The 144,179-nt window shown below is 32.1% G+C and overlaps 12 protein-coding genes across 15 annotated transcripts in view; 2 read left to right on the top strand and 10 right to left on the bottom strand.

Moving 5' to 3' along the window:
• The window catches only part of LOC130962764 (uncharacterized), a 14,390-nt gene extending 2,844 nt beyond the window's left edge, over positions 1 to 11,546 (bottom strand). The window contains exons 1-14 of the mRNA XM_057888934.1: positions 11,344 to 11,546; positions 11,184 to 11,251; positions 11,003 to 11,064; positions 10,766 to 10,915; positions 10,466 to 10,642; positions 9,959 to 10,171; positions 8,065 to 9,770; positions 7,662 to 7,727; positions 7,512 to 7,581; positions 6,586 to 7,299; positions 5,999 to 6,110; positions 4,748 to 4,976; positions 681 to 1,206; positions 1 to 70 (exon numbers count right to left, since the gene is read on the bottom strand). The exon at positions 1 to 70 is cut by the window's left edge and continues 97 nt beyond it. Coding sequence (XP_057744917.1) covers positions 6,622 to 7,299; positions 7,512 to 7,581; positions 7,662 to 7,727; positions 8,065 to 9,770; positions 9,959 to 10,171; positions 10,466 to 10,642; positions 10,766 to 10,915; positions 11,003 to 11,064; positions 11,184 to 11,251; positions 11,344 to 11,546 — 3,393 coding nt within the window. The 3' untranslated portion in view covers positions 1 to 70; positions 681 to 1,206; positions 4,748 to 4,976; positions 5,999 to 6,110; positions 6,586 to 6,621. The remainder of the gene's footprint in view (positions 71 to 680; positions 1,207 to 4,747; positions 4,977 to 5,998; positions 6,111 to 6,585; positions 7,300 to 7,511; positions 7,582 to 7,661; positions 7,728 to 8,064; positions 9,771 to 9,958; positions 10,172 to 10,465; positions 10,643 to 10,765; positions 10,916 to 11,002; positions 11,065 to 11,183; positions 11,252 to 11,343) is intronic.
• Positions 11,547 to 24,423: 12,877 nt separating this feature from the next.
• On the top strand, positions 24,424 to 30,979 carry LOC130968927 (uncharacterized). Of its 2 annotated transcripts, XM_057894446.1 has the most exons (7): positions 24,424 to 24,574; positions 24,683 to 24,959; positions 26,507 to 26,593; positions 27,267 to 27,434; positions 27,568 to 27,654; positions 27,758 to 27,829; positions 28,658 to 30,979. In XM_057894446.1, the coding sequence occupies exons 2-7, from the start codon at positions 24,756 to 24,758 to the stop codon at positions 30,599 to 30,601; spliced, it is 2,562 nt and encodes an 853-aa protein (XP_057750429.1). In that variant the 5' UTR covers positions 24,424 to 24,574; positions 24,683 to 24,755; the 3' UTR covers positions 30,602 to 30,979. The 2 variants fall into 2 exon arrangements, with proteins under 2 accessions (XP_057750429.1, XP_057750420.1); XM_057894437.1 differs by having other exon boundaries at positions 24,437 to 24,959.
• Positions 30,980 to 33,349: 2,370 nt separating this feature from the next.
• Positions 33,350 to 35,817, bottom strand: LOC130963510 (36.4 kDa proline-rich protein). The gene is made up of 2 exons (XM_057889642.1): positions 35,068 to 35,817; positions 33,350 to 33,819 (listed from the first exon to the last, which is right to left on the bottom strand). The coding sequence occupies exon 1, from the start codon at positions 35,697 to 35,699 to the stop codon at positions 35,073 to 35,075; it is 627 nt and encodes a 208-aa protein (XP_057745625.1). The 5' UTR covers positions 35,700 to 35,817; the 3' UTR covers positions 33,350 to 33,819; positions 35,068 to 35,072.
• Positions 35,818 to 54,895: 19,078 nt separating this feature from the next.
• On the bottom strand, positions 54,896 to 56,683 carry LOC130932839 (protein FAR1-RELATED SEQUENCE 5-like). Its single transcript, XM_057862276.1, has one exon. The coding sequence runs from the start codon at positions 56,681 to 56,683 to the stop codon at positions 54,896 to 54,898; it is 1,788 nt and encodes a 595-aa protein (XP_057718259.1).
• Positions 56,684 to 62,700: 6,017 nt separating this feature from the next.
• Positions 62,701 to 63,612, top strand: LOC130967929 (vesicle-associated membrane protein 711-like). Its single transcript, XM_057893016.1, has 4 exons — positions 62,701 to 62,935; positions 63,014 to 63,204; positions 63,281 to 63,444; positions 63,522 to 63,612. The coding sequence occupies exons 1-4, from the start codon at positions 62,701 to 62,703 to the stop codon at positions 63,610 to 63,612; spliced, it is 681 nt and encodes a 226-aa protein (XP_057748999.1).
• A 478-nt stretch (positions 63,613 to 64,090) lies between these two features.
• Positions 64,091 to 66,972, bottom strand: LOC130980705 (uncharacterized). Of its 2 annotated transcripts, none has more exons than XM_057904380.1 (3): positions 66,309 to 66,972; positions 65,429 to 65,616; positions 64,091 to 64,873 (listed from the first exon to the last, which is right to left on the bottom strand). In XM_057904380.1, exons 1-3 carry the CDS (start codon positions 66,757 to 66,759, stop codon positions 64,352 to 64,354), a joined length of 1,161 nt encoding a protein of 386 aa, XP_057760363.1. In that variant the 5' UTR covers positions 66,760 to 66,972; the 3' UTR covers positions 64,091 to 64,351. The 2 variants fall into 2 exon arrangements, with proteins under 2 accessions (XP_057760363.1, XP_057760405.1); XM_057904422.1 differs by having other exon boundaries at positions 64,092 to 64,873; positions 65,429 to 65,613; positions 66,309 to 66,970.
• Positions 66,973 to 68,308: 1,336 nt separating this feature from the next.
• On the bottom strand, positions 68,309 to 73,107 carry LOC130968906 (putative clathrin assembly protein At5g35200). 2 transcript variants are annotated; one of them, XM_057894414.1, is made up of 16 exons: positions 72,932 to 73,107; positions 72,231 to 72,375; positions 72,067 to 72,136; positions 71,785 to 71,882; positions 71,397 to 71,538; positions 71,198 to 71,298; positions 70,872 to 70,955; positions 70,675 to 70,725; positions 70,526 to 70,591; positions 70,387 to 70,452; positions 70,203 to 70,283; positions 70,016 to 70,093; positions 69,752 to 69,925; positions 69,531 to 69,606; positions 69,191 to 69,303; positions 68,309 to 69,067 (listed from the first exon to the last, which is right to left on the bottom strand). In XM_057894414.1, exons 2-16 carry the CDS (start codon positions 72,324 to 72,326, stop codon positions 68,696 to 68,698), a joined length of 1,668 nt encoding a protein of 555 aa, XP_057750397.1. In that variant the 5' UTR covers positions 72,327 to 72,375; positions 72,932 to 73,107; the 3' UTR covers positions 68,309 to 68,695. The 2 variants fall into 2 exon arrangements, with proteins under 2 accessions (XP_057750397.1, XP_057750388.1); XM_057894405.1 differs by having other exon boundaries at positions 72,825 to 73,068.
• A 25,664-nt stretch (positions 73,108 to 98,771) lies between these two features.
• On the bottom strand, positions 98,772 to 105,465 carry LOC130945030 (uncharacterized). Its single transcript, XM_057873685.1, has 15 exons — positions 105,121 to 105,465; positions 104,705 to 104,772; positions 104,280 to 104,435; positions 103,587 to 103,754; positions 103,185 to 103,335; positions 102,627 to 102,706; positions 101,770 to 102,039; positions 101,545 to 101,688; positions 100,967 to 101,101; positions 100,755 to 100,853; positions 100,448 to 100,504; positions 100,002 to 100,206; positions 99,610 to 99,797; positions 99,348 to 99,446; positions 98,772 to 99,183 (listed from the first exon to the last, which is right to left on the bottom strand). Exons 1-15 carry the CDS (start codon positions 105,281 to 105,283, stop codon positions 98,944 to 98,946), a joined length of 2,223 nt encoding a protein of 740 aa, XP_057729668.1. The 5' UTR covers positions 105,284 to 105,465; the 3' UTR covers positions 98,772 to 98,943.
• A 1,098-nt stretch (positions 105,466 to 106,563) lies between these two features.
• On the bottom strand, positions 106,564 to 107,589 carry LOC130932820 (cuscuta receptor 1-like). Its single transcript, XM_057862237.1, has one exon. It carries the CDS (start codon positions 107,587 to 107,589, stop codon positions 106,564 to 106,566), a length of 1,026 nt encoding a protein of 341 aa, XP_057718220.1.
• Positions 107,590 to 108,309: 720 nt separating this feature from the next.
• On the bottom strand, positions 108,310 to 110,419 carry LOC130946191 (receptor like protein 21-like). Its single transcript, XM_057874868.1, has 4 exons — positions 109,945 to 110,419; positions 109,691 to 109,840; positions 109,481 to 109,585; positions 108,310 to 109,379 (listed from the first exon to the last, which is right to left on the bottom strand). The coding sequence occupies exons 1-4, from the start codon at positions 110,330 to 110,332 to the stop codon at positions 108,340 to 108,342; spliced, it is 1,683 nt and encodes a 560-aa protein (XP_057730851.1). The 5' UTR covers positions 110,333 to 110,419; the 3' UTR covers positions 108,310 to 108,339.
• A 1,859-nt stretch (positions 110,420 to 112,278) lies between these two features.
• On the bottom strand, positions 112,279 to 113,630 carry LOC130968008 (probable glycosyltransferase At5g20260). The gene is made up of 2 exons (XM_057893118.1): positions 113,276 to 113,630; positions 112,279 to 112,976 (listed from the first exon to the last, which is right to left on the bottom strand). Exons 1-2 carry the CDS (start codon positions 113,615 to 113,617, stop codon positions 112,314 to 112,316), a joined length of 1,005 nt encoding a protein of 334 aa, XP_057749101.1. The 5' UTR covers positions 113,618 to 113,630; the 3' UTR covers positions 112,279 to 112,313.
• Positions 113,631 to 139,600: 25,970 nt separating this feature from the next.
• Positions 139,601 to 142,472, bottom strand: LOC130941914 (probable glycosyltransferase At3g42180). The gene is made up of 3 exons (XM_057870558.1): positions 142,082 to 142,472; positions 140,703 to 141,066; positions 139,601 to 140,291 (listed from the first exon to the last, which is right to left on the bottom strand). Exons 1-3 carry the CDS (start codon positions 142,462 to 142,464, stop codon positions 139,626 to 139,628), a joined length of 1,413 nt encoding a protein of 470 aa, XP_057726541.1. The 5' UTR covers positions 142,465 to 142,472; the 3' UTR covers positions 139,601 to 139,625.
• Positions 142,473 to 144,179: the final 1,707 nt, after the last annotated feature.

The raw sequence follows: 144,179 nt of genomic DNA, 5'->3' as shown, positions 1-144,179 counted from the left end.
TATCCATCCACCGTTCGACACTCACAATAACTCTTCCACACAATTCCCACTTTTCCATAGATATCACCGACTAATCAACAATCGAAAATAAACAACTATAGAACAGCCATCAATCAAAGTTGCAAACATCAATTAAACATGGTGACCAAACACAAAAATAAACCATATGAAAATGTAGCACCTATCTAGCATAGTAGAAAGAAATATTATCCACACAATTCCTAATTAAGCAAATGAAATCACAATTAAACCAAAATATAACTCATGTGCAGTCATTATGAAAAACGAATAACAAATAAAATGCAAAATTAATTAACTCAAGTTATATCTGATATTGAGTAATGAAGTAGCATATATAGTATGTATTATTATAAAATTTGTTCAATATTAAAATACAATAAAATGCTTTTTTTATATATGTACATTATACATTATACACACACAATTGGAAGAAAAAATCTACTTTATATTGATAAGCCATTTTACTTTTTCTAAATTATTTATAAATTAAGATAATTAGATGAAAATGTAGCACCTATCTAGCATAGTGGAAAGAAATATAATCCACACAATTCCTAATTAAGCAAATGAAATCACAATTCTTCCAACAAAACTTATCTCTGGTAAGAACTCAACATCAAACTAAAAATATAGTTATATATTTCTACCATATAAATTACCTTGTCTACATGTTGTGTGTCATTTTTACTAAGCGATGGAACATTAACGTCGCAAGAATTATACTAATCACTATCATCATATGCTGTACCGTACGATGCGCCTTCACAAATTGCTTGTTCCATCGACATTATGTGGTCCACGTGCATTCAATGAAGACACCTGTCCCTTACCAAAGAAGGTTGAGGAGAAGAGGGTTGCGTGACGCCTTCAAATGCTCACGTTGCAGTTGCTCTTCCCTTTGGGTGAAGGCGATGTCCCCGCCGATGGATGAAATGGCGGCTTTCCGATGAGATGAAAAGCAACCCGACGGAAACCGTTACACCTTCAAATACTCACGTCGCGGTATAAGTGGCCTTCAGGTTAAGACAATTTCACCGTCGATAGATCAAATGGCGGCGATCCGGTGAGATGAAAAGCAAGCCGACGGAGATGCAACGCCGGAGAAGAATGAGGATTAGGTTTGTTTTGCGGTGTGCCTGGCTGCGTTAATAATTGGCCTCATGCTACGTTAGTTTGTTCTCACTCCTGCACAATTCAAATTGCATTATACTGGACCCACCAAATCTCTAATTGACATAATAAATTATATTAAAATTAAATTTAATTTAATTTTAATTAGTGTTGGTAATAGTTGGCAAATACAACTTTTGGTACTCTATACTTTTCCATTTAAGTAGAAAACACTATTAGTAAGATTAAATGTAAATATTGTAGTAGTTTAATATAATATAAAAATTGAACTTGCTTAATGGGTAGTCATTTAAGATGCTAGTAAAATCTTAACAATGATTCAAACAAAAGAGAAACAACGGTCATACCAAATATAGATTATTAGAAAAGAGCTACTATTTCACTTTGTTGAGAGTCAGACATTTTGAAGATTTGTGTATACCCTACAAGATTTAAAATTCTTTTTCGAACTAAATTAGCACATGACATTGGAGGTTTTTATATTTAAAAAAAATGAAATTGCAAAATTTTCTCTCAAACAAATTATGGTAAAATATGTCTAATGACTGATCCTTAGATTTTAATTCAAAATTTATTTATTTGAGATTGACATAACACTTTGTATATTTGGATTGAAAATTGCATAAAAAATATTTAATTTTGCCAAGTGACAAGCCATTCAAGAGAAGTTATAACGACAATTAAATCTTGTTTGAATAATTTGGATCGAATATTTAGTGTGACAATTGATAATGCATCGTCTAATTGTATTATAATTAAATATCTGAAACAACAATTAAATTCTTGAAATAACATTTTAAATGATGAATTTATTCACATGAGGTGTTGTACACATATTCTAAATTTAATTGTAAAAAAAAATTAGATTAGATTGATGAATCGATACTGAAGATTAGTAGTGTGGTAAAATATGTCAGATTTTCTCATCTAAAACCACTAAATTTTAAAAGTGTGTTGAACTAGAACAAAAATTCAGTATAAAAATTTGCAAAGTATGAATGTTGGAACTAGGTAAAACAATACCTTTTGAATGTTAAATGTAATTTTAAAACACCACAAAACATTAAATTATTTACATTAAAGGACAACACATATACATAAGAATTGAGAAAAAGGGAGAGGTGTGTGCTTTTAGTTTAGAAGATTCGCAAAAATAGTACAATTAACCTAACATACTCCCAATCTAAATGCAAAGACATATCTCTCTGTTTTTTCTCAATTTAAATACTTTGTAGTGCTTTAAAGTTATCTCTAACATTTGAAAGGTAAAGTTCCACCTAGTTCATATAAAGCAAACATTTGTAATAAATTTTCTTATTTCAACACACTTTTAGTGATTCTAATTGAGAAAATATGACATATTTTAACGTACTATGAATTCTCAAAACTAATTCATCAATTATTTTAACTTTTTTTTTACCATAAATTTAGAATATATGCACAACACTTCATATAAATAAATTTATTATTCAAAACAATGCTATTTCAAAAACTTAAATCGCTGTTTTAGAAATTTAATTGCAACATCATTAAACGATGTATTACCAATTGTCACACTAAATATCCAATTTAAATTCTAATTACTCAAACAAATTTTAATTGTAATTCCTATAACCTCTCCTAAATAGTTTGTCACTTGACAAAAATGAAATATTTTTTATGTAATTTTCAATCTAAATTCACAAACTGTGTTGTTAAACTCATATAAATAAAATTTTAAATTGAAATCCAAATATTAGTTGTTAAACATACTCTATCATAATTTATTGAAAAAAAATCTTGCAACTTCATCATTTCTTTAACATAAAGAACTTCAATGTCACGTGTTAATGAAATACATAAAGAAACTTTAAATGTTACTTTTAAGGCATACAAAAATCTTTAAAATTTTATACTCTCACCAAAGTAAAATGGTAATTCTTTCCCAACAAACATATCCACAAATGTCTTTCAAGCTTCATCTTAGTCAAATTTAAGAGTACTATGCTTACATCTTAAATGACTACCTATTGAGTTGGTTTCATTCCCATATTTTATTAAGTTATCATAATATTTACATTTAACTAGGGGTGTCTGCGGATCGGATCGGATTGGATATGGCCAAAAATTCGATCCGATTTACACAATTTTCATCGGATCGGATATGATATCCGCACTTTTTAGTGCCCGATCCGATCCGATCCGCAAATGTGCAGATCAGATCGGATTGAATATCGGATATATTCGCATAATTAAACTTTCTCTTTTTAATCATATTCCTATGTAAAAAAATTCAATAAAAATATTTTTTTTATACTTTTAAACTTATTTATTCCTAAAATATTTTTAATCAAACTCTTTATAAATAACAAAAATAAAATAATACAATATATGAATAATAATTACTAACTAAAACATATAAACAAATAAATATAATACCAAGCATATATATTTATTTATTTTTAATTATTATTGTGCGGATCTGCGGATCGGATACGCGGATGTAGAGCAGATATCCGCAATCCGATCTGCAAAGGATGCGGATTGGATCCTATCCGATCCGATCAATTTGTAGATCGGATAGTATCCGCAATTTGCGGATCGAATACAGATATTTACCGCTAATCTGCGGATACGATCCGATCCATGGACACCTCTACATTTAACCTTCTTTTTGGTAGTATTTTCTACTTCAAAATAATTTTAAACAACTAACTGATTGACTGATTTTACGAATATTTGACATTAAAAAAGATGGTTGAATATTATTATCAGTCATCTTGTTCTACATATTAGGAGAATATTAATAAGCTAACTTATTTCTTTTTTCAGTGTCAATTCTTTTTTTAATTTAATTAAACAAATATAATACTATAAGAAGACAATAAGTTTACTAAATAACACTCAGTATTATACAAAATAAAAAATCATCAAACTAAAAATGTGAAATGGTTTATACTTATCCACACCACTAGTGCTTGATATTAATGGTTTCAATTTTTTTTTTATATTTATCAAACCTGAGAGCCTTGCCTAATAAGAAATTATGAGAAATGCTTAAAGAAAACAATATCAAAATCACAACACAAACAAAAGTATAAAAAATTTAATGAAATCAAGATCATGGAATTAAATAAACATACAACTAATTTTAAAATTCAGTTATCCATAGTGTAAGATTTTTTAGTTTGTGTCTAATACTTAGAGTTTGGACCAATGCTTGGTCTCTTAGCATGTCTTCATTGCTTTGTAGTATTTATTAGATAGAGATAGCAGTTGCAAAGTTTAAAAGAGATACACAGTATTCTCATGGAATTAATTTATTAATAACTGATTTTCTGTTTAGAATATTGTTCTTTTTTGGTTTGGTCGTTTAGCATCTCAATTCAATTTTTCTATCACTAAGAGGAAACAAAACAATGAACAAACAGCATTGTTCTTAATTTGGAATTAGAGAGATTCCATATGAAATTAGAGTGACACAGAAAAAATATCTAGTGGGAAAGGAATTTAATGTTTTGTATAATTTCCAGAGAGTGATGAAATGTACGGTGGTGAAACATGATTATAACATTGTAGCGGAGATTTCTATTGAGATTCTGAAAGAGGCACTAACCTTGGTCCTTAAAGGCTAGAATTTGCAACGCCAAGCGGGCTTCCAGAGAGCGAGAGTCATGGTGAGGAAAGAGCAGTGAACGGCATAACAATAGACAGCAGAACAGAGCGACAGCGCAGCGATGGTCGAAAGAGGCGTACACGACAGCAGCAAGAGCAAAAACAACAGAGGAACAACCAAAAAAGCAACGTGCTTGTGGTGGTGGCGGCAACTGTCTGCTCTGCTGGGGCTGCGGCAAAAACGACACAGTTGAAGAGAGGCTGTGTAAAGTGTGAACGGGTTCAAATTAATATTTTTTTAGGGTAAAATATATTTTGTCCCTGAAATTTGGCAAAAACTTCAAAAATAATCTTAAGTTTTATTTTATTTTAATTTTGTCTCAAAAATTTTTGATTTATATCACATATATCTTTGACAGCTAAATTTTCAAAAAATTTAAGACCAATCTAACAATAATGCCTGAAAATTATGCTTGATTTGCTTGTGTTGAGGGTTGTTCTTATGAAATTGTTGTTGAATTGGTGTTAAATTTTTTGAAAAATTAGTCGTCGAGGATATATTTGATACAAATTGAAAACTATTGGAACAAAATTAAAACAAAATAAAACTTAGAGAGATATTTTTAAAACTTTTGTTAAACTTTAAAGACAAAAAATATACTTTACCCTTTTTTTATTTCGGATCTAAATCTGAAATTGTTTAAATGATTTTGATTTAAAAACCAAATTATAAAATAAATACAATTCGATTTAGACCTTTTTTATTTAAAATGGGTGTTTTTCAAAGGCTATTTTTTTTGTTATGGAAGTAAAAGTGGTGATATACTTTAAGGTAATTTTTGGTGTTTTTCAAAACTACACAAATCCCTGGCACCGATTTCTGTACTTAAATTTTTTTAATTTTTTTAACACAAATCCCTGGGACCGATTTGTATACCAACACAAATCCCTGGCACCGATTTGTGTACCCCTGGCACTGATTTGTGTACCTCTCACAAATCTCTGGCACCGATTTCTGCTTCTCTAGTTAAACGATCCCACATTTAAGTATAACACCCCCAACAATCCACATTTAAGAAAAACACCACTACCACTCCAATATTAAAAATAAAAAATTCGTTTTTCAAATGGTTTGGTTTGAATTGGATTTAAATATAGAATCTGGATTTTTTTACACAGCCCTGGTTGTTGGTGGATTTTTTTCTTTTTTTTCATTATGCTCCAAAGGCAAAAAAGGCAAAGACTTGTGTACCTTTGAAAATGACGCAGGTGGGTGCAACTGTGGACCAATCTAGAGTACTTGGATTATGAATCATCGGCGAGTGTAGTTATATAAATGATGACAATTTATTCTTGGACAGCCACTAAGGAGACATGTCAATCAGATTTGGAGCTTTAATCAATCAAAAGTTCAATATCTACTAATATACAATAAATCTATATTGGATTTTTTTGCATAATTTTAATTAAATGTCCACTTTAACAGTCTTGAAAGGTCACTTTTCACAATAGGTCTGCACATTAAAGACTAAAGAGCTTTCATTCCACTAACGGTAACGAGTCCTGAACACACTACGAATTTAGATTTGTTTTACCAGTCACTAAAAAATTAATAATTCAACCCGTCCTTGTTAAACCTAAACAAACTGATATAATTATTACCGTACGTACATTTATTTGGGGAGTTATAAGCACAATTATGACACAATTTATGTTTGATAAAGCTCCTTTCTGCCATTGATTAATATTTAGACAGTAATGGTTAACCAAGCACCAGGTGCATGTGCATTAGCTGAGATAAGTTTTACTCTTTCCAATTAGAAAGTTAGACATTCGTACCTGTTTTAGTGCCAATGCAATTCAGCACTGAGGTAACTAAATAGTTTTCCTCAACATCTGCAGTATGGCTTCTGAGTCTCTTATTTCCTGGCTTTCTTGTGATTCATCAAGCCCTTGAGAGAAATCAGCATTAGTGTAAGTTCTAATTCCAGGGCCATGTCCTCCACTATCCCTTTCCCTTCCTTGCTGCGCTCGCCTCACTTCCTTTTGATGCTCAGTCAGTTCTAATCTCCTTTTCTTAACACTCAAAGGAGATGCATCTTTTTGTGCGTCCGGCACTAACTCAATTCTCTTAGATGTCCTATTATGTGTTGCGGTGACCTGGTATCCTGGCAGAGTGCCACTGACTTCCTTAGAGGAATGACATTTTTGAAGAGGTGGTAGGCTTCTCTTCTGGAGTTTTAATTTCCCATTCCTAGATAGTCTGTCGAGGACAGAGAGCAGATTCGGTGGGAAATCCAGAATAACTTGTTGACCAAACGTGGAATTCCAAAATGTGATGGTTGGTTTTGAAATGGAGGGATATGGATGATCAAGAGTTTTTTCAAACAAGGTTTCATGAAGTCTGAGTAAAGCGGAACCAAAGTTCATTGGAGGTTGACTTCTTTTTAAACAACTTAAAATTTCATTCCACAGATGTTGGAGTTGCTCATTTGTTGTTTCATCCTGATTTACCATATTTGATAGCCATTGAAGTAGTGGACAGGAAATAATCTGCAACCAAGTATATGGTATATTATATACAAGTCAAGCAGGATGGAAAATTCAAGTAATGGTGGTGTTCTACGCAAAAGAAATCCACTTACTATATTGATTGTCAAATTTGGGGATATAAAGTTCGGGTAGGTAGTCCCTCACCTTTCCAAGTTGAGAGTCTAAGACTACACTAATGATTATACATAATAGAAAGAAGTAAAACAACAAACCTCCAGAAAAAGAAGAATATCTTGCTTCCAGTGAAGGCGGCTAACGAAATTTGCTAATGCAGAAGATACTCTGCAATTCATGTGAGAGTGAAATAAGTTAGACATCGACCAACCAAGCATACATTGAGGAGACAACTTAAATTGACTAACCTTGAGGTCCCAACAAAACCAGGCAGTGGGTCTATCACCACCGTTTTCATCAACAAATTCATATACCTGAGAAATGCCACATGAAAACGATCAATTACTAAATTATTGATGTTATCATCATAATCTCAGCATTCACAAAACAGGGCCCTGTATAATTAACAAAAGAGAATGGACAAAAATATATGAAGCTATAGAATAACTAAATCGAAGTTGAAATAGAACTTGTATAATTTAATTTCATTTAAGAATCAAAAACATAACTTTACAATTACTTCGCGGAAGAAAGACTGGAACCAGTAACAAACAAACAAATATACAACTTCTACAGAAGCACATCGTATACTCATAATAATACTGTTCTTGCACATCGTATACTCATAATAATACTGCTCTTAAGACTTACCTAGCAGCAAGTTTTAAGCAGTTCTTTATGCCACAGAGAATTTTGCTCTCACGGTCAGTGTTACTTATTTCTGTTTCTGAAACTAATTCTGAAGTCTGAATGTGGTCAAGAATGCACATCATGAAATTGCCAGATAAATGGAGGATACCAAGATCAATATCATTGCATTTCAAATGAAGTTCAATGCCGCTCTCAGCCATGTCAATGCTATCATCAAGGCACCTGCTTAACAATGTGCACAGATCTCCAGAAAAATTGGTGGTTGTTGAACATCCGAAGCCTGAAGCACTAAGAGATTCGTAAAGCGATATCCATGTTTGAATAACAAGGTCAAGCCTTGGGTTTTTTTCTAGTAATACTTTATAATTCTCTGAAGAGGCACCAGCATTTGACAAGGTCAATCTTGCAGTTTCAGTGTGTACCACAATGGGATAAATTAAAAGATGGCATATGGAAGAATATGCAGCACTATCAGACATGGCTACCCGTAGAGACCTACAGTTTGGATCACGTGCACAGCCATTCAATCCTTCAGCCAATGTTATCCATATTTTTAAGTGAATTGGTCGAACATCTTTGTACAAGAAGCCAACAAAAGTAAGTAGATTGTCTGGGGAATCACTTGAAGAAAATATGAATTTAAAATATTCAGAGCTTCTTTGCGGCTTGCAGTCTGATTGAGAAGAATTCATTGCTAACCAGTCCAGCATATGGAAGTAAACCGCTATCAAATAAACCATTGGTGAAACCTTATCCATATAAGAAACACGACTGACACTAAAATTTAGGTGTTCATTGCGATCACCTGATTGTGTGCCACCAATGTACTTTAGGTCTAAAGAAAACTTGTAGAGAGGAGATCCCAAGATCAAAGAATCTAATTCCTTTGTGACAACTTCTATAAACCGAATGGAAATGCAGTACAGATCATGCTTTTCAGTGCCATCTGTGCATAAATCCTCGCATACATTTTTTATGAATGTTAATATTGATTTCAAGCACAACATAATACCATCATAATTGGTAGATGTACTTTCCAAATCATGTTTGACTCCTTTTAAAACATATGTAAATAACTTTAAGGCAGCATCATAAACAAGACTTCTATGATCAGAAGTCACTGTTGGTCTTGATGCTTGACAAATGAGAACAGAAATCATACTAAGAAAAAAATCCAATTGACTGATATCCCATGGCAGCCATCTAATTGGGTGAAGCTTCCAAGAGCATTTGGCAGATAGAGAAGGCCCAGTTTCAGAGATTCTATCTCTGAACTGGTTAGTTGATTGGCAGAGGACATCCCTACACTTCTGTGAGATACAATCACTGAGCAGATCTAGGCCCAGCCCCCACAACCAGATGCTCTTGCTATCAGGTCCATTCTGAAATATTGCTTTTAAAATAGGCTCTAATACCATCTTTATCAATGAGGGTTCGTTGATAGAAGTTTCAAGCTTATGAAGCAAATAACACCATGTATTCAAGCACGATGAGTGGACTGATATATCACACTTACTAGACATAATGCCATTCAATGGGGTCATTATTAGTCTTATGCTCTTGGAAAAACCATTTGCTTGGACATCACAATTGTTCCTTTCTAATGAATGTTGTTTTTGAAGATGATTTTCCTTGGCTGGGGTATTTTTATTGAGATCTAACATTGTGCAGTGAACAAGAGCATCGATAAGACCTTCCCAAGCAACCTGCACAAAACACAGTTGAAAGGTCACATAAGCTATAATCAAGGAATGATGTCAATAACTAGTCTTCAAATGTCAAATTGATATCTTTAAGCCACTTTGTGTCACTTAAACAATCGGACAATCTTCATCCCACATAAACCATCCCTATGAATCATGGATGACATAATAAAGCAGCTCAAATATATTACCAGTGTAGCGATCTGAACTTGAGGATCAAGGTCTGTAAATGTACATTCAGGAATTTTCAGTGAGTCATTAACTAATTGTCTAGTCTTCAAAGCATGTGATCCAAGCATTCGGATAAACCATCCCCATGCTTGAATAACTTGAATCTTCATACCCTTATCTAACAATTTCTTCATCCCACTAAGCAAATTTAACTTCATATCTTTGACAAGAACCTGTTGAAAATGAAGAAAGCAATTAATGAGATCAAAGCCAGTACAACATCCTTGAAGATATTGGCTAATTATGAAATGTCTTGTGGCATAAACACATATAATAAATAATGATATCATTAATTTATAAAAGGGAAAAAAATTCATCACAAGTTTTCCTTCTCACAGGATATTGTGTTATAAATCACTTGCACAATGACAGCAATACGGCTTAAGTCATAACAAGCAAGAGCTTGTCATGTAACGATATTGCGGATTCACCACTTTATATTGAATATCAGATGCGGTTTTTGGTACCTTCGAGAGATCCAAGGAAGGAGGAATGACTGAAGTTTTGACCTTCAATAGACATCGTTCCAAGGCATCCCCTTCCCTCTTATCTGTGCTGAGAAGTCTTCTGTATATTGGAGGAGCCCATATGTGGGATGAGTCTCTCATTTGTTTACTTAGTTGACCACATAGCTTCATTACAGCCTGTCACGAGAAGACTCAAATATGAGTGTTCAATGAAATTTCTACACTTCCAGATAAATCTGAGATATAACATTCAAGAATCTATAAAAACATTTCTAGTTAACAGAAAGGGAACAACACTACCTGGGTAGCTTCAAATGTTGTTGACAAAGAACCCATTGGGTTGTCCAAGGCATGAACAATTGCTAGTAACAAAGAATGGAAGTGAGTAGCAAGACACGATTCTCCTAACTGTTGAACAGATATACACCATACCCCTAAATTACAAGCAGACTGTACCAGCAGCAACAAGAATAATTTAATACAGGGTTAAAATACTGAAAAAGTGTCCATAAAGAGTGAAATGGATATCAAACTAGCCTTTAATTTAGAGGTTGTAATAAGTTTGGACAGTGACTCTAATACCAAATTGACATCATCCGCTGCAAGACAACGAAAAAGATGAAAAGCAATGTTGCATGCATCATGGCATAGTACCAAAATCAGATACACTATGAATAAGATAGGTTGAACCGTTGTCGTAGAAGCAGATAATACATACGTAGAAGTGAGGACACAATGGAAGGATGATAAATCATGAAGCCCAAGCACTTCAAGGCTTGCGCAGCTCTACATCGAAATAAACAAGCAAACAAATCAAGACAACATGATAGAGAAAGTGAATTGGATGAATTGGAAGGTGGAAGATGAAGGTGACTCACATTTCTTCGTCGTGGTTGGAGATGTCGGAGATTAGGGAAGAGACGATGGAGTGAGAGGAGAGTGAGAGGGAGTGGAGGGAAAAGGGATTGAGAGTAGAATGTTCCTGGAAATGGAGGAGGCTTGAGTAGCCGGAGCACTTGATGGATTTGTCGCCAGAAGAAACCAGGAGCTGGATTTCGCCGATCTCATTCTCATTGGACATTCTTGTTCTTCCAAGGATTGCAGAATGAGACTGAATCATGAAATTGAAACCCTTAGACTGCTGCTACTTTCCCCAATTTTTCGCGCCATTGCGTTTCGCGCGCTTTTCTTTTTTCTTTTTTTTTTTTTTCCTCACACTTAGACGCTTTAAAACCTTTTTTTTTAAGTTTTAGGCTTATAAAAATTAGTAGTATTAATATTTAATATAATTTTTAAAATTAAATTATAATTTTTTTAAAAAATTATTTAAATGTTTATAAAAAAAGGTAAAAATATTTTTTTTATATAATAAAAAATTTTTTATTATATTTTTTTAAAATAAATATTTTTAGAATTAAAAAACGAAATATAAAATAATTTATTTATAAGTTACTTTTAATATAAATATTTATTGTTTAGATTATTTTTAAAAAAAACTTAATTAAGGAGAGAAAATTATCGTTTGAACTATAGTTTGTTAGCACATTTTTCTTTTTTTGAATTACACTTGTTTTCTTTTTTTTTAACAAAAAACGACTGAAATTTTCAATTATCAAATATAATAAATAATTTTTTATTAGTTTGTATAATAAATATAAAATCAAATTTGATTATTGGTTTGATAATACATTCATTGTTACAAGCTAAATTTGCTAACTACACCATGACTATTTGATTAGAAATAATTAAATAGATGAAATTGTAACTTTAAATATTGGCAAGAATATGTGGATTGGAGATAAAATTCTAAAGGAAACGTTTTCTAAGCACTTCAGTGTGTTAAATAGAGGTATTCGCAGTACGATTTGGATTGGTTTTGAGTTACAACTTCATCCGATTTAAATATTAATTTTATTTGTGGTGCAGTTTAAATTTAATGATTAAAAAAAATTCAATCCGATCCAATTCAATTTTTAAGTGGTTTAAATTGGATTGGATTTGTGATTTTGTAAATTGAAAAAATTAAACACATATAAGTATATAACAAGAATATCAAATTTTAAATAATCAACAATGACATAATAAATCTCAACAATATCTTAAAAAATCAACAATAACGTAACAATTAAAATAAAATTATAAGTTAGTTAAAATAAATAACAGTTTGAACATAAAATATTTATTAAATAATAACAATACATGAATAATATAAAAAAGATATAACAAATTAAACATGTTATAAGTATAATTATAAATATAATAATAAAATAATAATATTATAGCATATTGTGTAGTTTTGATTGGATTTGATCGGTTATAAAAAATAGATTCGAAATCCAGTCAGATCCAGAATCCAATTAAATCAAAATTAGTGCAGTTTTAATCGGTTTTCGGTTTGGATTGAATTGGATGAGCTGTTTAATTTAGATCGGTTTGAATTTGAACACCCCTAGTACTATCAAACATGAAGGGAAACATGATTTATAACTGTGGTATATGGATAGGGTCAACCTGGATGTAGAGCTTTCAATGGCAACAAAAATTGTTGAAAAAACAACACAAATTATAGAATTATAAAGTATGTTAGATGGTGTATTTCTTTGTAAAAATTAGGTGTGAACGTTTGGATCAGACAGAAAATACATCACAAAATCATTCACTGATATTGCAGTGGAAAAAATATATGGTAAGAAAACAATGAAATATGTAAGTATAATACCCACACTATGTTAGTCCCCAGATCACTCACTCATATAAATAACTTTATTATATTTTTCATCTCTCAAACTCACCAATACTCATATGAAATAACAGAAAGAAGGACTTCACATAATCATATTTTTTCATTTAAAGAAACACACATTACAAAACTATGATACCACCTATTTATAGATGTTTATAGGCGGTGATTTTATAATACACTTGTAACTAAAGCACTTTCTAACATAATAAACTATCCTAAGTGTTGGCAACAGGAAGCTTGTGGATATATCACTTGCATGCCTTCTTCAATTTGAACTCTAATTCTTTTGACTTTTTCAAACTTTTCAGCATATATATTTAGACTATTAATCATGTTGCTCTTGACTCATGTATTCTAATTGTTTCTTGATTTTTGTATCCATGCAACTCTAGCTATTTGCTTATTTAGTCATCATTCATTATAATTTCAATGGCGGTGATATATAGTGCAAGTTGATTTAATTATCAAACATTGTCTCTCTTAAATTAAGTTTGTAGAATTAATCATTCCAAGCATCTTCTTTAACTTATAAAATAACTCGATCTTCAACGACTTTGTAAATATATCTACAACTTGGTCTTCAGTGGAACAGTACTCAATCAAAACTTCTTTTTCATTCACCAACTCTCTGATTTTATGAATCCGTATATCAATATGCTTTGATCTTCCATAGAATACTGGATTTTTGCAAAGTGCAATAGCTGACTTGTTATCACAAAATATTGTTGTTGGAGTACTTTGTTTCTCATTCAATTTCTCAAGAATTCTTCTTAACCAAACTGCTTGCGTTACACAACTTGCTGCTGCTATATATTCTGCTTTTGCTGTAAAGAGTGCTACTATTGGTTATTTCTTTGACGACTATGAAATTGTACCAGAACCAAGATGAAATACAAACCCTAAAGTACTTTTTCTTGTTTCTATATCTCCGACCCAATCACTATCAATGTAGCCAACAAGGTTTATTTCATTAGTATTTTCATAATAAATTCCATCATTTATATCGAAGAATTCTTTATGCCGCTTGCAAATGGTTGGTACAAGGTTCCTCCATAAATTTGCTAAGCAAACCAACTCCAAACACAATATCTAGTCTAGTCGTGGTCAGGTACCTTAGACTTCTAATCAAGCTTTCGTAGTATGTGGGATTTATTGCTCTTCCTTTATCTTCTCTCAGCAACTAGAACTTCTCTTCGACTGGAGTAGGAACTGGCTTTGAATGTTCCATCTGAAATTTCTTCAAAATATCATTTGCATATTTTCTTTAATAAATGAAAATTCCATCATCTTTTTGAAGAACTTCGATGCCAAGAAAATAAGACATCAAGCCTATACTTGTCATTTCAAAGTGCTTTATCATAGCCTCCCTGAATTCTGTAATTATCTTCAAATTGTTGCCAGTAAATATCAAATCGTTAACATAAAGACACACGATCAAGATATCTCCAGGTTCAACGAATTTGATATAAAGAGTATGCTCAAATGGACATCTTTTGAAACCATTCTCAGTGAAATAAGAATTAATCTTCTTGTACCATGCTCTTGGTGCTTGCTTTAACCTGTACAATGTTTTTTTCAACCTGTAAACTTTATCTTCTTCTCCAAGAACTTCATATCCTGCAAGTTACTCAATATACACTTCTTCTTCTAAAGTGCCATTTAGAAATACTGATTTAACATCCATCTGATGTATCGTCCACTTATTTTGGGCCAAGAGTGAAATAATCATATGAATAGTGTCTAATCTAACAATAGGAGCAAATACTTTAAAATAGTCGATACCTAGTTTTTGTTTGTATCCTTTTTGCAACTAATCTTGCTTTGAAATGATCAACTTCACCGTTGGGTTTGTACTTAGTTTTGTAAACCCACTTTACTCAAATTGGCTTCTTATCTGCTGGTAAATCTGTCAGCTCCCATGTGTCATTATTTTCAATGGCATGAATCTCCTTATCCATTCCTTTCTTCCAATTGTTATCTCTAGAGGCTTCTTCAAGCTTCAACGGCTCACAATCTGGAAATAGAGTAAAATTTATGGTTTCTTCATCGGACGGATCGTTGTCAATGCCAACTTCATAATCTGCTAATCTAGCAGGTGGTCTTTGCTCTCTTTGTGATCTTCTAGATGATTCTGGTTGTTCGATTGTGTCAGGTTGCCTTTCTTATACTTCATCACATGTATTTGAAATTATAGTCAGCTGCTTTTCTGTCTTTGTGTTCTAGTCCCACATGTCTTTCTCGTCGAACGTCACGTCTCTGCTGATGATCACTTTCTTTGATACTGACTTATACAACTTGTATGCTTTTGAGTATGTGCTATAGCCGATAAAGATACACTTCTCGCCTTTGTCATCTAACTTCTTCCTTAATTGATATGATATGTGGGCATAAGCGATACACCCAAAGATTATGAAATGATGAATGGAAGGCCGCTTTCCACTCCAAGCTTCTTCTGGAGTTTTATCTCGAACACTCTTTGTTGGACACCTGTTTAAAATATGAATGACTGTTGTGATTGCTTCTGCCCAAAATTCTTTAGGCATTTGTTTTAACTTGAGCATGCATTTGATCATATCCATGATGGTTCTGTTATTTCTTTCAGCAATTTCATTTTATTGAGGAGTGTATCTAGTTGTTAGTTAGTGTTGAATTCTGTGTTGCTTAAAGTATTCTAAACATGCAAGATATTATGTTCCTCTATCTGTTATGAGAATTTTAATTTTATAGCCTCTTTGTTTTTCAACAACCACCTTGAATGTCTTAAAGACATCACATGCTTCTGATTTTTGCTTCAGAAAGTATACCCATGTATATCTACTAAAATCATCAATAAAAGTGATAAAGTACCTGCTACCACCATTACTTGGAACTTCTACAGAACAGAGATCTGAATGCATAATTTCAAGTAATCTTTTGGTTCTTCATGACTTTCCTATAGGGAATGGATCTCTGTGCTTCTTTCTCGGTTGACAAATCTCACAAACACAATTGGGAATATGAATCCGTGGTAGACCAGAAACAAGTCCTTTTCTTTACAGGTAGTTCAGGCCAGAAAAATGAAAATGTCCAAACCGCATATGCCACAGCCAGTTATCATCAAGTATCACAGAACTCATGCAAGAGGGATTGACATGTTGAATTTTTAATGAAAACATTCTGTTTGAAGTCATCTTTGATTTATCTACGAACCTTCTATTGTTATCAAATACAGTGCAATATCTACGATAAGTTATCATCTTATATCCCTTCTCAGATAATTGCCCCATACTTAGTGAATTGTAATCAAGTTCAGGAGCATAGAAAACATCAGAAATATAACTCAAAGAACCATCCTTCAATCTAATTGGTTACTGTCATTTTCCTTCAATAGAGATCTTTGTACTATTACCAAACTTTAATAATAGTTTAACTGAATCATCTAGTGAACAAAATAACTCTTTTCTACCAAATATATGAATACTGCAAGCATTATCCAAGTACCATATATTTTCATCTTTAGTACATGAATTACTTGTAAAAAATAAAGTCTGAGTACCCGGATTATCATCAGTATTTTGATGTTGCTTTTCTGCAACGCGTGGTTGATTGTTATTCAACATTTTGAATATGTAATCTGCTGCTTTGTGTCCATACTTTCCATAATAAAAGCAGTTGAAATTAGTTCTTTCTTGATAAAAATTGCTTCGACCGCTTCCTCAGTTGACAGGCCTTCGTTCCACCTCTTCCTTGATTAGGTGGTGTAAAATTATTATAACTTCCTTGGTTGTAATTGCCACGACCTCTACCTCTGAAACTTCTTCTGCCTCTACTTTGAAAATTAAAACCACGACCTCGTCCTTCTTGTGTACTATTTGATTCTACAACATTGTTTAAATTCACTCGACTTTTCAGGGCTTCCTCGGTTGATTTTTCGGAGTTCTCTAGTATTCTACTGATGTGGCTTTCCATAGTTTCTTGCAACTCTGCAATTGTCATGGTATCCATATCGTGGGATTCTAGTATCGTAGTCACCACATGGTCATACTTCATCGGCATGGTGTGAATAATTTTCTCCACCACTTTACTACTGGGCATATCTTCTCCATAGACTCTCATTTTATTGACAAGATCTATAACACAAGTAAAATATTGCTCAACAGTTACTGAGCTAAACATCTCTTACCTTTCATGTTATCTTCTTAAAGACTGTAGCTTTACTTTCTGAGCTTTATCTACGCCTTTGTATGACAGCTTTAACGTGTTCCATACCTCTTTTGCACTTTTGGCATTTGCTATTTTGCCAAACATCGTATAATCTACTCCTTGATGAATTTGAGATAGCGCCAATTGATCTATCCTCTGTTGGGCAACATCTGCTCCTTCTTGCAAACCCGGTTCAATGAAATTCCACAGGTTCTGAACCTTCAAATGGGTAGACATCAAAGTCTCCCAATAACTATAATCAAGTTTTCCATCTAACTTGGGACCGGACCACACAATATTAAAAGTGTTTGCCATACCGACTTTATGAATCAACAACTATGTGAGAACTCTCCCACACCTCACAAACTCTCAAATACCAGACGCTGGATTAACCAGCTCTGATACCAAATATAAGTATAAGACCCACACTATGTTGGCCCCAAGATCACTCACTCACATAAATAACACTATTATATTTTTCATCTCTCAAACTCACCAATACTCATATGAAATAATAGAAAGAAGGTCTTCACATAATCATATTTTTTTATTTCAAGGAACACACATTCAAAACTATGATAGCACCTATTTATAGATGTTTATAAGCAGTGATTTTATAATACACTTGTAACTAAAGCACTTTCTAACATAATAGCAGAAAACTTGTGGATATATCACTTGCATGCCTTCTTCAATTTGAACTCTAGTTCTTTTGACTTTTTCAAACTTTTTCAGCATATATATTTGGACTAATAATCATGTTGCTCTTGACTCATGTATTCTAGTTGTTTCTTGATTCTTGTATCATGCAACTCTAGCTATTTGCTTATTTAGTCATCATTCATGATAATTCCAATGGCTGTGATATATAGTGCAAGTTGATTTAATTATCAGATAAAATATGTGTTTGATAATATTTGGCAAGGAGTGATGCTACCAATAATGGAAGTATTGTCGTGGTTTGCGATTTCATGAGCCTTAAAAATATAAAGGACGTCTTCTTAAGGAGATGTGTCATAAAACAAGGTGATAAAACGTGTGTTGTGTGGTGATGAATCAGAGACGATGAATCATTTGTTCTTGCACTGTAAATATGTTTTGAATATGTGCGGTGACGAACTTTGTGTTAAAAAAATGTATGTTGGATATGTAGCAGGGAGATAAAGACTTGGCTTGGATGCCTCAGGATATAGATAGAAGAAAAAAAAAGATGATGGATAATTTACTTTTTCAACATTATATGGGTTGTATGGAGATGTAAAAATGTGATGATGGATGAAAATAAAACAATAATACATTAGAATAGTGCGTGAGAATATATTAAGGGATTGGTGGTGCAATGGAATAAAAAGAAAAAGAAGATTAAAATTGATAGATTGGTTTGAAAAGGGAAAGGGAGAAAACAGATATGGTGATAATATGTAAAATATATATCAAATATTAATATACATGCAATTTGAGGATAAGTAACAAATTATACAAGCCAAGTGAAATGCTTTATGAAAAACCTTGTATCTGAATATTTAAGAAGTAAAATGGTGCTTAAAGACATGTAAGAAGAAACATATTTTTTACTTGAGAAGTTTGATGCGGTAGAAAAAGAGTTGAAAATGATCGTTGATAGCAAAACTATTGTTAACTAGAATAAAGAAGAAACAAATTAGGAACAAAGATTCTTGAAGAGTAAAACAAAATGTATAGAATTTTTTATCTAAATTATTCATCTTGAATATAAGGTTGTACTTTAAAAAAAGGAGTAAGTGAGAACAAATAGCGACAGACAAAATTGAAGCGTGATAAATATAGAATAATGCAACATTGATGCATTATTTGATTTGAATTATATTAAGTGAACTTCTTAGGCCTTGAATGTGTATGTCAATATAATGTTGTAGCTGTAGGTGTATGTGAAAGAGATTGGCATATGGGCCACCGATTGTCTTTAATGGCAATGTTAAGGGAGGTTAATTAGCTATATGTTACTTTACGAACTCTTTTTTCATTTTGAGCCGAGTTTGTAACACAAATGATCGAAAAAATAAAAATTTGATAAAATTGATTTTTTTTACTAATTTATTTGTACAACTGTAGATACTTTTTCAAAAGTTATATCTAGTTACAGTTGAGTTAAGCCTCAAAGTGGTTCCTGAAGTTGCACTCGAACCTCATAATAGTCCCTGAACTTAAAAGTTACCCATATTCATCCCTGAAGTTACACTCCGAGACTCAGACTTGTTCTTCCGACACATTCCATCCATCTGGCGCTATCGAAAAGCTGAGTTGGTATTCTTCGTGACACGTGGGCAAAATAGAAACGACGCCGTATTGATTGTGGCGCCAAAATGACATGAAACAACGTCGTTTCACGCAAAAAACCTCCTTCCCTCAACGTTACACTAACGTGTTGTCTCCCCACTCTCAAAACACAACACAAACAGAGGTCTTTCTTCTCTGATACGCTCATCAATGGCGTCTGTGCGATTATATTAATCGCACTGATTTCAGTTGAAAACTTAGGCTTTGAAGCATCGATTTCATCATCTTCATCATACAGAGAGTTGTGAAAGCTGGTTTCTCTGAAACAGGTAAGCGAAAAATGAAAAAAATATGTGGTAAAGCTCTTTTTTTTATACTATTGTTAATTTAATATTCAAAAAAGTTCAGTCCATTTTTTCGAGTGTAATGTGTGGGTATGAATGCTTCTGTTTTGTGTTCTTTGCTAGGGTTTGATCAGAACTAGGTTTCTTAGTAGTTAGGCCAACAAAATTATAGACTAAATAGGTTTCTTGTGTTTTGTTGATATGAAAATTTGTTCTTTATGTGTTAGGGTTTACTGCATTTAGTTGTGGAGTTTTCAATTTGTTAATGTGTTTGAGGACAATGACTCTGATCAATCAAACTTTTTTTTTTAAATTGCAGATGAGTGATCCTTTGATTACCATCATATTTCACCATGGAGGGTCATTTATCACAGAGGCTGGTGGAAGTATGTCTTACAACGGTGGAGAGATTTTTGAGTTGCCGGACGTTGATATAGACACACTGGATGTATTTTTTTGTCCGAGACTATCACAAGAATATTGGGTATGACAAGGTTACTCAAACTTGGTGGCTGGTGCCTAATAGGCCTTCGCAAACTCGTTTAAGAGTAATAATAGATGATAAGGAGCTCATGGAGAACAAGGGGGTTATTCATGTGTACTACGAACATGGAGTTTTTGAACCTCTGTATAGTGAGGAAGCAGAACCAGTGGCATCTAAAGGCAATGAGCTGATGGTGATACAAAACATGTTTTCCACCCTAAATCCCACCACCAATGTCACAACCAAACAAATTCCCACCACAACACCATGTACTCCAACTTCTGAACAAAAAAAGCCTACTGATACAACAAAACAAAAGATCCCACCTATTTTAATTTCTGATGGTAACCCAAACTTACCAGAAAAATTTCCCACTAACACACTGCAGCTCTTAGATCTAAGCCCAATCCACCACCAAAATAACGGCCCAACCCAGTAAATCTAATCCCAAAATCCCACAAAAAATGGCCCAACCCACTGCAATTCCTAAACCATGGAACAAAGTGAAAGAAACCAAGAAGGCTGTACCAAAGAGAGGCTCTAAGAATGTAAAAACAACAGCAACATATGGAAGGAGGCCACTAACAAGAGCCGCTGCTACTGGAAATATTGCAAGAATAATTGGTAAGAGAAAACAACCCGAAATAACCTTTGTGGCTTTGTCTAGCTCTGATGAATCCTCAAACAGCCATGACAGTGATGATACTACAGAGGATGAATCATATCGGCCTGGTGGTGATGAGGTGTCCATTGAAAAAGACTTGCTTGTGGATAGATCAGCAGTACTAACTAATGTGAAACTGAGAACTAGGACAGATAAGAAACTTACAAAACAAAAGAAGACTGTTATGGTTGAAGATGATGGGCTTGTTTGTGCAGACTCAGATTCTGAGGATGGTGAAATTATTTTTGGACTGATTCATAAGTTCGGATCATCAATTGCTCCTTATCATGATGTCCAGGATGAAGCTTATAATGATTCTGATGGTGGAGACTCATGGCACTCAGAATAGATGAAGACTCCTCCAAACTCCGAGGATGAGTTGGAGGAAGTTGATTCAGATGAGGTCTTCCTTGCGTTCAGAGAATGAGGGAGGTTTGAAGAGCTTAAGCTTGAGGTTGGAATGACATTCACTACAAAAATGGAGTTCAAATAGGTTGTGCATGAATATTGTATACAGGAGGGTAGGAGGATTTGGTTTAAGAAGAATGATAACGTGAGGATGAGAGCTGTGTGTAAGGATGAGAGCTATGACTGGCTTGTGTATGCTTCTAATAATACTGAAAACAATTGCTGGCAGATCAAGACGTTCATGGATGACCACACCTGTGCAAGAGAGACCAAAGACAGACCAGCTAATAGGAAGTGACTAGCATGTAAATTGGTGAAGAAGCTAAGAAAATATCCTAATATGAGACACTCCGAGGCTGCACGATATTTTAAGACAAAATGTGATTTGGATCTAAACAAATCTTCACTTACCAAGGCATTAGGAGATGCTAGATCTGTTGTGTACGGTGATGTTGCTGTCCAATATAGTATGGTGAGGGATTATGGGCTGGCACTGCTGAAGAGCAATCCAGGCTCCACTGTGACAGTTGGTGTTATGCCTAAGTCCAACCATGATGATGATCCAATATTTGAGAAGATGTACGTTTATTCGGAGGCATGTAAAAAAGGATTTCAGGCTGGTTGCAGACCTCTTTTAAGTTCAAGGACTACTATAAAATTCGAGTGCAACTTCAAAGACCACTTTGAGACTTAATTCAATTACGGCCATGCTAAAGATGTATGGCAAAATTTAGTGTCACCAAAAGTTGAAATGTTTATTTGATTTAGTTTATTTGGTAGAATTAACATGAATGACAAACTAAATATATGGGCATTTAATTGTTGAATTTTAGTAGGCATTTAACTATATCAAATACAATAAAGTAATATTTTGATAATTGGACAACAAAATCTATTAAAAAGGAGGGGCAGAAAAAACGAATTTATTTTGATTTATTAAATTTGATCATGTTAATAATTCTAGTATGATAAAATTAGTAAAAAATTCATCTTGATTAATCAAACCAAAGATATATCCAGAATCTAACAAAAAAGCACAAAAATTATTATAAATATTCTTCAACCAATTTAATTTGTTAATCAAAAAGAGATTACATGATTATTTATACTAATAGAGAATAAATGACCTTAATAAAATCTGACAATATAAAATTAATATATAATACAATATAATAATATATGTTAAACTTAAATATTTAAATTAACAACACAAGCATAGTAAATATGCTCCTGCAGTCCTGCATAAGTTTTTTTTTTATTTTATTTTTTGAATTATTTAGCTGAAAAAAGAATGAAATAGGTGTTTAGAACAAAACATAAAAAATAGTTAAAATTATTGACAAATCATTCATGTATTATAAATAGTAGAATTGATCATTTGAATTATTGATAGTAATATTAAAAATAACAAAAATTCATATTTCTTTTAATTTTTATATTTATTCTATACTTCACCATATTGTATTGAAAACTTTTTGTTATTGTTTTTAACCAAATCTCAAAAAGAAATTCAAAAAAATCCAAAAAATAAGACATTCTATTTTGCATTTTTTTCTTTTTTTTAGTGCACTTTCTTTTTTCTTATTCTTAAACTTTTATTTTTTTTTCACCATATTTTTGTTTTCTCTTGTTCTTCTTTTTCTTTTATCTATAATTTTTCCTTCTTATTATTTTCTCTTTTTTTATGTGCATTTTATTCTCTTCTATCTTTTTTATATTTTAAATTTTTTTATTATTTTTGTATAAATAAAAATTCACACACAATTATTTTTATATAATATTAATAATTAAAAATAATTAAATAATAATTTAATAAAACATGTCAAGACATATAACAATTATCAACTATTAAATTCATATAAAAATAACTGCATATAATTTTATATTTTTTCATAACTTATATATTATATTTATAGAATTTTCTATTTTGGTTCTAAGAAATTTTTGAACTTTTTTCACATAATTTAAAAATTGATTTTATAGAATTTAATTTCACATAAATTATGTTAAGACTTAAAATATATATATATATATATATATATATATATATATATATATATATATATATATATATATATATATATATATATATATATATACACACACGTAGTGCCAATACAAATTAATGCAGAAGGAAGAAACAAATAATGCAATAGAGGAGTAGAAGAAGAGGGAAGAAAAAAACGGAACATAAAAGAAGTTGGAAAAAAAAATCAGTAGTTTTTTTTTGTAACTTTGTTAAAGAGTTAATTATAAGCATTTTTATTTTCCTAATATTTTTCAAAATATATAATTCAACAATTTGAGAGCAATGTTATCACTTTTTAATTACGAAAATATTGTTTATGTATTATAAATTATATTCAAATTACCCAATATTTTTTAAAAACATAATTAAGTAACTTATGATTGAGATTTGAGAGTAATATCATCACTTCTAATTCAAAATATAGTCCATCTATACTATATTATTTTCAAATTACATGTAATATAAATATTCTTACTATAAAAAATAAAATAACGAGAAAAGAGAACAATTTTAAATTACATAAGAAAAAATTACAATATAAAATTGAAGGTAGTGATATTACTTTATGAAAACTCAGGTGCAGATGACTTCATGTAAAATTGGTAGTTAAGAGCTGTTAGATAAAACTTTAGTCAAACCAATCAAATTATCTAATAACTCTCAATTATCAACTTCATGTAAAGTTGACTACACTTAGTTTCCACCATATTACTTTTCCTTATGATAATTAATTATTTACGCTTTCAATGTATTTAAAATTACATAAAAATCACGTAAAAAGAAAAAGTTTAAATGATGAGAAGAATTAATAATGATGAAAAAAGAAGCAAAAGAGGAAAAATGTTATTATTTTTTGCCCCGTTCTCTTTCTTGAGTCTTTTTCTTTCTATCTGAATCTGCCCCGATTCGGCGAATAGGTTTTCATTTCATCTTACTCTCTCCTCCTCTTCTGTGTCTCCACATCCAATCCAAGCAACTAAGAAAGCAGCACCACCGAGGGTTTTTTACTTCTCTCTTCTCTCTCTTCTCTCTCTCAGCCTTCGCATCTCACATCGGTTTTTTCTGAATGTGACTCAGATTCATTCACTTCTCCTCACTCAATTTTAGGGCTTTTCTTATCTCCTCCCCCAAAACCCTCACTGTCACCATTCGATTCGCTCTCCGATTCCTCGATCTCACCATGGAGGCTCGAGATTCGTCCACTTCGCCGTCCTCCACCGCCGCCAACCGTGACGCCTCCTCCGTCACAGATGCCGACGATGCCGTCTTCACTGTCACCGTCGCCCTCTCCAAGGATGCTGCCTTGCATTTTCAGTCTGGCAAGTTCGCTGACTGCGTCGACGTCTTGAACCAGCTCTTGCAGAAGAAGCAAGACGATCCCAAGGTATAGTGAATCACTCCTCTTTCCTTTTTTTTGTCCATTTCCTATGTATTATCGATGCTGATGCCGCTGAAGTGTTCTTGATTTTATCACTTCCGTGTTACCATTCTCTGTGACAAAGTCTTGGTGCTTCTAGGCGTTCATTTATTTATTTATTTTTATCGATGCTCGATTCTTGTTCTTGTTGCTATCTGTGTTCTGGATTTGATTGTAATTGCGATGCTTCAGCTGATTGATTTGTTGCTTAGATTTTTGTTTCCGTGGAGAGGTGAATCGCGGTTTTGGTACCCTCAGGGAGTGGTAGATAATAGTGAGTATTGCCTTATGTGGATGGAAATGTGAGTGTGATTTGGTTGAACTGGTTTATATGAAATTCCATGGGTGCCTTAAGTGAAGTATAGACAGTAAGCTCTCGGGATGAAAGCTTATTTGGCTGTAAATTTGAATGCAGATGGTTTGAACTGGTATTTGTGGGTTAGATGAGGTAGCCAGTATCTGAGTAGACTGGATAAGTTGCATTGAGCTGCTTTGGATGGATGCATGGCAAAATGCTGCCTTATGTGATGTAAGGAACCACTAATAAGTAAGAACATTGAACACAGGGTGAATCAACTGGTGAAGGTTCTTATATTTTCAGAGAAAAGTAGGAAACATGTGCTCTGAATTCTATATGGAACATTGAATTTTATTGAATGATTTTGCTGGAAGAGGAATTATGAGCTCATTTTCTGTACATGTATGATCTTTTTCATTCCGATTCTTTTGCTTTTTTTTTTTAGTTTCGGTTTTGCTCTAGCATAGAGTGCGACTTGTTTAACAGTGGAAAAGAGATTACTTGTCGCATGCACAACTCTAGGTCAATTTTGTAGAGTAGATTGATCAATGATACTTAAATAAACTTACACATTAATCACAGAATCTTGTGTAAGCCATTGGTTAAGGCCTTGATCACTCTGAGAGTTTTATTTTTCTGAACTGTTGAGATTGTAAAATAGTTGCAAACCTTATCATCTGTACAAGTATGTGTTCTTCAGTATCCCATGTTTCCGCCAATATCCCAGTTTTGTTCTTTGCAGTTTCATGAAACTAGATATGTTCTCTCTGAATATATATATCACTTATTCTTTTATGCATTCACCTAATGGATTGGGTATAATGTATGAACTATGATTAATTTACATGAATAATAACAGTGGAGTAAGTTATTCTGCAGAAGTGCCTTTGTGATAGAAATAAAATCATCTTTATTTTTCTTCTTTCTTTTGTAGTTTTCTAGAAAGCATGAATTTAATGGTGCTCTCCGCATAGTGCATATCAAGCCTCCCATACAAGTTTACAAATTAAAGTGCTTGATTTTATGGTAATGTTTGTATTATGATAAAATCTGTCATCATCCATGTTCAAACCTGATATGTCAAGTGGGCAAATCCTTGCAAGCTTTGTGTCCACCCACCAATCTTTGCGTCTTTATGTTGGTTGTTGGGTATTGTTGTGTAAGACAATTTTAGTACAAATCCTAATCTTCAAGATTTTGAATCCTAATATTTCAGGTACTTCATAATATTGCAATCACGGAATTCTTCCGTGATGGATGTTCAGACCCCAAAAAGTTGCTTGAAGTACTTAATGGCATCAAGGTATGCTAATCTAAAATTCATATCTCTATCTCTCTCTTAAATTTCTGCAAAATGGAAGTTTTGCATCTTTTTTTTTGTGCTTTATATTCGAGGGAAACCATTTCTTGCCTTCATTATTAGAAAATTGGAAATTGAATGCCATTGACACAGATAGAGAACCAATGGCAGGATTAAAATGCAGATAGACTTAGGTCGTTAATTGACTTTTGTAAACACTAATTGCTAAATAGGCTCTTGGCTTCAGTTACTGAACGAACTTAAAATGTCAGGAGACCAAATTTTCTTGAAAGGTTCTCATGATTTTTGATCTGTGAATTTGGATTCTTTGATTGGTATCAGAATGTCAATATGATTTCGATACCAGTAGGACATAGTATAATATAATGCATATGTTGATTCCCACTTCCACCCCGCAACTTGGTTTCCTTCTCTTGGTGCTTTTACTTACTTATTCATGATATTTACAAATGAGAAAATTATATATGAAGTGTGTGACCTGTGTGATAAGGTTGAAAGTTATGAAAAGATGGTGGAGAATGGTTGAATAGGTTTTTCTCATTTAGACATGCTGTTTATGATAATTTGAGTTGCAGCTTGAAGCTTTGGTATGTATTTATTTATGATTTCTGTTCTTATACCTTTTTTTTCCTTTTCTCTGTTGGGCTTGATTCAGAGAAAAAGTGACGAGCTTGCCCTGGCTTCTGGAGAACAAGGGGAATCAGTTAACAATGTTGGAAATAAAGTTGTTTTGGGATCCAGATCACATCAGTTTTCAGGTGCAAATAGCACCAATACAATGTATGCAGATGAATTCGACTCTTCTGTGGCAATGCTAAATATTGTATGCTCTTTTGCTCCTTGTGTCATTTTGATTTATTTCTCTCGGTTGACACTTGTTTTGTTGACGGACATATACTTATGATTTAATATCTTTGTTGATGTTTGATGTGATTTTGTTCCTTAAATCTCTCTAGGCCATGATCTGGTTCCATCTCCATGACTATGCAAAGACATTATCAGTTTTGGAACCCCTCTTTCAAAATATTGAACCCATAGATGAGGTACATCATATATCACGTATTATTTAATGTTACTTGGTTTTCAGAAGGTAGATTGATGTGTTCCTTTGTTTTACTCTGTTTCTTGTTCTCTTGCCTTAAGCAGACAACAGCTCTACATATTTGCCTTCTGCTGCTTGATGCTAGCCTTGCTTGCCATGATGCATCAAAATCAGCTGTAAGTTCTGTGATAATTTCACTAGCTGGTTTACCTTTTGATTTTTGGAAGTTTTGTTACTTAATGCATTGATGTTGACTCAATGATGGGTTTTGAATTTTCATTTATGCATGATGTATCCCCCCTCCCCCTTTTTAAGTAGTGTGTGGCCAGTTATTTCTTTGATGAATACATAAATATGGTTTCTTTTTACATAATTTGCAATTAGTTTTTAATCTGACTTTTTCTTTGATTAGTTGAACAATGAGCTCTTTTCCACTGTGATAAGTCATTGTTCTTTCCAAGCTAATGTTGGTCATGGCAGCTGAGTTTCTTGGATGATGATTTGCCAGCTTAGTCTATTTAATTACTTTTATTTGTAGAGGTGTTCTTTGTTGGGAATGGCTGAATCTTATCTTCTTTGAGTGTACTTTTTAACTGTCAGATAGAGAAATGCACTTACTGACTGCAGGTTTCCAATACTATAATGATTATATGATATACTTATTTGTTAGGATTTGGATTATCTTATCCTAGCTTCCACCCATAAACCCTTCCAATTTGTGAGAGGTTGGGCAGGCGCGGAAATTTAAACTGTAGTCTGATATACTTGTTAATGTGGTTGAAGTGAATGGTTAAGATATATAGATAGAACTTGCTTGATTTATGTTATTTTATCTGATAAATTATGCTGTAAAACTCTTGTTGTGCATATCCATGGACTCTCCTAGTATCAGCCACTCGTTATCCTAGTTTGTTAGTCGAATGTGTGTTTTCTCCCCATCCCTCCCGTTTAAGCTTCTATATGTGTACATGTGCGCTGTTCTGAACTGGGCTTCATTTGCTTAGGACGTGTTGACTTATCTGGAAAAGGCATTTGGTGTTAGCACCATGAGTCAAGGTGACAATGGGAACTCTGCACAGCAGCAATCTGCAAATACAATGACAAAGTCTACACCTGTTGCCATTAATGCACCTGCTGCTGATGCATCCAGTTCAGATTTGGGGTCAGGTGCTAATGTCTCTGAAAATCATCTATCCAGAGCTCTATCTGAAGATACACTTGATTACGAAGCCATGATGTTGGATATGGGTGGACCAAATTTATCAAGGCCGATGGGTCCAACTTCAAATGATCTTTCAAGGGCTTTGGCTGATAGGTTTTCTACTATTGATTTAAAGCTCAAGTTGCAACTTTACAAGGTTCGGTTTCTGCTGCTGACTAGGAACTTGAAGCTAGCAAAACGTGAAGTCAAGCTAGCAATGAACATTGCACGTGGAAGAGATTCATCCATGGCTCTTCTTTTGAAATCTCAACTTGAATATGCTCGTGGTAACCACCGCAAAGCAATAAAGCTATTGATGGCATCAAGTAATCGGACAGACCCAGCATTTTCTAGCATTTTCAACAACAATATTGGGTGCATATATCATCAGCTTGGCAAATATCAGACGTCCTCATTATTCTTTTCAAAGGCATTAAATAATTGTTCATCCCTGCGGAAGGACCAACCCTCAAAGCTAGCCACTTTTTCCCAGGATAATTCTCTTCTTATCATTTACAATTGCGGTGTGCAGTACTTGGTCAGCGGGAAGCCACTACTTGCTGCTCGCTGTTTCCAAAAGGCAAGTTTGGTGTTTTACAAACAGCCTCTCTTGTGGCTCCGGATCTCAGAATGCTGTCTGATGGCTTTAGAAAAAGGCCTAATTGGATCAAGTCGGGTTTCTTCAGAGAAGTTGGAAGTTGGAGTTTGTGTTGTAGGGACGGGAAAATGGAGGCAACTTATTTTGGGAGACCACTTTCCAGTTGGTGGAGATATGGGTTCATCTGAAAGGGACGATTGTCCTAGTGATGATGGACGGCTGAAGTTATCAATGACTCTTGCTCGGCAGTGCCTCTTGAATGCTCTGTACTTGCTGGACTCCAGTATTACAAATTTCGTGAAGTCTGATTTGCCATCGAATTCTTCTGTGGAGGAAACTGATACAAGTGAAGTGTTGTCTTCAAAGAATTCAAATCTTAAGAATTTACATGGCATCGATGGAAAGGCGTTTTCAGTAGCAGTAGGTATAGGTCAGGTTAATTCAAATGGGGACACAAAAGAACAAAAGGGAGGAGCTGGTCAGGAACTCGTGCAGAACTCCCTTTCCTATTATGAAGAAGTTTGTAGAAGAGAACATCAACTGGTTAAGCAAGCTGTTCTTGCTAATCTGGCGTATGTGGAGCTGGAATTGGACAACCCAGTGAAGGCACTGGCAGTTGCAAAATCTCTCCTAGAACTACCAGAATGTTCCAGAATTTATGTCTTTCTTGGGCATGTTTATGCAGCTGAGGCTCTCTGTTTGCTGAATAGACCAAAGGAAGCTGCCGAACACTTGTCATTTTATTTGTCTGGGGGAAACAATGTTGAATTACCTTTCAGTCAAGAGGACTCTGAGAAATGGCGAGTGGAGAGGACGGTTGAAATTGAAGATTTAAATGGAGGGTCCACAGCAGCGAAGAATTTGTCTGCTGAGCAGACACAAAGTATTGTTTTCCTCAAGCCAGAGGAAGCGCGGGCATCCATTTATGCAAACTTTGCAGCAATGGCTGCAATGCAGGGTGAATTTGAGAAAGCCAGTTTGTTGGTTACGCAGGCATTATCCATACTCCCAAACTCCCCAGAAGCCACACTCACTGCAGTTTATGTGGATCTCTTGCTTGGTAAGCCACAGGAAGCCCTAGCCAGATTAAAACGATGTAGCCGCATTAGGTTCCTTCCTAGTGGAATAAAATTGAATAAATCTTTTTGAGTGTTGTATGCTTGGGTTTATCATTGTGCCTTGCCCATTTGTCAACGTTAGGTAGCAGGTAGGTTAATCCTTCCATAGCATTTGTAAAATATATAAAGTTCAACTCAGAATAATTTTTTTCTTCCCTCTTTTTGAGTTCCTTTTCCTTAAAATTTTCAAATTTAGGGTTCAGTTGTAGGGTGGTGGCTGTGTTTTGATTAGTGCCAGTTTCCCACCTTTAAAACTTGAGGTGTAGATCTGATTCGGGTTGTGTTTTTAGAGGCTAATTTAGTTGATATTCAAGAATAGGGGTCATGTACTTATGTTGAGAAAAACTGAAAAGGTGATAATTATTTCGAAATTCCATTTTTAATTCGAGGGGCTGATCTTTCTAATTCTAACTCTCACTATGGGTTCTATCAACTTCGTTTCTTATTCTTACTATCTATTGAACCTTGTGTACGGTACGTGACGCAAATTTTCATTTTTTCCCTAAAGAAAACCATCAGAGAGGCCCCGCTTGCTTCTTCTGTCAGAAAATAAATCTAATGGTGATAGATTCGTCGCTCTTGTGATTGAGCACATCACGAAGCAAACGATAAACGTGATTCTTACTTTACATATCCCATTATATTATCAACCTATAAAGTTTATAACTTTCATATAAGCTTTCATCACTCATTCTGAGTATATAAACTTGGAGAGGGAGAGAATAATCACCGCTGCAACGATTAAACATAACAGAAAAGTAAAAGTCTGAAACTGAATCTAACCAACTAAACTAACCTCGAGATAAACTTGGCTTTTATAATTAAAAGGAATTAATTTGTTTGATATTACAAAAGAATGAGTGGAGACGAAATTAGTTTGACGTAGGGATTGGTATGTGTCTTGGGGCGGGGCCGGCAAGGGTTGCAGTGATGAGCTTCAGGAATCACGATCAATCAATATCAATGCTTTATAGGCCTCCATCCTTTTTTCCTTTTTTTCCTCATAAGTTCACGGGTTTCCCACTATACAATGGGGTCACAGGAATCAAAGCTGCTCCATATCTAAGGTGAAGTTCCAAACCTTCCTCTAACTATGAGCCAGAGGAAACAACAAACCCAAAACAACATAATGTAGAGAACACGAATCAACCATTTTTGCACAAGATCTGCTTATGTCTGTTGACTTTTTAATCCATCTCCAATGCAAGTTAGTGTTTATTTGAGACAATCAGACAATTCGTATGCCTATGAGTGGACAAAATTCATGCTGTTACGTTGAGCACTTGATACCCCCCTCACTATCGCTATCGCCATCGCTATTTTAATTTTGATATTCATAACAACATGATCAACAAAATGTACTACTAACTTTTGTGCTCTAGTAATTAATAATCTATCATTAGGAATTAACTATTATTAGATAAAAAATGGTTTGGATTTGTCCGAAATTAAGCGTTAGAATCCCTCTTCATTATTACGAGACTTTAGAGTTACGCTACGAGAGAAAATTCCAATTAGGGTGGGGCTAAGATGTTGCTTTCCAACGTGGCCTACTATTACCTGTGATAAAGGATAACTTTTGTACCCATTAAGTGATAATCTTTTCTATTACTACTTTAGACAACAAGTTGGTGCATACATCAACACAATATTATTATTATTATATTAATAACCAATAATTAATCTAGCTTCTTCGTTTTATAGCGTAATTAACGAATTTTAACTGTTTTAATTAATTAACTACTACTTACAATATATAGTGTGTAACTAAATCAAAACTAGAACATCTCCTAATAATGGAGTTACAGGTTTCTCCGTGAAAGAGAAGGAGGGATAGGGATCTTACATGCATACAGTTAATTGATTGTGATACGAATCCTTACACAGTACTATAGTACTGTTATTTATACACATATAGACAACCTATATAATTTCGAATAACAAAAATGACATGTATAAATAAAAAAAATTAGTTATCGAATTAGACATTATATATTTACGTATAAATATGTGTTATTTTATATTTTTATATAAATAATTGATTTAATAATTAAATTTTTGTTTATTAAATAAAATTTACTTGTGGTTTAAGCTTAAGGAGTACATGTAAAATGGAAAAATAAAGGGGAGGTTTCAGGAACCATAAAGAAGTGAAAAACAATCAAATGATGGGAAATTAAAGGTATGGAAAATTTTTAAATATATCAGTGTTTCAGTAATTTTTATAAACTGTTGGTATTAATTATTTATATTATATATTTTTTATAATTAAAATTAACAATTAAAAATGACTGAAACACCAATGTAACAGTATCATTGAAAGTTTTTCTATATGTATTAGTCTTCTGTTTTAATTATAATTCGCAGGCCTACAATTCATTCATTGCTGTTTTGTGAAACTGGTACAAAATTAAACGTAACAGTGTAACAGTTCATTCTCATAGACAAAGATAATTCTATGATAAAAAAAAAATTATAGGAAGAAAATGAAAAAAAAATGTATAAATTTATTTTAAAAAATTAATAAAAATAAAATTATATTTCTAAATAAATATTTAAAATTTATAAGAATAATTTTTTATCTCTTCTATCATTTTTTCTTTCTCTTTCACTATAGCATGCACCTATAGGCTATAGACAAAGGTGGAAACAACCCCAGCACATTGAAAACCAAAACCAGGGATGTTGTACTCTCGCTTTTCTAGGTGGAAGGGTACATCATATCAAATTTCATGTCCTAAATTTACCCGCTGAATTATGACAAGTAAGTCACGACTCATAAGATTTACATATCCTTTTCTGGTAAACAGTTCAACACTTCAAATTGTGTTTGATCAAGTACAAGTACGGAGGAAGCTACACATATATATAATATATTGATTAATTATCCCCAATTTAAATTAAACCAAGTAGTGTTACAATAATGAAATTGGACAAAGCACAAACCATCATGTAAATAAATATCTTAATTAAAATGTCACATAGCATCACCTTTTATGCTAATAATGCCACTTTAATTTACTCGCCTAGTAGCTAGCTAAGGATTAAACATAGATGCAACAGTAATCTCAATATAAAAACAAATGGTTATTTTAACAAATAATAACCAAACATGAAACAACAATAGCAACAACAACAACAATTCCAATAATCTCTAGAGTGCGTGGGCGACATCATCATCATCATAATCATCTCATGTCAATTTCAACCATACATACATGCCATGCCCCAAATATGATCTCCATTGACCTGAAAATTAATGGCATATATGCCGTGACATAGAATGAGACAAAGGTTAAAGTTCACGGGCAGAATCAGAAGGATATAATAATATAGTTTATTGTATGATAGGAAATAATTTAATAAAAATAAAATGACACATCAATAATTCCAAGGTATATCTGCTCAGTGTGACAGGCAATTTTCATAATCATAGAAACAGTGTAATTGAAAAAGGAAAATGGAAAACAGTAAGTTATGGAATATTGTAAATTCCATCCAATAATTGCTAGTTATTTGGTTGGTAGGTAGGAAAGTAACAATGTAATTGTCTCTGGACTAAACTTCCCAATGACCTAGTTTCTAATAATCTAATCTCTTTTATTTACTCCCTAATCTCAGGGCATAATATAATAATTAAGCCTGTCCTATTCTATGATTACGATCATGATATCAATAGAAATAATAGTTTACAAGCACATATAGTGAAATGCACAAGTCACTATCTTCTTTGGGAAATTGGGAGGAAATAAAAGAAGAGAAAAAGCAGAACAACAAACAGACAATGATAAGGTCATAATACACAGTCAAAATTTCTGTGTAAAAACTTCTCGTTGAGAATGATTAAAACTGAAAAAGAAATAGTGATGGAATTATTAAAGTAAGAGAGCTCCTCGAACGAAGATATCAAAAATATTTTTTATAAAGATAATTTATTTATTTAATCATATTTTAAATAAAAATAACATTTTAATAATATATTAAAATCTAACTCTACAACTCATTTTCTAAAAGTCAACAAAAAAAAAAAATATTTCATATTGGAGTATCCACCTTAAAGTAATGACGATGAAACCATTCCTTCAGGTGATATCTACACAAACAATACTAAACTATTATAAGACTAAGAGAAGATATAGTAAGAAGGTTCAAAGAAAACAAACAGATGCTGGTTATTATTAGCCAAAATAAAATTATATAAATTAAAGTCATGTGCATGTGATTTAGATAATCTTGGCCAATGATTAGCAGAGGTTTATATCAGCTAGCCTAGATTCTAACTAATTAGGTATGAGGTTGTTTGTAAAAAAGAATGAAAACTCAGGTACAATTAATTTCATTTCATTATACAGATGAAAATAGCTAAATGAGTTGATAGGATTGATGAACTTCACATGAAATTTCACCAAAAGAAAACTATATATGATATCGTTAATATGCGAAATCAGAAAATGGGTTAAAAGAGAAGTAGGGTTTTAGAGAAGAAGGGTTACTTACTGGAATTACAAGGAGCAGGTGTAACCAGGAGGAGGAGTCTTGCCGCATGCAACAAGAAGCTGAAGAGCGAGAGGCACGTATATGTTGAGATTCAGAAGCTTCACCTTTAGCGTCGTGCAGAGGCACGCCGCCGCTTCAAGCTCTACCAGCCCTTGAAGCACCGGGCAGCACTGGTTCACCGCCGGGTCTCCCACTCCAACGTGCACCAACCCTCCCAGCAGATCCACGCACGCCCCCAGCTTCAGCGTGTCTATCGGACACGTTGCCTGCGCCGGCGTCTTCGGCGACGGGCACGGCTGCTTCTTCCCTCCTCCTCCTCCTGTGCTCGGCGGGTTTGTCACTCCCGGAACGGTCACCGGAGGAACAGTGACAGGAGGAACTGTGACGGGCGGAACGGTGACCGGTGGATTGACTATTGGTGGAACAATACCGGGAGGAAGGATACCGGGAGGAAGAATGCCGCCGGGTGGTGTGACAATGACGGGTGTCTTGGGCTTCTTATTAGGGTTGTGCTTCTTGGGGGGATTATTACCGCAGTAGCCACATGCGAGGGTGGGAGTGAGGGAAGAGATGAAGAGAATACAAATGAAGAAGGAAGCATAGATCTTAGAAGCTGAAGAAGAAGACTCCATTGGAGCTTAATGAATTGGTGGTAGAAGAGAGTGAGAGTGTGTAAGTATAAGTAGGAATGGAATGAGAAGAAGAAAACAAATGAGTGTAGAGTGTTTCACGTGAACATGGGGCTACCACATACACTCTCTCACACTCAAAACTAATTACCAACTTCATTATTTCTATATGCTAGCTGGCATTATACATCTACTTACTACTTGCATTAACAAATGTATAGCGTGCGTAATGTATGTAAACCAACCGTAATAAATACTCTGCATCCCTATCTAATTTAATGTACAATGATTATAAAGAATATATACTTGTAATCGTATGTGATGGACGGCATATATCATAGAAACTAGAAAGGGTCCCCATCCACTTTCTCTCTGTCACTTTCCCATTAGTTCTCCTTTGGCAAAAGAATAGTAATTATTGTATATATCATGTACACTATTCACACAAGAGGAGAATTTGTGGTATGTGTAATTCTCTCTCTATATTAGGGCTTCCTACGTTATTTCATTTTTACCAAGTACAATATAGTAATTATTTTTAATCTTGTAAAACTATCTTCCAAATGATGAATGATCAGAATGCTGTATATGGTCACCAATGATACATCACCAATTGGAAGTATATAGAGTAGTCAGAAATTTTTATTCAGATACATGATATTATTTTAATCAGGAAAAAGTACGTGGGATGATCATTTTTTAGGGGAAAATTAAAAAAAAAAAAACTTTAGATGTTTCTGTGGAATTATTTATCATAATGTATTAATGTAATCATATGTTAATTTTGGATCGGAGGAGATTTGGTATCCTATAATTGGGTATGGCAGGATTTGTTGACACAATCTAATTTCTTAATGTAAACAAACAACTAATCCTACAAATTAAATAAAGTATCTGGTTCTATGGACTCTTTCTAAATACATCTATTATTATTTTGAGACCTAAGTAACCAAAACAGCTGTCAAAGACGATAAACTAAAGGTAGAAATAGGCCAAAGGACTATTAAGTCTACAACCTAATTTATATTCAGTTTAGTCTGGTATATATGATTTATGAGAAATTTTAGGGTAATTAATTTTTAGTAATGTTGGTCTATTAAATTGTTATTTATGTGTTTAAATTTTAAAAATATATATATACAAATTATATTAATTTATATGTGTAAATTCTGATAAATATAAGTATAAATTATATATTTTTTATATGCAAATACATGTAAATATGAGTACAAAATTATTGATCAAATAATGAAAAAAATAATAAATTTTGATGGTCAAGTAGCAAGTAGGGTTGTTCATTATTTATCACAAAATAGACATTTTAAAATTTAAATTTGTTAATAGCTCAAGTTTAGTAGTTTTACAAATTAGTTTAATTAATATATAAACTTGTTTGACTTTATTAAAATATTATGAATATATAAATAGTTTTTTATAATTAAAAAGTATTAAATTATTTAAACTTCTATATTTTATTATAAATTATTTTCAATATTTTTTAAATATTTTAAAAGTTTAAATATCATGGTAAACTTTAAATTTAGTATATTATAATATTATTATTATATATAGGCAGTTTTTATATAAAAACTTTTTTTTTAATTATTTTCAAAAAATATTAAGTTTTTTAATTTTCTTCACACAAGATCAAACTCAACGACAAATCATATTTAATATTTGAAAGAAAAAGCTAAGACAGACTAAATTTAGGCTAATTAACTAGATTACAACGTTATCTTGTTATTAAAGATAAAGGAAAATACCAAATTGCACCCCCTAACAGTTAGAGTAACTAACTGATGTAGCTAACTAGATTAACTGACAGTTATATTAATTATTATTGGGTAAGGAAACGAGCTAGGGACCTACACCCCATCTAATTATTCTCATCGAAGCACGCACATGTATGTCATTTGAGTTATAGTTCGCATGTTGAATAGAATAACATAAATTTGAAGTAGAAGGATGATGAGTGCATGCATGTATGTATGTATGTGATGGTATGGAGTTGGTAGATCCGTAGATGCATATAGGAAACAGTACAGTTGGCAAGCATGTGAGAAGGATGGTTGATCTATCCACCGGAGAGAGAGAGAGAGATAGAGAAGAATGAAAATGATGATTCATTCATTGATGCGGAAGCAAAGAAAGAAAGAAAGAGAGCGAGTGCAGTGAGTGAGCATGTCTGTGATAAAGATAGATGTGATCTATTATATCCCTGTCCCTCTTGCTTTCAAACTCTTTTTTGTAACCTTCTGCATCCGTGATTCTACGCCTTTTCCATCCTCTCCATTCTTCCATTTACCTTCCATGTGCTTCATCATATATACATCTACAGAGTTTACATGCATGTGCTCTATGCCTTGCTTTTGTTTTAGCATGTCAAGGGTTTATATATAATTATAAAAAATTAAAAACTCAATTTCATACGAAGCTAATAACTCATAATGATTAGTTGATAATTTAACCAAATCTATTAAATTATTTAATAATTTTTAATTATTAATTTTATATAAAATAATTTGAGTAAACTATCATTTTTATTTATAAAAATTAAAAATACTGATATATCTATTCATAGAAGATAAAAATTATCATTTAAAAATGTTGACATATTTACTCACTTACTATCTGCATCACCCTCCCCTTTTCACATTCTCTCTCTCTCTTCCTTTTTCTTTATCTTCTTCAATTGTCTGTCTCTCTTTTTCTCCTCTCTCTTGGCACTTTTCTCATTATTTTTTTTCCTATTGATGTCTCTCTCTTCTTTGTCGTTCTTCTCTCTCCTCCGTGCATTAATGGTGGTTCCTCCTTTTGCTGTCGCAAGCTCCATCTTCTTCTTCTTCTTCTTCGAAAGGTTTTTGGCTTCAGGAAGTAGCAATTTTGAGTCCTCTATTTTCTGTAACCACAACTTCTTCAATGTTGAGTTCCTTCCTTTTTCAAATGTCACATTTTCGTCTTCTCCTTCTCTCGTTGTCGCTGCTCTCTTTTCCTCCTAGCGATGCGTTCTCGTCATCTCCTCCCAGCGTCACCAAAATCAAATTAATGTTCTGTGTTATTTGTAACGAAAATAGTAATCTTGAATCTGAAAAATTGATAATTTTTGGTGAAGGGTTTAAGAAATTAAGGATTTATTTTGAACATATGCATGTTCTATTCTTCAATTTGATCTGAGTTTGTTCTATTTTGTGATTTTGAAGAGGATGGTGCTTAGACTATGTTGATGTTCAAGAGGTGAGAGAGAAAAAGTGAGTGAGTAAAAGAGAAAGAGAGAGAGAGAAAGACAGAGTAGGAAGGAAGATGATGCTATGGCAGTCGTGGTTTAGGTGCTGCAGATAGTGAGTGAGAGTGGGTGGGTGCGTGAGAGAAGAGAATGGAGTAGTTTGAAAATTTTATGTAATTATTTAGGGTTTGGGTAATTTTACTTGTAAAAATTAATGTTTATGGGTATAAATAGTAATTTTTATCTTCTATAAATAAATATGTCAGCATTTTCAATTTTTATGAATAAAAATGATAATTTACTCAAATAACTTAGTACCTGAATTTTCACCTCATACAAATATACACAAGAAGATCAAAGAAAACAAAGTAGTTTTTTTATTTAATTTTTGTTTAACTTAATTTAGATATGTTGAAATAATAATAATATATATAGGAAGAATTTCAAGTATACTAAAAATACCCATGTTTTAATTATTTTTATCGTTAATTTAAATTATAAAAAATATATATAATATATATTAATTAAAATTAATAGTTAAAATAATTAGAACATTGGTATTTTTAGTGCACTTGAAATTTTTTCATATATATATATATATATATATATATATATAATTTTAAGTGTACTAAAAACACCAATTTTTCAGTAATTTCAGTTAATTTTAATTAATATATATTATATGTATTTTTTTATAATTTAGATCAATAGTTAAAATAACTAGAATACCGATATTTTCCGTACACTTAAAATTCTTCCAATATATAATAATAGTTCTCCGATTCTGGTTATAGGTAGGTACACGTTAAAATTTGGAAGGTTGCTAGCTATCTCTATTGCGTTGTACTTGTCAGAGAGCAGAGATGCAGAGTGAAATTCTCTCAGACCCTAAACCTAATATAGCAGCTAGGTAAATTAATTTTCACCGCATGCAAAGAATGGTGGTGAGGGACAAAACACATAGACCTAGGTAAATTAATCCGCATTTGTCGTGTGCGGTGTCTTCCAAATTAAACAGTATAGTTTTAATTACATTGGAACGTATGCATGGTTTTCCAGTAACAACTAACTAATGGTTGAGGTTTCTTTTCCTAAAGTGATGCAGTGGCTGTGATTCATCAACGTACATCTGGCTGGATAATTAGATCTTCTTTGTTTTTTCACCAAATGTTGGATATTCTAACAAGATATAATCACACATGGCATGCACGTTCTTTTTTGACCGACCCCATGCACTGAAGTGAGACATGGATGTATTTGGCATATAGTATGGATGATGTGTGGTTGAATAAGCCCCAGTCTATCGAGAAATTGAAGGTTTTTATATGGGGCAGACAAGATTATTAGATGGGATCTTGTGATTGGGGTGTCAAATAAATTAAAGGAGACGTAATATTGATCCCTTACCAGATGTTTTTAACCCTTAATATTAGATAGCTGAAAAAAAAAAAAAAACAGATACGACTATATGTTTTTAACCGATAATTATGGGTGTACATGATTCGATTCGATTTGGACTCAAATATTTTATGAACTAATCTAGTATAATTTTATCGAATTTAGAGCAGAGTCTAGATCTAAAAAATATACTCATTATTTTGGATCGGATTTGAGTCAAGACAGATCTGAATCAAGACGAATTTGATTTCACCCGATTTATGTGCACCTTAAAAAAAAAACTAAAAAAAAATATATGTTTTAAATTAATTCTAATATTATGTTATATTAATTATAAGTTTATTGTTTTATTTTTAATCACACTTGTTGAATTAGAAAATAGATAAAAAATATTAAATTATAATTTATGGACAAATTCAAGCTCAAATATAAATATCAATCTCTTAATAACAAGTTTCTTTTTTATAAACAAATGCATCATAAATAAGTTTTTATAAATATAAGTTTTTTTATAAATTATTGTTATAGCTTTAAAGGCCCGATTTTCACTCGATTTGGACTCAGTATATGTAGCCCAAAAATATTTAAGTTTTATTAAATTTAGGATTGGATTAGGGTTTAAAAAATAGATTCGATGTATATTTGGAACTGGATATAGATTAAGACAAATCGAATTTTACCCAACCTATATACACTCCTACTGATAATAAATAGATAAAAAAAATTAATAAAATTTACTTTATTTAATATTTATTAATTATTATAAAAATTAATAAATAATAAATAAGATAAATTTTGAGTAATTTTAACTAATTTTTTTTATTATAAAACATTTCTGGTTTTTAACCGGTGGGATTTTGTGTTTGCATGTAGAGGATTAAGAAAAGAAATGTTACTTAATTAAGCTTGTTGATTGCATTGGCGCTAGTGTAGTACAAGACTACAAGTGCCTAATGGTGCTCTCATCCCATCTCATCTTTCTTTCTTTAATCTTAAGCGAGCCAACGGACCCCTTCACCCTTTTTATGTAGATATATGATAGGTCATACATACATCATACATTTATGGAAATCTACATGGAATCATTATTTTATTAGTTAATATAGATTAATTTTTTTATTTTTCCGTTATCCTATTTTAGAAGATTTAAAAGTTGAGATATAAAATTTAGAATTTGAAAATAAAAAAAATGTAAATATATTAGAGTAATTATCGCATTTAATCCTTGAGATTTTTAAAATGAACAATATTAAAAGGTCATCAAAATTTATTGTTTTTGGTCATCATTTAGCTATCAACTCAATTCTTTTAATATAATTCTTTTAGTTTAATAATCTAACAACATATTTTATCCCATACTTTTATATATTGATGACTAATTGATTGTCAAAAATAATAAATTATGATCGTTCGATCTAGTATTCTTTTAAAATCGAATATTTTAGTCTCTCAACTTTTAAAACACATAAAACAGTTCAAATATTTATTTCTGTTAAACAATACAGTTCTCTCCAATTTGATTCGAAAGTGAAATACACAATAATGATTGAAGTGTTTACAAAATTTCAAAATATTTTTGCAAAATTTTAAAATAGTCATTTTAATTAAATAGATTAAATTAAAAAAATTATATTATCTAACAGAGATAAACGGTAGAGACTATTTTATTATATATTTAAAAATTTAAGAAATTAAAATGTTTAATGTTAAAAATTTCAAAAATTAATTTAGATAATAAATCTGATAAAAAAAAGTAATTTTAAAAATATTGGCTAAAATTAATAAAGTTAGTTGATGAAAAATTAATTTACTAAGAAAAAGTATAAGGAACCAAAAGTTTATCAGCCAAAAATTAAACAAAATTACATTAATTTATATTAATAATTAATTAATTTTAATTTTTTAAATTCAAAATTTAAAAAAATTTTAAATTGATTAAGTAAACCTAATTAAAACCTATAAAAACTTTTTTCTTTTCTCTCACATTAACTTATCCACTTCTAACAATCACAAATTCAAAAAATATATAAAAGAACATCTATTTAATATGAAAAAGAAACATTCTAATACTTAGTAGAAGAAACATCCATATATATTAACTCGTAAAGATTTTGAATTCATCCAAAGGTATTTAGCTGGGTTTTGGTTGATATGCTTTTGGTTTTCTAGCTTTACTCATTTACTAATGAATATGTTCATTAGACATAACTTTAGGTTATACATACTAACTTTTATTTTTTCTTCTTATATGTCCTCAAACTTTCATTCAGACGAAATATATAATAGTCCTTATATCTATTAAATAATTATTATCAGAAATGTTTGGTAAAATATTTAGCTAAAATATATGTGTAGAATAAAACACTTGTTAAATTGAGTTATTTTTTTTTTAACTTTAAAGAACGAAAGTTAAAACAACGATGGCCGTGGCAAGAATCTTACCTCATAGCAGAATAAGAGGAAGCGTTGATTTCTCGTTTCTTTTACACTAGACATAGGTTTCGCTAGGTGGACAATTAAAAAAATTTAAACAGCAGATTAATTTTTTGATTCACCAAAAATTAAAAAAGAAAGCCATCTAAATCAAATAACAAATTTTTTTTTTATCTTATCTTTTTAAATTTTAATCCTTCGCCTTCGCTTTTATTTCTTCTGAAAATTCTATCAGCGCTATTATTTTCTAATCAGTCTTCACCCATCATTGTTCTCTTTTCACCGGATATCATCATCTCTCCCGGCTTCTTAGCGTCATTGCTGTGTCTGTAACCAACTTCCGCACATGTGTCGCTCTCTTCTCAGCTGAACATCATCGTCGCCTCTAAGTTCGTGAGCACCATCGCTGCTTCGTCAACCATCTCCCACCAACGTTGCTCTTTTTCTCACCGGACACCAAGCTCGCTGCCAAGTTTTTTAGTGCCTTCGCTGGTCGCTACTCCGAAAGGTTAGTTGATGGCTAGGAGTTTAATTCATAACCATCCATGTACTTAGTAAATGAACATCCAGCAAATTTTATTATATTTACTTAAATCCAATCCAAATTAAATGAATATTTCTTTAGAATAAAAATAATCATTCACATACTTATTAAAATAAATATCCATATCCGAAAAAGGAGAAAATTAAAGAAGAGAAGGAGGAGGAGGAGAACCACAACGGCGAATAGAGGACGGCGACGAGACAGTCGCAGTGGCGTATGGAAAATGCGCGCGGCGCGATGGCATCACTCGCGCAGCAGCGACACCACAACAACTCCACGAGAGGGTGGCGCGACATGTAACAATGCCGCCAGAAAAGAGAGGTGGAAAAATTGTAAGACAACAACTGCGGCGGCGACGCTCCTATACACGTGAATGGGAGAGACTAGGGATGTCAATGGGGTGGGGTGGGGGCGGGGGATGCTTCCCTACTCCCCGTCCCCGCCCCCAGAATTAATTCCCGTCCCCGCCCCATTCCCCGTCATGGGGGGATAATTGTCCCCATCCCCGTTTCCCGTATTCCCCGCGTTCCCCGCGGGGCCCCATTCCCCATCTCCCTATGTTTAACATTCATATGAAAATTATAGTAAAAAATATCAAAAAAATAAAAAAACAAACTAAAAAATATTATTACAAACACACAAACATATCTTATCTAAGATTATAAGTCCAGAAATACAACATAGCAAATCATAGTCCATAAAATAAAATCTTAAAATGAAACTTCCATTATAAAGAAAGCAATAAAACAAAGTCTTTAACATCAAATATTCTTTCATTGTCGGCATAAAACTTCTAACAAACATCTCCATGTTCTCTGTTAAAACAATAGAGACAAATATGTTAACATACAGTGACGAGAATGGAAGCAAACACGCAGACGCAGAAGTGGAGAGGAGAAGGACGCCGTACCTGAGGAGAGAACGACGCGTGAAGCTGCTAGGGTGACGGCGCAAGAGTGGCCGGTGGCTAGCTGTGAGGGTTTTGAAGTTTGAACAAAGTGGAGAGTGCTAGAGAGTTAGAAAGGGCGCAGCAACAAATGTGAGAAGGGAATATAGGGTTAAGGTTTTTTAATTGGTGAAATTACTAAAATACCCCCTATGGTTAGAAATTACTAAAATACCCCCTATGTTAGAAATAAAGTAAGAGTATTTAAGTAAGTTTAACAATTCGGAGAATTATCGGGGATGGGGCGGGGATCCCCGCTCGGGTCCCCGCGCCTGTCTCGGCGGAATTTTGCTCCCCATCCCCATCCCCACGGAGAAAATTCCCCACTATCGAGGCCCCATTTGGGGCGGTCCCCACGGGGATCCCCGTCTGTTGGGAATTTTTGACACCCCTAGGAGAGACGGAAGCAACACGAGAAGGTGACGGAAACGGACGAATGTGACTGCACTACATCAGTCTACGGGGAGGGAGGGACAGCGGTGTTCCAGAATTTTGTCACTGTGAGGAATGACCTTTGGTCTGTGTTACAGAACTGTGTTGCTTCGGCCATTGTCTAAGTCATTTTTTGAATCATGATTGTCCCGTAAATTAAGAACAAATAATAATGTAAATAAAAAAAATTAAAATAATGATTTAATTTAATAAATTCAAAATTTAAATTTAAAATTTGATATTAATTAATTAATTAATTAAGAATTTAAATTTTAAAATTAAATTTTTTTATTCTATTATTTGCATGGTTTATTATATGTGTTGTTTATGTATATTTTCTCAAAGCATTGTGATTGATATTTGGTTCCCATTTTTTGACTGTCAAGTCCGTCTTATTACAATAAGGATACTTCACATTTGGAAGCTAGCAGTTAATTGACTTTTATCTGAATAATTTAATAAAAGTTAACTACCTTAATTAGGGACATAACATTCCCATATGTAGCGGGCAACATTTGACACCCTATCTACTCGTATAGCATTAAGAATTCTATGGAATCTGTAACGGATATTGTTGTCCGAGGTATAACTTGTTGAAGACGAGAGCAAGGTACACTTTGAGTGATAAAAGTATTTCAATGCTCACGTCAGACAAAATTTTTTTTGTATGGTGTGTGTATAATATATTTCGAAAAAAAAAATCTTACTATTTCTTTGTGCTTGCTCTCTATTTTATATTTTTTTTTCTAGGTCACTGCAAAGAATTTTCAATTATTGAGTTATAGAAAAAAATGTTTAGAATTTGTTTGGATTCTATTTTTTAAATTTTTTTTTAAAAGATTTTTTATAAAGTAAAAGTAATTTTATGTTTGGATATTTTATATAAAAAATATTTTTATTTATCAATTATATTTAAGTAAAATAAGATAAAAGTATTTTTTTGTTCATGTATTATGTAAAAAATATATTTTTTAAGAAAAAAATCTTTAAAAAAAAATAAATTATAAATTCTCAAAAAAATTATTTTTTTATTTTTTTAGTAATTTTACTTTTACTATTAAAAATTTGGCAAACACACTAAAAAAAAAAAGATATTTTTTTATTAAAAAAATATTTTTTTATCGATTTAATGACGTCTAAACAAATATTAATAAATACATCTATTATAAAAGAGAAACGAACCTGCACTATAACTGAAAATTAAAATTGACCATTTTAACCAAATTATAGTTCGAAATTAAGACGAATTATGATATTTTGATCAAAAACTATTTTCTACCTTCTTTAGAAATAAGATTCCACTGGAAAACTAATTAAAAGCAAGCTAACTTAAGTCAATTAATTAAAAAATAGATTTATTAAAATAATTTCTATTATTTTAATTTTTTAAATTTTAATATCAAAAATAAAAAATTAATTTAATTAATTCATATTATAATTATCTCCTAAATTTAATGAGAGACCTTATATAATAGGACTGTGTTGAAATTTAGAGTTAATTAAGGTTTAGTGGTGGTATTATTTATTATCCATGAGACCATGGGTTCCCAATGGCAATGATGTAGACTAGTGACTCGGACATTGAGATTCATAATGACCAATAAACCAAAAATGGACCTGCAGGTCATTCATCATATAATTGAGCCCATTTTGTTTCCTACTATTAGAAAACGATGTGCTCTTAGCTGTTCTACTATACCTTTTGATTTTCCAAGCTAGCAGCTAAGAGAAGAAAGTTGCATTGCATGCATTATGTTGCTGAAACTTACAATTGCCCATAATATTATTAGTAGTAGTAATATTCATGTAGAAGGAAAAATACAAAACTATACATATCACACCAGATCATACCCCATAAATTCGGTGTAATAATGCTACACTTCTGATACAAAATAGGACACTCTCTTGTATTTTCTCTATTAATTATATATTATTAGTTTCGTTACACATTTAAATTTTTTAATAATTAAGTTTAATCAAATTAATCCAAACTAACAAAATTAGTCAAATTAGTCAAATTATTTAATAGTTCTCAATTATCAACTTCAGGTGAATGTAACTGCACCTAAGTTTTCACCTTAAAATAATCTTTATAAAATTTTTCAACTTCTTCAAGTATACTAAAAATCATCCCAACTTTTAGCATAAACTGTTTCTCTATATCACACAAAAACTACAAAAATACGAAAAAATTATAAGCACGATATCATTGTAAATTGACAACAATACCGAAATTGTTTATATTCGTAATCAAAGAATTTTATTGGTTCATTGCTAAATAGAAATCGATCACATAAAAGTAAAAATGGAAAAAAAAAAGCTAACTAATTTTAGTTAGTATCGAATATATAACATAAGAACCAAGAATATCAAAGTAATTACAACAAAATATATAGCATTGAAATTAATTTTACCTTGCACCAAATTATGTTTTAAACAACACCAAAATTATGGTTAAAATGTAACAAAAATAGATTGATCGAAAAAATAATTTAAAACTCCTAAATTCCATTCAAATTCAAATTCTTAATTATTAATACTGATTTTCACAAAAAAACAAAAAACAAAAAACAAAATTATTCAACTTATATACAAAATCATTATACAAACATTACCTACTTACGAACTATAATAATCAAAGAAATTAATCAAACCGTATCAAGTCATTGATTCGATTTAAAATAATGATCCAATTTGTCTTGGTTAAACTGATATAAACTTACACTATCCATTGTTTTTAAAAAACGAAGCTGTTATACGATTTTAATTTTATTGCTTAATTTAAAAAAAATTAAAAATACCATAAAATAACTAAAAATTTAATCGAAAATAAATTCAAATAAAACAATATTGATTGTAAAAAAATTGTAGAAAAAATTTTATAAAAAAATAAAAAAGAAAATGAAAACACAATAAAAGAAGTCATTTACGTTAAAGTAAAAAATAAGTTAATTGAATGATTAATATAAAATATAATTTTAAAATATTTGTTGATTTATTGTTGATTAAACTTTTATTAATTATCTAACGAGAACGTATATATTTTTTTGTGATTACTCTAATAAAAATTTTATAATTATTATTATGTAAAATTATTTAATTTTGACTATTAAATAATAAATTGTAAAACTTAATTTTTATATGTTATAAATATATTATCTTTATTTAAAATATGACTAAATAAATAAATTATATTTTTTAAATAAAAATCATCATAAAAAAATATTTTTGATATTTTGATTAAAATAATTCCATATATATTTATCCCCATTTCAGTTGGGTGGTGTCTTTATTAAGACCTCATTATGATCGCTAACTGAATGCAAATTGGAATTTGGAGTGGGTCCATTTAGAAGCTTTCTCTAAAGTTAAGTCAGCTGGAGCCAGCCGTGATGATGCATGAACTCAACTTCTGAAATACATATAAGAAAAGCGGGCTCAGGATTCGGTGGTCCAGGTAACTTTGGACTACTTAGTGGTCCAAGTAGAAAACATGTTTTTTAAGATTTTTTAATAACTGCTATGTAATCCTTGAACTATTTTTAATTGCAAATTAACCCCTTATATTTTATTTAATTATAGAAACAATTTTTTATTTTATAAATTATTTATTTATCATAAATCTATCATGTTCATTAACAATCATTTGCAAAAACAATAACAATTATATCCTCAATGGATCCCAATTGATTAAAATATTACATTCGATCCGAGACGTTCCTGAGGAGTCATGAAATCGTGTTTCGCTGAAATTCAATCGATTGGACTATCGAACCAATCGATTGAAATTTAACCCAATCGATTGGATTTCAGTTTATCACTAAACAATCGATTGTATATTCATGGTAAGCATGGTTTTGCATAAATCAATCAATTGGTCAAAGTAACCAATCGATTGAACAATGAATTAAATGTGAAATTTATGTAATTCAATCGATTGTTTATGATTTTCAATCGATTGAATTCTTACAAACAATCGATTGGTTTCAATATTCAATCGATTGGTTCCTGCTAAAAATCGATTGAACTTTGCACGTAACTTCTAATTCAATCGATTGGTTTGAAACTTCAATCGATTGGGAAGTGTCCTAAATGTGTTTTTTTCAGCATTCAATCGATTGTGTTGTTATAGTAATCGATTGGAGTCGATTTAGTTACTGCTTCAATCGATTGTTTTCTAAGTGCAATCGATTGAAGTATCATCTTTTATTATTTCAATCGATTGGTGGCCTATCTACCAGTTTTGAATCTTGTTTTATTTAGTTATTAATCTAATGCGTCTATTATTATTATTATTATTATTTATCTACTTAAAAATAATTATAGATAAGATATAATTATATGAATTCTTCAAATTTAATTTCTTAAATTGGAAATAGAAATTAATTTAAAATTTGAAATGTATTTGTTTTTAATTAAAAGATAAGATATCTTAAAGAGTTTTAAGATTATTCTGCTGATTTAAAAATTTTTAAAAAGATAGAATTAAAATTTTGTTATCTTTTTTGGGTATATATATGTGTTCAAGCCGACTAAATTTTTATACGTTGACAAATTATTTTAAATATTTGCCTTTTAATTAAGTCTACTCGTAATATATTCTTCCGTTGATAATAATTATGGATATTCCTTCTAAAGAAGATATAGTAGGGGTCTCCAATGATGCATGTAATACACAGAATATGTCACTGGACTGTGATGTTATCAAAGTTGATTTTGGTGACCAACTTGGAACTACAATTCCTAGTGCTAAGGTAAGACTTATTTGGTTTTTAATTTCTAGTATAATGTATTACGAGTAATTTAAAATTTTATGTTTTTTATTGTCTACAGGATGACCAAGTTATTTTTGACGATGTTATTCAAAGCGAGAATCTAAATAAAGTTCAAGAATTGTCTAGTAAAGTGGACAATGTCCTCTCTAGCATGGAGGTAATTTGATGTGACAAACAGTAATTAATATATATGATGTTAAATAAGTTATATATTATAACCTTTTTTACCATTCTTTTTTGCAGTCAATGAGAGTTGTAAACATTGCTCGGGACGTAATAATTGATAAAATCCTTGAATCTGTAAGCCGCATTGAGACAATGATATCACAACTCAGTCTGAATAATGATTCCGAGACTCCGACCAAGCTCTCTGTACAAAACACACATCCAATCTCAAGATTGAAGGCTAAGAGTTCAGCTATTGATATTGATACGGCTATATCAGACGATGAGGATGATCTTACTGTACTGGATCATATGTCTTTCACCCACGATGATCCGTTCCACATCAAGATCAATATGGACAAACCAGTATCTCCAACTATAAGATCCGCACCAAAAAAGAAAAATATGTCAAAGGTATATGCATGTATAGTAAAATTTCATAACTCTTATTATTTGATATTCTTAACATGATAATAAGAATATACTGAAACTGTTTTTTTTCTTAGGGTAAGAGCATTATGGGGACGCAGAAAAAATTACCGTTCACTCACCCAGGCGGAATTAGAAAGCCAAAGATTGAGCCCAAATCTGTCAATAAATCGAAGGCGTCTTATGCACTGAGCCAACCCACAAAAGACTATAGAAGAGCTGTTTATTTCTTTTCCATTACCAACGTAATTACCACTTAAATTATATAGTTTCTTATGGGCACTGCTAATTATTACATTTAGTGATGAATTGCTAATACTTTTGTATTAAAATTTGTAGGCAATGCAGTGTCAATTTATGCCAACTCCAACCATGCGTCTTTTGGAAGATCAGATAAAAGCCTGTGCATATATATTTTCAGCATCGCTAGATCCATCGTAAGTTACTTTGATATTATCTTTGTTGTCGATGAATGAGGGCCAATCTAATGTGTTTCGGTTTTTAATGGATGCAGTGAAGAACTTGTCGTAACAAATACAATCAGAGCAACTAGATCAGACTTTGCACATTTCATACCTGACAGACCCATTACTGATAAGGTACAGAAGTAATCTATTAGTTAATCTACGTTCGGTTCTGGGCATGATCTCCTAATATATATTTGGATTGTGATCCAGATTCTTGAATTAGCGGCATTGAAATGCACTGATGATCAATCTGATGTAAGTTTCAAGACAACATGGCAACTTCTACCGAGATTTGTGGTATGTTCTATAACCCTGAAAAGATAAGTTCATTTATCTTTAGTTACAAATGTAATGCTGATATAGAACTATACTTCTTTATCATGTACTAAAGACTATATTGGTTTGCATTAATGAACTAGGTGGATGTCTTCAACAAGAAAGATTTAAAGAAGAAGATGGAAGACTACATTTATAAATTTATGCAACCTACTGCTGATTTAAAATTTGTAAGAATTTTTTCTTAAGATTCATTGTTGGATACAGTTTTCCATTATCAGCATACATAACCGAGGGGCAAATTTTTATGGTTTAGATATACGTTCCTATTCAAGAGGATGACCACTGGTATCTAATGATAATATCGGTTTGCGAGCATACAATTTATCACATGGACACCCATTTTAATGATGACAGAATTCGCTATCGTGAACGTGTTATGAAGACACTAGTAAGTCCGTGGAAAAATTTACATAAGCTTATCAGATCTTATTCTGTTTTTATTATTTAACCAGTGAAATGAAATCAGGCACACGTACTGGAGCAAGTCATCACGTCGAATTTTTACAAGGATGATGGCATTCAAGAGTATAATAAACAATTTCATGACTACAAAATTGAAAGACCAGAAGATATACCTCAATGTTCCTCAAGCTTGAACTCTGCAACTTGGGTGATGAAGTGGATGGATATGACTTATGAATTTAAGCCATATGGTAACAATAAGGTGAGCATTTATAAAACAAATCTCTAATATTTAATCCCTATTTTTTGGTACTAATTCATAATGTATAATTTCTAGCTTGATGATCACGATATTCGCATGATAACCGCGGTGCATATACTCCGGAGTCGGATCAACTATAAGAAGCCACAGATTATAGCATCGGTCGAGGAGTTTTGGAATATGCACAGTTCTTATAATTAATCTAGATAGAGTGTTTTACTTTGGTTAGTGCGTATTTATTTGTTAGAGTTAGTGGATGTACTTCTTGCGAATTTCTTTAAATGACTTCTTAAATAGAAATGTATTGCTTCGTTACTTTTCTCAATTTTACTCTATTTCTATGCACCGTATGGAGTTTTAGTTTAATTTATTTTAAAAACACATATTTATAATGTCATTCCCATTGATTATTTCAACAACCATATCATACAAACATTATTTCAACAACCATCCCATACAAAGATTATTTCAACAAAATAAATGATAAATTTGTAAATAAATAAAGCAAAATTAAACCATGACGATGTTCTCTTACTTATTAAGAAAATAATATTATTTTGTTACTTCTTGTTTCTAAAATTATGAAAAGAAATTAAAGTAGAAAAAATGAAAACACATTTTTGTTCTACTCCAACCTTAAATTGATCCATTTTAATCGTGTTTATGAAAATAAATTCCTGTAATCGTTATTTATATTTGTGACTGATTATTTTTAAAACCCGAATCTTAGTTCGTTACAACCGAATTATAACCGAATTATTTTCATACTTAGCTACTTCAATTTAATGAACGTTAGTGGATTATAATTGAAATGGAAAAACTAACGAAGCTAGCTACATACTAATAGCTAGAATGTCATTAATTGTAAGCAACCAATTGCTAATCCCACCAAGAAAGCAAATTGATCTTGTCATATAAGTAGAATGATTAATTCAAGTATATTATTTTTGTGAAATATTGTGAAATATGTATGTATAGTATTAAAAATGCCCTCTCCCTTAATAACTACCTCAGAAAGTGGCTGATTCCAAGCATAAAAAAAACATGCATAAATATAATGCTCTCGAGTGTTGTTATCACTTGAAACACTTGAAAAGTACCAAATGTATATGTATTACTTAGAAAAACATGCATTATCCGGTAAATTATAACAATGTTTCACTAGCCTTAATTCTATGAAGTTTCTCATGAACTAGATGTTTAGCACATAAAGTAAGATCAGAAATGTGACTACAAGTGCAGAAACAGAATATAACATTAGGCGGGGTAGATCTTCATAGATAGGACAGATAATTTCAAAGGCATATAATATATAGGACACACAGTATGAAGACGAATGGGTTTGTCTCCTCTTAGGGCAGCCTTTGGCAAGTTGCACTTTAGAGCATAAAGTACATCATCTAAAAGATAGAAGAACTACTGATATAACTACCTTAAAATAAGTAATTTTGCAGTTGCAATCTTCCCTCTAAATTGTAGGAGCAGCTCCACCATTCCAGCATCAGATACAAGGCATGCCAAGTGAAGCACACTTCATCCAGCAACAAATATTATAAAACAAGCATAAAGTAACCACACTAAACCTGAAATCAATAAAGATGATCAACTATAAAAAAATTTCAATAATGATTTGATTTCTAATTTTTGCAACAGACCATGAGCAAATATGAACAAAAAAATTAGGAGCCATCTGCAACTGGTGAACCAGTAAAACACTATCAGAGCCATTGAGCAATTAGAAAACACTAAAACAGAATAAAAGAGTAAGTATTAGGTGTTCTGGTTGATACAAATGATATAACAGAGTAAGTTTATTTTAATACACATGATTTAACAGAGTAACAGAGCAATCAGAAGTTCAAAACCATATACAAATTTGCAAATTTGTAAATTTTCAACCATCAGCAACCAGCAAATTCAAGAGTACAAGACAAATCTATCAACAACAGGAAATTACTATTTACAAAACATTCAGGACCAAACTTCAAACCAAGACCGAAGAAGAAGAATTGAAGAAAAATGGAACAAAAATTGAAGAAGAATACCGACGAAGAAGACCGAAGAACAACAATTTCGGAACTTCAAACCAAGAAGACCGAGCCCTCAGTGAAGATGAAGAGGAGAAGCCACTAACCTGGGTTCCATGCCGAGAAGCCAGTGAAGATGAAGAGGACATGCCGAGCAACTGGGTTCTGGACACGGGGAAGAGGAAGAAGCAGCGGCGCTGAGGACCTGGGGACGGCGGCGGCGTTGACGACCTGGGACCGACGGCGGCGAAGAAGGGCTAGGGTTCACTTTGCTTCAGAGTTCATCGTTCTCCAATCCAGGGTGTGAGTGAGTGACGAATGAATTGGGGGAATAAGGGTTGGTTCACACTTCACGGATCTGTTTCGTTTTTTTTTTACAAATAGAAAACGGCGTCGCTTTATTCGAACCGGTCGGTTACCGGTCCGGTCCAACCGACCGGTTCTCGGCCGGTTAGACGGTTTTTGTACGGTTTTTCTTCTAAAGGTTTTGGATAGTGGACCGGAACGTTTATAGTGTCGGATCCCGGTTAAACCGGTTTGACTGGCCGGTCCGGTCTGGTTTTCAGAAGATTGATAAGTAGCCAGCACGGCAACACTAAACAACAGTTGAATACTAATTACGATAATTCTAAATAGACAAAAAATATTAATAAAATCTCATTACACCTAGAAAGCATAAGCACGACTATTGGAAGAATGTATAAAATCTCATCAATATAGTAAAAAAGAAAAAATACAGTTACGGAACTGATTTTCTATCCAAAAACATTAAAGTTTATGGAGGTTGCTAACTATCACTATCTAACTCAGCCGTCGCTTCGGTACACATGTCTCCATCGTCCGAACCGATTGCTTCATTTTCTATAACGTTGTTGTCAATGTCCTTTTGCCAAGGACATGTTGTCTTCTTATGTCCTTCCATTTGACAAACACTACAACGTTGCCGCTTCTTCTTCTTAGATGGCTGTCCTGAGCCTCCAGTGGTTGGATGCACATACGGATTGCTACTTCTAGCTACACCTGAGTGAGGTTGATTATCTCCTTCGTCTGCAGCCTTGTAAGATGAGTACAATCCCATAATTAAATCACGTGTCTCTTCATATCTCTCTGGTACTTTAGCAGCAACAGCAGCCAGTTGTTTAGAAAATTCCACCAAAGCACTTTGACGACTAATAACAACAGCATCCCTGGTGAACCCACTTGGATCATTGAGTGCTGATTTAACCTTTTTTGTCCATCTATCCAATACCAATGACCGGGGAATCTCACGGATGTCTCTGTCAACCAGAACTTTCACAATATGTTCGCAGGGAATACCAAATGACTCCATTCGTAAACAGGTACACATGAAGATCATTTATTCTTGACGAAAATCAACGGTCCACGTAAAATCGGGCCTCCCATGCTTACACACAATGTACTTTATGCAATCATCGGTATTATCTATGTTCAGAACCCGCATTGATCCAGCTCTGGAGAGAAATGGCCGAAAGAAAAGAAATATCTCATGAGTGTATAACTCAGCAGCATATCTCTCTAGCAGCTCTATACAAGTTTGCATGACGGGCACCCCACGTGTAGATTCATAATCAGCATTAAATTCGTTAAAGCGCATGTGTGCTACACACCTTTGAAAATGCTCTACAAAACTTGTCAAATCATACCGCGACCCCACATACCTTCCCACAACTGAGTGTAAACCTTCACATCTTGATGTAGTTCTAAAGCCAGCAAAGAATTTTCCTCTTAGATATGCAGTAGCCCACATATGCTTCTCTTCGTACATGTTGATCACCCAGGGCTTATCCTCAATGCCAAATTCTTCAATAAGCTGATCCCACTTACGCTTAAACACGGGAATCTCGTAGTCTGCTGTCATAATTTTTCTAAATTTAGATGTAAATGATGGATTTCCAACATTGCTAGTTGCATTTCGAATAAGGTGCCAAGCGCATAATCTATGTCTGACTTCGGGAAATACATCTCTCACTGCATTCCTAATCGCCATGGCCCCATCAGTTATGATTGAGGTCGGGGTCTTGCCCCTCATTGCAAACATGAGCTGACGCAGGAGCCAAACATATGTATCAGTAGTTTCGTCCGCAATTAACGCAGCAGCAAAAACAATTGTTTGGTTGTGGTGGTTAACCCCGCTGAATATTACTAATGGACAACTATACTTGTTCTTCTTGTACGTAGCATCAAAAGCTATAACATCCCCGAAGAGTCGGTAGTCTAGTTGGCTAATCCCATCAGACCAGAACAAATTACGTAACAAACCTCTTGAATCGTGACATGCCTTGAAATATAATTGGGGATCCTTCAACCGCATATCCTCCAACTTCTTCAACACTCGTGCTGCATCTCCAGGAATTTGACGCCTTTGCCGAGCAATCTCATTGTACATATCTCTGGGACCATAGCCAACAAATTCGTACCCGCCTGCCTGACTAGCTAGAAGACCAAATATTTGTGAGGTGCTGATCCCTGACTTTAGCATGTTCATCATTTGCATAATATCTGCCTCTGACATTTTTCTGTGGGCAGGCAACATAGCACTGAATTGTGTATCCAATAGATCATGGTTGTGTTGGTCAGAGAAATAAAAGATATGCCACCTTCCACTTTCTGGTACAAACTTAACATCCATTCGGGCTTTACATCCAGTTCTTGTTTCCAATCTAGGCTCCTTCTTCCTTTTTTCCATCGTGTAATATTTCTCCATCCTGAATCCTTGCCTATGGCATACAAACATTTGTCTGTAAATCTGGCAACTACTATTTTTGAAGGTCTTGCTCTTCCTTGCACTAAAGCCCTTCGACTTTGAGTACTTCATATAAAAATCAAATGCAAGCTGCAAATTAGAAAAGTGGTATTTGCCAATTTCCTCCGCAAAATTCTCACTAAATTTCAAAGATGTAATGTCTTGCACGGAGTCAACCGCATAAGCGGCTTCAACAATATAATCTGACATATCAGATTCAGAAAAAAACGCTCCCTCTGTAAATTCATCTCTGAAATCTTGTTCGAATTCATTCTGTTCATCCATCATATCTTGGTCACTTACTAGCTCTTCTTGTTGGTTAAAGTCATCGTCCTCCTGGTATTGCTCATTCATCTCAGTGTCCGTAAATATACCTGACATCTTAAAATGTCCAATGAAAAAAAAATCAGTACACTCCATCTTATAACATTACATACAATAGATAGATTCGTATATTGCTAGCAGGGACGGATCCAGAGATTTTAATATTGAGGTGCCAATTTTTATATAACTTTTTTTAATCTATAAAAATAATTAACATATAGTTATTGGAGTTAGTTTTTTAATAGATTTATTAAGATACATATAATTATAATTTTTTCCAACAATTTTAGTTTTAATATGATAATTACATAAATAAAATATAACTTTAACAATTGTACATTACAAATTTATAAAATACCATATAATTTATAACGGGATTTGCTAACTTATTAATTAAAATTCATTCTTTCAAAAGTTTTAAAAAAATTTGAAAATAATATCTACAGTACATAATGTGATTACCAAAACATAACTACTTAAGTTATTATTAATATAAAAATATGAATGTTAAATATATTAATACTAAAAAACAAATAATTTTCCAAAAAATAAATATAGAAATTATTATATAAAAACTAATTGGAAAGGTACAAAGACTTGAGGGTATGATATTAAATTAGTTAGGTAAAAATATTAGTGAACTAACAATTAAGACATAAATCTATTACATAGTGAAAAATAATACATATAAACCTATTAAATTACCTAATATTTGTTTTTATTTTTTAAACACAAATTTTATATATAAGTATAATTTCTTAAAATTTTGGGGGGTTCAGTCCACTACTCGCCCCCTCTAGGTCCGTCCCTGATTGCTAGCTAATTAGTAATAAAAAATAAAAACATCTATTCACTTTTTAGTAATTCTCAATGTCTTGTCAGTTAATAAAAGATAAAAAAAAATTTTCATTACACAATCAATTTTTACGAATAAAGTATCGAAACGAATAATTGGAAAATTAGAGATTCTATCCACTTACCTCGATTTTGTAATCAAAACTATGGATTGTTTTCTGAACACTACAATGAAAAAAATTGATTGGACCTTTGCTGATTGCTGCAACGGTGATTGTCAATTAACGATGAAGACGGATAAAATATAAAAAAAAAGGATATTCAGTAGATGGATGGATGTTCGAAAGAAAAACAATGAAATTTTTTATAAAGAGAATGATACACGATTTTAATGGTGGGATTGAATAATTGGTGATGGATTATTCACCAATTTATAATGTTAATATTATGGAAAAGATAAGATTAGAGTATCTAAATCAAAATAAAACCTTAAAAAAGGAAGATAGAATCTTAAAGATAAGATAGATGAATAAGATGATAATGTTTAAAAACGAAAACAAGACTGACATAGGCGTAATACATCGCGTTCCAATCGATTGAATGATCATTTCAATCGATTGAATTTGAATTCACACACACTACAATCGATTAAAATTGGCAAATTGATATTGTTTGGGTAAATTCAATCGATTGAGTCACAAAAGCAATCGATTGAATTTGGTGAGACCTAGGTTGTTTTGAAGCATTCAATCGATTGGAAATTCTAAACAATCGATTGAATTACAAAAATCCAATTTTTTTTCATCATTCAATCGATTGGATCGTATGACCAATCGACTGAGTTATGCGAAAATCATGCTTTTGGCAAATAATAATAATAATAATCGATTGGTTTTATATGCAATCGATTGAATTTGAAATTGATGATAATTCAATCGATTGCACTTAGAAAACAATCGATTGATACAGTAATTAAGTGCACTCCAATCGATTAAAATAACAAAACAATCGATTGGAACAGTGTTTAAGTGTACTTCAATCGATTGCACTATCAAAACAATCGATTGAATCCATACAAACACATTGTTTTCAAGACCTGATTGCATCTTAAGCATATAGATAAACTAAAAAAAGCTGACTAAATTGATTCCATCATCCAAGAAGGTCTTACAATTCAAACAAACCTAGTACCTTTAAGAACTCTATATATGAATTGTAAAAATCAAAGCTGTACAAGAATATTGCTATAAAACAATTTCTTCATGGTCCAGGCCTTGGGATGATGCCCCTTGGGTTTGTAATGCCCAGATTAGTGCATAGATAGTCAATTGCTTCTCCCTGACGATTGATAGCTTCCGTTTGCCTGTCTTGACGCTGCCTCATATCAGCAAATTGCTCCTCCATATATACTCTCATGCTTCGCAATTCATCCATCAAATCTTGCATTGTTGGCGAAGGAGGGGGTGGTGGTGGGGGTGGCTCTGTTTGTGCTTGCACCTGGTCTTGTGGTTGCCCTTGAGCCTGAGGTTGTTGGGCATCCGGATCTCTTCCCATCTGTCTTAGAGTGCTGTCATCAATCTTGGCTACATTAGTCAAGACAACACTTTTCTCTTCAGTCAAGTCAATTCCAAGCCATTTGAAAATCTTGGTCCAATGGCAAGCATATCCTAAACCAACACTTGATTTTTCTTTCTTCATTTCAAGCATATGATGAACCATAAAATAGGGCCAGTTTATCTCCTTTCCAGTCACCATAGCCCAAAGCACTAAAATATCTTCGTTAAACAAGATTCCATGATTATGTTTTCTTGGAATCAACATGTATGAAAACAAATACATCAATATACGCTGCTCAATCCCCAACCCACTGCAACTTATATTACCTCTAGCATCCATTTGTGGATTCTCATATTGTAAACTCTGCAAACCAACTAATCTGTTGTATTCACCCCATTCCTCATCTGCGGCAATACCACCAGTAAATTTTGCCCCATGATAAACTAGACTCCATTGTTCAGCTAGTTCTTGCAAAGTAACTCTATAATGCTGTTTCCCTAAATCAAACTCAATCAGCGGCATTACCTCACCCTCTTCATCAGGTTCAGGAACAACATAATTCAAAGTACTATAAACAGCCCTAACCAAGTGCGGATAATACTCATCCCTAGTTTGTACAAAATCAACTAAGTGCTGTGTTTGCAATGCATTCAACACCACATTAAAACGTCTATCCTGAAGGAACTGGGCTGTTATGTACCTGGGAGGAACAATTGGCCTTGACTCAAACTTCTCCACATAGTTTTTCAGTGCCCTTTGAGACGGCAGCCACCTTGCCATGTAATGTGATGAAGCAACCAGTCTGGCGGAAGCAGAGCTTTCTCCCTCAACCCTAGCTCTTTTGGTGTTCTTAGTTCTGGCCATTTTGGGGATATTGATTTGGTGGGTTTTGTAAGGAATTGGTTGAGTTTAATAATATGTATGTAGGGCGGAGTGGATGTTGGAATTGATTGGAGAAGAAGAGAGAAGAAGATGAAGCTTTCTGGTTCGATGAGAGAAGAGAGCGGTGCAGAAATGGGGGTAATGGGGGTTGTTATCTTTTAAAACGTTACAATCTAATTCAATACGCATGGTTTGGGTTTAATATATAGCGATTTTGAAATTTCAATCGATTGGATTACAATACCAATCGATTGAAAGCTGAAAAAAACACATTTAGGACACTTCCCAATCGATTGACGTTTCAAACCAATCGATTGAATTAGAAGTTACGTGCAAAGTTCAATCGATTTTTAGCCGTAACCAATCGATTGAATATTGAGACCAATCGATTGTTTGGAAGAATTCAATCGATTGAAGATCATAAACAATCGATTGAAGTACATGAACTTCACATTTAATTCATTGTTCAATCGATTGGTTACTAAGACCAACCGATTGATTTATGCAAAACCATGCTTACCAGCAATATACAATCGATTGTTTAGTGATAAACTGAAATCCAATCGATTGGGTTAAATTTCAATCGATTGGTTTGATAGTCCAATCCATTGGATTTCAGCAAAACACGATTTCATGACTCCTCAGGAACGTCTCGGATCGAATGTAATATTTTAAGAAAATTGGGATCCATGGAGGATACAATTGTTGTTGTTTTTGTATTTAATTGTTAATGAACATGATAGATTCATGATAAATTAATTATTTTTAAAATATAAAATCGTTTTTATAATTATATAAAATATATAGGGTCAATTTATAATTAAAAATAGTTCAAGGATTACATAGCAGTTATTAAAAAATCTTAAAAAACATGTTTTCTACTTGGACCACTAAGTAGTCCAAAGTTACCTGGACCACCGAATCCTGAGCCAGAAAAGCGTAAAGAGTAAATTATAATATAAGTAAATTTAAATTAATTTTTTTGTATTTTTAATTTTAAAATAAAATTTTTTTTTTATAACAAACTACCTATTTTTTAATTAACTAGTTTTAATCGGTTATTCTCTTAATTAGTACCCTAACGCAACCGATACATATATATAAAGTAATTAATTTATACATAAATATTCTTGTGAAGTGTTACAAGATTGGTACAAACTCAGTCTAATTGTTTGTCAGATCGAAACACCATCTTTGATCCAGGTCCAATTTATCTAAGAGAACTCAACAAGGTCGGTTCTCGAATACTCGACCCGGCCGACGTACGGCCGTAACACCACGGCCCAAACCCCACGCCTAGCAAGAATGGTCGGGTGGGATTCACCGAAGCGGGATCCGAATTTTTGACCCGGTGTTTAGAACGACTAGCTCCTCCCCACGTGCGCGGGAACAGCGCAAGCATTCTGGCCAGTGGGTCAGGTCACTTTTAGGCCCACCCAACACAGTATATAAAGGGAGAGAACAGCACTCCTCCCAAGGTACACATCATCTTACCTAATTTGACTACCAACTTGTACAGACACTGATTTATTCGTCCGAATGTCTTTGCAGGTGGCCACCCCCACGTTCCACACTACCTCCGACGTCATCAACATGTGTCTGTCCTCGCTCTATGTCAACTCAGGGTCCCGCATGCATGTTCCCCTTCTAACAATCACCCGACCCGCCAAAAATCCGAGGTCTCTAGGTAACGAACATAAAGGTAATAAATAAAATAATAATTACTCAATTTAATTTTTAAAAAAAGTTAAATAGAATTTTTTAGATTTTAATAAACTTTTATTAATTAGAAATCTTTTAAAATTATTTGTGTCGAACATATTAGTTATTCCATTATTTTTAATTAAATTTTAATATATATATTGAATAAATAAATTTTTAACAGTATAATTTTATTATAAGATAATTAAATTAAAAAATATCAATATAAAATAAATTAATCTCATTTAAAATAATAAAAAAAATCTATTTGACAAAAATAATTTTTTAAAATTTATAGAATATAATTTATTGAGAAGCATAGTAGTGTCTAATTTAAAACTTTTTAAAGATCAATATAAATATTTATTCTAAACAAAATATGAGCACATGAAATTATTTAATAATTATGTCTTAATTATTATTTTTATATAAAAATATCTTTAATTACATAACATTAAATATTCCCATTATAAATAAAAATAATAAGGAAACACACTCGCATGCTATCCTAATTCCTATCCTTATTAAAAGTTTAAAACCAACCTGTACAAGTCCATGATTGCATGCACGTTTGTGTTTCTCTCTTGATTTCAAAAACGTCATCTATGTTCCCTCATTGCTCAGCTTTATGTATATATATGCGACCCTACCGACAACTAGATCTTAAAATTAGCAATCAAAATATATCTTGTCATTTATTAAAACAATTTCATTTTAACACTTATCCAATTTCTATGTATATATGTTGACATTTAAATAAGGTTAATCTATAACAATCATCATAAAAAAAAGCCTTTAAATAAAATTCATTTAGTAACTAACAAGAAATTGTTATAACTATGAAGTGTGACATGGTAGCCACATACGAAGAGTAGTAGAGCTAGTTTAGCGCCAAATTGGTGGGCCTCAAAACTCGACATGAAAAAAGATGAGCAGAGAGCTTCTTTTGCCCCTCCATTTTTGGACATGAAATTAATAATTAACAAATTAAACCAATCAAAATAATGGGAACCTTTGTTATTAGCGTCTTCTTTATTTCTCGTAATTCCCCATTCCCTCTTTGTGTTGTGGACGGTGCTGCCTCCACGAACCCAACCTCCCTCCTCGCTCGCTCGATCCAAAGAAAGAATCATCAATAAATGGGGATACTATATGCGATGGTGGCGAGGGGGGAGGTGGTTCTGTCGGAGTTCAGCGCCACTCCCACGAATGCAAATGCCGTAGCCAAGCAGATACTCAACAAGATCAACAACCAACAAGGCGCCACCATCAACTGCGACAGCAACGTCTCTTTCTCCCACGATCGCTATGTCTTTCACGTCAAGAGGACCGACGGCCTCACTGTTCTTTGCATGGCCGACGATGCTTTCGGAAGTAAATTCAATCATTCTCATCGAATTCAAGTATTATTATTCAACGTACTAAAAGTTTGTTACGTTGCGTTGCATGCAGGGAGGATCCCGTTTGAATTTCTTGAAGACATTCATCAGAGATTCGTGAAGACATACGCGAGAGCGATTCTGTCAGCTCCGGCGTATGCCATGAACGATGAATTCTCGAGGGTGTTGAGCCAACAGATGGATTATTACTCCACTGACCCTAACGCTGACAGGTTGAACCGTCTCAAAGGTGAAATGTCTCAGGCAAGTACCTTCCAATAATTCATGCATGCATGCATTCATTGGAGCCATTGATAACTGTTAAAGATTGATGATATAGGTTCGAACGGTAATGATTAACAACATTGAGAAAGTGTTGGAGAGAGGTGGCAGATTGGAAGTGTTGGTTGAGAAGACATCAGCAATGAACAACAATACTGTTCGTTTCAGAAGACAATCCCGCCGTTACCAGAATAATCTCTGGTGGAGTAATCTTAGGCTCAGGTAATAATACAATACCATAAATTTGCTTGCATGCATTCCAATTATTCATCTAATTTGTTTTATATCGTTTTATTCAGGGTTACATTTATTATGATTTTCTTCATCGTCATTTACATTGTACTGGCGTTTTTCTGCCACGGTCCATTGTTGATGTCATGCTGGAGATAAGATCTCAACTCTCAAGCCTAGCTTATTACTCTTCATTCTTATATATAGTTGCCTACCTCATTGTACTGCTGTCTAATGTGTATTGGGGTCTGGGGATGCAGTCATTTCCAGCCAACATGTTACCATTATTATATACATATAGGTTTGGGCATCTTTTTGAACCACCTTTCGAGTATTGCGGGTCGCTTTGTATGTTAACGTCACTGACACAAGGCTCTGGAGGAACATTTTTGTATGTAATTCATACCCAAGCATTTCAATATGCCAATTCAATTTCTTTGCTTTTGCATTTTAGTTCCATTGTTGAAATAATCAGAGATGATATACAAGAATGCAAAAGGGAAACTAATTCTAACAGGAAAACTCTTATCATTATTGTAACTACTCTAACTCAAGAAGCTTGGAGTGAGTACTCTATACTTTTTTTTTGTTCCGAAGATTACTATTAACATGATCTGAGTTATTTGAAACCAGAGGGAGAACAAATCAAATACTAGAAACCTTGTTGTTATAATAACATAAATCCTTGATTTTGTTTAAATTGTACACTTTTCAACACGATGAATGATGTCTACCCAGTGTCCAAAAGCAACCTTGGACAAACAAGGAATATGTACACAGATTATGCAAAGAATTATTTTAATTTATATGATAGTATATTGTAATCCCTAAATACAGAACCGTCGAAACGAAATAATATAGAACCTTTACAATAAGGTGAATCGAGAGAAAGTGCTATCTAATTGAACTCATCAACGGTGAGCCAATCATTTGATTCATCTTCCGAATCCTTACCTTTTGAATGAATGGCCTTGTGCCAGCCACCACCTCTCGAAGAACCTTCATGCAGCTGAACCCAGTCACTTGAACCATCAGGGGATGAACCCCTTCTATCTTGTGCCTCCCTATGCCCTGATATTCTATCAGAGCTATAACTTTTATCATCGTCTAGGTCACTGAACGAGACATCTTCTTCATGTTGAAGTTTTGCATGAGAAGAAGCCAACGAAGTAACATCGATGTCTTTGTCTTCCAACCAGTTTTCAGTAGTACTACTGATCTCATCAACTTCTAAAACCTTTTCTGCATTTGTAAACTCGGTCACTATCTCACTTGGCTCAGATGAAATAGTCTCTCTTACAATGCCATCCCTACCATCTTCATTTGTATCTGATGCAGTCCTTTGTTTTTCACACACTCCAGCCGCCGAATCTTTCTTCTCTTCAAGTTTCAGCAATAGGACATCTCTTGCTTCAACAATCTGAACAAAAGAATTGGAATAAACAGAGATGATATAGCAGACACAGAGAAATGTTGCCACCCAAACAAGTAAACCTAGAGTAGAAGAGAGAATATCTTCAAATTTAACATCAATCACTTCAAAGTTGGGTGCAACAGACCAAATAATCTAGAAATCTTTGCCATAAAGGAAACAAAATGGCACACACTGAAATAAAAGAAGAAAATTGTTGTTATCTTCTACGGTAAACTGGTAATTTATAAAAAAAAGATAACCAGATGATGCAGAGACTGGCAACATATACAGGTTTGGAATTCACCCATATATTATATAAAACAAAAGCTGCTGTAAAGAATTGAAAAAGAAAAAGATGTACCAAAAGAAGGAGAAGAAGCGTAGGATTACTCCAATTAAGCAGGTTAAGATAATAATAAAGAACAAATCCAACTAATTAGCATGCACCAATAAAATTCACATCAATACTAGATTCATGTAACTATGACATTTTGGCCAAAGTAGACGTAGATTCATGCGAATCAATTGAATGTAAGAACATGTTCAATAAACATGACTTGCCTTGGGGGTTGATAGGAGCTCAAAATCATGCTGGTTTAATCTCGGAAGTATTAACAAAAAATAGATCATCCAAAACTTTTCCACATTCATGTAACTGCAGAGGTTCACTCTAAGTGCAACAAATTCGGGCACCAACTGTTCTATAGCCAAAGCATGTTCTCTCTGAGAAATGGACATGCTGAAATCTGCTGAGACAAGTCAAATTTCCATATATTAGTGTCAGCCAATCACATTATATAGTGAAATCAAAATAAAGAGAGACATTTTGGGTTCATTTACTAATGCCATCAAGAATCAAATGACACTGCAGAGATTCAAACTAGAGATTGAAGATATGCTAGAAGGACACGATTAGGTGACCACTTTAGGGTGTCAACTAGTTTTACAACATGGAATAACGTCTTTGCAAAAAGTATCGCAGCAATTACTCCTAGAGTTTCCCCCAGTCATAATTCTAAGGTAAGTTGATTACAAATATTACAACAATATACAACAGTGGAGCTTTAATATTCGGTTTCAGTACAAAGAACAGCAAATTCTGTCATGAAGGAGCAGCAACAGCATGAAGGTAAACTAGGTTATATACGCTTACCACATAAGAAACATAAAGGTGCAAAATATATAGGTTTTCCATGATATATGACAAAATGAGTGATATGAAGCGATTTCTCTCTGCTCAATTCAACTTGATCAGGATTCAGAACTCATTTAATTGTGAAACTTCGAAGTACGTGAAACTAACATGTATCTTCTGGAACAGATTAAAACGTCAATTAATAGGACAAGCGAACAATTAATCCATCAAGCAATTACAATTCACAATCAGAAAGAGAGATAGAGAATCATGATCTTAGCAAGGAAGGGAAGTTTGAAGTATTACCGTGATGGAATGGCAAGGGGAATTCAGTCCAACAATCAGGTCGCGTGGAAATTTCCTTGACGAAACGAACAACCTCCTCCGTCGTACCAGGCACCGCATCGCCATCGCCGTCATCGTCACCTTGCCGTTTGTGGTCGGGCTCCAGCTGCAACAGCTGAGAGGCGAGTTTGGAGATCCCCGTGACGGCTCTGTTGGACGAGAGAAGCGATAGAGAGTTCTTGAAGCTACCGCTGATCTCCTCCAGGTCGTTCCGGATTCCGGTGAGAGCCTGCGACGGTGGCGAAGACGAGGAATCAGCGGCGGAAGAGGAGGAAGAGGAAGACGGCGGTGGAGCAAGGAAGTTAGCAACGCCGCGAAAAATAAGGGAGATATCGTCCTTGACGGCGGAGGCGCTTCCGCCGTGGCTGTGAATTTCAGGATCAGGTGGATTGGACTTGAACAACCAAGACATTATTATTAATTATTACTAATATTTTTGTTTTATTTAATCGCTAATATAATTCCCTTCAATTGCTACCTAATTGTGCGGAACAGCTTTGGGACTCAAAGGGAGTGGAATGGTTTGAAGTTCATTAGAAGAGAAGAGAAGAGAACAGAAAAGATTGGAAGCTTGGCTTTCTCTGTTTTATTTATCTTCAGCTGTGGCTTCTAATGTCATCATATTAATGTGGAAGGAATATTCACCCCAAATTGAAGTTAAAAAATAAACTAATTAAAGTATTAAACTCTGACTCCTTTTTTGGTTCTACTTGTGTCACTTTACTAATAATTATATAATTTTCTTTTCATTTTTAATTATTTTGTTAAGCGTACATAAAAAAATGAAAATATTAAACAAATATAAATATGTGTAAATATATATAATTGATTAGACTACTAATTTTTGTGTTCGCATGATATATTTTTGTTTTTCTTATTACTTAGTTCTTACTTCCTAAACAAAATTAAGAAAAATGATAATATTTTATCTTATTTAAAAATTAGAAGAATACGTTTTAAAAAATAGTGTTTAAATATAACTATATCCATTTTATCCATAAATTTGAAATTTTAATATCTTTTTAAATTAGTATATCTAGTCACACAAATAATAATAATAATAATAATAATAATAATAATAATAATAATAGTGTGTATCTTAATACAATCCTATGTTAAAATACGTTAATTCAAAGATTAAACTATAATGCGTAATCTTCACTATTGAACTAATGCGTAATGTTTTCTTTGATTGATTAGACTATAATGCGTAATCTTTAGTTCTTCACCTTCGTGAAAATATACAATGAATTGTTGCTTTTCTTTATTATTGTTATTATTATTTAATTTTATTTGTGGGGTTTGATAGTTGATACACATCATTATTGAATTTAATCGCAGTTCACAGTCACAGTCACTTTCACTTGGAGCAAAAGCGTTTCCATAAGGGTAAACTTGAAAACTACACAATTGTCTCTTCCCGTTACACCTAAAACACCAGCATATTAATATCCACTACTAATCTCTGATGATAGTTCAAGCTCCAATTACTTAAATTTCAATTCAAAAATGAATAATCTTGCGAGTCATAAGGCTATAATTTCATTTGGTGAACATAATAAAATAAAATGAAATGAAAAGAAAAATAAAAAGGAGTATTTATTATTAGTTGGTATAGTTAAAGCTTATTACTCATTAGTCATTAATAAGGATAAGCCACTGGAATTGAATAATTGAATTAGTGATGAAGAATTTAATTAGTATATATATAAAAGCTGCTAAGTTTAAATTTCGTTACATAAATAAATAAACAAAAAAAAAAACTAAAAACCCAAACAAACAAACAGTTATAGTTATGCCTGTTCGCATACCATTAGCATTAGTTAGTTAGAACTTAGACCTCACTTGATGTAATAAAAATTGTTCCCATATGATATGCAATGAACACAAAATTAATCTCATGTTTTTCATTCCATTAATACAATAAATAAACAAAAAAATTGACACAGAAAAACGAGAAAGACACGGCCTCAAACATGACTTATTTTTATTGGATAAACGTTGCATCAACAAATCACATAATGAATATACTTCCCACCTTATACAGAGAATGGCAACCGAACTCAACTTACCATGATCAATCAGGGACAAAACAAATTTCAAGTGGTCTGAACTCTGAACTGAAAGCTGATTAATTACCCTTGTACATAAAAAATTATATAACCAAAACCCTCCCTCCCTTTGCTAATTATTTAAAAAGAATTTTCACTCTAGCTATATCTATGGCACACGGGACATATAATACAAATCTGTCTATTTTTCATGTCACCCCAATTTCAGAATTGAAAAATCGAGTATCCATATTTCTTCTTCTTGAGCTTTAAGGATTGTGTTCCAGAAGAAAATGTCTAGATGAGGCCTGTATTATATGGATTGTATGATTGAACAGGCATACCTGCGCCGTAGGGATGCACGGCGGCGGCTCCATAGGGATTTCCGAAAGGATTTCCAGAAGGCTGTTGTTGGGGCATCATCATCATTTGCTGCTGCTGCAGCTGCTGTTGATACATGTAAGCCTGGTGTTGGTTCGACATAGCTGCCATCTGAACTGAAGGTGGAGCAGCAACTGTATTCGATGCGTAGAACGGATCGTGCATCGTTGGTTGCATCATGGCTCCTGCCGGTGCCTGTTCCCATGGGTTATAACTGACATTCTGATTGTTTCTCCGGAGTGCATCGTCATATAGGCTGTCTAGTGTAAGCTTGTCTAATCCTCCAGCCTGATTAGGCCATAGGGTCATAATTAGTTAGCAGAGTAACAAAAGCAGAGTGCAAGCAAAAGGTTTTGTCTGTGTTTTCAGAGGTTCATACAAATGTCAAGAAAAGTAGACAAAAAAACATACCAGTTTGCTAGTTGCTGTAGCACTTTCGTTTGAACTAGGAGTCGTAACAAGTGCCAATTCCCATCCTGTAGTTCCATTTGCTTGATTTGGAACAGCAGATGTTGTTTGATCAGCTGAAATCACCATTTGTAAAGACATCATCCAATTAACACCAAGATATTTAAGGTTTTCTTTTCAAATAATGCAAAACATCACTATGATTGAAAAGAAAACCAGTTCAGTTCACTTCCTCTATGAATCTATCATTATTTATTTTCAAGGTTCACAAATGCATATCAACAAGATTTTGTCCAAAAATGTGTTTTTTTTTTTTTTTGTGGTGGGGAGTAGGAAAAATTACCAACGGGAACAATGGCTAAGGCCAAAGCATTTTTGTCTTCCAGCTCTGCAGCTGCTGGAACTGGATCATCCAAACTCTAGACAGTAGGCAAAAAGGAGAGAAATTTGTTAATGTAGCCAAGGAATCATTATAAATAAGCATTTACCATAAGATATATCCGCAATCTAAGTTAAACGAAAGAAAGGGAAAAGACACCAAAAGAGAAATCCCAAAGTAATTACCAACAAATCAGGTGGTGGTTGTACTGGCGCTGGATGTGCCGGAGGTTCTTCCTCTTTCACAGGCTCAGAAGGTGGAGCTGCAGGGGGTGTAGGTGGACTTTCCTCCTGCGTTTCTGGTGTCTTTTTGTATTCGATAGCCAAAACTTCTTTTGGAGACGCAGTTTTATCATTAGCCTGCATTTAATAAACATGGAAACCTGATTGGTCAAATATATTTACAGAAAGAACTAATTTAAAGCAGACCTCTTGATGTTTTATCCATACCTGATCCTTGCGAACCACGATCCCCTGTGGAGCATCTTTGACATACTCTTCCATGGCTTGCAGAAATGATGTAGGGGGCTTCATATCAAAAACTAGTTTACTTAGTATCATATTTTGTAAAAATTATTGAAAACACCCAGCTAAAGGGCAAATGGCAAAACCATGCACGATGCAAGATCAAACTAACCAGCTCAACTTTAATAAACTTCTCTCCACGTCCGATATCAAGATTACGGCATATTTCATAAAACTCTGACAGTCTCTCAGCCTGAATTCATATAAAGAATGTTAAAATATGAATGACTGTCATGATATACAATTTTAAGGGGAAAAAAGAAAGAAGAAAAGTTATCCATAAGTCTAAGAGATACCTGCTGCCCAACCCTCCGATATATATCAAGTGCTTTCACAGCATCACTGCGTGGCATCTCAAAGAACTGCCAGAATAGTCTATTAAATACATAGGTAGTTAAACATCAAGCTCCAAATCCAATGAAGAAAACAACATACCTTATCAAGCATATTGACTGTGCCATCACTAATAGCTTGATAAATTTTCATGCTTTCCGAAGCCACCTATTAGCAATATAAAATATGTTCAGAAAAATGTGAAAGGAAAAACTACTGATGAATGCAGTAAGATTAGAAAGTTGATCTACCATTGAGAGTGCTAACTGGATGACAAAGTTATTCACCGCTGCTCCTTGTGGCTGCACAACACAGAAGTCAAAACAAGTTGTGCCATTATAATGCTACCAACATTGTAAACTTTTGTTAATTCAAATCAAATCCACTAGTTGTGACATGTTTGGGTTGAAACCCCATCTGATGTGGTCTTCATGGATCAAAAGTCTACCTGGCAACCAAGAACCCGAAAGAGGAGTTGTTGTAAAGCTGGCAACTGCACTAGCAATTCAGCAGTATCCAAATCTTTGGTCCTCTGACAAAATTTACAAATGGTAATTTTCTTTAAGTCTGTGTTTATATCAAAGTCAGAAGCATGTACTAAAGTATGAGATGAGATAGCAACCACAAATTATATCATCTTGTAGCATGTTGTTATTGAATAATATTCTTTAAAAAACAGCATTCAGATTATGCAACAACACATGTTACCAATCTAATCTTGTAAACAATAAGTTAGAAAACAAAATAACAAAGTAATAAAGCCTTTTCACTTACAGGACGCTCTGCCTCAATATCATACTTCAATACACGGAAACATTCCAACCTTTCCTCCAAAAATAATGCATAAGTGCGGACCCATCCAGAATAATCCCAGGCTGAGCAGTGAAACACAAATTGACAGCTAAAATGTCAATAATCGTAATTACAAGAATTAGTTAAAAACAATGACGGAGAGAAAGGCAAGCAAACGCACCGTTTGGACTTGAATCATCTTTAAAATGTGACATGTTGAGCATATGGCTCCTACTTCTTCCATAGTTAATGAGTTCTTCATGAAATGTTGGATCCACTTCTCTTAGAGCACGGTGAATAACAATTAAAGTTTTCAATGCAACCTAAAGATGAAGAACTTGTCAATCAGCCAAACAGAAAAGTGATAAAATGCACACCCCCATGTTCGACAGTGAATAAAACGAGTTTGTGAACAAAAAATGATGAATAAGCAAACAGATAACAAGTTCATAATGGCTTCATCACACATTCCCAGAGATATTTAAACATGACAAGTTTATTAGACAACAAAAAGATTTAATCAATCATATCTTGTAAAGGTTCCACAACTTTATGACCGATTCACATACCGCCCAGTTATGTGTCCTTGATAATCGCCTGGCAAGAGCATGGATGCAATAGGCAACATCGGCACGAGGCCTAGTAGCTGAGATCGCGGAGAATATAGCTGCAAAGGAAAGCACAGAAATACAAGAATAAAAAACTTAACTAAGCAAACTAATATTCCTTTTACAAACTCAGATTATGCAACAGATGGTATACACATATATAAGTGGCAAACAGACCAAGGTAATTGTTTCTATTAAAAAAATTGAGACTTTTCAAAGCAGTCATAGCAAGAGAGAACAAACCTCTAATATGTTTCTCTTTAGATGGGCGTTCAACATGATTGGTGGCCCTAACTATAGCAATGTCCAATTCCTGCAAAATACAACAAACCAATTTAGAACACAGACAAAAACATGTGATCGGATGGAGAACATCTCATCCAACAAACTATTCCATTGATTTCTACCTTGTAATCACTGTTGACTTTAGCCAAGGAAACTGTGGTGGTATCCTTAAGGGCTCCAAGTGCTTTCCTAATACTGTTCTGCGTGCCACCAGACATTCTCAGATTCTCTCCCTTCTTCAGTTACAAAAAAATCCCAGCTACAGCTCTGAAATTGAACAAGGTTTTTGAGTCATTCCCAAATCTAACTCCTTCAGTCGAGAAAAAAAAAATGAAATATACAAACATAATAAAATTATTTTTTTCCAAAACTGAAAGAAAGAGCAAAAGAAAATGAAGCACCGAATTGGAAGAATATAAATATAAATATAATGATGAACATGTGTCAAAATTGAAGTAGAGAAGCTAGGTGTTAAAACTCAAAGTAATGGTTTCAGATCCAAGTAAGGAAGGAAACAATGATGAGAATATAACTCCCAAACTAAGAAATGATAAACGTAGCTACGAAAATTGAGAAAACGATAACCGAACAAAGATTGTGAATAAAACGACGAACATGAACAAAAAAGCTAAACCATCACAGCAAGTTATCTATATCTATCTATATTTTTCTTAAAAGAGAAGGAAAGAAGGCATTGTTGAGCTGAGTGAATTTACGTGATGATACGGCGTAGGAAAACGAAGAAGAAGTGCAGAAGATGAGATGAGTTGAGAAGCAGAGAAAGGAGGAGGATGGATCTAACGGAGAAGAGGTGTCGATTTACCTGAACAGTGAAGCTGAATCCACAAGAAGAAGAAGAAGAGAAAAAAAATGGAGGAGAGAAAGTGTGAAGAGAGAGAAAGAGAGGACTGTTGTGAGACCAGAAGAGAGAGAGAGAGAGAGAGAGAGAAGTCGACAGGCAATATGAGCTTGGTTTGGTTGGTCGTCGGCGTCTCTGACGCTAATTTTAGTTGTTTTTTTATTTTGGAAGTATAATATTATAAAACAGAAAAAATCAAATAAAATATTTCAAATAAGGAACGCAAAATATAGAGTAAGGTGATAAATAATTATTTGAGAATTTATATTTTTGATAAATTCATTTTTAAAAAATTATTAATAAAATTTTTAAAATAATAGATGTAAACACATTATTTTTAAATTAGTTTCTGTAACTAAAATAAAATATTTTAATTTAAATTAACTTATTTTTGTGTGAATAAAATGACTTACATACATATTTATAAAAATCAAAAGAATAATAATTTTGTAAGAAAATGTAAAAATATGAAATATATAAATTTAGTGATTAATTTTTTTAGTACATAATATATTTATAGTTAAAGATATTAAAAATATAACTCTTAACTTAATATTTTTACTTCTATCTTATTAATGAATGCTTTTAACACATTTGTTAACAGAAAGGGTTAGGTTAGTTTAGTAATAATAGCAGTAGAAGGACAAAAATTTGCGTGTTATTAATATTAAAAATAGTACAGGTATGGGCGATGTATCTAAATGTGTGTCAGGGAAATACGGCAATGTAAGATGGTGTACTAGTTTGTTTGGTTTGGGTGTTTGGGTTGGGTTGGGTTAACTTGGGATTTGATCCCCCACAATTCCCTCATTCTACCTTTGTCTTTACATTCTCCTTCTTTTTCTTTTTCTTTTTCTTATTTTTGTTTTCGTCTCTTCTATGCCCACCTCACATTCTATTCAATTTTTTGTAGGTACATGGTTCGGTCTAGGTACATGGTTCGGTCTTCTCGTAAAATAATGAGTCACTTGTTTTTTCTCGAGTGGAAAGTAAAATAATGAGCAAAACTTACATTTGCTTAAATATATATTGATGATTAATCCATGTGTATATTGTAAAAAATGTTAAATTGACTCATTTTATTTTGAATAATTATTCAAATCGGATATGTCTAAAATGAGCACGATAATTATGTATTTATTAGGTATGCTGCATTTATATAGACCATTAGATTATATTAGATGAAAATTAAAAATAATATAAAAGAAGAGTATTGATGGACTCTAATAAATACAGAATATTCTAGTACAAAATTAAATGCTTTAAATGATAATATTTTAATACACAATATTTTAAATAGCAACATAATCTTTTATTTTTAAATAATTAAATATAAAATATATAAATACAAAATATATGAGTATTATTTATTTATTAAAATTAATTATTATGCAAAAAAAATATAATATCAAAAAATTATATTAAAATAATATTTTATATTATAACATAAAAATATAAAATAATTAAAATTTTATTTTATATTACTTGACAAATAATTATATTATTATATTCAAAATTTATTAACTAACTACTTTTATTAAAGATATTATTATATAATATAATTTTTTATCAAAATATTTTAAAAATATAATTTATTTAAATTATTATATATAATATATGAAAATATTAACTTTTCATTTTTTCAGTTTTTTTAAGAAAAACGGAATAAATAATATAATTCTAAATACATGCCTATCACATTATATATTTACTTATATTAATAAGATCTAAACTAATCAAACTTACAAAATTAAAAATATAAAAGATATAAATATTTTTTATTTATTAAAATTAATTATTATACAAAAAATTTGTCTATAATATTAAAAAATTATATTAAAATGATATTTTAAATTGCAATATAAAATATAAAATAATTAAATTTTATTTTATATTACTTGATAAATAATAGATTATTATATTCAATACTTAACTAACTATTTTTGTAAAAAATATTATTATATAATATAATTTTTTATCAAATATTTGTCTAAATATAGTTTATTTAAAATAGTATATATAATATACAAAAATATTTTTTTTATTTTTTTAGAAAAATTAAATAAATAATATGTATCAACTATGTATATTTATCATATGTATGTATATAATAGTGACTGATATAGAATTGATATATATTTTTTTATTTTTTAGACTCTCTAATATATATGTCATCTCATAATTTTCTCCTCTAGTCATTCTTATTCATATTTATTTGTTGTAATATTAAATATATAATAATTTAAAATTATTTTTAAAATTTAACATTTATAATTTTATATATATATATATATAATATTTATAATTATATATTTATAATAAGATCATTTTTTATTTTTTATTATTTTCAAATATTTTTTATTTTTTTAATTAAATTTTTTATTCTTTAACTCGACAAGACTTTTATATATATATATATATATATATATATATATATATATATATATATATATATATATAAGAATTGTACAATTTTTCACCAAATATTTTTCATCATATATAATTTATTAAAAATATATTTTGTTAAATCCAAAAGTAAAATATATAATTTTTTTATTTTTAATGTAACAAATTTAATATGTTATTTGATTTCAATGTTATTATATTATTATAATTATTTAATATATAAAATATATATATATTAAAAAGATTATCACATATTTTATTATATAAAGATAGAAGTTTTTTGTTCCAAAAAATATAAAATAAATAAATACAAAAAATATAAGTATTTTTTATTCATTTGGATTAATTATTATGCAAAAAAAATTTTATAATGTTAAAAAATTATATTAAAATAATATTTTAAACTACAACATAAAAATATAAAATAATTAAAATTTATTTTATATTACTTGACAAATAATTAAATTATTATATTTAAAATTTATTAACTAATTATTTTTTTAAATATATTATTATATAATATCATTTTTTATCAAAATATTTGTAAATTTTTTTTAAATATTATATATAATTCATGAATTTTTTTTGTTTTTTTTTTAATTTTTATCGTAATATTACACGTTTATTGTTTTATGTTAATTGTGATATATAATACATAAAAATATGGGTAAAGTATGTTTTTTATCCTTAAAGTTTGACAAAAGTTTTAAAAATATCCCTAAATTTTATTTTATTTTAATTTTGTCCCATAAATTTTCAATTTGCATTAAATATATCCCTGATGACTAATTTTTAAAAAAATTTAAGATCGATTCAACAACAATTTCATAAGAACAACCCCTCAACACAAGCAAATCAAACATAATTTTTATGCATTATTATTATATTGGTCTTAAATTTTTGAAAATTTAGCCTCTGAGGGTATATTTGATGTAAATCGAAAACTTCTGGGACAAAATTGAAAGAAAATAAAACTTATGGATATTTTTAAAACTTTTACCAAACTTCAAGGATAAAAAATATACTTTATCCTAAAAATATTATACGTTTAATATTTCCAAAATTAATTTTGTCAAAATATTTTTTAAATTATATATAATACATGAAAATATTACACGCTTTTTCAAATATTATATAATAATTAAATTTATTAAAATAATATTATATATACTATTTTGAATAAAATTTATGTTTACAAATATTTGAATAAAAAAATATATTATATAATAATATATTTTTAATAAATTTAACTATTAATAAATATTTTTAATGAATAATTTAATTTTTTAATAATATAAAATAATTTAATTATTTTCAAGTAATATAAAATAATTTAATTTTTTATATTATGTAATTAAAAATAGTACTGTATAATATTTAATCTTAATGAATAAAAAATATTTTTGTATATATTTATATGTTTTATATTTATTTTAAAGTAAAACATTATATTTGTTATTTTTATTTTTTAAAATATTCTGTATTAAAAGTATTTATGTATGTATATACTAATATATTCTATATTTATAAAGTCTATCAATACCCCTCTTTCATAACATTTTTTAATTTTCATTTAATAAAATATAATGGTTCATAAAAAATGGCGCATCTAATGCACAAAAAATAGTTTGACTGATTTTAGACATATCCATCCAAATCAACCTTTAAAATTTTAAAAATGAATATTTTAGTTTTTTAAATTTTAAATACACAAAAGCAGTTTCTAACGTTTATTTTTGTTAGACCGGCTATGCAACGTGTATACTAAAATCAGCTACAAAAATCAATTATCAGTATAAAATACATATTGATATAAATAGACATTAAAAATAAAATAAATCACATATATATTTATACATAACTATATTAGTGACTGATTTTAGTGGCTAATTTTAGTATACAGATAATATTTTTGTTGTTAGATAATATAGTTTCTTTCTAATTTGATTTAAAGAGTAAACTACAAAATAATTTTTAAATAATTTAAAAAATCTCAAAACAATCCCTAAATTTTTTATTTTAAAATAATTATTTTGATTTAACCGATCAAATTAAAAAGGAATTAGATTGTCAACGAAAATAAATGTTAATAATTATTTTGTGTATTTTAAAATCTAAAAAATCAAAATGTCCGATATTAAAAATATCATGGATTTATTTGAATAATTACTCTTTCATTTTTTATTACTTTTCAAATAGACCAATTCACTTCATGTAAGGCTGCACACACATCAGGATCGAATATGGCCAAAAAAATTATCCAATCTGCACTCTGTTCATTGGTTAAATACAATATTTACATTTTTTAGCGTCGAATATCGGATATATCCGATCAGCAAAAAATGTTTAAAAGTCTTTTTATAAAAATTGTCAATAAAATCTTTTTTTTTATTTTTTTAAACTTATTTACTCTTAAAATATTATAATCAAATTTCTCTTAAATAACAAAAAAAAAAAAAACACAAGATCTAAGAATAATTGTAGGTTAAATTATAACATAAATTAAAAACAACCAAAGATAATTTTTTCTTCCCATTGCTGATTCTTCTGGCAGCATCACTTGTGTTGTTACTAAGTACTTGCTTATCATCCATTTTAATTTTCAAACAATCCTACAATTACATAAACCATATCAGTTTACACATAAGTAATATTTTTCATTCTTAATATACCACTCTCTCTAATTCATATTAATTCAAGATTTACTTCAAAGTTATTCTCTTTGCTCTTTTGTAATTCTGTTCATCATTGTTTATCATTGATCTCAAAATATTACCTAATGAAAAATTAAAATAAAAATAACTAATTAATATCAAATTGTTAAATTTAAATTATTCGATGAAGATGATGGAGATGATAAAGGAATCAAAGAGACGTGGTCTGTGCATTTGGCAGAGCCGATTGAGGAAATGTGGTCTAATGGAGCCGACGGAGAGGACAACAGACACAATGAAAGAAACGAACGCAATGGAGGAGATGTTGAACTCGCCGACAGAGGAAGAGAAGAATCCATCGCGAAGGAGACGACAACAGTATGACGTGACGATAGAGGAGACGAAGCACCCACCTACGAAAGAGACGATGACATGACGAGGAAGTAGACGTGCCTCTCTGAGGATACGATATTGGAGACGCGACAATGATCAAACCTCCAGTAACGGAAGTGAGCTCTGAGTCAATGAGTCTGAGAGAAGAAGAGAAGCGAACCTGGGAGAGAAAGAGGGAAAAGGGAACAACGTCGTTTAGAGGAATAAGGTTACTAGATCAGGATTTCTTAACTATCATATTTATATTTTAAGTTTTATGTTTATTTATTAAAGGTGAGGATCAGCAGATTTGCGGATCAGAACTGTGGGTATCAGCACAATATCCACTATTTGATCCTATCAGAAACATAATACAACTTATTTTTTTTTCCAAAATTGACTATTTTATTTTGAATAATTATCCAAATTAACCTTTAAAATTTTAAAATTGAATATTTTAGGTTTTTAAATTTTAAATACACAAAGCAGTCTCTAAAGTTTATTTTCATTAGACCGGCTATATATGTTACATGTACATTATAATTAACTATAAAATCAGCCACAAATATAAAATACATGTTGAAATATAAATACACATTAAAAATAAATTAAAGCATACATATATTCATACATAAATATATTGGTGGCTGATTTTAGTAACTAATTTTAGTGTGCAAATAGCATTTTTATTGTTAGATAATACACTATCCTTCCAATTTGATTTAAAGAGTGAAATACAAAATAATTTTAAAATAATTTAAAAAATCTCAAAATAATCTCTGAATTTTTTTTATTTTAAAATAATTATTTTGATTGATCAAATCAAATTGAAAAGGAACTGGATTGTCAATGAAAATAAACGTTAAGAATTATTTTGTGTATTTTTAAATCTGAAAAATCAAAATGTCCGATATTAAAAATTTCATGGATTTATTTGAATAATCACTCTTTCATTTTTTATTACTTTTTGAATAGACCAATTCACTTCATTTAAGGCTGCGCACGAATCAAATCGAATATGGCCAAAAAACCTATTTGATTTGCATTTTGTCCATTGGATCAAATACGATATTCGTGTTTTTCAGCATCGGATATCGAATATATCCGTTCATCAGAAAATGTTAAAACCCTTTTTATAAAAAATTTATCAATAAAATAATTTTTTTACCTTTTTAAACATATTTACTCCTAAAATATTATAATTAAAGTTCTCTTGAATAACAAAACAAAAATAATAACACAGGAACTAAGAATAATTGTAGGTTGAATTACAACATAAAAAAATTAAAAACAACCAAAAATAATTTTCTCCTCCCATTGTTTATTCTTCTGGTGTAGTTCCAGTATCACTAAGTACTTGTTTATCATCCATTTCAATTTTCAAACAATCCTACAATTACATAAACTATATCAGTTTACACATTAGTAATATTTTTCATTCTCAATATATCACTCTCTCTAATTCAGACTAATTCAAGATTTACTTTAAAGTTATTCTCTTTGGTCTTTTGTAATTCTGTTTATCATTGATCTCAAAATATTATCTAATGAATAATTAAAGTAAAAATAACTAATTAATATCAAATTGTTAAATTTAAATTACCCGGTGAAGACGATGGAGATGATGAAGAAGTTAAGGAGACGTGGTCTGTGCGTCTGGCAGAGATGATGGAGGAGATGTGGTCTAACAGAGCCGATGAAGAGGACAACGAATGCAATGGAAGAAACGAACGTGACGGAGGAGACGCTGAACTTACCGACAAAGGAAGAGAAGAATCCACTGCAGAGGAGACGACAACAGCATGACATGACGATAGAGGAGACGAAGCACCCACCTACGGTAGAGATGATGACGCGACGAGGAAGTAGCGTGCCTAGAAGAGGGAGAGAGGCGAAAGGGGAACAACGTCATTTAGAGGAATAAGGTTACTAAATTAGGGTTTCTTAACTATCATATTTATATTTTCAGTTATATGTTTATTTATTAAAGGTGCACATCTATGGATTAGAACTGCGGGTATTAGCACAATATCGTTGTTCAATCTTATTAGAGTGCGGATCGGATAATATCCGCAAAATGCATATTGAATATAGATAATTATCGCGGATATGTAAATATTATCTGATCCATGTGCAACCCTAACTTTATGTAGAACCTATGCACAATCACTCAAGAGGGGGGGTGAATTGAGTAAACCAACAACAATGAATCTTTTTGCTGAAATTAAAGATAATATGCAAAAGTGTTATTGTACTAGTATTTTTCCAAGAGCTTAACTCAATTGCTAAGCATTTATAAGGAGCTTTTACTTTCCAATAGACACCAACTCAAATAAATTGATCAAGTTTTTCACCAATCGGACTAAGCCACCTTAAGTACTTACGAGGCTACTTTACGATCACAATTTATTTGCTTAACGGAAAAGACAATAATATTGAAAAGATGAGTTTGGGAGAGATGCAAACGCTATTTAGAGTGGTTCGGCACAATTCTTGTCCTACGTCCACTTTCTTTCTCAATCGCAATTGAGAAGTTCCACTATTGCCAAGCTTCAAGGTGCTCGCGCAAAACCTTTTACAATCCGAGTCCTTAGTTTCTAACACCTCACGGTATATGATCACCACTCGTATACTAACCCACTCCACTTAGAGATACCTTCTCTAAGATTTGCCTTGAGTACTAGTATACCTCTTTGGTATCCTCACCGACTATAGTGTTTGTAACTCTTGACTCAACCTTGGAGATCACACTCCAATTTACAATGTGTACAAGAAAACAATTCTCAAAGAATTGTTGAGATGAAAAGATTGCTCTCTAGAAGAGTGTGTGATTACAAGTTTTGCACTATTGAACCAACTGATATTACTCTCTCAAAATGTGTATTATATCACTTGAAAAATGTGTAGAATGTAAGAATATGAATGAGGTTTTTCTAAATCAAAAACTTGTGAAATAAGGCTTCAATCCATCCATTATAGATTTCCCAATCCTTAAAACGTTGGGAATTAATGGGATGGAGCATTTATGTCAAAACTAGCCGTTTTTTATGTTTTTGAATTATTTGCATCGATGCATAACACTTTGCATCGATGCAAATGTGTCTTTGATGCTGAAATTTGAATTTTCAGCTAGGTTGCATCGATGTAAGCATCTTTGCATCGATGCAACAAGTCGTTGCATGCTTTGCATCGATGCAAGATGAGTGTGCATCGATGCAAACCTCAAAGAATGGTTTAAAAACACTTCAAAATGCTTAGGATTGATCTCAAAGTTGTTGGAGTCAATTCCTATGCTTTTGTACCTTTGAAAACAAGTTTTTAAAACCTTTTGGCTAGCATTGAATTGCAAGATGTGCATCAAAACATTTTGTGAGTGTGTGTTGAGAGATTTAACAATTGGTTCTTAACAAGAAGTTACCTAAGTCCTAAGACTCTATACTTGTCTTCAAAAAAAGTTGTGGACTTGAGTTTCTTGTTGTTGTTGTGTTTGCTTTCAACTCTTCATGTTTGTTCATTCAAGTTGTTTGTTGGTTTGTCTTTTTCATGTCGTTTGTTGGTTTGTCATTCATCAAAACCTACGAATACAAACTTCGCATACAAGCAACATGATTTACAATTTCCCCCTTTTTGATAATGACAAACCAATTTTGAGGATATGTATTTGTAAATGATTTTGAAGGCAACGATAATGCACTTAGTTTTATAGAAAACTTTGGAGAAGACCTTTTGAAAAAAAAGAAGAAAAACTTTTGCAAGAGTTCCCCCTAAATATGTGCATTTGTTCCTTTAAAAGGGTGTTTATCAAAGGAAGATGATTTTGATATCAAAGTTTTTGCTTTAGCGGAAGTCCTTTTTTGAAATCATTGTTTTGCAAACCTTTTTCCTTCTTTTCAAATCCTCAAACTTCTCTCCCTTTTTAAATCTTCAAATATCCTCAAATCATTTCTTCCCCCTTTTGACATTATCAAAAAGAAGAGAGTTTGATATCCTCTTTTTATATATGATAAACATGCATATTTCCCCCTAAAGAAGTGGAATATATCAAAGCATGCATATTAACTTAAAATAGGGGTACCAAGCCTATTTTGAGTCATTTACAAAAAAAAAAAAACATTCAAGCATTTAATCATTAAACAGATATCAAAGTATTAAACCATAACAGAAATCCTTAGCTTACTAGGAGTTAGTTCAACAGTTCATATACTCAATTAAACATAAAGCAATAAGAAATGACTTGATGAAGAGGAGATAATCAATCTTGGTCTTCATTATCATCACTATCCTCTTCATATGGTAGGTGGATGCCGAAATGCTCATATAAGTCATCAATACGACGATCCAAGCGACCCGTGCGATGATCTACACGAGACACACGACGATTAAGTGCTTCAAGTTGCCTACCATGCTCTACTTCAATCCTGTGGATGTTTTGGTTGATGGATTGCAATTCTCTCATTACATCAACCAAGGAGGGTGGTTCTTGAGCTTGAGGTGCTTGTGGAGGAGCTTGCTCTTGAGGATCTTGCTCATCAACATTTCTTCTTCCCATTTTATTGAGAAGATGAGTGTTGATACAAGATTGGGGTGGTACTTCCTTGGCAATCTCATTTGATACATCAATACCAACATAATCGAAGACTTTAGACCATAGGCAAAGGAATCCTAATCCACCATTCCTATCTTTCATCTTGAGCCTAATCATATGTTGTAATATAAAGTATGGCCAATTAATCTTAATCCCATTTATCATAGCCCACATGACAATCAAATCTTCATCAGTTACATTCGCATGCCCGGATATTCTAGGTTGCAATACATAGGTGACTAGATATAACAAAGTTCTATGTTCCGCACTCATTGAATTGCAACTAATTTTGGAGTGAGCTCCTTGTACAAGGTTGAACAGATGCATGGCATTTTCCTTAGAATAACCCCATTCATCAATTGGGGTTTTACCACCTTGAAACAAGTCATCTTGATTTGGCAACTCCCAAATGGTGGCTAACTCATCATCATCTAGCCTATAATCCTTTTTTCCTATCTTGAAGAACAATGTGAAATTTGATTCATCTCCCTCAACAATCTCAATCATGAGTGTACTATAGGCTATGGCAACTAAATCCAGATAATATTTACTCTTAATTTGAACAAAATCCATGAGACCTTGATGAACTAGAATAGCCTTAAGAGTATCAAATTTATGATTGACAAGAAGGGTCGGATCCAAATACCTCGGAGGAATCTCCTTTCTTCCGGCGAGCTTCTCCTCATAGAATTGAAGATCTTCATTAGAAGCAAAGTACCTTGCCAAAGGATGATTACTTGGAGGTGGAACCACACTTGAAGAACCTTTTGACTTCTTCATGGTTCTCTTGATTCTAGGCATTGTTGATGATGTTGTTTTATGGGTTTTGTAGAGGAGAATGTGGGGACTTCAAATATGTAGTTTGTTTGTAGTGGGTATCAAGGTTTTGTGAGTTGTATGAAGGTATGTGTGAGCTTGTTTTGGAGGTTATGGAGGTTTGAAAGTGGGGATATGAGTTGTGAGGTTGAAGATGATGAAAAAGGGGGTTTAGTTTTTCAAAAAAATGCCAAATTCACGTGTTTTTGTGTAATTTGGGCGAGTTTGTATCGATGCAATAGACTTTGCATCGATGCACATAGCACGTCGTGTGCTTTGCATCGATGCAAAGGGCTTTGCATCGATGCACATAGCACGTCGTGTGCTTTGCATCGATGCAGAGCTTGGTTGCATCGATGCAACATGCATCATTTGCCCAAAATCACCAAAATTTCATCCTTTGGGAGTCTTTTCTTCAAACCTTTGAGTTCCATCATGTATATACTCACTTAAACCATTATAAACTTCAATTTGTTGATCCTCTATTGTTTATAATCTTCAAATTCTTCAATCTACCTCAAGATTGATCACTCATTCATCAACTCATAGACCTACAAAACAAAGGCTAATTGGATATCTCCAATGCTTAAGTTAGTAAGAGATACAAAAAATAGCAACATGAATACAATGAATTCAAACAACTCATATTAGATTAGAATCCAAGATACCAAGTTCATTTCGGATGTTAAAAAAACTTTCTTTACATAAAGGTTTAGTGAAAATGTCCGCTAGTTGTTTACTAGTTTCAACAAATTCAATAACCACATCACCATTTTCAACATGGTCTCTTATGAAGTGATGTCTAATCTCAATATGCTTGGTTCTTGAATGTTGAACCGGATTCTTGGTTAAGTTTATTGCACTAGTATTATCACATTTGATAGGAATGTGGTCAAGCATGAGTCCATAATCCACAAGTTGTTGTTTCATCCATAAAATTTGGGCGCAACAACTACCGGCGACTATATACTCGGCTTCGGCGGTAGACAAGGCTACACTTACTTGTTTCTTACTATACCATGAAACAAGAGAGTTTCCTAGCAAGTGACAAGTGCCGCTAGTGCTTTTCCTATCCAATTTGCAACCGGCAAAATCGGAATCGGAATAACCAATCAAATCACAGGTGGATCCTTTCGGATACCACAATCCAACATTTAAAGTTCCTATAAGATACTTCATAATCCTTTTTACCGCACTTAAGTGAGATTCCTTAGGATTAGCTTGGTATCTCGCACACATGCATACACTAAACATGATATCCGGTCTACTTGCCGTTAGATAAAGTAATGATCCTATCATGCCTCTATACTTCTTTACATCTATGCTTTTACCTTGTTCATCTTTGTCAAGGTAGCAAGTAGTGCTCATTGGTGTGTCCATTGCCTTAGCATTGTCCATTCCAAATCTTTTGAGCAATTCCTTGCAATATTTGGTTTGGCTAACGAAAGTTCCTTCTTTTCCTTGTTTGATTTGAAGACCAAGGAAGAAGTTGAGTTCGCCCATCATGGACATTTCAAATTCACTTTGCATGAGGTTGGAGAAAAACTTGCAAAGTGATTCGTTAGTTGAACCAAATATTATGTCATCGACGTAAACTTGTATCAAAAGAATATTTTTGTTTTCAATCAAGATAAATAAAGTTGTATCAACCTTCCCTCTTCTAAAACCCTTTTCTATTAAAAACTTGCTCAAACGTTCATACCAAGCTCTTGGAGCTTGTTTAAGACCATAAAGAGCTTTCTTAAGTTTAAAAACATGATTAGGATTTTCATAATCCTCAAAACCGGGAGGTTGTTCAACATATACTTCTTCTTTAATGAAACCATTAAGAAAGGCACTCTTAACATCCATTTGATAAAGTTTGAAGTTATAAGAGGATGCAAAAGCAAGTAACATCCTAATAGCTTCTAATCTAGCTACGGGAGCATAAGTTTCGTCATAATCAATGCCTTCCTCTTGATTATAACCTTTAGCTACTAATCTAGCTTTGTTTCTAACAATTGTACCATTTTCATCGAGTTTATTTCTAAAAACCCATTTTGTTCCTACAATTGTTTGATTACTTGGTCTAGGCACCAATTCCCAAACGTCATTTCGTTTGAATTGGTTAAGCTCCTCTTGCATTGCCATAGCCCAATGTTCATCATCAATTGCGGACTTGATGGTAGATGGTTCAATTTGAGAAACAAAAGCACTATATGCAAATAAATTTCTAAAAGTGGATCGAGTTGTTACCCCTTTCGAAACACCACCAATGACGTTGTCTAGAGGATGATCCTTTGAAGTACGCCAATCCTTTGGAAGTGCATTTATTTGTGCTTGTGATGGTTCAATTTCTTTAACTTGAACACTATCCTTTGTTGAGCTTGTAGAGGCTTCATTTAAATCCTTTTCTTTGTCTTCACCATTCAAATTTAGTGAACCAAGGTTTTCTACATTTTTGTCAAAATCTTTTCTAGCACAACAATGGTTAGTTTCATCAAAAGCGACATGAATACTTTCTTCTATAGTCATGATGCGTTTATTATATACTCTAAAAGCTTTGCTAGTTAAAGAGTAGCCTAAGAAGATTCCTTCATCAGCCTTAGCATCAAATTTGCCTAAGTTATCTTTTCCATTATTTAGAATAAAGCATTTACAACCAAAGACGTGAAGGTGGGAAATATTTGGCTTTCTTCCTTTACAATTCGTACGGTGTTTTCTTAAGAATAGGTCGAATGATAATCCTATTCATAACATAACACGCGGTACTAACCGCATCCGCCCAAAAGTACTTAGGAATATTAGCCTCATTGAGCATAGTTCTCGCCATTTCTTCTAAATGACGATTTTTCCTTTCAACCACACCATTTTGTTGTGGTGTTCTAGGAGAGGAAAAATTATGCTCAATGCCATTTTCTTCACAAAAGGTTTCAAAGAGATTGTTTTCAAATTCTCCACCATGATCACTTCTAATAGATGATATATGCAAATTCTTTTCATTTTGAATAACTTTGGCTAATCTTTTGAATGCTCGAAATGCATCACTCTTGTTTGCTAGGAACAAGGTCCATGTAAATCGAGAGTAGTCATCAACAATAACTAAAGCATAGTAATTGCCACCGAAGCTCATAGTTCTAGAAGGACCAAATAAATCCATGTGCAAAAGTTGTAATGGCCTTGTTGTTGAAACAATGTTTTTGGATTTAAAAGATGCCTTTGCTTGTTTTCCCTTTTGACATGCGTCGCAAAGGACGTCTTTTTCAAAACGTAGCTTTGGTAAGCCAATTACTAACTCTTTAGAGACCAATTTGTTAAGATGGTCCATGTTAGCATGAGCTACTCTACGATGCCATAACCAAGTTTCATCATTTTTGCTAACAAGGCATTTCACATCATTTGAGGAAACTTCATTTAGGTTAATCATGTATACATTGTCAACACGGTGCCCAATTAGCACAATTTCATTTGTGTCTTGCCTTTTTATCAAACAACATTTTGAATCAAAGGTGACTAAGTTTCCTTTGTCACAAAGTTGGCTAACACTAATGAGATTATGTTGAGACCTTTGACAAGTATAACATTATCTATGGAAGTGGAAGGATTTTTACCAACTTTTCCAACGCCGATTACTTTGCCGGTGTTATTGTCTCCATAGATCACGTTTCCTCCGTTTGTAGGCTCTATTGCGGTGAACTTTGATTCATCGCCGGTCATGTGTTTGGAGCATCCACTATCAACATACCAATTTGTATTCTTAGCTCCAACACGTACCTTTTCTTCGCTTGCCATTAAGCAAAGATTTGCAACCTCGTTGTCATCGGAGTCGGATTCATCATCGTTCTCCCATGATATGTATGCTTTCTCCTTCTTCTTAAATTTCTTGTTTTTGTCCTCCTTTTGAAGTTTTGGACAATTGGGTTGATGTGTCCAACTTCTCCACACTCATAGCATTTTGGTACCTTTGTTTTGCTCTTGAAGTTTTTCTTCATTGCAAACTTATTGAATCTTTTTAATAAGAGTGCAAATTCTTCATCTCCTTCTTCTTCATTATCATCACTTTCTTCTTGCAGTGATGTTGTTTTGAGGGCGAGACTTTTCTTCTTGCTTTCTTCACCTTTTTGTCTATTTAGCATAGTCATTTCATAGGTGAGAAGATTTCCTCGCAGTTGATCAAAAGTAAGTTGATCATAGAGCCTTCCTTTCACAATGGCGTTCACTTTGGAGTTCCATTTGGTGTAAGGCTTGTAAGCACCTTGGTCACAATTTGTTTATCATTGTATTTTGTACCAAGCATGCTTAGATTGTTGAAGATCTTGGAGAGTCTTTCAAGGGCTTCTTCAATGCTCTCTTCATCTTTCATTTTGAAGTTTTCCCATTCATGAACCAACATAAATACCTTTGATTCTTTAACGTGGTCGGTTCCTTCGTAAGTGATTTGGAGTTTATCCCAAATCTCTTTAGCGGTTTCACATGTAGAGATCTTCATATAGTCATGCTCGTTAAGTGCACAATGAATGAAGTTGATGGCTTTATCATTCATTGCCACTTTCTTCCAATCATCGTCACTATATTCATCTTCTCCTTTTGGTACTTGCTTTAAGACGGAGACTCCTTCTTCTTTAGCGCTTGTTGTCTTTGTTGGAATGTGATTTCCATTCTCAATTACTTTCCAAATTCTCACATCTTGAGAACGGATCCAAATTCTCATCTTATTTTTCCAATAAGAGTAATTTGTTCCGCTAAAAAGAGGAGGTCTAGCGGTTGAGTTACCTTCGCTAGTGTTGTTGTTGTTAAAGCCTGTGCTTGCCATGATCTTTTCCCTTAAACGGTTAAGTCTTTCAAAGGGTTAAGCTCTGATACCACTTGTAGAACCTATGCACAATTACTCAAGAGGGGGGGGGGTGAATTGAGTAAACCAACAACAATGAATCTTTTTGCTGAAATTAAAGATAATATGCAAAAGTGTTATTGTACTAGTATTTTTCCAAGAGCTTAACTCAATTGCTAAGCATTTATAAGGAGCTTTTACTTTCCAATAGACACCAACTCAAATAAATTGATCAAGTTTTTCACCAATCGGACTTAAGCCACTCCTTAAGTACTTACGAGGCTACTTTACGATCACAATTTATTTGCTTAACGGTAAAAGACAATAATATTGAAAAGATGAGTTTGGAGAGATGCAAACGCTATTTAGAGTGGTTCGGCACAATTCTTGTCCTACGTCCACTTTCTTTCTCAATCGCAATTGAGAAGTTCCACTATTGCCAAGCTTCAAGGTGCTCGCGCAAAACCTTTTACAATCCGAGTCCTTAGTTTCTAACACCTCACGGTATATGATCACCACTCGTATACTAACCCACTCCACTTAGAGATACCTTCTCTAAGATTTGCCTTGAGTACTTAGTATACCTCTTTGGTATCCTCACCGACTATAGTGTTTGTAACTCTTGACTCAACCTTAGAGATCACACTCCAATTTACAATGTGTACAAGAAAACAATTCTCAAAGAATTGTTGAGATGAAAAGATTGCTCTCTAGAAGAGTGTGTGATTACAAGTTTGCACTATTGAACCAACTGATATTACTCTCTCAAAATGTGTATTATATCACTTGAAAAATGTGTAGAATGTAAGAATATGAATGAGGTATTTTTCTAAATCAAAAACTTGTGAAATAAGGCTTCAATCCATCCATTTATAGATTTCCCAATCCTTAGAAACGTTGGGGAATTAATGGGATGGAGCATTTATGTCAAAACTAGCCGTTTTTTATGTTTTTGAATTATTTGCATCGATGCATAACACTTTGCATCGATGCAAATGTGTCTTTGATGCTGAAATTTGAATTTTCAGCTAGGTTGCATCGATGCAAGCATCTTTGCATCGATGCAACAAGTCGTTGCATGCTTTGCATCGATGCAAGATGAGTGTGCATCGATGCAAACCTCAAAGAATGGTTTAAAAACACTTCAAAATGCTTAGGATTGATCTCAAACTTGTTGGAGTCAATTCCTATGCTTTTGTACCTTTGAAAACAAGTTTTTAAAACCTTTTGGCTAGCATTGAATTGCAAGATGTGCATCAAAATATTTTGTGAGTGTGTGTTGAGAGATTTAACAATTGGTTCTTAACAAGAAGTTACCTAAGTCCTAAGACTCTATACTTGTCTTCAAAAAAAGTTGTGGACTTGAGTTTCTTGTTGTTGTTGTGTTTGCTTTCAACTCTTCATGTTTGTTCATTCAAGTTGTTTGTTGGTTTGTCTTTTTCATGTCGTTTGTTGGTTTGTCATTCATCAAAACCTACGAATACAAACTTCGCATACAAGCAACATGATTTACACTTTATACTATCGATGCTTCCTGTAACTGTTGAGGCGAGGCTTGAAAGAAGAACTGGAATGGTGGAGGCTAAGACAATCCATTGTCCAAGAATAAATTTGTGATTGTCTTTTGATCATCCCAATTACTCTTTTTATTTTCTTGTGCTAAAACATCTCTAGCACAAATTTAGATTTGATGAGAAAAAATTGGAACAATAGAAAGATATAAGTTAAGTTGAAAGTGATTGATCTATTTGAAAAAAAAATAAAAATTATATTCACAAAAAATTAGTTACTAAATTAATTATTATATATTGGTATATAAATATATTTGTTGTTTATTTTATTTTCAATATATAATTTATATTTTAATATATATTTTATATAAGTGACTTATTCGATCACTTATTTTTGCTATACATGTAAATATATATTTTACAATTAATTCGCAAAGGAACGCTCACTCGCATAAACATCCCAATAGTAATACAACATAATCTCAATATAATTTTTCTAAACAATAACATAACATTATACTATAAAAAAGAATAACACTACAACAATAATATATATCTCTATTCTCTATTAACTCTCCTAATACAAAAGAAATGAATATTTTTAATATAATTCCATGTTACTCTTGAACTTCACTTAAATTAGGAGTGACAATAAATAAGGTAGATTAAGATAAATTTGAACCCAATCTTATTTTAATCCTACCCTCATATTTTAACAAATATGTAATATTATTATATAACCTAATGAGCATATAAATTAAAAATTCAATACAAACAATACAATCATTTCATAAATAATACAATCGTCTCATAAACAATATAACAATCAAATGTTCAATTCTACATAAAATTTTTTGTTTAAATTAATAACACAAACACAAATAAAATGTTGTATTTATATATCACTAAAATAAAATTACTTTTTATCCATTGATAATCTTGGCTCAGTAGCAAAGATCTTAAGTGAGAGCTCCTTGGCGCGCACACACGTTCGGGTTGGTCGGGTAGGGTTGACATACACACACGCACACATATATATATATATATATATATATATACATATATATATATATATATATATATATACATATATATATATATATATGTGGTGCGGGTTAGTCGGATAGGATTGAGACATACACACATACATATATGATGCGGATTGGTCGGATAGAGTTGAGACTCAATCCGCACTCTCGACTTACGCTCAAACACGCTCCACACTCAATCATACACACAGCGGATCAGATTGACAATCTTCCTCAATTGATAATGGTGCTAGTTAGTTGGGTAGGATTAAGTCTCAACCCGCACCCTATTTGATCTGCGCTCAAATTCACTCCACACTCAATCATATTCACAGCGGATCAGATTGACAATCCTACTCAAATAAATTGAGTAAAGTTGGATACCCACGAATAAGATACATGCTACTATTCCTAACTTAGTAACTTAAATGATACCATTGCATGTAATGTTTATTTATAAACTTAAATATGTTAATTTTTTTAATCATTAAGCCATTTCTAATCAAATCTAACTAATTATTTCTACAAACTAACATAATAAATTGGCAAATATGTTTTATTATTTGATAAACATGCCAATATATGATGTAATTATAATATTTTTTAACTATAACTTTTGATTCTTCTTTTTGTAATTTGATCAATAATTTTGACTTATCAAACTATATATCTTCTATAATTTTCTTAATCTTATCAATATTAATAAATTTAATTTGTTCTTCTATTTGATATTTGGATATGAGTGATCATATTTAGAGCTTCTATAAATTTTTAACGACTTGATCAATAATAACAAACTTATTTACATATTATAATTCATCCGACATGGTTGGTAAACAAATTTTCAATGGACTTATTTAAAATCTCAAAAATATAAATATAGACCAATCATAAGTGTACACCTAAGCAAATGTAAATGACTTGCCATTTTGTAGGAGGATCATAACATTCGACATTTTTTTAAGAATTTAACTAAATTATATTTTTAGGGGCATATTTAAAAAATATAATAGTAAAATTTCAGCTTTTAATATATTGAAATTATCAAAATTTAAATTTTTTTAATAATTGTTAATAAAATGTTTTTTTATGATATTTTAAAAATATGTCTTTAAAACATACATTAATAATTTCTTTTTCTAAATAATATTATTATAGGATGGTAACATTGTCATTTTCACCAGACATTACCTTTTTACATACATTGCATGTTTGTATAAACATATAAAAAAAGTGACATTATATATATTCTTTGCAGAACGACTGTTTTGAGAAGTTAAGATTTTTAATATTTTTTAAGATAAATTATATTATATCCTTTAACAAGTATTTTGGTTAATTTTGTTTTTGTTCGATCTTTTTAACAATGCAAAGGTACTTATTTATTTAAAGCTATATCTACCTACTTATATTAGGTTTTTAATTTTTTTTTTATTTTTCTATGTGTATTTATTTATAAGAAAATTAATTATATTTTTTCCAATCATACATGATATATGTATTTACATTTGAAACTTCAAACTTCGGTAAAAACCATATATAAAATTTATTTAAATAAAATTTAGGATAATTTATATAGATAAATTAAATAAAAAAATTATATAAATATCTTAAATTAAATTTCGTTATATGTATATTTTGTTTGATTTTTTATGTAAATTAAATTAAATTATTTTTTAATATAATTAAATTTAATAAATTTGATTTACAATTTTTCAATATAAATTCTACGGGTTGAAAATTCAAGTGCAGTCGACTTCACGTGAAGTTGATACTTGAGAACTGTTAGATGATTTGACTGATTTGACTAAATTTTTATGTAATGGCTCTTAAATATCAATTTCACGTGAAATCGACTTCACCTGAATTTTCATCCTTCTACGAAGAGGCCAACTCTTTGTATTTTTTCATTCTCAATATACGTTGAAAACGTATTTTACTTGTCTCGATTAAAATTCACCGACACAATAAGCCGATCAAATTTGCCACTAATATTCTTTTGCCGCACATATGAACCCAAGCTGGAATAATAAATTAATTCCGGACATTCATCAGAGACAAATCTATCCTTCATTTTATTTAGTAATATCTTAATCCTATAAAATATATATTAAGAAGGGCAAAACTATTCTTCATTTAATATATATCTTAATCCTATAAAATAATCTATTAAAAGGGGCCGGAAATAAGTTCCCCAAAAAAATACTCATTTTGTGTATTTGTTCATTTCATTATAAAAAACCTTTCTTTTATGCGATTTGTTGAAAAAAAAAAAAAGACTCTTTAAAAATCTTAGTCCTACGTTATAGTTTTTATTAGCATAACATGATATCGAAATTGATTTATTTAATGAAATAAAATATTAAAATTAATTTGGTAATTAAAATTCTTAAATACTAAAATATTAAGCCAACATTTTTCTTAACTATTAATTTAGATTATTAAAAAAATAAAATGTTGCTTGCATCAATGAGTTAAAATGTTGTTTGAACAATTGAGAAAGAGAGAGAGAGAGAGAGAGAGAGAATACTTCATTTCTAATTTTCTATTAGTAAATTAATAGTACCTATCGGCGTAATAATGATATAATACTTAAAACGGTAACAAGTTTAAAATAAAAAAAAAGAGTAAATATGATTTTTTGATTTATTTAAAAAACATAACTTCTAAATCAATTAAATAAGGTGCATGTTGAGTAACACATTATTGATTATACTAAATGGTTAGTAACACGTAGTAATTAATTCATAATGCATTGAACATTAATCTATGACAAAATGATAGGAAAAAAAATTAAGTAAACACAATGCAATTTTTAATGACAAAATGGTTAGTAAAATTATTAATGGAGACTTACTAAGTAATGAAATGTAATTTTGAATATCAATCTCTATACATGTCTAGGTGGTATATGTTTTTCATATAATTAGGGAATAAAAAAATTGAAGTTGTAAATTTTAAAATAAATAAAAAGTTACAAGGAAGAAAGAGACAAGGAACAAACAATGATTATTTACTTATTAAAAGAGTAAAGAATCAAAATCATAAACCACATAACAATGAAAAAAAAAACTAAAACCAATGAAGAACACTCATAGTTAAAGTGCCGCTGATGAGTTGCGTAAATTTACATCTCAACTGTGTTAAATATGAATTTAATTTTGATATACGGTGTAAAATAATTTTATACATGCATTCAATTACGTAACGTCATATCAGTAAATATAATTATCTTTTATATTAACGATATAAATAGTCATAAAAAAACAGATATGATTATATAATTGTGTAAATATTTTACACTATCAGTGTATCAAAATTAAACACGTTAAATATTTGTATATATAAAATTTAAATTAAATAAAAACTTTAATAATTCTTAAAACATAAGAAATATGGTTAATTAAAAAAATAAAAAAATATATAATAAAATAATTAAATTTAGAAACTGGATCAAAGTAAAACATATTTGCTTATCAGATGAATTGTGATTACTAAACCTTCTTGTCATTTCAATTAATCATATTAATATATCACATTAACTAAATTAGGTTAGTTTGGTAATTAATTTATTAGTTCGTTAAAGCAAGTGTCTGGTAGAATTTGAATTCTGTTTTATTCATGCAACAATTTAGAGATAAATATGATTTTGGTCTCTAACGTAGAGGTTAAAAATTTATTTCGTTCCCAATCTTTTTTTCTCTCCTTCCGAAACAACATCCCCTCCCGCTTCTCTTTCTCCCCTCCCCCCGCGTCCCTTTTTTTTATTTTATTTTATTTTATTTTATAATTTTTTTAGTTAGGGGTAATTTGGTAATAAAAATAAAAAATTTAATAAAAAAAAGACGATTTTAAAATAAACTGAAACTTTGAGAATTATTTTATAGTAAAAAAAAGTCAAAACAAAATAAATTTTTAACCTCTATGTTAGGGACCAAAATCGTACTTATCCCAACAATTTATTAGCTAACTCTAAACATTTTGATGAAATTTCGATCTGCAGCGGATTAAAATATTAGTATATCGCGCTGGTGATAGTGATATAGTTTGTGAAATTGTTGGGCAGATTGGAGCTGTTATAAATATAAATATCTCAGCAATATGTAGCTTTGGGACTACTCTATATGGCGACAAATTAAATTAAATTCCTTGTCTATGAAATAATTAGAATATAATGCGAGAGAGATGAAAGAGAAAGTTGCTTAGAAACAAAAAAACCTCTTGGATTAATTGTGCCAGCTTCCATCCTGATTAACTCCAAAAAGTGAGTTACACATTAATGTACTAATAATGTATTGTACTATTAATTATTGATTAGATATTATAGATCAGAAATGACATTAATTATTTTTTTGTTAAGGAAAAAAAAAAAAGAGAAGAGAAAACTTTTCATAACTTAATTGGGGATATAATTGGTAGGGCCTTGGCACGCACTTAGTCAATGATTGCCACCATGCATTCACTAAGTTTAATGGTTTTTTAAACATAAAGTTTGGACCAAAAGATGGTTGTGGTCTTTTCTTAATTAAATTCCAGATGTGAGCATGATTGGCTGCTTTAAAAAGTCAGGTAAAAAAAGTAATCACTCTTCAAGCTTTTCGATTTCGGATTATTAAATTGATATAGTTATAGCATTACACGACCTTAATGTATTGCTAAACATGTATACTATATTTGGTAATTAAAGAACAAACCTCGTTGATCAGATTATGCCGAAATTTTATGATACATTTTTTAAGGTTTGTCACGATTTTAGTGGATAATTAAGTTTACCTTCTTTCCAATATTTTTTTTTTAAGGAAAAATAAAACTTGTGAAGTGATTTTGTAATTTCTATGTAAAGGTGCTTTTATCTACAATATGCAAAATTAGCATATTATTTAAAAAAATAAATAAAACACACATATAATTAGATTAACACAATAAACTTCCAAAATTAAAAGAGAGAAATAATCCTCTCAGGTTTCAACTCCAACAAGATCATGACATTATATATAGTTGAGAAACAATTTAAATTGCTTAAAGAATATGTAAAGTGAACCTAAAAGATTATTATTTATAAGATGGAAGTATAAAATATGGAAATATTCGTTATCATATTATTATATTTTGTACGCTATGTCATTTTGAAGCATCAAATTTACCGCACTGGTCTTTGTTTGTTTTTATATTTTATTTGTTAGGATATTCCTATCAGTTTTCTTTTTGGGTCCGGAATTTTAAATAACTTGTGTGATTTGATCTGAACATCCAACCACAATGTTCTGTTGGTCGAGGCTAACACACATCCATGCCACGTTGCAAAGGACATTTAAGATTCCTTTTCCCATTAACAATGGAAAAGACAATTAAGGGCATCCTTATATGTGCTTAAGATAGTCTGAAATAAAATAATAGTACATTGGGAGTAAATATTATTATTTTTAGTTAATAATAATTTATATTTATATTTATAGAAATTTTATACATAATAAATATATAGTTTGTATTTATATTTATTAAAATTTTATATATATAAATTAATATAATTTGTATTTATATATTTTTTAAAATTTATACATATAAATAAATTTATTAAAATAATTTAATATTTGACAAAAATATTAAAAATTACTATCCTAAAAATTTTCTAATGAAATATATATTACATCTTATTTCATTCACTATATGTTTAAAACATGCTACATATAGCATTTTTTTATAATTTAATTTCTGTTGGTTCTTATAGTTTTACTAAAATTTTAATTTGGTGTCTATATTTTTTTAATTAGTTCTTACATTGTTTTAATTTTGTAATTAAGTCTTTTTTAGTGTAAAAAATATTAGAATTAACTGAATATTTTTTTACAAATTAAAGATATTTATAAATAAAAATTCAATTAAATTTTTGACTACATGTATTTTGGTAAAAATATTATATTAATTTAAACATTTTTAATATAAAAAAGATGTAATTACAAAATTAAAAGCAGTGTAGAGACTCAATTAAAAGAAAAAAATATAAAAATCTAATTAAAAATTTAGTAAAACTACAAGGATCAATAGAATAATTAAACATTTTTTTATTGGTACGCTTATCGTACAATTTACCATTATTCTTAAATATTAAGTTTCTAATCCTTTGTATTTAGGATTATGCTACGGGTACATCAAAATCAACTACTAAAATTAGTTATTAGTATAAAATATATGTTAAAATATAAATATACATTAAAAATAAATTAAATTACATAAATATATTAGTAGATGATTTTGGGGTATAAATTGTATTTTTTGTTGTATTTAATAATTTTAACCGGACACTCAAACCAAATGAAGCAGATGGAAAAAATGATATAACTTTTCTAATTTAATCACTCGAATATGAAAGATCCGAAACAAAATAATTTAGACAAGCATGTGTTTAAGAATCCGAATTAGCAACAAATATTGTGTTTAATGCAAAATATGTAGTCGGTGGGGTGTGCAAGCTATTATGTGTTGGATGCAAGGGGGCATTTGGTTGTTCATTTGTCAACTCAACAATTAGCCACGTCAACAACCATGGTCAATTTAACTATCTTGCACCACACCTTAACCATGCCAATTAAAACCGTAATCACGCATTGTATAGCCTTTCATGATCATCCGTAATATATACTTTTTAAAAGAAAAATGACAATATAAAATTCTTAAGAAAACGAAATAATAAAACTATTTCTCGTAAGTCATAATACGATAAGTGCTTCTGGAATTTCAACGGTCAAAGGAAAAGAAAATGGAATGTGAGTGTGAGAACGTGGTTAATATTTAATTTGGTTCATAAAAATTGGTGGCTATGACTAACAAGTCTCCTCTGACTGGAAGAAGAAAACAATTATCGTTTATCCAAATAAGGTTTATCTATAGATATAGGATTAGTATAATTTATTATTTTTGATTTGTAATTAATTAGTAGTATTTAAAAATTTTAACCAAAAAAATAGTATTAACTATTAAATTCGACTTTTTTTTTATATGGAAGTAAAAGTAGTGATATATCTTAACATTGTAATTTTTGGTGTTTTTCAAAAGTGTGAAAGATACACAAATCGGAGGATCCAATTTCTATACTTTAAATTTTTTAATTTTTTTAACAAAAATCCCTCAGCCCGATTTCTGTTCTCTCACAAATCTCTTGGTCCGATTTCTGTTCTCTCACAAATCTTTCGGTTCGATTTCACAAATCTTTCGTTCCGATTTCTGTGTCCGATTGATGGTCCGATTTTGTTACTTCTCACAAATCGGACGGTCCGATTTTTTTATTTAATTAAACGGTTCCACATTTGAGAATAACACCCCATCAACCCACATTTTGAAAAAACACAATTGCTACTCCAATATCAAAAACAAAATATGATTAAATTCTATCTCTAAATTCAATTTTAAGTTGTGATATTATAAAGGCCAAAAAGAAATTCAGAATATTTATGAGGACCAAAGATTGAAGCTTTTTATTTTTTGTATAAACAAAATACATATATATAAATTAATATTCATATAATAATCAAAACCAAAACTTATAATAACAAGGATTAGAGATGAAACAAAAAGGAGAATAAAAATAATCTTAATTTTATAAAGACAAAAAAGTTTCTGTAATTTTCTTCTTTTTTTTTATTATTTGTTCCTCTAAAAAAATTACAATTTGTCAATTTCAATCTAATATATAAACCACAAATCAGTTTGAACAAATAGTATTACAACTGTTAATGCCACAGAGAACATTTGCTCCTAACACCCTACAACATGCTTCAAAATTGGTTGAATCAACCATTAAGATCTCTTCACAATGGCCGTGGCAAAGAAAGGATGATGAGTGAAGGTGAAAGAAATTTTCAAAGATGGTTCAAGAACTCCAACTCTGCTAATGACATTTAAGGCAATGTTGTTGTGTTCTGCAACTTGCTCAATTCTACGAATTTCAGCCATCATGTCGGCATCATGTGCGAAACTACTCTTCACATCTTTTGCAATCCTATGAGCTTCTTTGAAGTGATCTGACAAAACTTGAGTCTGAAGAAGGAACAATCAAACATATGAAAATAGTGCAAATGTAAACCAAACAGACTCAGATTCAAACTCATTGTTTTCAAGAGAATACATAAGGAGAAGTTAGACATATGAAAATGATGCAAATGCAAACCAAACAGACTCATTGTTTTCAAGAGAATACATACAGAGAAGTCAGCGTGGATAGTGGACTCTTTGAATGTCACATACGAGACGCGATCAGGAAGGCAAGCTTTTTGTAAAAGCTCAAACTGCTGCATGAATACCTAGAGAAAAGTCTCGCAATGTCAATAAGGTTTTAAGTAAAATCTCGTAGTGTGAAATACTTTAAGCTATACTAGATATTAGATAACAAAGCAAATCCCTAGAGCTGATCCGAAGAATTTTAGTGCTGAAGACAAGAATGTAACAGAAATTCATATAATTTACCTCACGTTCAGTATTGAAAGGGCTTTGTGGTGGAACTAATTTGTGCTCATTTCTCAATGCAGCAAGCATCATGCTTAGACCTTCAGCTAGATATATTTGGCTTTGAAGAAACAAAACTGCTGCAGGAATCTGATAATCTGTTCTTGCATCTTTCAAATAATCTCTTTTCTTCTTTGTCTTCTTTTTAGCTGATACATAAAGAACATATGTAAACATTGAGTAACAGACACCATAAGCTAGTGTAATAATATTTTACAAATGCAGAGTTACATTAAAACTTAATGATGTTATGATAGTTATCAATTGTCACATAAACAAAAAATAAAATAATCCCTCGACATAATTTTTTTTTCTCAAATAAGAACTTTGATAGTAATTATAATCACACGTACCTGTACCACTGCTCATTGCCATCCTAATATGTTTCTTCTCCGCAAGCTTAGTCAACACAGCATAAATATACCAATATACCATGCAATAATCATGTACAGAGTAAAGTTCCAATTCAAATCCTAAAATCAGAAATCGATAAGCTATCCAATAAGTTTGCTCTTCAACCCAGGGAAGAATTTGTTGAAATATTGTGATGTTTATATGCTGCCAAAACACATGTATTAGCAAAAGTTTACAATTCCATAATAAAATGATTCATCAACCCATGTTTTTCCACAAAAAAGCATGTATGCTAAGTAACTCATGAGAAAAATTCACACTTCACATGAATTTAATAATTAATATTGCATTTAAAAAGTTTGTGACAGTGTTCCAGAGAGCAGCACTTTCATGCAGATAAGTGGAAAGTTACAGGTTACTTCTTTCATTTGGTAAAGAAACAAACCTTGTTGTCAGAGATGTCTGAAGTTTCTCCAAACTCCTTTTCGAAAGCTAACTCCAACTATACAGCAGACAGTAGAGTGCAAGATTAGATTACAATAGTTTTGCTTTTAATGAATTTGTGATAATCATAATATATACATATATAGTTCAACGTACATAAATTGGCAAGATCATAGCCCTTTAATAAAAGAAGAAAGGACGAGGAAATTCATAGTAGTCTCAATTGTACAAGCAGATCATATAGTAGTTTAAATAGGAAGGAAGAAAGGAAGTTCAAAGCATACTTTGCAAAAGAAGCAAACGCATACCTGCACATAGGTGACACGCCAGTCTTGTAACATTTTACCTAGCTTACGCCTTTGCCATGCAGCATTTGTACAAAGAATTTTGAGCAAATTTATCACTAACTGCATGCATAATATTGCACAGGTTTAAATTATTCTTAAAAAAGAAAAAAAGGAAGTAAAGAGTAGGGGTTATGTAGACTGCCAATCATATAGCATACCAAACGACTCATTACCTGTCCTAGTTGCACCATAAATTCATTTTCCTGAATGACATGACTCTTTGTGAATTCAGGTAATCCAGCGGCTCTAATGACCACAGAAAATATAGGTTCTCGACCATAGAGTTTCCCTCCTTGGACGAGCAAAATCTGATAACAAGTTGTAAAGGGTTAACTAGGAAGCAAAGGTTCAAACCAATAATGGTAAGTAAAATTCTATTAATTTGCATTTAGAACATGTCTTTACTGGCAAGTGGATTAACAAATCAAGAAGACATGTATCAACATGCTACTTAGAAGCGTGGAGATTTGATGTGTTAGCTTATGTGTCTAGCATCCAATAACAGGTTTTCAAGAGTGAAGTATTACAACAAATCTGGTACAGTGGTACTTAGCTATGCATAATAAACCTTTAATACTTTATTCATAGATGTAAGCCTCGTCAATGATAGCAACCACCTTGTGTGTATGAGTTTTTTTTTTTTCGGTTTCTTGTGTGTATGAGTTGATAATTTGACAAATATTTAAACGATTAAATTGTTGGTTTACAAAAAATATTCACTAAAAATAGCTAAAAGCACTTGACGATCCACCTGAAGATGAGCTCTAGAAACCAAATCAGGTTGAGATTTCTGGAAGTTAACTACAAAGAGCAAAGCAGCCTCCAATGATGGGTCCAACGTATAGGAACATATATGGTCTAAATCTTGAAGAAGTTTTACAAAATAGTCAAGTGCCTGGCAAAGATAAATGGAAATATTATAATGTAGGAAGTATGTTTGTTTGTTGGAACAAAAAATAACTCTGTAAACACTTACCTTCTCCCAAGAAAGAATTTCAATTGCCCGTGGTGGTGTTGGGGCTGCTAATCTACAGTTTATACTAGCATCAAAGCCAATTGGCTGATTGCCAGATGCAGTTGTATTGCTTCTATTTTGTCCAAAAATTTCCTGAGCCCTAGCTCTAAGAAACACTGACGATTTCCGAATGGAATCAATCTCTGCAATGCATGAAGCTATGTGCTTTCTTCCCAACTCTAAACCTCTTCCTTGGGGCCGTCTCATAGATATTAAGAGATGGTAAAAGTGCTGAAAGATAATTCATACTGTGTGAGACTCTAGACAAAGAAAACATGATTTCTCAACAAAGAGACCCAAAACTGAAATAAGAGGTAAATTATTACATGATGGAAGCAAAATATACTAAACAATAATAAAATTATTGCAAGGGAAATCTCTAGGATTAGGTGAATCATTTTTTGGCTTGGGTAGTTTACATGAGGTCATTCTTTGATTTCTTTCATACCTCCAAGTCATGCTGCCATCATGACTAAACAAAAATAAGGGGAAAAGACACTAATGTATATAGGGTACAGAAGGTTCCAGTAACTAGTATCCAAGTGTAAAAACCAGATGGCAAACAGTGGATATGGGCCTCTGGAATAGGACACCCTCAAGTTCCTAGTTTGAGCTTAAAAACTATACTAATCAAGGAAAGTGGAAAAGCTACATGCTAATTTTACAATTTTTATCATCCTATTGTTGACATGAGTAGATTGATTTAGGTATGTTTATTAATGAATAGACACAACTTATGCTTAACACGTAAACTGAGCATGATTATATGATTCTGCATGATTTACATAACTTAAAAGAGAACAAACATAGGATAAAACCTTACGAAAGCGTAATCGACATAACAATGCTTTGCAGTAGCCTTCTTCCAGATCAGGATTATTTTGAAGGGGCTCTATATCTGCAACCAAATAGCCCGCAATTCAATTATAAGCATAAAGATAAGCCATACCCTTTATTTAGTTTAGGCAACCACACAATCATGTTGGGTTTGACGGTTAAAGGTTCAAAGATCATAACAGTAGCACAACACCAGATGTTATGAGCAGCAAATGGAAAACAATTAACAGCGGAATTGCCTATGTTTGAACTCAGAACTTAATGATCACCCATTTAACTACAAAGTTGTACACATTTCAAATATGTAAAATTATTATAATAGAGCGTTGAGCTTGCCACAACAGGTATTCAGTACAATTTTAAACAAAAGAATATCACCAATCATCAAGGGTGATAACTTCAAAGTTTAATAATTTCAGCTAGACATAACCACCTAGAGGCCCTCCCATTCCCTTCTGCAAAACTATTTGAACTTATGTCACTGTTATAATACCTAATTTAATTAAGAAATCAAAATTAGTGTTCAGGTTTCAATTTACCTTCTGAAACTCTTTTTTTGGACGATGAGGCTTTACAAGCACGTAATTGGCGCGACACTGTTTCTTCAACAGCATTTAGCATTGATAAACACTTCTCATCTCCGTTTCCACCAAGAGGAAGGCCATATGACATGGTAAAAAGATCCTCTTCCTAACACAAAAATATCCAATTATAAATAGCAAAAAGGGAAAATGTATGAATCTGATTCCATAATAGAAAAACAAAGACCCTAACTTTCAATTCCATTTAGTGACAGCAAGACAATAATAATCACATTCTTCCAAAACAATAAAACTATAAGATCAATCCAGGGAAGACTAAAATTTTTTGGACAAACAGCAAAACCCCAAAAAATGTTGACATATAATAAAGACAGATATAGAGCTGTTGGAATACTTTACTTCATGTGTGCGTGCGTCCGATACAACTGAAAGAACTTCTTTGCAAGTTTCCTGGATGACTTTACAGTAAGAGTGCAACAGGGCATGTGATGATGTTCTTTCAGTCTGCAGGAGATAGAGGCAAGAATAGACAGTTTGTGCCAATGAATGACCCTTGTGCCATGTAGCCTGCATGTCAAATGATAACTAAGGTAAAGATGGGAAAATATATCATTTTTAGATAAATTTAGCAGTAGTAAAGATATTGAATTAAAAAATTCTACTATTTGAATATCTTTAAAAATTCTTATTTATTTGATAAATGTTTCACGATTTCCTTAGAGGGGAAAGAAAGCGAGTCCATTTATTGAACAAAGACAGAGTTTGATAAACTAATAAAGTAGAGAAAATAGATATCATTATCTTTAACCAAGTGGCCAATGTCCTAGCTTTGAGAATGGAGAAAACCCTCACTAGGAGATCTATAACCATTCAGAACCTCAAAAGCATTGGCCCTTGTAATGGGAGATGTACATTGGTCAGCCTTTCGTGGAATGTGCATGCATTATGCCCACCTACATACTTGTTTTAGAGAGAGATGTCTCACTCCTTGAAGACAATTGACCATTCTACTAAACCAAAGACATGCTTAGACCATACAATTATAAGGTAAACTATACGAAAAGTACAAGCAAGGAAACATATCGAAAAGACCTCGCAGGCTAGTAAATGGTCCATGATGTCAATTGTGCAGCGAACATCCGTAGTTTTATCAACACTAATAGGAATTGGGGCAGCACCATCCTCGATGGCCTCCTCGAGAGAGTAATATTTACAAGCAATGCCTGAATCCATCTTTGGATCCATTATCTGACAGAAACGGCAAATAAGAAAGTAACCAAGTCAGGCATACAATACAATCACAAAATACTCAAGAACATTAACTCTGGAAAATGGCTTCTCTCCATGCATCTCTAGATATTTCTTACGCAACAAGCGAAGCTGATTATCAAATTTCCAAAAGCTTAATTATTGACAAGAAAATGGATAATCATGCCAAATGCAGCTTAAGATATATAAAAATAAAGACACATAAATCCCCCCACACCGAAAGGGTACTAAGCAACACGAAACAATACCTCCAAAGCAGACATGGCAGCATAAAGATTGAAATTATCGCCATGAATGAGCTCTCCCTCTTTAAGATCTGTATCCACCAGGGCAAATTGGTTAAAGAGAACGAAAAATGCTCCTCTTATAAGAGTTTTGCTATAAAGTGAGAGAGAATAGAATCATCTACTATCAGATCACTAAATGTTTATGACTACCCCCTAGAAAAGTATCAGTACATCAACATCCCCTATGCTTAGTTCATTAGATAGAACCTTTGGAATAACAATAAAAAGAAGGGAGTTTATGCTATGATCAGCGTAAGCAGCAGCAGCATTAGAGGAGCAAGAGAGTAAATTTATGAAGCTGCGGAACTGTAATCAAAATTCAAAACCCTTCAGCAGAGAACTGAGTGTGTAAAATCGAGGTAGGAGAAAGAGGGTACCTTGGCATGCGGCATGGAGGAGTGGGGAGGCATCAGCCCAAACAGAGTTATCACCGGAGTGAATAGCGGAGCGTGGAGGAGGCACGGTGGCGTTTCCATCCGTGCGATCGTTAGAAGCCATAGCAAAAGCTTCCGAAGCTTGAAACTTGGTATCACCCATCATAAGATGAATTTAAGAAGAGTGTGGGTTCTGTATTGGTTGGGAATTTTAGAAAGCAGCTAAGCGAAAAAAGCGTGCGCTTGACGAAGGGTTTAGGGTATCATACATTCATACCATTACCATGCTATGCTATCTCATCAATCCCATCAATGCCACTCTCCTCTATTTACTTTCAGGATTCTCACTATTTCTCTCACATTTACAATTTGTTAATACAATATTATATTATATTGAAGGGTTTTGTTGACTAATAGTATTTTAAGACCATTTTTTAAAAATTCAAATTTTTTTTAATAAAATTGAACAAAATGCCAGATATAAACTAGAGGTCTCCACTTTGTGTCTCACTTCTAACTTTAAAAAAAAAATAAAGCTTATAAAATTAGTTATATTAAAAAAAATATAGGTAGATAATAAAAATATTAAACAATATAAACAATAAATATATCGGATGTTCAATTCACTAGGTGTGTGAATGGTTATTCTAATATTTAAATTTAGATAAATATTTTGGAGTGTAGTGTGTTTTACTTTAATTGGGCCCTTATTTATGTTGTTCAAAAAAATCATTGGTTACTTAATATAACCCTTTTATGATTAGAATTTAATTTTGTTGTTGTTATTGTTGACCCAAATAATTATGTTTCTATATATATTTGACAAAATATTCTTTTTAAAAAATAGATAAAATTATATACAAAAGAGTATATAAGAAACAAAAATACACCCAAAAAATAAGAAAATAATGTGCTATGTTCTAAAGTTTCTTTTATAAATAAAAAATGACCTTGTAATTGAATATACACTTGTGCAGAGTGATAGACCAAGAAACAAATACAAACTTGAGTATTGTAATATTATTTAGGAAGGAGAAAAATAGTAAAAAGAGAGTATTTAGGTGAGAGAAAAAGTCAAGTAAGCAATTAGTGTTAATAAATCAAACTACAAATTACCTATATATTTTAAGTTGACTATATAAAAGGAGAATGGATATTTTGTCCAAAATAAAATATGGTTTACTAATTTTCACATGCACTTGGTTAGTTAGTTTAGAGTGAATATCTTTTTTAAACTCTTGATTATTATTTTTTCTGGGAAAGTACTCTCTCTAATTATCCCCAAATATTATGATGGTCTCATCTATTAAAGAAATTAGACCAATAAACTCCTGCAACTGATTGCAAAACGATAACCGATGTCTAACATGAAAATAATTTATTATTTGATAAGAAGGCTATAGCTCATTGTAGTTTATTGTGCATCTTCATGCAGTTAAGTTCAGTTCATGCATGAAAATTTCTTGATACAAAGTAAGGGTTGAAGTAGACAATGACTATGACACTTAAAAATGAAACAACAAAAGTTGCTGCAAAACTCCACATGAAGTTGTCTCTGAACTCATTTTCCTCTGCATGAAGATCTGAATGCATTACCGATTCTCCACCAGAGATTGAAGTACAACTATGCTGCAATGGAGGTCCACAAAGAAGAGGGTTCCCTTCATAACTACTCTCTCCAAAAGTTGCAAACTGGTATTTGGTCTCCGGTGTTGTTCCAGACAGATTATTGTAAGCCACAGAGAATATTGACAAGCTATATAGCTCTACTAATTTTGAAGGAATGTGACCAACCAATTTGTTATGTGAAAGATCCAAGCTTTCTACTTGCTTGAGGTTAGAAAATGTTTCTGGGATAGGACCACTTAAATGGTTATTTGACAAGTTTAAGGTATGAATGCTACTAAGGTTTCCAATTTGATGAGGAATTGCACCTGTTAACATGTTACAAGAGAGGTCTATTCCTGACATATAGTACAATATGTTTCCCTTGTATGATTCTAACCTACTCTTTGACATGAATTCCACTTCTTGTTCCTCGTCCGAGACGAGACCTTGGATATCGATGCCATTATCTACATGAAGTAGATTTTCAGATATGTACTTGGTGAATTTGATGGGGAACATTATGAAATACTCACCAAATATGATATTGTCTAATGGATCCAAGAGTCCTGAAGATGCATCATTCAAGCATGAAGGTATCTCCCCAGAGAATGTATTGTGTGAAAGGTCTAATATGCTTATGTGCCTTAGTTGACACATCACAGTGGGAATGGAACCTTCAAGGTTGTTACCCTTTAGAAGGAGAATTCTCAAGTTTGAAAAAGTGCCAATCCAACTCGGAATTTCACCTGAGAATTTGTTGTTCATCAAGTCCAATGTCAATAGCAAGGAAGAGTTGGCCATAGCATTAGGAATGGGTCCTGAGAACTGATTTCCCTGCAGATTTAAGTACCTCAACTTTGACATGTCAAAACAACTTGGCAAAGTTCCATTGAAATTGTTCTTAGACAGGTCTAAATATGTAAGCCTGTTTAGTTTGCAAAGTTCTTGAGGTATAACACCCTGCAAATTATTCTGGACAACAGTAGAGAACTCAATTGTTGAAAGCTTCCAATCCAACCTGGTAGCTCTCCATTGAGATGATTGTAGCTCATGTCTAGTATTCTTAGCAGAGAACTAAGAAGCACGGACACACCAAATTACTGCCGTGTCCACGTGTCGGATACGCGGTGGACACGGACACGCGGTGGACACGCGGTGGACACGTGTCCGACACACCTGAGCACGTGTCGCAAAAAAAAAATTTTTTTTTTACTCGGACACGCCATGACATGGCACTAGACACACGAGGACACGGCACTAGACACACGAGGACCCGGCATTGGACACACCAGGACACGATTGGCATGTAAAAATTGCAGAAATTTTTTTAAAAAAAAATTACCTTTAACCCAAAAAAAATCTTGGACCCCATAAGCACAAGGAGTCTCTCACACATTTTAAATAACTCATAAAAAAACAACCCTCATTTTTTACACGACCCCATATTTTTTTGGAAAGGATATGGAAATAGGAAGTAGTGAAGTTCAAAAGATAGTTAAAGAATACTCCATGTGTTTTTTTTTTTGAGGGGTTAGGAAGTGATTATAAGTTCAATTGTAAATTTTGACTTTATATTATATATATGATATATATTATGACTTTTGATTTTTTTTCTTAAAATTTAATATATATATGCCGTGTCCGTGTCCGGTAAAATTTTAATTTTGGTGTGTCTCCGTGTCCGTGTCCGTGTCGTGTCCCGTGTCCGTGTCCGTGTCTGTGCTTCTTAGGCAGAGAACTATTCATGAACATATCTGAGATCTCTCCGGTAAAGTGATTATTGTCCAGGCGCAAAACACGCAATTGGCCTAACTCGGCTTTAGAAGACAATATTGGACCAAACAGGTCATTCTTAGATAACTTCAGAAACTCCAATGACTTCACACCTTTCAAGAACTCAGCCGGCAATAGGCCAGACAAACTGTTTGATGACAAATATAATATCATAAGCAGGGCCATATTTCCCATTGAAGCTGGAATGACACCATGCAATTCAGATTTGGACATGTTCAAGACTCTTAAATTCTGAAAGATGGCGCCAACACAACTGGGAATTTCGCTTTTGATAGGATTGTGTGAAATATCCAAAGTATTCATATCTTGATATCTTGAAGTACAATTGAGCTCAAGGGGTCCAGTCAAGAAATTGTTACCAAGATCAAGAACTTCTAGTCTTGTGTTATTTATCAGTATCCAGTGGGGGAACCTTCCTATGATGCTGTTATAGCTAAGATCAATCACTCTTAAGTCACTTTGGTATGAAAGAAAGCTAGGAATGCCCTTGGTGTGTTCATTGAGCGTGCAATTCGATAAGCGCAAGACCTTTAATTGAAACAAAGGGATGAAAGGAGGATTCTCAGTTTCAACCTTCAATTGAGAATTGTAGCTAAACAGATCAAAGACTTCAAGGTTAGAGTGATTGGCAAGTGAACTGAAGCTAAAGGAGCCTCGGAAAAAGTTATTAGATAGAGAAACATATGATAGTGATTTGAGACTAGATATGAACAAAGAAGGGAAAACTCCTTGAAACTGATTATGTGCAACATCAAATACATGGAGAGATGTTAGGTTGCTAAAACATAGTGGAATCTGTCCTACAAACTGGTTGTGGCTAAGGTCCAAGTGCTGAAGATTCTTGAGCTTACATAAGCCTCCTGCATAAAGGGAAATTTGTGATCTTGCAGTAATTTTGTGCATGGTTAAGACTAATAGCAAGAGTTCTTAAAAGTTAAATTATATATGTGAATAAACTCACCTTGAGTTGGTAAAGAGCCAATGTTTCCAATTGATCCTGGTAGGCTTCCAGATAGTAAATTATTCCCAAGATCCAGGACCTCCAACTTGCTTAAAGTAGAAATTTCTTTAATCAGGCCCCCAAAAAAAAAAAAAACACTTTTGAGTATCCAAAAGGTTCACAAGAAATCATCAAATCACACAATAAATGCAATCTTGCTCCAAGTGTTACCTTGCAGAAAATGAAAATTGGTGAGACCTGTGAAAGATAGATCTAACATCTGAACCACTGGCAATTCATCCAAAGATGGAACTTGAGTTAAAGGGTTCCCCTTTAAACTAAGAACTTGCAAGTTGTTTAATCTGATAACACCATTTACACCTGCCCCAGAGCTATTGAAAGTTACAAATATGAAGAAACAAAACCAGCCATAAGACCATAACCAAATTCAATACAATCATATCATAGGTATATACAAATAATACCTGTCAAATAGTTCCAGGACAAGTCTAACACTTGAAGTTCAGAGAAGGGAAGCAGATAAGAAGCATTTAAGGACCAATATGCATTATTAGTGAGTTCAAAATCTCTTATCTTATCAAGAACAAGTTGTGTTACTACTGGCCTTGGGTTTGTAGTGGTGTTGTCACATATGACCCTCTCCCAATCACAGCAATCATTGTTGTTGTGGCTATCCCATGTAGGTAAGGCAGTTCCATTAGTATCATTGATAGCATCTTTTAACTTCAAAAGTGCAATCCTCTCTCCCTCACTGCATGCATGCCCTATATTCCTATCATTCACTATAACAACCATCATGCAAACCACTAGTCCCAAAGCCCACCTCAACAATAATGTTATACAAAGATCCATGCTTCGGATATAATTAATCTACTAGTTTAAAGTTTAAACCTTACTTTAAATTTGTATATAGTTGCTATTGATGGATGTGCTGTTAGTTGTTACTTATCTTTGTCCAAATTAAAAGTGGGGAAGACTAAATATTCATGGCTAGACTTGAGTCTTGACTTTTGACTAGCACAGTGGGTCATTGCCCTGTGAAAGTGGAACGTGGATGATATTTTATTTGTTCTGAAACTTTGAAATCAATGGAATTGCTCACATTCCGTTGTTTGGTACCACACACGTAACTGTCCTAATTCTACCCCTTCCTGTACGATAGATACGCCTTGTCATGCTCTAGAAACCTCGGGAAAAAACACTAGGAAAAATAAATTGATGTGCAATATCAGTTCGCTACACATTTAAGTGTTTTGGCAACCAAATTCAACCAAGTTGGCTAAAACTCAACAAAAACTACTCTCATGGTACCATGTACACATGCGCATTTCAATAACGCAAAACACGACTTTGCGTTCTTTCTTTTTCGCATTCTTCCTTCTTCTTCTTCGCTTTCCTCCTTCTCCATCTTCGCATTCCTTCTTCTTCTTCATTACGTTCTTCCTTCTTCACCTTCATCCTCCTTCTTCTTCGCGTGTTTTCTCTCGATAGTCATTCTTTTATTGTTGCTATTATTGTTACATTTTTTATTTTCCTCATTTTAATTGAGGTTCATTTGGATTCAAAAATGAATTCGATGTGTTTTTGTTGATGATAGAGTCTTTTTGATTGTTTGTTTAAAATTGAACTAATTTTGATTCATTTGTAAATTAAGTGAAGTTCACTTGATGCTGCAATGATCCTCAATTAGCATACAAATGAACTGAAATTAGTTCAAATTTAAACAAATAATAAAAAAACTCAATCATTAACAAAAACACATCAAATTTATTTTTGAATCCAAATAAACCTCAATTAAACTAAGAAATGAAACAAAATTACTTAGGAAATAAAAAATTTGGTCAATACATCAACAAGTGAATCTCAATTAATACACAAATGAATTTAAATAAATTAAGAAATAAATCGAAATTATTTAATGATAGTATAAAAGAAAATCAGAACAAAATGTTGACGAGAATGAAAAGAAAAAGAAAAAGAATACACAACATTGGAAGAAGAATAACCCGCATGCGCGAATTTGGAAAAAGAAAAAAGAGAAGGAGGAGGAAAAAGAAATGTATGATTTAAAAAGTTGTTATAACAAATTGGTTAGACTTAATTAAGTATTTTCTTTGGATATAGAATTTTATTGCTGAGCAATTATAGACCCGACACATTTTTATCCAAAATATTAAAACATAAATTTATAGTGTTATGAAAACACTTCTTAAATAAGAGTATATCTTTAATATACTCTTTTAAATAATTTTTTTTTTGAGTTTGAATAAATTTTAGGGCAATTTACTTAAATAAATAGAATTGGAGATTTCTTTACCCAAATGTGCAAAATTGTTAGCTGTTTCGTGTATGTGCAAAACTCCATTTATATGTAATCCGTGGCAACCCACCACGGTTTCTAAACATGCATAAACCGTGGCAGGTCCCAGCGGATTAGGAGCAAAATTTTGTGAGTGTAAACCGTGGTGACCTACCACGGTTTACACTCACAAAATTTTGCTCCTAATCCGCTGGGACCTGCCAAATAGTTTTGCACATTTGGGTAAACAAATCTCCAATTCTATTTATTTAAGTAAATTGTCCTAAATTTTATATAGGTGTTTTTTTTCTTATGATGAAATTTTTTTTTGTCATAGAAATTATGATATTACTATATAAAGCAATATTTTTAAAAAATTTAAACGAATACAAAAAGATACAAACATGCAGATCTCTGTATTTTATAGCGTTTGATTAATTTTAACTAATGTAAAAGTTGTACATTGAACCTTGAAACTCAAGTAATGTTATTGGTGCTACTAAGGTGAAGTATACAGTGTACACAATGTTCATCTCAATTGAATAGCCTGATGTTGAGCCTTCTGAGCCATATAGAGTGAAGAATCATATGCAACACATCGAACGGCTTAGCCGGTCGATTCAACTGAAAATGTCTCTGCACTTGTAACACCCTCCTTTGCATCTTGGAGTACTTGTTGTACGACACACCTTTCAATATGTTCTTCATCTCAGGTATCTTCTCCGATGGAACATGCAGCGAGAACTTGCTCCAATCAAGAACATCACTGAACGGAAGCTCATAGTAATCCGAAACAATCACAGGAACACACCCTGCGTTAATGGACTCCACGATTCTAGGACTTGCAACTTCGTAGCCACTCGGACAGAGACAGAACATGCTCTGTCCCATGAGAGCGTTGTAGTCAGCGCCACGTGGAAGGTACTCGTGGACTTGGACCTCTTTGTCTTTGTCCTTCCAGTGATCTAGGAGCCGCTTCCTTATGCTACCGTGAGACCCTCCGGCGAAAAAAGCGAGTATTGTTTTGTGGTGGTTGTTTATTGGGTGCAGTTGGGAAAGGTGGTAAGGCACTTTGATTTCGGGAATTGAGACATCTTTGCTGGGATTGAATTCTTCTGAGTTGTTAGCATTGCATAGAACTCTTATTATGTTCTTGAATAACTTTCTCCCTAATTTCTTTCTTGAGATTTCTGGTGCCTGCAACAATCAACACACATGCATGCATGCATTCATTCCAAAAATTGTTGCTTGCATCATTTGAATCAGTCAAAAGTGATTATTGAGATTTGTCACGTGCACTAAAATATTTTTTGAAATCTTAATTACATCAATTATATTTTTAAAATTAATAAAAATACTTTCTTTTAATCTATTAATCTTTCTCGTCAGAAGCAAATATAGACTAATTTAATACATTTTACCAATTTTAAAAATATAATTAATGTAATTAAAATTTTAGAAACTATTGAGACTTAACTCGAAGTAAAAATAAGTACCCAGTCATGGCAAGAGGCTATGAAATGGTCAGCGCCGTTGGTCCGATTCCAGTAAGGGTGTTTGCGGACTATGGTTTGGGTGTAATCAATGACCACTCTCATCAGTGGGCCGCGAGAGTAGCTTACCAGAGGACGGTAAAGGTAATGTACGATCTGAGCCACGCTTACGGGCATCATGAACGCGTGGGCCTCCTCTGGCCTATGGGCCCAGAATGGGCTTGAATCATTTTCTAGTTCGGACATCAACTGTCCCTCAATCCCGTAAATGTCTTTCATGGGCCATTCATGGAAGAATGGTGGTTCTCCTTCTCTGTAAGTCCACACTTTGAATCTCTTCACCATCTCTATGTGACTCCTGAAGGTAAAAATCAACGCAAAATTTCAAAACAAAATAAAAATATCAATTAATACCAAATATATAACAATATTTTTTAAAATGTCTCAATCATTAAAATTTAGATTTTATTCATTTATTTTTTTAAAGAAAGAAACCGTACGTATCTCGCCATGCCGTATACAGGTATACTTAATCATAATTGGTAGAGTATATACTAATTTAATTGCAGAAAAAAAATATAAAATTAATGTTTATGATTGATTACCTTTTATTATGAATTTATATTTATATATTTCCTTTCGGTTCAAGATCTAGATGATCAAACTTCACAGAGGTAATCGTGTGACCTAATCGTATTCCCATATATATATAGCTCCAAGGGATTGCTTGGAAGGGAGCAAATGGAATAATGCCAGTGAATATTATTGATGTTCTTTAAATTGTGTTAATGTTCATACCAAAAAGTAAATAAATACAGATACCATCACAAAAGAAAACATTTTAATAACACACTAATAACTAATAAGGCCAAGGCATGCACATATAATAAAGAACCCAATCTTAAATCTTTGAACGCGTTACAATACTTAATTATAGGTAATTTATTCTTTATTTGAGAGAAGATTGGATATAATTCACTTAAAATTAATCATTATATATATAATTTAATTTATTTTTAATATATATTTTATAATAATAATTAATTTTTGCGAATGATTTTAGTATCTTAGTTTACATTTGTTCCAATAATAATAACTTATATTATATCATCATATTATTATAAAGAAAAATAAATACTCTCATAATGATATTTCCATATAAAAATAGTATTATAGACTATATGTTTAACTAAATATATTTAATTAATTATTTAAAATTTTACAATATCATTTTCATATGAAAATCTCATCATGAGTATTACCCATAAAGATATAGTAAATTAAAATTGTATAATAGTGATGAGTGATATAGTTTACTTAACTGATGAAAAGCATAAGGGTTTCTGTAAACGGGTCCAATGGGGACAAAATTCTCTTCCTTCTCCGATATGAACTTCCGCATCCGTATCGCTCTCAGAATTGCTCCTCTTGCTTCAGCCAAATCTTTTTCAATTCTCACCAAAATATTATTATTCCTTTTCTTCCGCTATATATTATTATACACGACCATCAATTAATATTTTCAGTCAAATTAAAATAATTAAATTCTCCACAATAATCACCATGAAGAAAATAATTAAATTATGCTGATGATATTTTTTATATTCAAACATAATAATTATTGTTAAAAAATGAAAAGGGAGATAAGAAAAAAATACACACGTACTATTATTCCACTATTGGAATCATGAGAAGCATCATGACTAGGGGATGAAGGTGGCATCAATGGTGGAATACTATGTTGTTGTTGTTGTTGTAGCACATTATTAGGAGCATGTTTGGAATGAAGAGTAGTTTTGAGAGGCAAAAGGAGACCTAATTCAATTCGACTATTATACGCACATATGGCCAAGAAGAAGAGAATGATGAACATCATGGTTACACTGAATACCAGCCTTGAATTTGTTGTTAGCAAGGTTGATGGTGATGATGATGCCATGGCTATCTATTCTCTATCTATCTATTATTATTGTTCTCACACAAATTGTGATAATCAATATGTATGTATGTATGTATGTATGTATGTGTAGTAGTAGCTATATATCTATAAGCTATAAGCTATGTTAATTAGTAGAAAAGGAAGAAGCTATAAGGGATGGGAAGAAGATGGACATAGACATAGCATGAGGGGTGATTGTGGAGGAAAAAATTAAAATGTTATAGAGAAGTTGACCAAACAGTAAGGTAACTAGAGAGAAGATAGATTCATTTGTTGTGGTTGGTTCATAATAGTTGGTCATGGAATTCATGAAACTTTTCTTGAACCATAGAGCAAGCGCACTAACTATATATGGAGCCAATTACACACACTTATTATTAGGTGTAATGGTCTAATTATGATTTAGACATGAACCTGCTGCAATAGCTAGCTTAGAATATAATGTTTTTTGGTGGTATAAATGCGCTCCATATACATATATAGCAGTTTTGCAAACATATTAATGGTCAGTGATTTCATTCTTTGGGGTAACAACAGTTGTCAATTACAATTAGGATTCATAACTTACCAATTTGGAGTAACGCCGAGGAAACTAGTATTATTATTATTATTACTACTTTAGATTTAATTATTTTGGATTAAACTAAACTTATTATTTGAAGGGCTATGAATGTTTGTGAATTTTGCATAACCAAACTCACCTTCAATATATTGTTATTAGAGTTGGATCGGAGGAAATAGCAAATCCTAATTGATCGGGTTTATAAGAGACGAAGCAGCCATACGCGCGTGTTTATAGTAATGATAATGCATGTAGCAACATTTTAGTTCTGATGAATTTTATTTATGATTTAGGGTAATTTATCGGAATAGAATGAATGAGGCTCAAAATGATAAGATATTCTAAACACAATTTAATTGCACGTTGTCCTATTTATATTTTTATGTGATTCGAATTAACTTAACTTGATTTATATAAAACGGGCCTGCTATACATACAAGCAAAAAAGTCCTACAAGTTTTATAAGTTTTCAGCCCACACTTCATTGACACGCGCACTCACTCACTTTGAATGGAGCGTAAATTACACGCGCTCCACTCAACGGTTGCTCTCCGCGAATAGCGCTCCTTAATGGCGCACTTTTCCACTTCTCCAAGCCCTTCTAAGAAAACACAAACCGTCCATTTTCGAGCAACATTCCAAACTGCAGAGATAGGACTCGTCGCGAAGATTAGAACTCTCCATCAACACAACATAGAACTCTCCATCAACAATCTCCACAAAAAACGAAGTTATAATACTCAAGGTACGTTACGTTACTATTTTACTCATCTTGTATATTTTCGACATTTTGAAATCGAAGAACTAGGTTTTACTGTTCTTCTACGTTCTTCTAGGTTTTACTGTTCTTCTTGTTCTAGGTCTCATTTTACAGTTTTTAATGTTCTACTTGTTCTAGGTTTTACTGTTATTCTTGGTTCTAGGTTATACTGTTCTTCTTAGTTGTTCTAGGTGTTACTGTTGTTGTTCTAGTTCTTCTGGTAACTGATTTTTGAGAGTATATTGCGTAATTTGGTGGGTGTATATGGAGTAATTTGTTGGGTGTATATGGCATAATTTGTTAGGTGTATATTTTTGAATTGATATACTGTAATATAGTCAACAGTTGCAACTGTTCTAATATTTGCTTGTCAATGGGTGTACATTGCTTGACCTTGTAATGTTGCTTGACCTTGTATATTAATGCATGTTTGAATGATATCTGACTGATATATATGGGTGTATCCGACTCATATCTATGGGTGTATCTTACTGATATCTATGGGTGTATTTTTCATTTTAGAAAAAATGGCAGGTAGAAACCAAGCTGCAAAAAATGTAAGAACAAAAATATTTCTTAGATGAAATCAGATTTATATAATAGAAATATATCTGACTATAATTTTGCTTTGTTTACAGCAAACCAAAGACCTTAAGTGTGCAATACGTAAGTGAAAAATTCAGAAACATAAGCGAGGAAAAGAAAACAATTGTTAGGGATTTGGGATTTGGTGGCTTGATGCACATCCATCCGCTAAGGGTGCATCACCAAATATTAAGGGAGTTGGCTAACTCCTTCAAATTAGGGGAAAACAGACTGGAAACTGGCTACGGTTCTTTTAAAGTAAGACAAAAAATAATAGGGGTTGCGCTTAGCATCAACGCGTCAGGTAACTCGCTAAAAATTATAGGTGTATATGAGCCATATTCAGTTGTATTTCAATTGATGCTTGGGTGTATTTGAACTGATTTTCATAATATGTTGTTTTCCTTTTTGTAGGAGATCTATTTCCTCCGAAAGTCAATTATAAGGATCTTTCTGAAGATGACAAACAAATTTTTAGAAGATTCCAGGGTAAGACCCTAAAAAATCTGACAGATGAGATAATGGCTATTGCCGTTGATAATGAACAGGATCCCCTCATGTTCAGGAGGATTTTCGTCCTCTATATACAGATGGCGTTCCTGTTACCAACGACAATAAACAAAATCTCACCTGTGCACCTGGCCCCAATTTTCAAGATGGACACAATAATAGAGCGAAACTGGTGAGGACATGTTTTGAGTTTTATCATCAAGGGCATAACAGATTACAAGGTGAAAAAGAAAAAGGCAATTGATGGCTGCCTCTTTGCCCTGATGATAATTTACTTTCATCTATTAAAAAATAAAGACAAGAAGAGGGCAGAAAGACCTCCAAAACCTCGGATTGCCAACTGGACTAAGGAGCAGTTGGTTGAAAGAATGAGGGCATAAATGGAGGATCATATGGTAAGTGAACAAAATATCTTGGGTGTATTTTATTTACCTGAATGCTGCTAACTAACATTTCTAATGTTTTAGGGGATTGTAAAGATGGCCGACACAAAGGAAAAAAATGAAAGAAATAAAGAAAAAAGAAAAAAAAAGGAAGAAACCAAAAACCAAAAAAAGGAAGGCAAGTTCAACATCATCATCTGAGACTGAAACAACTGAAAGTGACCATTCTACCTCTGAGTCTGAGACTGAAGAAGACTAAGAGGATTCAACAAGAAAACAACCCAAACGAAAAGCCAAAAAGTGAGTAACATACTTGGGTGTATTTTGTTTATCCATTTGGGTGTATTTTCTTTATCAAGTTGGGTGTATTTTGTTTATCTAGTTGGGTGTATTTTATTCATTCATTTGGGTGTATCTTGTACATTGATTTTGGTTTATTTTATCCCTTTTATTATGTTTTTAAATAATTTTTGTTTGCCTTCCAGAATGGAGTCCAAAAAAAAAAAGAAGATTTAAGAGGATTCTGATTCAGAATCTGAATCAACTGATGAGTAATGTTCTGAAATTATTACTCCTTTCCTTTGGGTTTATTATCAAGATTTCATGTATTAACAAAGTGTCTCTTATTAACTTATAGAAGCAAAGAATCATCACTAGTAGAGAAACAAAAAACAAAGAAAAAACTTAGAGAACACCAAAAAATAAGCACTTCTTTGGATAGTATTTTGTAATCAAATTAATTTTGTATTTCTGATTCATACTTGTTTTTCCCCAAGGACACAATGCAAAAAGAAAAAGGTCGTTGTTGAGGATTCATCTCCTGAGCAAGCTCAATCCTATCATGGGTACAGTACTTTGTAAGCTATATTACCGTCTATCATCAAAATTATATTTGTTAACATGTTCTTTTATGCATGTACTGTCAGATCTGAAATTGGAACTGAATATTTAGATGAATTCTTAAGGAAAAACAATGAAAAATCTCCTGCAGAGGGGTATGTCTTGTTGGGGTGTATATTTCAGATTTTAGCGTGTTTACTTTGCTAATAATTGTTTCTTGTTTCGAGGGAGAAGGAAGTTGATCTGCGATCAACGGAAGGTCATTATGTCTCATCTGAAATGTAAGAAGCTTTATTTGATAAAATCTTGTTATCATGATTTAACAGTATGGTATTTTTTGTGAATAACATGTACTCTATTATGTTTAGAATACCAGACGTAAACTTGGGAAGTGATGATCCTTCCTCTCAAGGACACACAGAACAAAGTAGCGTAAACAAACCGACAGAGAGCATGTAATTTCTCTTTCAAATAACTGTTACTTTTATTCTTTTATTACCTTCTACTTCTAATTTTGTATATATTTTTTTAGAAAAAAAAGTCCTTTATTATTTTATTCAAGAAAAAAAAAGGCAGAAAAAAAAGCAAAAACTGCAAGTATGTAAGTTCTCAAAAAATAAAGTCTGTCTTTCTTTTGAATTGTTCGGGTGTATTTTTGACTTTCTTAGGGTGTATTTTAGGTTGGGTCTGTTTGAAGATAATATGATGGTTGTGAGGGAAGAGACACAATCAGAAGGGCTTGCAATGTGAGTTTTTCAAAAATATTTCAACCTTATAACATTTTTATTTTCAAAGAAATTGTTAACCTTTTATTTTTCTTCTTGTTTAGAGTTCCGATTCAAGTTTGTCTACCACTGTCCCAAACAACCTCTATGCCGGAAAATGAACAAACACCTGAGACAGAAAATGAACCAACCCCTCTGCTACAAATTGAAGGAAGTACAAAAAGGTAATAAATAATGTTGGGTGTATATTTGGTTATAGTTTGGGTGTATATTGCCTCTGTTGGGGTGTATATTTTCACGATTGATCCAGGACTAATTTTTTTACATCATGATTAATTTTATGTACCGTGCAGCACTCCTGAACCCCCCAACAACTTGAAAAAAGCAAACCCATTTGTCTACCCACGCTTCTAAAATGTAAGTTCATCAGAGTAAAATCAATGTTTGGTTATCATCCGTATATTTTTATTCTTATAATACGTTATACATGATCACGCAGTAATCCAGCTCCAGAATATGCTGTTGCGCTGATGATGATGGCACAGACAACATCGTATGTTCCTAAAGCAGATCCATTGCCATCATTCAGCCTTGGCTTGACTGATTCAAGCCAAGAAGAAGCAACAACGCAAGAGGGGGCGTCAACGCAAGAAGGAGGGAGGGAAAAAATTCCAGAAACCCCAAAACTGCTATAACAATTAGGGGATCTGGTACACACAATTGCAAGTGGTAGGGTGACAACAAAAGAAAAAAGTATGCAGATTCCAATGAAGAGTGGCGGAGAGAGTTTCGAGAAGTTTGAAACTCCTGCGAGGACGAATAAACTTACTTCTGACATGAAAGAGAAATGCTACCTCTGGGCCATACGAGTGAAGAAATACGCCAATGGACTAACTAATGAGTTTGACACTGTGTGCACACTCCAAGCCCAAGATAAATACATTTTGTCAAAAGTCCACCTTGCACCACTCGTAGTTGAAACACATATAGAAGCTGAGGTAATATTACAATAACATAAATATTTTTATCACCAAAATTAACTGCAATGCTGATTGATGTAAATTGATTTTGGCATCTTTTTCTAGATTGTCTCTGCCATGTGCTTCATCCTAAACCAGCAAAAGATTAAAAGTTTTCAAGAAGAAGTATACTGTCTCCCCCCTGATATTGTGGTAAGGGTTGGTTACACAAATTTTGGGTCTATTTTCTGCATTCCTTATGATGTATTTTCTTCCTTACATTGGGTGTATTTTATGTGTTTATTTGGGTGTATTTTCTGTGTTCAATTGGGTGTAAGTTGTGTATTCATTTGGGTTTATTTTTTGCATTCGTTTAGGTGTATTTTGGTATTTATTTGGGTGTTCACTATTTTTGCAGAACATGGCTATTGTAAATCATCCAAAAGGGGTATTCTTAAACGCTAAAACCAATAGGCCATTCAGGATGGACGACTACCCAATGTTTATACCCTTCTTGGATCTTAAAAAATAGCATCACATCGTTATGTAAGTTTTCATTTCAAAAACTTCTTATTACCATTTTTTACATATGTGGCAAATAAATTAAAACAGTGTTCAATCTGAACATATTTAAGATTTTTGCACCCGTTTGCCATTCAGACCATTGGTGGTTATGGTTGGCTGATACAAGAAAGCAGAAATTTTATATAGTCGACCCATATCACACGAAATCTCCGTCCGATAAAAGAACAGCCCTAAATACATTCATTGTAAGTTGGTTCTGTGTTTTCTATTTTAATATTTGGGTGTATTTCTATTCAAAATAAGTTTTAAGTTTGTGCTCCTTTGAGTGTATTTATCCATGTATTACTAATTTGTTTTGTGTTTTAAGGGATATGTAATTTCACGAATTAGAGTATATGCTGGAGGGCCACCTCTGAAGACAAGGGACAAGGACAGGGAAATTGAACCGCCATACATTAACATCTCAGGCCAAAAAACATGGTATAAAATCTTTAACTTTGAAAATTAAACTTTCCTATATGTAATTTGTAATTTATTTTCTTGGTTTTCAGCTATGACTGTGCTATTTACGTAATGAAGTGGCTTGAGATATTTCAGCCCGAAAACACTAAAAGGTTGAAGTATGAGTGGGAAAACTGGACCCAGGTAAATGTGCTTAAAACAAAATAACTCTGTATTACTTTACTCAATTAACATGGTTCATTAAACACAATATTCCTTTTAACTGTAGGACGAGGTGAACCACTTTAGAGTAGAATATGCTTCCCGGATTCTATTCCATGAAATGAATCAAAACAAAGCCAAATCCATTCGAGGAGGTAATGCAATAAGACTGTCCAAGCCATCATCGTTGTTATTGAGTCCGTATTGCCAGATAGATTCTAATGATATTGAAACTGATTAATGTAACTGTTAGGTAGTCTTGCAAATAGAACACATGCTGTAAAAATTTACATTTATAAACAACTTCTATTCAATGAAATTATTTTGCATAGTAAAACTGTCTGTGCTGTTAAACTGTTTGTGCTATATTCAAAAGTTCTGTATTACAGGTGGTAAAGTATAAAGGAAAACATATAACTAAATATAAACCCAAAACATAAAATTCTACACCCAAAAAAAGTTGAATATACACCCAAACTACTAAAACCCTAAAACCTAACCCCTAAACCCTAAAAACCAAAACCCTAAACCCTAAACCTTAAAATCCTAAATCCTAACCCCTAAACCCTAAAAACCAAAATCCTAAACCCTAAACCCTAAAAACCAAAACCCTAAACCATAAACACTAAACCCTAAAACCCTAAACCCTAAAACCCTAAAATCCTAAACCATAAACCCTAGACCCTAAAATCCTAAAACCCTGAACCATAAATCCTAAACCCTAAAACACTAAACCCTAAAACCCTAAACCTTAAGACCCTAAACCCTAAAATCCTAAACCCCTTAAACCGTGGTAAAAAAAACAAACAATATTTTATAACATAAACAGCAGATTGTGAAGTATATATATTTATATATATATGTAAAATGCAAAACACAAGAAAATTCAGAAAATACACCCAAAAGAACAGTGTTTTTACACCCATATTCTGTAACTATACACCCAAAGACATATCCGCTGCTGTTGGTACCCTGAACTGATAATTCATAACACGCCCTTGATATTGGCTAGAATTTGAATGCACCACTGATCCGGCATCAAAGAGGTTTAAGTGAATATAACAAACTCACATATTAGCTAAACTATTAACGATAAAATTAAACTTAATTACCACATATTTAAAAAACATCACTTTTACCTCGTTTAAAGCTTTCGTTTTCTTCTTCTTTGAGGCATTTGCAATCTGTTTGTCCAACTTTAAACCTAGCCTATTTTTTTGATGTTCTCTTGTTCGAATCCTTGGAGGGCTTTGAAGCTCGTTAACGGATTCCAAGTTGGCATCTTCGTGAGATAAAGAAGATATCTCCTTCCTTTTGGCTTTCAATTCTTCCATCTCAACCATGACGGTATCATACGCACGGTACAGAATTGCAGTAAGCTCCTCCGATTCTGATGCAAATTTGCAAATATTTTGCGAACGAAAAACCAATTCGTCAAACCTCTTGCTTATTGGCTCCAACAGTGGCTCGTCGTGGCTGCTCTTGATGTGTGTGTATCGCCTCTTTACCTTCTTGCTCCATTGTTCCAGTATATATCTAGGTGACACTTGGCTTACTTGTTCAAAGCTTAACACACTTAGTGCGTGACGGTACAATATCCCTCTTGACTCGAATAATAAGCATTGACATTTTACCTCGGCTGCTACTGAGTCGTAAGTAACCACAAACTTATTGAATATTGAGCTGGAAACTTGTTCTCTAACTTCGTATACTGAATAGCCTAGAGTAGAATTCGTTAATCTAGTGAAGCAATTCGCCTTTCCTCTGAATTTTGCTTGGACTTCCCTAAACTTTTGATGAGTGTACACATCTTAAAATTGAGCTTCAATGGAGGATTTAGTTGCACACGGTATCACCGTATAAAAATCTGCAACATCTTATTCTCTCTCTGCTTGCTCCCTGATTCCGAGGCAATTATCGTATTGTTTGACAAATTGAATAAGCGAGCTGTTCTGGGTAATAAACTTGTTAAAAAATGAATGCATGCTCTCGCTCCTTTGTGTGCTTCTCATCCTTGCCCAGAAGTGGTGATCCAGATAGATTGGAACCCATATATGACGGTCTTCATAGAGATCTGCAGAAAACACCCAAAAATAGACTATAAATACACTCGACATAAATTTAAATTACATCTCTGCTGCAGATTTTAAACAAACATTACCTGAAAGCCACTTGTTGTCCACAAGACCAAAATTCAACAGAAAATCATTCCAATTCCTATCAAATGAGTCTTTACTATGAGAGTTCCAAACAACTTGGCTCATTTCTTGTTTAATTTCTGCATGTCCCTTGTACTCGTTTAATTTGCTTGGAATCTTCTTCATGATGTGCCAAATACACCAACGGTGAATTGTTGTTGGCATACAGGCCTCTAAAGCCCTTTTCATTGATGCACATTGATCGATGAGAAACCCTTTTGGAGCATTTCCTCCCATGCAACGAAGCCAACATTGAAATAACATTTGAATGATTCAATTTCTTCGTTTTTCATCAAAGAGCATCCAAGAAGTGTTGACTGACCGTGGTGATACACCCCGACAAAAGAACCACAAACCAAATTATACCTGAAATAAATTACCATAGTGCAGAATGGAAAATCATTAGGTGCACCCAACAAATACTTTGTATACACCCAAAAACACCTAATATACACCTCTGCCGCGGATTCATAAGATTACATTAATTTAGCATCATAAACAGGGACAGTTTGTTACCTGTTTGTATTGTAGATGATGTCAAATGAAATAACATCTCCGAAATACTCAAAGGCAGCTCTACTTCTTGCATCAACCCAAAAAGCCAGCTTAATCGATTGATCCTCCTCGAGTTCAAGCTCAAAAAAGAAATTCTGATTATTCTCTTTCATTCTTAACAAATATTTCCCAAATTCCTTTGCATCTTCTTGTTCAGAAACATTACACACTTCTCTCGTAACGTAATTCCTCACATCCTTTTCAATAAAATTTAACTCGCGGTGACCCCCGGCAGCCGCAACAAATGATTAGTAAGTTTTGCTTGGTCTAATACCAGCCTCCTCGTTATTCTCTATTGTACGACGAATGGACATGCTTAGTTCCCTGTGCTGTTTAAGCATCTATGCTTTACTTGGACAGCAAGGGTGTGAATGATCCAGCACAACCTTTGAAATGATCCAAGCACCAACATCCTTCAATGAGTGTATATAAATTCTTGCAGGACAGTTTAAACTGGCTGTCGGATTCGTCTTCTCGGTTGGAGATATTTTAGATTTCCATTTTCCCTCTCTGCTACATGTAATCAATTGATTCTTAATCTCGTTTCCCTTCCTATTTGTGCTCCGAACTCTTGTAGAAAATTCTGCAGCCTTGGCGTAGTTCCTATAAAATTTTCTAGCATCTTCAAGGGTGGTAAATGTCATTCCAACCTTGGGAATAAACTGGTCATCAACAACAGAGAGAGGCTGCAGAATACACCATGTCAGAAACAAAAAATACACCCAATCATGTCTGATTTAATACACCCGAATGACAACAACTCAACTAAAATAGGAAGAAACTGGTCATCAAAAACAGAGAGAGGCTGCAGAATACACCAAGTTAAAAACAAAAAATACACCCAATCATGTCTGATATAATACACCCGAACGACAACAACTCAACTAAAATAACAAAAAAAGCCATAAACTGTAAATACACCCACACTTCCCCCAAAAATACACCCAAAAAATTCTGATATACACCCGAGCGTCTGCTATAAATTGCAGATAATTAATCAAAACTAATACATTACATTCAATCCACAGATTTATGTTCACGTGTTAGTTTCACAGTCAATGTTCACAAATTATTCAGCTACACAATGCTATACAAATAACTGCAACAAAATTCAGAGTAATCGTATGTAAATCAAACCTCAAAAACTTCGTTAGATTCAAATTCATAATCCACTTTGCCCTAATTCAGCTAACAATTTGAGGTTGAATCATTTATTATCTTCAAAACGAGTTCAAACTTTTATTTCAGAAAACAAAAAATCGAATAGAAAACGAAGTTGGAGTTACAGAGAGAGGAACTAACGTCAATGACGAAGAACAAACCAGTGAGAAATGAGGAGAAAAGAACGATCGAAAAACCAGGGGAAGACGCACGAGAAAAAGAACGAGCAAATTTGGAAAGAAGGAGAACAAAGAAGGAAACAAATCTTTTAAATTTGGTAGTTATATATACGCGGGATCTTTATATAGCGCGTGTAAGGGACGTAGCAGTTGCAGCGCGTTTTGGGAGGTTAGGGGTTAATTGACTTGTAATACTTACAAGCCCTAATCACTTGTATACAGAGATTTTCCGTATACAAAATACATGTAAATTAAATTAATTTTATTCTATTTATTACTAATACAATATATACATATAAATCTGATTTAATTTACTATTTGTACATAGTTAGTTATGTATTTATTTTTTTATTAATTTTAAGATATAAATATTAATAAAAAATATTTTTTATTTAAATTTAAATAAAATATAAAAAAATTAATAATAAAAATTTAAATTTTATTCTTTAGTTTAAATTCTAAAATTTACATTTTTATAAATTTATAAATTTAAAAGTCAAAACAAAAACTAAATCATTTCAACAATTTATCATAAATTATTCTTTAACTTATTAATATATAAAGAATTATTATCAAAATTTTTATATTAAAAAAATTAATATAAAATATATCCATCCAAAATAGCATAGGAGAGCTATTTTGAAATTTTGATTCCATCAGTGGAATAATTCTTTAATTTAACGGCGCAAAAAATTAAAGCACTCAAATTGAAGTTGGAGTAAACATATCACATGATGATACAACAAAAGTTTACATTAACTTTTTCTAACATAAAAACTCCCAATAATAATTTTAAATACTAATAAGTTAAAAAAAATTAAAAATTATTTATTATTTTATTTTAAATTCATAAATTTGTAAAGATATAATTTTTTTAAAATTAAATTAAAATACAAATTTAAATTTTTATTTATTTTAATTTTTTAATATTTTATTTAAATATAAATATAGAATATTTTTTATTGATATTTATATTTTAAAATTAATAAAAAATAATATATAATTAACTTAAAAAATAAAAAATACCAATAATTTGTACAAATAATAAATCGAATTAAATTTATTTAATTTACTATATATATACATGGTATAGTAATAACATGTTATATTAATATTGAATCGAATCAGATATATATGTTGTATTAATAATTGATTTGATATTTACATATATTTAGTATAAATCGAGTTAAATTAATTCGATTTATATAGAGATATAAATAAAATAGAGGGTAAAACACTATAATAAGCCAAGGAGAATGAAATTTTACACAAATAAGCCAAATGAAAAATTGGTTCATAAATCCACCAACGCACATTACTATACATTACTATATAGTTCGAATCAGGTTCATTCGAACTCTATTCACACATAATTCGAATCATGTTGATTCGAATTATGCACAAACGCGCACACACACTAATTCGAATCATGTTACATTCACACACGCTGCACATAGTAATTCGAATTGAACAGATTCGAATTACTCATAATTTAATTATGTCCATTTTTTATTAAAAATTTAATAATTGATTAAAAAAAATTAATAATTTAAAAATTAAAAAATATATATTTTATTTCATGCATTAAAAAAAAGCTAACAAAATATTTTATTACGAGACTTCTTTAAAATATTAGTGAGTTATCAATTCAAATTTCATACAATACTCTTTTGCGCATTTTTAATAGCTCGTGAATATTTTTTTATAATTTTTTTAAATAAATTTATTTAAATTATACCACAAAAAAATATTTTATTCTATACAAAATAATTTTAAAAATGGCTTAAAAGATTTTAGGAGTACTATAAAAATTTGTAATGTCCTAATGACTTAGGACATTAAAGAAATACTCTACATAGTCAATAATAATTTAGAAATTAAAAAAAATATAGTTATAACCAGTATTTACCTAAATTAGTAGAATATTACAAACTTTCATAGTACTCCTAACATTTTTTAAGCAATTTTTTAAATTATTTTGCATAGAAAATGGCTTAAAAATGCCCTTTATTCTAGGCAAAACAATTTAAAAAAATGGCTTAAAAAAATGTTAGGAGTACTATAAAAATTTGTAATGTCCTAGTAATTTAGGTAAATATTGGTTGTAACTATATTTTTTTTAATTTCTAAATTAGTATTGACTATGTAGAGTATTTCTTTAATGTCCTAAGTCATTAGGACATTAAAATTTTTTATAGTACTCATAACATTTTTTTAAGTCATTTTTTAAATTATTTTGCCTAGAATAAAGTGCATTTTAAGCCATTTTAAGCCATTTTCTATACAAAACAATTTAAAAAATGGCTTAAAAAATGTTAGGAGTACTATAAAAGTTTGTAATATTCTAGTAATTTAGGTAAATACTGGTTATAACTATATTTTTTTAATTTCTAAATTATTATTGACTATGTAGAGTATTTCTTTAATGTCCTAAGTTATTAGGACATTACAAATTTTTATAATACTCCTAATATCTTTTAAGCCATTTTTTAAAATTATTTTGTATAGAGTAAAATGTTTTGTTAGCTTTTTTTAATGCATGAAATAAAAAATATATTTTTTTAATTTTTTAATTATTAATTTTTTAATCAATTATTAATTTTTTAATAAAAAATGGGCAGAATTAAATTATAAGTAATTCGAATCTGTCAAATTCGAATGACTATGTGCAGCGTTTGTGAGTGTAATTCGAATCAACATGATTCAAATTAGTGTATGTGCATTTGTGTATAATTCGAACCAATATGATTCGAATTATGTGTGAATAGAGTTCGAATGAACCTAATTCGAACTATATAGTAATATGCGGTGGTGGATTCATGAACCAATTTTCTATTTGGCTTATTTGTGTAAAATTTTATTCTCCTTGCCTTATTATAGTGTTTTACCCTAAAATAGATGTGTAATTAATAAATTGTATTTAGAACATCTTTATAATTTTGAGCCTTATTTATTTGATTCGTAAAAATGATTCTATATATGATTTATTAACTATTGTATATTGCAAACAAAATATATATAGATTTTATATGTAATATACAATAGTTGGTTGACGTTTAGTTAAGGGTAAAAATATATTCTAAAAAATTATATTTTAAAAATACTATATTTTTTTAAAAATATTATATATTTAGTGTTATAAATGATTGAAATTATTTTCAATATTCTCAATAATACGTAAAACTCTTTGACAAAAAATCATAATAATTGAGATAGAATAATAATTACATATCCTAATTTTTATTCTTTTGATAACATGAAAATATCAAATATCCACTTTATGGACGATAAATTTTCTATTTTAAGACAGAAAAAATTCCAAAATAAGATTTGTTTTAGTCATTTATTCCAAAATATACATTTTGCATTATCTTGTAGCCGACGTTTATCTTTGAAATATGAGGAAAATATCACTTCCAATATTATTTACCAATTTTGCTATTTGGAATTAATAAATTAGCAATGCTATATGATGAATAAAAATTAGAATTATTCTCCACATACAAGCGTTTTTGCTATACAAGTCTTACAAATTCATATACTCACTTACAGTTAAAACGCACCTCTTCTGGCACGTTTGATCCACGCGCTTCTTAACAAATTTTTCAATTAACGCGTGAATATATAACTTCTTTTTTCAAAAGGATTTTTTTTCCTTTTTCGAATTTCTTCTGCATTTTCTTGCCTTCTCTCTGCGATCTCTTTCATGCGTTTTTCTCTGCGTTCTCCTTTGGCGTTTACGTACATTTCTCTCTGCGTTTTCTTTGTTCGTTTTTCTCGATTTCCATTGTTTCTGAAATCAAGCTCTGAAATCGTTTTGAAATCAAGTTCTACTCTGAAATTGTTTTAAAATCAAACTCTGAAATCGTTTTGAAGACAATGAATGATTCAACTTCAGATTGTCAACTGAATCAGAACGAAGTGGATTTTGAATTTGAATCCAATGAAGTTTCTGAGGTGTGGTTTAATTTCAGTTAATATTTTTGTTAGTAGTTTATGATTGTGGAACTGAATAATGTTACAAACCTTGCCTGTGAAATTTGCTATTCCTGAGGGTGAATTGTCTTATTGTTTTAGTTGAATTAGTTTAGTTTCTGTTTGATGATGATTCATGAATTTGATTTTTGTTACTTTTTATGATGGTTTTATATTTGTATTTGCATTCTATAGTTTATGCTTGTTTTAATATGGTGTATTATGGACTATTTTGGGTGTATTTTGCAGTTCCTCTGTGATGTTGATGAGTAGTTTGTTCCCAAAGTTGGGATGACTTTTAACATCCTTGAAGATACTGCAAAATTCTATAAGGATTATTCAAAAGTTGCAGGTTTTTCTACAAGAGTTCAGAGCACAAATAGGAAGGAAAACGAAATTAAGAATCAATTGATTATATGTAGTAGAGAGGAAAAATAGAAATAAAAAATATCTCCGACGGAGAAGACAAACCCCTCAACAGGATTAAATTGTCCTGCAAGAATTTATATACACATATTGAAGGACATCGGTATTTGGATCATTTTCAAAGTCGTGTTGCATCATTCACATCTTTGCTGTGCAAATCATGCAGAGATGCTTAAACAGGACAGGGAACTAAGCATGCCCGTGCGTCGTACAATAGAGAATAACGAGGAAGTCGGAATCAGACCAAGCAAAACTTACTAATCATTTGTGACAGCAGCCGGGGGTCCCCACGAGTTAAATTTTATCGAAAAACATGTGAGAAATTACATCACGAGAGAAGTGCAGAATGTTTCGGAACTAGAGGATGCAAAAGAATTCGAGAAATACTTATAAAGAATATAAGAGAAGAATCAGAATTTCTTTTTCGAGCTCAAACTCGAGGAAGATCAGTCAATTAAGCTTGTTTTTTGGGCGGACGCAAGGAGCAGGACTGTCTGTGAGTATTTAAAAGATGTTATTTCATTCGACACCACCTACAATATAAACAGGTAATATGCTGTTTTGGTTTATGATGTTGAATTAATGTTATTTTATAAATCTGCAGCAAAGGTGTATATTGGATGTTTTTGGGAGTAGACATTGATTATTTGGGTGTATTTAACGACTTCAATTCTATTTTGTCGTAATCTATTTCAGGTATAATCTGATTTTTGGTTCTTTTGTCGGGGTAAATCACCACGATCAATCAACACTTCTGGGATGCGCTTTGATGAAAAACAAAGATATTCAATCTTTCAAATGGTTATTTGAATATTGGCTTCGTTGCATGGGAGGAAATGCTCCGAAAGGGATTCTCACCGATCAATGCGCATCGATGCAAAAGGCTATCGAGGCTTGTATGCCCACAACAATTCACCATTGGTGTATTTGGCACATCATGAAGAAGATTCCAAACAAATTAAACGCCTACAAGAGACATCTTGAAATCGAACAAGACATGAGCCATGTTGTTTGGAACTCTCATACCAAAGAATCATTGGATAGGAATTGGAATAATTTTCTGATGAAATATGGTTTTGTGGACAACAAGTGGCTTTCAGGTAATGTCTTTTAAAATCTGTAGCAGTGGTGTAAATTGCATGTTTTTGGGTGTATTATAGTTCTGATTTAGGTATTTTTTGTAAAGCTTTACGAAGACCGTCATATATGGATTACAATTTATCTCGATCACCACTTTTGGACCAGAATGAGAAGCACAAAATGGAGCGAGAGCATGCATGCCTTTTTTAACAAGTTCATTACGCGGAACAACTCACTTATCCAATTCATCAAACAATACAATAATTGCCGCGGAAGCAAGGAGCAAAGAGAGAGAGAATCGGATGCTGCAAATTTTCACACCATCATACTGTGTGTAACAAAATCCTCAATAGAAGCTCAGTTTCAACAGGTGTACACTCACTAGAAGTTTAAGGAAGTACAAGCACAATTCAGAGGGAAAGTGAATTGCATCACAAGATCAACGAACACCGCTCTAGGCTATTTGGTATACGAAGTTGTACAACAAGTTTCCAACTCAACATTCAACAGGTTTGCGGTTACATACGACTCGGTAGCAGCCTAAGTGAAATGTCAGTGCTTATTATTCGAGTCAATAGGGATATTGTGCCGTCACGTCCTAAGCGTGTTAAGCTTTGAATGAGTAAACAAAGTCTCACCAAGATACATATTGGAATGATGGAGCAAGAATATAAAGAGGAGACACACACATCAAGAGCAGCCACGATGAGCCGTTGTTGGAGCCAAGAAGCAAGAGGTTTGACAAATTGGTGTTTCGTTTGCAAAATATATGTGAATTTGTATCAGAATCTGAAGAGCTCATTGCCATTCTGTACTGCGCCTATGATAACGTCGTGGTTGAGATGCAAGAACTGAAAGCTAAAAGGAAGGAGACATGTTCGTTATCTCACGAAGATGCTAACTTAGAATTCGTTAACAGCTTCAAAGCCCTCCAAGGGTGAGAATAAGAGGACGTCCCAAAAATAGTCTAGGTTCAAAGTTGGACAAACAAATTGCAAATGCCTCAAAGAAAAAGAAAACGAAAGCTCTAAGCAAGGTAAAAGTGTTGTTCTTTAAACAGGAGGTAATTGAGTTTATTTTTTTAATAGTTTTGCTAATATGTAAGTTTATTTTTTCCAGTTGAACATTTTTTATGGCGCATCAGTGGTGCAACCAAATTCTAGCCAATATCATAGACATGTTATGAATTATCAGTTCAGAGATCCAGCAGCAGTGGATAGATTTTTGGGTATATAGTGACAGTGTTTGGGTGTAACCGATGAATTTTTAGGTGTATTTTTGCATTCTCTTGTTTTTGACATTTTTTTTATATTTTTTGAGATGCTGCTGTTTATGTTGGAAATTAGTATCTTGTTTATATCTGTTTGTTTTAAATTTGTAATACATATATAATTCAATTCTTAAAGAGGTTAAGAATTCAAATTTTTGAATTCCCATAACTCTTGGTTGGTTTTTTCATGAAAATATGTAAGCACTCAATATGGGTGTATTTTGGTTATTTTTTGGTGTATTATAAAAGTAATTCAGCGTATTAGTATGTTTGGTATTGTTTTCTTTGATTTTTTTGAACCTGTAATTGACTGCTTTTGAATACAGTACAGACAGTTTATTTATGCAAAAAAAAATTATAATAATATTGGATTAAATATTTACAAATTTAACAAAAAGTGTTTGAATTATTTCGAGACTACACAACACTCAAACTAATCACTATCAATATCATCTGAATCTATTTGACAACATGGACTCAACAACACTACAGATGACTTGGACAATCTTTTTGCTTCACTTTTCTTAATGGCTGTAGCTCTGTCTTGATTCATCTCATAAAACAGAATCCATAAAACGTATTCAACTCTAAAGTGATCCACCTCCGCCTATAGTTTAAAGAATATTCTTTTATTGAATTCTGTTAATTTATTAAAGTAATAGGGAGTTGTATACTTTTAAACATAATTACCTGTGTCCAATTTTTTCAGTTATATTTTTTCCTTTTTAATGTTTTGAGACTCGATTATTTTAAGTCATTTCATTACATAAACTGCACAATCATAGTTGAAAACCAAAAATAAATTAGCAAATTAAAATAGGACACCAAGAGAAAATACATAATTTTTAGAGAGAAAGATTTATACTCCATTTTTGTCCTGCAATGTTGATGTATGACGGTTCAATTTCATGATCGTCTTTTCTGAAGGTGCTCCTGGCATATACCCTAATTCTGGAAATCACATATCCCTAAAAACAAAAAACAAAGCAAAATATAAGAAAGACTAAATTTAATACCTGATTACACCCAAAGTATCCCATAATACACCTTATTTTGAACAAAACTACACCCAAATATTAAAATACAAACAACAGAATCAACTTACAACAAATTTATTAAACTTCAATCTGTCTGGGAAGGGACACTTCTTGTGATACGGGTCAATGATACAAAAAATTTTTTTTCTAACATCAGCAAACCTTATCCACCAATGCTCCCCATAGCAAACAGGTGCAAATATCTGAAGTATGACCACATTGAACAGTGTTTTAGCTTAATTGGCACATAACGAAAGAATTGTGATAAGAAGTTTTAAAAATGAAACTTTACATATGGATGGGATGCCAATTTTTTCAGGTCCAAAAAAGGTATAAACATTTTATAGTCTTGAATGTCAAACGACTTTTTATTTTTTGTGTGTAAGAACTCGCCGCCGTTATGATTTCCAATTGCCATGTTCTACAACATTTGTGTAACGCCGAAAGAAATAGTTACTACACCCAATACGTTACATAAATACGTCCAAAATTGAGTTCAATACACTTTACCACAATAGTAGGGGGAGACAGTAAATTTGTTCTTCAAATCTTTTAATATTTTGTTTGTTCAGAATCAGACGCATACCTGTGACAATCTAGAAAAACAAAAAACCTAAATTAATTACATCAATTAACATTGCAGTCACAGCTCATAATAAAATCATTAATCTTATTCTAATATTACCTCGGTTTTGATATATGTACTAGCTTTTAGAGACATGAAGTGGATTTTTGATAATCACATCAGTTGTTAGGCATTGAGGATGCACGTTAGCTCCCACTCATTAGTACCTCCATCCTCGTAGGTCTTTACATGTGTGGCCCAAAGGTAGCACTTTTCTTTCAGGTCAACCGACATTCCGTCCTACTTGCAAGAGTTTCAAACTTTTTAAAAAATTGGTCGGCAGGCTGCTTTTCGAGCGGGGGAATTTTATCTTCTGCAAAATTCAATGCTGCTACAACTCCAATGTTTGCAATTTGCTCCACCAACTCTAAGGATGGCAATACCACCCGAACTCTCGGGTACCCACCCCGCCCCTACCCGCTCGGGACGGGTAATTACCCATCCCGCACCGAGGCGGGTTTTTAGCAGGGCAGATTCTTGGGAGGGGCGGGGTGGGGTCGGGTTTAGGTAATACTAGCCCCCACCCGCCCCGCTATATATATAATATATGTAAAATAATTAGTAAATAATTAATAATATTGTATCATATTTAAATTTTTACTTTAATTTATGTTATGTATGTGATGATGGTTATATAAATTTTGAAAATTAATTTTATTTATTAGATTTTAATAATTATAGGGGCGGGGCGGGTACCCGCAGGAGCGGGTTAGGGTTCAACGTTTTACTATCCGCGGGTAGAAGCGGGGCGGGTTCTAATTCTTTAATTAGTATTGGTGTCTCAGGACTTTTTCCTTTCTCAGATCCCGGACACCCCTCCTGAGTCAACGTTTCTTCCTGACTCAAATCAGTGAAGCCAAGGCTAAATGATGGCGCCGAAAATTGTTTTAGTACATAGGATGTTGTGTTGGCGATCATCATCAATGCAGCAGTGGCTTCAGGGGGTGGATTATTGCATGATGACATATAAGATATTATAAGAATAAGAATAGACAAATGATATTGAAAGAGAGTTATATTGTGTAGAACTTACATTTTAAAATGAGTTGCTAGCATTGTGGGTGTGATTTCAGCAGGTTGCTGGGGTTGTGGAGTGCTGCAGGGTTAGAGAAAAAGATTTAAATTATAAAAAAACTAATTACAGCTCAATTCAGATGAGATACACCCAAATAAGGAAAAAATATACTCAAATAATAACCAAATACACCTGAATATTATTCCTTACCCCTTAATTGTTTCTTCGCTAATGTGCTTGCTCGGAGACTTTAGGGGGATGGTTCAATTTGCATAGGGCTTGCTGCTATTGTCTACGATGGAGGCATGCATACTTGAATCAGAACTCTAAACAAGACAAAAATAAAAAGTTAAAAAACTCCCTTAAAATAGATGATTAGAAGGTTGAAATTTAGTTATAAAACTCACACATATCAAGCGGTTTAGATTGTGAATGTGTCTCCATCCGAACAATGATCATCTTCTGTTGAGCTGGGTCACTGACTAATTCTTCTTCCAAACCCAACCTGAAATCCACCAAAATAATGTCAAAATACACCTAAAGCATTAAAAAGAAACATTGATAACTTACGTAGTTGCATATTTTTCTTTTTTTATGCCTTTTTTTCTTTAATAAAATATTAAAGGGATTTTTTTCGAAAAAAATATATATACAAAATTAGAAGTAGATGGTAGCAAAAGAATTAAGCAAATGGCATTAGAAACAGAAATTACATGCTATTCGCGGGTTTGTTTACGCTGTTTTGATCCGTTTGTGTTTGAAACACAGGATCATTTTCGCTTCCTAAGTTCACATCCGGCATTCTAAGCACGGAATAAACATCATTCAATAAAAATACTATTTAATTAAATCAGGATCTCGAAATTCTATCAAATAAAGGATCTTACGTTTCGGATGAATCATAGTGAGCTTCCATCGATGGGAGCCCAGCTTCATCCTGGAAAAGCAAAAACAATTATCAGCAACAAAAAGTCCCTTAAATTTGATAATATACACCCAAATTCAACATACCCTTGTATAGCCTTTTCACTGGTTTTTTTTCTTTTTTGATTCTCTGAAGAATTTTTTTATTTCTTCAGTTCTTACATTAGTTCTGACAGTACATACAAAAGAATATGTTAACAAATAAAATTTTGAAGATAAAGGACAAGATAGCTTTACAATGTATCTTACACATCATAGGATTCAATTTGTTGTTCAGAAGATGAATCCTCAACAATGTATTTCTTTTTTTGGATTACGTCTTAGAAATAAAAAAAAATATGAATCAGACAAATACAACAAAACTGATGATAAAATACTTCCGAAAGCAGTGCATACTTTTTGGGTGGTGTCTGAATTTTTTTTCTTGGATTTTTGTTTTATTATTGGTGACGATTCTTCGCTTCTGAAATTAAATAAGAAACGTTCTGTTAATACATCAAATTTTGATAATAAATAGAAAAGAAAGCAATGCAATGACAATTTGAGAATCTTACTCATCATCAGATTCACTTTCACTTTTTGAAGAGGAATCCTCCACAATCTGTTTCCTTTTTCTGGATACCATTCTGGAGAGCAAACAATCATTAGCAAAAAATACTCTAAAAATGACAAAATACACTAAAAAAGCAAATTTACTCTTTCATGAATCACTCTCGGATGAACTTACCTTCTTCTTTTTTGTCGTTTTCTTTTTTTCTTTCTTTTCTTTCTCTTTCATTTTCTTCAATTTCTTTTTCACTTCCGCCTTCTTGACGATGCCCTGAAACAGTTGAAATGTTAGTTTACACCATTTACATAAAAAAATATTCCCAAATTAGAGAAAGTATTATGTTCAGTTACCATATGACCATCAATTTCTACTCTGATCCTCGCTACCATTAGCTTCCTATTCCAATGGCTAACCCAGGGCAGTCCAGGGATTGCTTCTCCTTTCTTGTGTGTGTGTATTCTGTTAGATGAAAATATACTATCATCAAGGTATAGAGGCAGCCATCAATCAATTTTTTCTTTTTCAAACGGTAATTGGTTATGCCTTTGATGATGGATGCCCCAGTTGCACTCTGTTATGTTGTCCAGTAAAAAAATTGGAGCCATGTGGTCAGGAGATACTTTGTTTATGGTAGTTGGCAACAAGAATGCCATTTGAATATAGTGGATGAAAATCCTTTTGAAAATTATGTGATCTTGATTGTTGTCAACACCGATATTCATTATCTGATTGGTCATATTCTTTAATGTTTTTTCCTGGAACCTTCTAAAAATTTATTTGTTCTCCTCAGAAAGATCTTTACAAGTTCTTTTTTTGGGAAATAGGTCTCCTATAAAAAATAAAACCAATTACACTCAAAATCACTTGAAATACATCCAAATACCAGCATATACACCTAAATTTGTTTTTTGATTACATGATATCAGAATAATATATTACAAATAATAGATTACAAAAAATGCAAGTATAAAGGTTTTCTGTAATCAGTTACCTGATGCATTGAGACCAAGGGCAGCTCCTATTTTTTTAGGTTTAATTTTCAACGAACCGTGCCTTTTTGTCCAATTTATTTTTGTCCAAATTAAAGGAATTAGCCAACTCCTTCAACAGTTTGTGTGGCACATTCATCAGCGGGATGTGCATCAGACCACCAAATCCTAATTTCCGAACGATGGCCTTCTTTGCCTCACTTATTTTTTTAAACTTTTCATTCAATAGTCGCGTGGAGCATCTCAAATCCTTGGTTAGCTGTAAACAAAGCAAAATGAGTCATTTAAATAAGCTATATTTATACTAGAAAAAATTGACTTGGTATAAGATATATATGTGTGTGTGTGCTTATATTGTATTTTTTTCCACCTTCGCTCTTGCTTGTCATTTTTACTATAAGGAATAAAAAGTATTGTTAATAGATAAAATACTAGCCAAATAACAGTCACATACACCCAAATATCAGCCATATATATGCAAATACCAGCAATATGTGCCCAAATAACTACTAGATACACCCAAATAACAGCTCAAGCCCACGTACAACAGCACCAGTTACACTACAAGCTCAAGCACAAGTACAACAGCACCAGTCAACCAAACATGCATACAATGACACTACAAGCTCAAGCACAAGTTATACTTGAATACTCTTGATATATATACCAGACACATACACCTGTATTTTTTTTGGATTACATGATATTGTATGAGTTCAAAAAGATATTTAGGTTCAAAATGTCACTAGAAGCAGCAGTCACATTCGAATTTGATTGATATACACTAAAAAATTGGCCATATACACCCAAATATGAGTTCACTTAAAATATAGTACAAAGTTTATATGTATACAAACTCACTTCAAAACATACAAACATGCACAAAAATAGATGAAAAAATACGTTAAAACATTCACTAAAAGTACGTAAAACAGTATAATCGACTTGAACAGTTTCACCAAAAGAGTAATATCTACTTTAAACTAAGAATATATAATGAATCTACTTAATAAAAGAGAAATACGACGATATAATGCTTCGCCTTCGAAATCAGAAAGAGAAACCTGAAAAACCTAGAAGATTAGTGAAACAGTACCTTAAATAATATTTCTTCTTTCTTTTCGGTGTTTTTTTATGGCGATTTTGATGTTTGCTTGTTGATTTCGTCGAGTGTTGGCGAGGAGTTTGAAAGTTTTTTCAGAGTTTTCGAATGTGTCTTGAGTCTCGACGGTTATTGATTTGATCGAAGAAGAAGAGTCGTTCATAAAAGTGAGTAGCGCGCTTTGAAAACAGTTGAGTAATGCGCGTGTTTAACACGCTTGAGTTGGGTGAGAGTAGTTTTTGTTAGGTTTGTCCAACTTATAAGACAAAAAGGCTTGTATGTGTAGCATAACTGTAAAAATTATTATTTTTGTCCAATATTTAGTCAATAATAATTTATACCCATGTTTACAAAAATTTTATACACAAAAAGTATATAGTTTATACTTATATTAACTAGAATTTTATATACATAAATTAATACAGTTTGCATTTAGAATTTACATACATAAATTAATAAAATTTATTTATTAAAAGTAATTTATTATTTATGCTGATTAAATAATGACAAAAAATACTAAAAATTGCTTTGTGAAGCATTTTTCTTGATAAATTTTCAAAACTAATAAGTAAAACATTTGGCAGTTACCACCTGTATCTCTTACCAATTATTTTTTATATCTTTTTCTTCGAAAATGTATAACGTTTTCTCTTAAAATTTATATATACAGTAACTAAATATCAAAAGTATTTAAAATTAACATATTCAATACACACAAATATTCAATTATTATTAATTTTTTTATTAATTTTTCAAAGACAACACCAAAAAATATATATTTTAAAGAAAGAAAGAGACTATGTAGAAATCAGCTTATTATGAAGTTACTAGCCGAAAATTTAGCCTTCTTAACCATATTGAGTGAAGTATCATATGAATCAAATCAAATGGCCTTGCAGGCCTATTTATCACAAAATGCTTTCTAACCCTCCTCACACTAAAATACAACTCCATATACTTATCCTGTGTTACATTTTGCAAAATAGTCTTAATTTCCGGTATTCTCCCAACTTCAATTTGCATGGAGAATTTATTCCAATTAAGGACATCACTGAAGGGCAGAGAGTAATTATCACAAATTATAACTGGAACACACCCTGCATAAATTGCTTCCACAACCCTAGGACTTGCAACTTCATATCCACTAGGGCACAAGCAAAACTTGCTTAGGCCCATCAACTTTGTGTAGTCTTGGCCCTTTTCAAGGTACTCATGGACTTGGACTTCTTTGTCCTTGTTCTTCCAACGCTTGAGCAATTTTTTTCTAATGAAACCGTGCGCCCCACCTGCGAAAAAGGCTAGTATTGTCCTTTTAGCGGGGTGTTGGGCCGTGTTTGGTGGGCCTAGCTTTCCAACTGGCAGGTACACTTCGGGGATGGACACGTCTCTGTTGGGTAGAAAGCCTTCTGAGGTGTTGGCATTGCATAATACCCTCATGAAGTTCTTGAAGAGTTGGGGATTCGCATACGAAATTCTGGGACCCTGTTCCATGAATACAAGTTAAAATTTCATATAAAGTTATCTTTATACGAAGATAATATTTAAATTGGCTAATTTTTTTATTATGAAAGTAGAAACGGTGGAAAAAACATAAATGGAAAGATTCTATGTCTGTATTTAAATTTTTTAATACAAATCGGATAATTTGACTTTTGTACATTAAATTTTTTATTTATTTTTAACACAAATCGAACAGTCTGATTTCTGTACCTTTAATAAATCAATTTCTACTTCTCTAATTAAACGATTCCACATTTGAATATAATACCCAACAATCCACATTTTAAAAAAATGACACTACTACTCTAATAATAAAAACAAAAAATTCGTTTAAAAACGGTATGAAAACAAATTAACTGCACATGAGTCTTTTCTATAAAAGAAGATACGCACCCAATCATGGCATGAAATGAGAAAGTGGTCAGCACCTGTGCTTCTGTTCCAAAAAGGGTACTTGGTTGCAACAACAGAAATGTAATCCTCCACCAGACGCTGTAGGCGCTCAGGGTCATAGTCATATCTCGACCTTCTTGGCTTGTAAACATACCGAATCACCTTTGATATGCTCAACGGAATTAAGAACACATGGGCATGTTCTGGATTGTTAGCAATGAAGTGGCTCTTCTTGTTCTCTATTTCATCAATGAATTGTCCCTCAATCGCGTATTTGTTGTTAACAGGTCCATCATGCACCAATGGTTGTTCTCCTTCCTTGTACACCCACACTTTGAACCTCTTCTTCATCTCATTCTGACTCCTGTTCCATTCTTACATTACATTAGTTATGTGATTATACCAACACAGTTGTTAGTCAATTAGTTATGTTGGGTACACAAAAAAATTAACTACTAAATCTGACATTTGTACAAAGTATAAGGTTTTTTTGGGTGAGCTTTTAGAAAAGAGATTTTTTTTTTGAGTTATTCTTTTTTAAAATGATCTTATAGAAAAGTAAAAATAATTTTATGTTTGAGTATCTCATATAAAAAGATCTTTTCATTTATCAATTATGTTTAGATATAACAATATAAAAGTATCTTTTTTATTTATTTATTATATATAAAATATTTTTTTAAGGAAAAAAATATTTAAAAAAATATAAATTACAGCTTTTTAATTTTTTTTATTTTTTATTAAAAAAAATCTTTTTTTATTAAGATAATGACGTCCAAATAAGTATATATATTGAAATATAAAAGTACGGCTAATTTTTTTAGATATTATCAAAGCATAAGTGTAATATGGGGATATTATGCTAATTTAGTGTAATGCATTGTTGATATGGAAATTGAGAAAATACAACAAGAAATCATTATTAACGATTTTAGAATGGACAAAATGCTATAAAAATGAGACTAACGATTTTTGAATAAGACAAAAAATATAGAAAATAGGACTTACGATTTCAAGTAAGAGAAAATAAATTCTAAATCTATAAGAACATGAAATCGATACCCTCATTTTGCTTATTGATCCTAGTCGTTTTTACCTAATCCAACGCTTCAGCTTCTCTTTCTACACTCTCTCCTAATAGAAAATGCTATTCACAATTTGTTTAAAATCGATATTAACGATTTTTGAATACGCCAATTATCAAACCCATATCTGTGCATAACATATATTCAGAACCTCATTTTTGGGTATTACCCACTATATATCCTAATATTAAAAATAAAAAACTCACAAAGTACATGTGGGTGCACATTTTTGTTTAACCATTTATGGGTATGCAAAGAGAAGTTAAAACAGATAAAAAATAGTATGCAACTTACTTGTGAAAAGCGTGAGGATTCAAGTAAATGGATCCTTTTGGTTTTGTGTGGTTGCTGGACCTAATAGCTTCAAGAATGGAGGCTCGTGCCCGTGCCAAGCCACCTTCAATTCTCTCCAAACTAGTGATCCTTGTATGAACTAGTGAATCATTATTTGCAGCGGTGGAGAGAAGTTCTTTTAGATGTTGGTTGCCTCTTGTAATAGAAGGTGGGAAGGGAGAATCTGAGTGAATTCTATGAATGATATGGTGTTGTTCTTCATTTGAGGGAGTGAAGAAAACAAGGGAGAAATTGAGGAGTAACACTAACAACAATAACAAACATATTTGAGATTTCAATCCTTTCAATTTCATTGTTTTTTTTCCCTTCACTCTGCTACTCATATCACATGCCTTAGCCTCTTTAATTTTGTTTATTAATTAGTGATTGATTGGTTGGTTACAACATCACATCAGATAAAAGAAACCGTAATATATATAACCTTATCTTATCTCAAGAAAGATAAAGATCTAATTTTCATTTTATTATACTAGTGATTCCACTTTTCATATTTCTAATGAAATAAATGAGTTTGTGACAATAGAAATAGAAGCAAACAAAGTAAGGAATAAATAGGGTGGCATCAGCCATGGGCCACCAAAGCTATATGGTCATGTGAACTTGTCCTCCTCTTGTATTTATTTCTTACAAGAATTTACTAAGTTTGGGAAAAGACAAGCTTCGATTAAGAAACGCCAACCAATTCATACTTATTGTGCCAGGTAGCAAGTAGGAAGACCCTATTATTTTTTTTTTTGGTTTCCCACGGTATCCCCCAACCCGGTAGGTCAAGGACTAATCCATCGCGGTACTGAACTCCATTTAAGGGTTTGTCGCTGGCCAATGGATTGTTGCATGCACAAGGCGGGATTCGAACCCCCGACACTTGCTTAAGCGGACTAGTGAGCTAACCACTAGAACAACCCAACTTGGTTGGAAGACCCTATTATTTATTGAAACTTTTCACGAACTTGGACATGCTTATCAAGGCTATGAATAATTCACTTCAATAAGCCCACACACCTTCAACCTCTTCACCATCTCCATGTGCCTCTTATATATATTTATCAAAAATATTATTTATATATCAAAATCAATTACTAAAATCAATTATTTATTTGTGTATAAATATATGTGTGGTTTAATTTATTTTTAATGATTGATCTTGATATCCACTTAAATAAAATAAGTATGTGACATTTATTTGAATCATGTGGATAAATGTTGAAACTTTTGACTTTGCATTAGAAGAGTTACGTATTTCCTTCTGTTAGAAATTACTTATTGATTGTGCCTTTTTCTTTGATTAATGAATTAAGAGTAGTTTATTACTTTATTTGCTCATATTTGTTAATTGTTATGAGATTTCTTATGAATCAATATATCCTAGTTCTTTTTTTTTTTGGCCAAATAGATTGGACAACCATATATCCTAGTTCGATACGATGCATCAGCTTGTGAATCTTTTCATTCAATTTTTTTTATTTGGCCCATTTTCACATAATGTGTTGCCTTAAAAAATGCTCTGCCATATAAACTGTTTTTTTTTTTTTTATTATTGTATGCTCTCTTCAAAGTGTTTTTTTTTCTCAAAAATTTAAATATTAGTGTAAGTTGATTTTAATTTCAACTTAAAAAATATTATGCTATTTATTTACTATTATAATCCATGGTAACAGATAAATGAAAAAAGAATTGAATTTTACTAATGGTGAAATTTAAATTTATATTAGAGATATACACTATATATAGGATAATAATTATAAAAAAACTAATATATTGTTATGATAACTAACAACAGAAAATACTCACATCTACTCTAATTAAGTAACTAATATCTCTAAAATTTACTCTAATTGGTTGGTAATTAAATGATCGGACTAATATTTTAGTTTACATAATATTTTAGCTTAGAAGAAGCTTAAATTTGCCTATAATCATTGGCATCTAAATGTCATTGTTCAAAACTTAAAATTTTTACCTATATAATCGTTATTATGTACAAAAATTGTGTTCAGATATGAATTATTAATAAGTATTATTCACTCCAATAAAAAAA

Source organism: Arachis stenosperma, chromosome 1, assembly GCF_014773155.1.
Source record: "Arachis stenosperma cultivar V10309 chromosome 1, arast.V10309.gnm1.PFL2, whole genome shotgun sequence".
Taxonomy (NCBI): Eukaryota; Viridiplantae; Streptophyta; class Magnoliopsida; order Fabales; family Fabaceae; genus Arachis; species Arachis stenosperma.
This window is presented reverse-complemented; position numbering and strand designations above follow the sequence as displayed.

What these genes read in the sequence shown, in the direction of transcription:
- LOC130968927 (XM_057894446.1), top strand. Translation starts at nt 24,756, where the DNA reads ATGGAGGCTCGAGATTCGTCCACTTCGCCGTCCTCCACCGCCGCCAAC. An exon ending in CTGTGGCAATGCTAAATATT is followed by an intron (nt 27,435 to 27,567) that starts GTATGCTCTTTT and finishes AAATCTCTCTAG; the next exon opens with GCCATGATCTGGTTCCATCT. An exon ending in ATGATGCATCAAAATCAGCT is followed by an intron (nt 27,830 to 28,657) that starts GTAAGTTCTGTG and finishes TCATTTGCTTAG; the next exon opens with GACGTGTTGACTTATCTGGA.
- LOC130963510 (XM_057889642.1), bottom strand. Translation starts at nt 35,699, where the DNA reads ATGGAGTCTTCTTCTTCAGCTTCTAAGATCTATGCTTCCTTCTTCATT.
- LOC130932839 (XM_057862276.1), bottom strand. Translation starts at nt 56,683, where the DNA reads ATGTCAGGTATATTTACGGACACTGAGATGAATGAGCAATACCAGGAG.
- LOC130967929 (XM_057893016.1), top strand. Translation starts at nt 62,701, where the DNA reads ATGGGGATACTATATGCGATGGTGGCGAGGGGGGAGGTGGTTCTGTCG. An exon ending in GGCCGACGATGCTTTCGGAA is followed by an intron (nt 62,936 to 63,013) that starts GTAAATTCAATC and finishes CGTTGCATGCAG; the next exon opens with GGAGGATCCCGTTTGAATTT. An exon ending in TCAAAGGTGAAATGTCTCAG is followed by an intron (nt 63,205 to 63,280) that starts GCAAGTACCTTC and finishes TTGATGATATAG; the next exon opens with GTTCGAACGGTAATGATTAA.
- LOC130980705 (XM_057904380.1), bottom strand. Translation starts at nt 66,759, where the DNA reads ATGTCTTGGTTGTTCAAGTCCAATCCACCTGATCCTGAAATTCACAGC. An exon ending in CCCCTTGCCATTCCATCACG is followed by an intron (nt 65,617 to 66,308) that starts GTAATACTTCAA and finishes GACTTGTCTCAG; the next exon opens with CAGATTTCAGCATGTCCATT. An exon ending in AGCTCCTATCAACCCCCAAG is followed by an intron (nt 64,874 to 65,428) that starts GCAAGTCATGTT and finishes TCTTTTGTTCAG; the next exon opens with ATTGTTGAAGCAAGAGATGT.
- LOC130968906 (XM_057894414.1), bottom strand. Translation starts at nt 72,326, where the DNA reads ATGTCTGGTGGCACGCAGAACAGTATTAGGAAAGCACTTGGAGCCCTT. An exon ending in AAGTCAACAGTGATTACAAG is followed by an intron (nt 72,137 to 72,230) that starts GTAGAAATCAAT and finishes TGTATTTTGCAG; the next exon opens with GAATTGGACATTGCTATAGT. An exon ending in TCGTGGTTCGCAAGGATCAG is followed by an intron (nt 69,926 to 70,015) that starts GTATGGATAAAA and finishes TATTAAATGCAG; the next exon opens with GCTAATGATAAAACTGCGTC.
- LOC130945030 (XM_057873685.1), bottom strand. Translation starts at nt 105,283, where the DNA reads ATGATGGGTGATACCAAGTTTCAAGCTTCGGAAGCTTTTGCTATGGCT. An exon ending in CAGACATCTCTGACAACAAG is followed by an intron (nt 100,207 to 100,447) that starts GTTTGTTTCTTT and finishes GTGTTTTGGCAG; the next exon opens with CATATAAACATCACAATATT. An exon ending in CTATCCACGCTGACTTCTCT is followed by an intron (nt 99,184 to 99,347) that starts GTATGTATTCTC and finishes TTCCTTCTTCAG; the next exon opens with ACTCAAGTTTTGTCAGATCA.
- LOC130932820 (XM_057862237.1), bottom strand. Translation starts at nt 107,589, where the DNA reads ATGTCAAAGTTGAGGTACTTAAATCTGCAGGGAAATCAGTTCTCAGGA.
- LOC130946191 (XM_057874868.1), bottom strand. Translation starts at nt 110,332, where the DNA reads ATGGATCTTTGTATAACATTATTGTTGAGGTGGGCTTTGGGACTAGTG. An exon ending in GTCCTGGAACTATTTGACAG is followed by an intron (nt 109,841 to 109,944) that starts GTATTATTTGTA and finishes GCTCTGGGGCAG; the next exon opens with GTGTAAATGGTGTTATCAGA. An exon ending in CAATTTTCATTTTCTGCAAG is followed by an intron (nt 109,586 to 109,690) that starts GTAACACTTGGA and finishes GCCTGATTAAAG; the next exon opens with AAATTTCTACTTTAAGCAAG.
- LOC130968008 (XM_057893118.1), bottom strand. Translation starts at nt 113,617, where the DNA reads ATGGTGAAGAGATTCAAAGTGTGGACTTACAGAGAAGGAGAACCACCA. An exon ending in TAGCCTCTTGCCATGACTGG is followed by an intron (nt 112,977 to 113,275) that starts GTACTTATTTTT and finishes TGATTGTTGCAG; the next exon opens with GCACCAGAAATCTCAAGAAA.
- LOC130941914 (XM_057870558.1), bottom strand. Translation starts at nt 142,464, where the DNA reads ATGAGTAGCAGAGTGAAGGGAAAAAAAACAATGAAATTGAAAGGATTG. An exon ending in AATCCTCACGCTTTTCACAA is followed by an intron (nt 141,067 to 142,081) that starts GTAAGTTGCATA and finishes AGAATGGAACAG; the next exon opens with GAGTCAGAATGAGATGAAGA. An exon ending in TCATTTCATGCCATGATTGG is followed by an intron (nt 140,292 to 140,702) that starts GTGCGTATCTTC and finishes TTCATGGAACAG; the next exon opens with GGTCCCAGAATTTCGTATGC.